Source organism: Daucus carota, chromosome 4, assembly GCF_001625215.2.
Source record: "Daucus carota subsp. sativus chromosome 4, DH1 v3.0, whole genome shotgun sequence".
In the NCBI taxonomy this organism is placed as follows: domain Eukaryota; kingdom Viridiplantae; phylum Streptophyta; class Magnoliopsida; order Apiales; family Apiaceae; genus Daucus; species Daucus carota.
The window spans coordinates 35136187-35278061 of NC_030384.2; the positions used below are offsets into that span (position 1 = coordinate 35136187).

The 141875-nt window shown below is 36.4% G+C and overlaps 18 protein-coding genes and 1 long non-coding RNA gene across 20 annotated transcripts; 10 read left to right on the forward strand and 9 right to left on the reverse strand.

The window, feature by feature from the left end:
- Positions 1-1893: 1893 nt before the first annotated feature.
- LOC108216571 (protein GLUTAMINE DUMPER 2-like) lies at positions 1894-2358 on the forward strand. Its single transcript, XM_017389367.2, has one exon. It carries the CDS (start codon positions 1894-1896, stop codon positions 2356-2358), a length of 465 nt encoding a protein of 154 aa, XP_017244856.1.
- Positions 2359-7316: 4958 nt separating this feature from the next.
- Positions 7317-8419, reverse strand: LOC108216673 (pathogenesis-related protein PR-1). Its single transcript, XM_017389499.2, has one exon. The coding sequence runs from the start codon at positions 8252-8254 to the stop codon at positions 7658-7660; it is 597 nt and encodes a 198-aa protein (XP_017244988.1). The 5' UTR covers positions 8255-8419; the 3' UTR covers positions 7317-7657.
- A 3425-nt stretch (positions 8420-11844) lies between these two features.
- On the reverse strand, positions 11845-27921 carry LOC108216081 (pathogenesis-related protein PR-1-like). The gene is made up of 2 exons (XM_017388755.2): positions 27593-27921; positions 11845-12220 (listed from the first exon to the last, which is right to left on the reverse strand). Exons 1-2 carry the CDS (start codon positions 27890-27892, stop codon positions 12008-12010), a joined length of 513 nt encoding a protein of 170 aa, XP_017244244.1. The 5' UTR covers positions 27893-27921; the 3' UTR covers positions 11845-12007.
- Positions 27922-33537: 5616 nt separating this feature from the next.
- LOC108216080 (transcription factor MYB36) lies at positions 33538-35423 on the reverse strand. Its single transcript, XM_017388754.2, has 3 exons — positions 35050-35423; positions 34776-34905; positions 33538-34484 (listed from the first exon to the last, which is right to left on the reverse strand). The coding sequence occupies exons 1-3, from the start codon at positions 35183-35185 to the stop codon at positions 33722-33724; spliced, it is 1029 nt and encodes a 342-aa protein (XP_017244243.1). The 5' UTR covers positions 35186-35423; the 3' UTR covers positions 33538-33721.
- A 4119-nt stretch (positions 35424-39542) lies between these two features.
- On the forward strand, positions 39543-41660 carry LOC108217311 (xyloglucan endotransglucosylase protein 7). The gene is made up of 5 exons (XM_064090993.1): positions 39543-39872; positions 39987-40099; positions 40249-40465; positions 40785-40993; positions 41096-41660. The coding sequence occupies exons 1-5, from the start codon at positions 39756-39758 to the stop codon at positions 41481-41483; spliced, it is 1044 nt and encodes a 347-aa protein (XP_063947063.1). The 5' UTR covers positions 39543-39755; the 3' UTR covers positions 41484-41660.
- Positions 41661-41686: 26 nt separating this feature from the next.
- LOC108218007 (uncharacterized) lies at positions 41687-43001 on the reverse strand. Its single transcript, XM_017390929.2, has one exon. It carries the CDS (start codon positions 42948-42950, stop codon positions 41901-41903), a length of 1050 nt encoding a protein of 349 aa, XP_017246418.1. The 5' UTR covers positions 42951-43001; the 3' UTR covers positions 41687-41900.
- A 5092-nt stretch (positions 43002-48093) lies between these two features.
- Positions 48094-51527, forward strand: LOC108215898 (protein YIP4b-like). Its single transcript, XM_017388513.2, has 3 exons — positions 48094-48714; positions 50889-50963; positions 51099-51527. The coding sequence occupies exons 1-3, from the start codon at positions 48214-48216 to the stop codon at positions 51357-51359; spliced, it is 837 nt and encodes a 278-aa protein (XP_017244002.2). The 5' UTR covers positions 48094-48213; the 3' UTR covers positions 51360-51527.
- Positions 51528-52224: 697 nt separating this feature from the next.
- LOC108215813 (uncharacterized) lies at positions 52225-56674 on the forward strand. Its single transcript, XM_017388394.2, has 12 exons — positions 52225-52364; positions 52544-52624; positions 52711-52839; positions 53087-53387; positions 53529-53647; positions 53767-53899; positions 54241-54317; positions 54771-54968; positions 55493-55682; positions 55857-56038; positions 56176-56276; positions 56368-56674. Exons 1-12 carry the CDS (start codon positions 52350-52352, stop codon positions 56501-56503), a joined length of 1662 nt encoding a protein of 553 aa, XP_017243883.1. The 5' UTR covers positions 52225-52349; the 3' UTR covers positions 56504-56674.
- A 733-nt stretch (positions 56675-57407) lies between these two features.
- LOC108217881 (DNA repair protein XRCC3 homolog) lies at positions 57408-59794 on the reverse strand. Its single transcript, XM_017390782.2, has 2 exons — positions 58713-59794; positions 57408-57524 (listed from the first exon to the last, which is right to left on the reverse strand). Exon 1 carries the CDS (start codon positions 59773-59775, stop codon positions 58777-58779), a length of 999 nt encoding a protein of 332 aa, XP_017246271.1. The 5' UTR covers positions 59776-59794; the 3' UTR covers positions 57408-57524; positions 58713-58776.
- A 911-nt stretch (positions 59795-60705) lies between these two features.
- LOC108216646 (disease resistance protein RPV1-like) lies at positions 60706-62196 on the forward strand. Its single transcript, XM_017389472.2, has 2 exons — positions 60706-61280; positions 61519-62196. Exons 1-2 carry the CDS (start codon positions 60832-60834, stop codon positions 62027-62029), a joined length of 960 nt encoding a protein of 319 aa, XP_017244961.1. The 5' UTR covers positions 60706-60831; the 3' UTR covers positions 62030-62196.
- Positions 62197-63125: 929 nt separating this feature from the next.
- Positions 63126-63884, reverse strand: LOC108217312 (uncharacterized). The gene has a single exon (XM_017390148.1). It carries the CDS (start codon positions 63882-63884, stop codon positions 63126-63128), a length of 759 nt encoding a protein of 252 aa, XP_017245637.1.
- A 3004-nt stretch (positions 63885-66888) lies between these two features.
- On the reverse strand, positions 66889-67383 carry LOC108216432 (histone H4). Its single transcript, XM_017389192.2, has one exon. The coding sequence runs from the start codon at positions 67323-67325 to the stop codon at positions 67014-67016; it is 312 nt and encodes a 103-aa protein (XP_017244681.1). The 5' UTR covers positions 67326-67383; the 3' UTR covers positions 66889-67013.
- Positions 67384-77067: 9684 nt separating this feature from the next.
- LOC108218751 (NADPH--cytochrome P450 reductase 1) lies at positions 77068-82952 on the forward strand. The gene is made up of 18 exons (XM_017391842.2): positions 77068-77785; positions 78412-78471; positions 78560-78636; positions 78757-78814; positions 78902-78985; positions 79081-79117; positions 79298-79367; positions 79476-79667; positions 79770-79862; positions 80041-80266; positions 80344-80427; positions 80509-80660; positions 80972-81068; positions 81372-81521; positions 81608-81685; positions 81776-81898; positions 82000-82113; positions 82528-82952. Exons 1-18 carry the CDS (start codon positions 77432-77434, stop codon positions 82606-82608), a joined length of 2130 nt encoding a protein of 709 aa, XP_017247331.1. The 5' UTR covers positions 77068-77431; the 3' UTR covers positions 82609-82952.
- Positions 82953-84981: 2029 nt separating this feature from the next.
- On the forward strand, positions 84982-85910 carry LOC108218752 (auxin-responsive protein IAA33). Its single transcript, XM_017391843.2, has 2 exons — positions 84982-85588; positions 85687-85910. The coding sequence occupies exons 1-2, from the start codon at positions 85083-85085 to the stop codon at positions 85769-85771; spliced, it is 591 nt and encodes a 196-aa protein (XP_017247332.1). The 5' UTR covers positions 84982-85082; the 3' UTR covers positions 85772-85910.
- Positions 85911-86252: 342 nt separating this feature from the next.
- Positions 86253-98579, reverse strand: LOC108219411 ((DL)-glycerol-3-phosphatase 2). The gene is made up of 7 exons (XM_017392850.2): positions 98547-98579; positions 91152-91380; positions 90630-90854; positions 88101-88161; positions 87826-87973; positions 87458-87537; positions 86253-86606 (listed from the first exon to the last, which is right to left on the reverse strand). Exons 1-7 carry the CDS (start codon positions 98562-98564, stop codon positions 86474-86476), a joined length of 894 nt encoding a protein of 297 aa, XP_017248339.1. The 5' UTR covers positions 98565-98579; the 3' UTR covers positions 86253-86473.
- Positions 98580-104795: 6216 nt separating this feature from the next.
- LOC108219097 (VIN3-like protein 2) lies at positions 104796-109319 on the forward strand. 2 transcript variants are annotated; one of them, XM_017392372.2, is made up of 5 exons: positions 104796-105003; positions 105120-105180; positions 106320-106998; positions 107432-107751; positions 107988-109319. In XM_017392372.2, the coding sequence occupies exons 2-5, from the start codon at positions 105162-105164 to the stop codon at positions 109157-109159; spliced, it is 2190 nt and encodes a 729-aa protein (XP_017247861.1). In that variant the 5' UTR covers positions 104796-105003; positions 105120-105161; the 3' UTR covers positions 109160-109319. The 2 variants fall into 2 exon arrangements, with proteins under 2 accessions (XP_017247861.1, XP_017247860.1); XM_017392371.2 differs by having other exon boundaries at positions 104813-104995.
- A 4251-nt stretch (positions 109320-113570) lies between these two features.
- LOC108216379 (probable receptor-like serine/threonine-protein kinase At5g57670) lies at positions 113571-116464 on the forward strand. Its single transcript, XM_017389133.2, has 7 exons — positions 113571-114119; positions 114223-114477; positions 114575-114732; positions 114821-114900; positions 115015-115150; positions 115426-115575; positions 116194-116464. Exons 1-7 carry the CDS (start codon positions 113783-113785, stop codon positions 116338-116340), a joined length of 1263 nt encoding a protein of 420 aa, XP_017244622.1. The 5' UTR covers positions 113571-113782; the 3' UTR covers positions 116341-116464.
- A 1855-nt stretch (positions 116465-118319) lies between these two features.
- Positions 118320-121633, reverse strand: LOC108218092 (uncharacterized). Its single transcript, XM_017391016.2, has 5 exons — positions 121233-121633; positions 120371-120583; positions 119728-119876; positions 119572-119640; positions 118320-119474 (listed from the first exon to the last, which is right to left on the reverse strand). The coding sequence occupies exons 1-5, from the start codon at positions 121440-121442 to the stop codon at positions 118439-118441; spliced, it is 1677 nt and encodes a 558-aa protein (XP_017246505.1). The 5' UTR covers positions 121443-121633; the 3' UTR covers positions 118320-118438.
- A 17695-nt stretch (positions 121634-139328) lies between these two features.
- Positions 139329-140449, forward strand: LOC108218214 (uncharacterized). Its single transcript, XR_001806313.2, has 3 exons — positions 139329-139610; positions 139883-139976; positions 140063-140449. It is a non-coding gene; the product is annotated as an uncharacterized LOC108218214 (long non-coding RNA).
- The last annotated feature ends 1426 nt before the right edge of the window (positions 140450-141875 follow it).

The following is a 141875-nucleotide window of genomic DNA, read 5'->3' on the forward strand; positions in this document are numbered from 1 at the left end:
TTTATTTTTTTTGGTATAAGAGAAATCTTTTATTTTACAGGCTAGAGGCCATAATCGTAGTGGATACACATTCAGAAAAATATTATTTTTAAAGTTATAACACGACAGTTTGCGAGTTGTAAGGTGTGCGAAAACAAGTTCAAGTCGATTTGATGGCAAGCACAAGACGAATAATAATAACGCAAGATCAAGATTGTTTTGGTATCAAGCGATACTCTTGGCAGCTATAACAAGATGCAATGAAAGAAACGATGAGGGATGGAGCTATGCATCATGCATAGAGGCTTACAACTTGATCACAACCGAAACCGTTCAACCCATTCTTTTTTGCTTTATACCAGATGTTCCATTTCTTATCCAAATGGCCTTGCACTGTTTTTTTCCTGACATCAGATACCATTATAGTGATACTATAACAAACTAATATATATAAATTGATGTGCGAGGTCTATGTCAGGGAAGTACGTGAGATTATACGAAATGCTCCCTTTATGTCCCACTACATTTTATACTACACAGTTTGACATGAATTTTATTCTTTTTATAAAATATACTAATTGGATAAGTTATTTTTTAAAGAATTATTCTTTTTTATTTAAGATATAATTTTTTTAAAATGAATTATAAAATTGTATTTTTATAAAATTTTTAAAATACGTATCAAATATTAATGCAAAAAATTGTATATAAATGAGGGAAGGAAGTGACTATTTCAAAAAGTTTCACAATATCCTGGCAAGTTAATAGATAATATTTAAGCTTTTTACGGGTCTACTTTCGCAAATGTAGCAAACATTATTGAGTTAGACAAAAATTTTAGATAAAAAGAATGTAAAAAGTTTGGTAAATAGAAATATAGCTAATATGAGTGGGTTGATTAAAATTTTAGATGAGGAGAATATGTTGTTGGAGTAGAATTTCTTAAATATCTTTTATAATTATTGTTTGTAATATCATTTATCCGATTCTAACTATGATTTCGAGATGTTCTAAATCTTGCGTTCTCCTCCGTGATTCAACTCAGTTCACTAAAAATATTGTGTCAGAATCATTTATATTGTGAGTTCATTAAAGGTATTGTGTCGCACTCAAATCAGAACCACAAATATTATGAGATTAGATCAAATTTTTATCATTTATTTTATATTTTATATCAATCTTCACTGCATATTAATTTTTAATATTTGAAATATTTTTCAACCACCTTTTTCTTAGTTCCACCACTCATTTTATAAAATCTTATGGTTATATTAGTTTCAAAAGCCTCATTTAGGTGAGTAACATGGTGGTGCTTGATTTCATGATTTCTGTTTCTGGATGATAAAATTTCGTTGTCAAAACTTGTGATAATATTTTATTACATCCTTCGGTAACATAATAAACTATACTAGCATGGAAAAACACCAATCAAGAAGGAATACCATCTACATACGTGGAGTAGTTCATTTTTAATATCCAGATACCGAGTGCATATTGAAGCTCAAAGTTTTATACGATCAATTATAAAAGAACCGCAGTAAAGATCATTATATTATAAAAATATCTTACACACACAATGAATTACGAAATCTTTAGCAAAATATAAATAGGAGCAATGAAAACAATCCCATCCCAATTAACATAATAGTTCATACAAAATTGTGTCCAATTTTATACGTATAGCAGTATAGCACTATTCTTATTTTAAATCATAAATAATTTTACAACTAAAAATCTCGTGTATATTTATTAGAACTTGTTAGGAACAGAGTCGAGTGCCCACAGTTTTCACTCTACGAGCTTCTATAAATTACAACACCTCACCTTTCCTCACTGGCCATATCATCTCTATTCACCTTCTCAATTCCTCACTTCTCTCGCCTGTTTCTTCAAATCCACCCATAAATATTCAACATGACAGCAGTGGCAAATGCACCTTTAACCATGCCAGTGCAGAGATCCCCGTGGCACTCCCCTGTGCCATACCTCTTCGGAGGACTCGCGGCCATGCTGGGCCTAATTGCCTTTGCTCTCCTCATCCTCGCTTGCTCTTACTGGAAGCTCTCCGCCTCTCTCGAAAGCGAGGGCGCGGCAGAAAGGGACCTCGAGGCTGGCGGAGATGATGCTGACTCTGACTCGAAACCAAAACCAGTTTTCGAAGAGAAGTTTCTTGTGATTATGGCTGGCCAAGAAAAGCCAACGTACTTGGCCACACCCATGTCTAGCAGAACGTCATCGTTTGGGAGCAATACTAGCTGTAATTCTGATGCAACAACATCATCGTCAGAAAAATCGAATGAAGCAGATGAGGAATCCGAGGTTCCTGGAAGTTCTGCTCCTCCGCTGCAAATTGTCATTGCTGAGAAACAGTCCATCTAAGACTTTGAGGTGTCAGAGGAAGGCCCGGTTATTCTACAAAAGATAGTTAGAATCAGTTTATCTCTAAATCTTGAAAAAAAAAATTAAAACTAGTTTTCAGAATTTTTGTTAGCTCCGGTTAAATTTTCAATGCAAATTCAGGTCCGGGGAGATTATTTAAAATACTGGTTCCGTCACTGGATATAAATGATGGTATCCGTGAAGGCCTGTATTGAATCCTGAAAGGTGTAGTGGAGTTGGTTTTCTTTTCTTCGGGTGATCCGTCAGTTTCATTACTTTCACATCCACGGGGATGTGTGTGTATTTTTTGAGAATGGAATGAAGTCACCTGTTGCTTTAGTTCGAACTACAACATCAATGCTAATTGTTTTATTCCTTTGATATTTTTTACTATTCGAAAAAAGTGGGTGGGGAAATATTTACAATGAGCTCAGGTGTCAGACCAACAATTTTTATGTTTTAGCACATGGAAAATATACAGGAGGCTGCAGAAGAACTAGGACACTTGATTGTTCAATTTTGTAAAACACATTCTCATCGTATGAGTGTGCTGGTATGCCTTCCGGGTTAGTTGAGGTGCGCGCAAGCTGGTCCGGACACCCGGATTATAAAAAAAAACACATTCTCATGAGGGAATTTTGTGACAGGGTGAAACAAGATATCGAAATGCTGATAGTTAATGCAGATACAATATGTACAGCTCTTGTTTTATATTAATGTATGCGAAGATCTGAAAATGCCAAATATACGAGTACTAAGAGCTCACAGTTTATTATTATTTTTTTTTTTTTTGTAAGGTCTACATAAAATCGTAGATGAATTGTATCGAAATACAATAAACCGCAACTGGGATATCTTTCTTTCAAGAAAGTTTATCATCTAACCGAAAGTCATGCAAGCATAACTCCGGACAATTTGGAACGTACGCATAACAAAAATTATATGCAAATAATATTATTTAATTACTTTTTACCATATTCCTATTTATTCGTGTTAACACTGGAAGGAGCAAATGATGATGCCTCCTTTTTCTTTTATTAAAGTGGTGATGGATTATGTTTTCTGCGTTGCGTTTGCATGAGATTTAAGTCATTATTGGAGAGACTCAATTGTCTACTATAATTCATTCTAATAGTGGACCACTTTTGTTAATCTTAATCATTTTGTATATCCAATTTGAGTGATAGTGGATTGTGTTAGGCTGAAAATACAACTCTGATAATCTGATATTATAACACACAGATTCATCTTTAGGCACTTTTGAAAGTTGTATGAGTAGATAAGATTGAACTCTTTTATTCAAGAGACTTTTTTCTTATATTTAATTTTGCTGATACCCAAGCATCATACGATTATTGTAACAGAAAAAATTCCTTGTTTCTACGGTGCAGATAGGAAAATCATCTCTGCTAGTGCCTGCAAAAATTATGGCTGGCTAACTTTGCATTAGCACCTCTAGGCTCTAACGGTTGAATCAAGAACGGACATCATGACTAGCTCCATTTTACTGCTTGTCATTATTGACTGATTTGCAGATAGTAAGGTAACAATGACTTCAAAGGGAACTAACTACTCAGAGTTTCAGACTAGAGGGTTCACAAAGTAAGTAATTAACACCAGGATATCCTATCATCCATCGCACATTGCTAAATTATTGGGTGGTTGTAAGTTTGCATAATAACTTGGCTAAATTGAATGATCCTTGAAGTGAACTCATTCAAACTGACTGTTAAGCCAAATTAATCACAGTAGTAAGCGCAGGGTATCTACATGTCAACAAGGTCAAGCCTGATGTTCAATATGGAACTCTTAAACAGCAGCCCATTTAGAGTATATTTGATATACCAGCAAGTAAAAACTGAGCACAACTCCCTCAATTGAACTTGAAGTGTTCGTGCCTGCTTGGCTGAAGGAAATTTAGGCTCTCCCCACTCCGGGACCTTTTTCTCAAGATAGTCAAAATCAGCCTTTTCAGTCTTCAGGGTGGACACATATGATACAATATATTACAGAAATAAGCAGATAATCTCTTATTGAGTTTACTTGTTATAATTATACACACTTAAATTTAATCAATGGAAAGATTTATGAGGTACACAAGCAACTTACCTCCTCCTTACCAATTTCAGTGTCGAATCTCTTGAAGTATACATATGCTGCAGTGAAACAGTTATCCTTGCCACTACAAGCTCAAGATGGCAGCTGTACAAAATTGTACATGAACAAATTATCTGAATTGCAGCACCATAGATATTAACCGCTATGTTAATTGCAGCACCATAACATCGAATTGGTATTTTATTTCCAGATGAAATAAAATACAATTTTTAGCTCAAACACCTATACAACTATCTGAATTTACACATGAATATTAAACATAAAAATATACTACACGTTAATAATATACTGCATCTTCTAACAATTATGTAAACAAGAAGCCAATAACTTCTTGCAAGTGATAGGATGTCAAGTCGTTGCTATCTTCATGTTTACCCACGACAACACTAGCTGAAAAAGGATGGCTGTGAACTATGTTGGCCTAATTTCAGATTAATTGAAGGTACAACTAACAGGAGGACAGACTAGAAATGACAATGCATGATCTTACGTATTAATTGGCACTGTGACAAGTACAAAGAATTGCAGCCTGCAGAATTAGTATGATAAGTAAAAATATCAGTACAATGCATAATTAGAAATTGCAGAAAGATAGTGAGACAATGGAGGACCAAGTAATCAATTGCATAATGGTTTGGTAGGTTCTTGAGGCTTTGGTTCAATAAGAAATGTCCCTGGAGAGAAAAACAGTAAGACTGACTGACATAAGGGAAAGTCTGAAACCCAATTTAATGAAATGTTTTAGCAATGGTCGATTTTTACTAAAGTACTATGCAATCACTCTATCTTAATTATTAGAATAGTTGAGCAAAGCATTCGTGGTTCGATTCACAGGGACGTGGGAAATTATCCCGCACTTTAGGTTGAAGGGCCGCCAGTGTGGTCTTATCGCTCAGTTAGTCCGATTTACATGTCACGTGTTGGGACTGAGATAGTCTTGCGTGATATTGATTGTGGTGTCAGGGAAATACACCTTTAAAAGCATACCACTGAAACCTATTTTTCCTTGCAGGCAACAGCAGCTTCTAAAATCTACATAACATGCAAAGTAAAATAAAGGAGAACTGAGGCCGCAAAGTAATCGAGTTGAAGTCCTTGAATACAAGGCATAGCTGAACTGAGAAAGGACACAGATGTTCACAGCACTTAAAACCATCAGGATCATGAGCACATACAAAAGACAGAATTTAAATGCACAAAGTAGATGTCTGAAATGCCAGAGGACATTTCTATATATTGGAAGGGTATATCTGACATCATACTATATGGTCAAGCTCTTTTATCATATCAGCATTTTAATCCAGGGCTCTTTTAACCTCCGTAGCTTTTTTAACATGTGCAGCACTATAAGCATACACACCTAATCCAGGGCTGTAATACCCTATATAACATACGAAATTGTAATTTATTTTTTTGTAAGGACCAAACTGTAAGTAAGGTGTATATAAATTGTAAAATTCGGCATCCTGATTTAAGGCTGTGATTTTTAATACAAGAAACCGATCTGCAAACTGTAGTGAAGATTGAACAACTGAGCTGTTCACTTCCCACAGAGGACGAATCTTAATACCGTGGAAGCGATAATTAGTTAAAATTTTAATAAGATTCTCAAGTTTTTGAACAGGTACCATTTCGAAAGGTAATATACTTATGAGTTAATTGCAAAATGCACCCCTAAACTTGGGCCCAAACGCACTTCAGTCAACATATTTTTATTAATTGCATTGTGCATCCCTTTGGTAATTAGCGCGCTGCAAAGTACACTTTTTCCGTCCAAAACTAACGGACCGTTAACAATTAAATGGCAAATGCGGAAATTAAAAGAAAAAAAAAACACTAAACCCACATTTGATTAAAAGAGATTAGAAATTGGGGGAGAAGACCGTTTAAACATGGTAGCATTGCAGTGTATTAATATTTCCAAATCGTGTGCTCTTGTTTAGAACTGTTCTGCCAACTCTGAGCTTTAACTTCGCGATTTTCTGGTTCGAGTCAACAACACCAGGACACGATTCAACGCACGAACTCTCCGACACTTCCGTATTCACATTCTCCTGCCTAACTTCTTATAATACGACCTCGTAATCCTCCGCAACTCATCAGCGCAGCCTATTTTCACAATCTCACCTACAGCATCCGGAAAGAACTTGTGAAGTAGTTGTTGGATCCTGATTGTGGAAATAGGGTTACTGATTGAAGAAATCGCGAATGATCTCAACTCAATATAACCTGAAAACCAGAATATATGGATGCACATAGCCTTCTGTTATATATAAATATAAATTTTCCATTTTTAGGGCATATATAGCTGAATTGGGGGAGAAAACCGTTTAAACATGGTTTTCCTATTATGCCCCTGAGTTAAGTAACGTTAAACACACTTAATCCCCGACACTTAACGGACTTGACGGAAAAGGTGTATTTTGCAGCGCGCTAATTACCAGGGGATGCACAATGCAATTAATAAAAGTATGTTGACTGAAGTGCGTTTGGACCCAAGTTTAGGGGTGCATTTTGCAATTAACTCTATACTTATTGCAAAAATACAAACTGTGTATCAAAGAAGTAGACTGCAATACACGAAGTTCCTTTGCAAGAGTTACAAGTTAGAACTTCATCCATAATTCCATTTGATTCCTGAGATTATCATGATGATATTTATACAGAAACACAATTTCAAATCAATGTTTTCTGTCGATTTTACCCAAATTGCAGTTAATTTTCTCAAGGTAGCCCCTTATACGCGGAACACATACACATTTTCTAGTTCAACTGAAATCCTACTGTAGTACGTGAGAAAAGGCCACAATTCAAATTTCAATAAAATATAAACACGAGAATACCGAAGTTAAAATTTTGTAACTTCATTAAAAAAAAGGAAGAAGACTCAAGTACACGAACGCACGCGTAAAAAACTCTGCTCAAAGAAAACACGCCCAAATAATAGAAGTCTGAAGCAACAGAGTCCTTCAACTTGTCATGGCTAGTACACCATCAATGACTCGAGCTATTAAAATCTAACAAACATTCATTCCATATGCCCAACATCAAATGTGCAGCAAGTCTTTCTGTAGCCAAGTAGTCCATTATACGATTTATATTAGTAGTCCGTACAATAGTAGATTAAGATGAACCAGTAACGCCTCTCTAAGCGGGATATACTGTGTATGTTTGTTTGTTTTTAATAAGGCCGCACTCCAACATAATTACCAACGGGATCATAGTTACACGTCATAAACACATCTCCGCTGTCGCAAACAACTCGAGCACACCCAACTCTCCGCGTTGTTTTCCACACAATCTGCGTGTAGTGTCCGCATTGCTGCCCCTCAGCGCAGCTATTCGTCGCGTACTCATAGTACTTCTCTTCTTCGGCCCAGGCACGCACCGCGTCCGAGGGCTTCCAGTCGGAGCCGCTGCCCCAGTAAATATTCTCGCCTAGTTTGAACTCGTATTCGGGGAACGAATGCCTCAACTCGCAGTCACCTTGTCGCTGATCAGCCCACCATTTCGCGTACTTTTCTAGCTCATTGTCCCAGGTGAGCGGCCACTCCCATTTGGCGGCTCTCACTATATTGTGCGCGAATAAAAATTGAAACGCCTCCCCGACGCAGTTCCAGCAGAGCTGCTTGGATATTTTGTAGACGGTGTCGTTGTTGGATTGTAAGGGGGTGATTTTTGGCGGGGAAGTGGAGGGAGAGCTGGAAGAAAGAGCAGAGATGTGTGGTGGAAATGGTGATGTGCAGAGAATGAGCAGGAGAAGAAAAGAAGGTTTCATTTTTGTGGTAGCTTATTGCAGAGGCATGTAGTGCTGGTTGTCTCGAAAATAAATTTTTGTCATAGAAACATGAAATATTATGGATGTGTTAGTCAATTGTGTAGGGTTGCATGTATGGCCCGATCATGATTTTTATGTTAATTGTATACCTCCCTCTTGTCCTGCTCTGTTTGATGAGGAAAAGAAATTATTATTGTATTTTCGAATATTCTCTTCGTCCGAATATAATAATCATCTTAATTATTAAACATAATTTTAGAGTTGAAAAAATATGGTTTTATACGATATTTTTTAAATCTTCTTTTAGAGAATAAATTTTAACATTTATATCTTTATTCAAATAAAAAATTTAAAAATAACATATAGAATTTTTTTGGGAAATCTACAAAACTACCTACCTTTTCTTTAATTATTTACAAAAATACTACCTTCCAGAATTATTTTTAAAAATACCCTTTTCATAAAATTGTTTTTTCAAAAATACAGTTTGCAACTTTTGCAACCTCATTTGCAACTAGCCAGCCGTGTTGCAACCTCTTTTGCAACTTCATCTGCAACTGAATTTCTGATTTCAAGTTCCAGTTTTCAAATGTCGTTTTCGACCTCATTTTCGGAATCGATATATATATATATATATATATATATATATATATATATATATATATATCGATTCCGAAAATGAGGTCGAAAACGACATTTGAAAACTGGAACTTGAAATCAGGATTTGTAATTGCATATATGGTTGCATATGATTGTATTCAGTTGCATATGGTTGCATTCAGTTGATTCTATTGTAATCTAATGGCCCCGCCAGGGGCACACCATACATCTGTTGTTACTTACAGTTTTCAGTTGCATTTAGTTGCAACTGAGGTTGCAAAAGTTGCAACTGCAGTTGCAACCTCATTTGCAACTTTTGCAACCTCATTTGCAACTTACAGTTTTCAGTTGAACTAGTTGCAATTGCAGTTGCAACAGTTGCAACAGTTGCAACTTTCCATTTTTATTTGCAACTTTTGCAACCTCATTTGCAACTTTTGCGACCTCATTTGCAACTTTTACGGTTGCGCCGCCCAAGGTTGCAACAGTTGCAACTTTTCATTTTTATTTGCAATTTTTGCAACCTCATTTGCAATTTTTGCAACCTCATTTGCAACTTTTACGGCTGCGCCGCCCAAGGTTGCAAATGAGGTTGCAAAAGTTGCAAATCGTATTTTTGAAATTTTTTTTTTTTATGAAAAGGTATTTTTAAAAACAATGAAAAAGATGGTAGCATTTTTAAAAAAATGATTTTACAGATGGGTATTTTTAAAAAGATCCCAATTTTTTTTTACATCTTAGATTACACACAATATGTCAAAACTAATTATCATTTTATTAAAAACAGAAGATATTGATAAAAACGGTGGTAGCCGAAAAACATGATTTAAACATCTTCGATAATAATAGGGTGCTGATATATACACACCTCAAATTTTTTTAAGCACATCCTTTCATCTATTTTATACCAAATTAATCTTGTCTTTTATCATTTCAACCAAATATTTAATCAATTCAATATGATAAGTCAGTACAAAATAGAAGGAAGAGTGTGCATGAATAAATTTAGAGTGTGCAGCATCCTAACAATAAATCCGTCAAGCAAAATTGAAATCAAAATCGGAACTCCACTTTTTACATGAGTGCTATGTAACAGATTCGCAGCCCCTCTTAACGAAATTTGTGATTCATTCGGGGAGATTGTTAAACCTATCGTTTCACAGTTCCGAGGATGGTTTTGTTTATACAACTAATGGAACCCGTGAGGACAATATGCTGAGCCCGTGAACTCTGATTGTCTGTATCTTCCAATTTGTTTTTCATGGAAAAAAAAATGGAAGAAACTGGCTGACCTACCACGGTCCATTCTAGAATGCACTCCCCCGTCACTAGAACCTTGGACAGGTGTTGCTCAGGGAGTTGCCGGGGGTTCCCGTGGGCCTGTAGCAAAATATTTTCTACAGATTTTATATATAGCGTCAAACTTATACTATAGCCACTTTATGAGGAAATTAAGGTGACGAGTAGTATTTTTTTGGAAGTATAGTTTTAACCACTTTCATATTTTTGAGAGAATATTAGGTTTCTTTTGCCAAGTAAAAGAACTTTGGCAGTGACTACTAACATTGCAGAAGAAGTAATTAACATTGTATTTTTTATCTTGAAACTAAGTAATTTAAATTGTTATTTTCAATTTGAAAACTTGCTAAGCATGTCATTTTTGACAGTATCAATTAGGCACCTGAAACAACAAGATTCATATGATACTCCAGAGGCCCAATATAAGGATGATCTATTCTAATCGTGGGTCCACTAGCCCAAAGTATTAGAATTTCGAATTGGACTTGTACATGTGGGCCTGCAGCAGTAAAATGTGAATGTGAACCACTTCCTCTATTTTCCCTAATTTATAAAATTTTAAATATATTTATTGGACTTTTTACGCACAATTTATGATATACATTATAACCCAAAGAAATTAGAAATAATATTTAATATATTGTTCGTAGTTTAAGTAGTACTACTATATATTTTACTGGCCAGAAACAAGTGAACAACACAACAGTTCAATTCTCTGTGGCAACAACCAGCAGCCAACGTAATTCTGCCTGACTACAAAATAAAGTAAAGTAATTTTTTGCAGAACATAAATAATTTGGCATTTATTACCACAAGAGCATCTCTCACACACTGACCCAAGCAAAGGGTACCGTTAGGCATCCCAATTTGTCCGTGAAATGAAATTATGACAAACTTTAATTAGATGGTTTATTTAGCTTTATTATTTATTAGTATAAGTATAAGCAATCACATATTATCAAATAAATTTTAAAAAAATTTTTTAAGACAGATTTTGAGTGCATATTCTAAGTTAAAAACACACCGATCTTTAATTATAACGGTTATAATATAATATAATAAAGTTCAAATTTTCTTTATTACAATGAAGTATTTCTGTTGTGTAAAGTTTACTTAATTTGTTATGATACCGATTATATTTGTCGAAACTCAAAACATATTTGAGAAGATTTTATTATTTTTGAAATATAAGCATGAAGTCTCATCCCACCACGACGTGGTATATAATCAATGTTTTGTATTTATTTATTTATTTATTTATTTACTTAACCGACAATTTTAATAGAAAATGAAGGAAGACATGTTTAGTTAATATTTCAGTTACGTATTTGCAGGTTGCTAGTTTGTCACGTGTGGTTCTAACTTTTTTGTTGTCTCATTGTTAATGTGAGTTTTGTTATATTCTCACCGTTTGTGTGAGTATGGTGCTTCATTTAGTAATAAAAGTTGTCAGGAGATTGCATCACAGTTGATAGCTCAAACTAATTATGACGAATGTGAGAGTGAAGCATGTGTATATATCATTTTCAACAAATTACATGATTTCATCTCCACGAAAAATAGATAAATTAGTAACTATTTCTGTGTTTTGTTTGTTGGACGCGATTGTTTACACAGATGTTGTATGATTTTTTATTATTGAATTAACTTATTTATCAAAAAAATAAAAAAAAATACATTCATGACTTAAATTATAGAAATGATTTATCATTCAAATTACAAAAATGACACCAAGTTAGCTTAGTGTTTTCATTCACACTAATTCAAAAAAATTAAGATGAGTTGCAGAAATAAAGATTATTTTGCCGCCCCAGTAACAATACAACAGGAAAACGGAGCCACAAAGCAGCAAAATCAGTAAGGCTTCTCTCCAATGTAATTGCCAGGAGGATCATAATTGCAAGTCATAAACACCCCTCTACCCCCAAAACAATCAACTCTCGCACACCCAACTCTCCTAGTCCCCCTCCACACAATCTGCGTATAATGCCCACACTCCTGCCCTCCCCCGCACGAATTCGACCAGTAATTATACCACCGTCTCTCCCCCACCCATGCAGCCGCCGCCTCTGTAACACCCGTGAAATTCAAAAATACGAAAGAAATACAGTTATTTAATTTAATTATTTATTGTGCGAAAAGACTATTTATTAGTCTCGTAGTTAATAAAATGAGGCATGAGGTATTAATTAAAAATATTATAGTTTCGAGAATGCTAGTAAACGTGTGGGTTATATTGTGTGGACCAGTCGATAATTTATATATGTACGTCAACCCGAGAGCTAAAAAAAATTGTAGTAGACCCGATTATTTATTTATTTACCGACTCGTGAATATATATTACGTTCTGGCCGAGATGATTATTTTATAAATTTGGGGATTGGCCAAAAAAATATTTAAAATAGTTAATAATATATTTATTGAATTATTTTGTACGATATTTAATTATTTTTTAATCGTGTTTATTAAAACCGATGCGAGAATAGTCGAGTCGAACAGGATTTATTAAAATATTATCGGGACGGTTCTTGGAGCGCAAGAAACGAAACTTGCAGCCCAAGTATTTAAACTTGGAGCCCAAGTCTATTTCTTGGTGCCCAAGTAATAATTAAAGTTAAGCAAATTGATGATTGGTTGTTAAACCAATAATTAGCAATAATGGTAATTAAGAAGGGTGCTATATAAAGCAAAGCGTTGGTTTATAATTTAAAAAGTTTTGTTTGAGAAAAGAGAGAAGAGTGCGGAGATTTGGAAGAAGAAAGAATTTTAAAACTTACCAGGGTAAATTTCTCTGCTATTTTCTTTAATATATTAAATAGAGTAGTTGTAGAATCAAGCCTGTAATTCTAATGTATTCATGCTTTTACATTACTTGTTGGACTCACGGACTTTAATAAGGGAATAAGTTTAAACTTGGTATTTAATTATATATATCCAGGTGAATTGAGAGTTTTAAGTTTAATTTGAGTTTAATTAGGGATTGAGTATTTGGGAGCTTTGTAATTGAATAATGGGTTGATTAATTGCTTGCTTGTTGAGAAAAGTGAATGGTGTTGAAGATGGGGCGGAGATGAGGCGGAGCGCCGCCCGGCGACGTATGCCGGCGGCTGCCCGTGATATAGTGGCAGAGAGATGGTGACGAAAGGGAGAGGAGGATGACTGTGAGCGTATGCACAATGAACCACCGCAGCAGCGATGGTGGTGGCGAAATTTGGAGAGAGAGAGAAAGAGAGAGGCTGGAGAGGAGAGGAAGAGTGACGGAGGTGCCGCCGGAGATTCCTCTGGCCGGCGATGGTGGTGGCTGCTGGGCAGAAAGGAGAGATGAGGAAGATGGGAGGTAGTTTAGTAATTTAATAATAAATGGTTGCTGAAAAATAATTCGCTGGGTATAATTTTAATATCAGATTGTAAAACAAAATTCATATTTGGATTCCTTGTGAAAAAATAAATGGAATGGACTCTTGAATCAAGTGATTTGGATGAAAGATGAGAGAGTTATGGTTGGTCAAAGTTTGGCCATTAGTGTTGACTTCGGGGAGAGAGAAATTAGATGGGGGTGTTGGGGAAGATGATGACGTGGCATTTTCTGATTGGTTAAAATAATAAAAATTAGTGTTTGATTAATTTGAGGGATTAAATGATGGAATTAATAAAAGTATAAAACATGAAAGTTTAAGTAAATAATATTTCGGATTTAATGGTGAAGCCTAATTTTGGGTTCGAGAGATATTAAATAAACTTGTATTTTGGTTGATTTAATAAATAATTAGTTAAATTGGTGGACCTTGTTAATAATTGAATGAAAAGGGATAATTTAGGAAAATTGAGATTTTTTTAGGGTAATGACATGAGTTAATAAAGAATATTTTACTTAAAACAATAACAAGAGAAGAACAAATGAGAAACGATCTAAGTAATATTAAAAGAAGAATTATAAGTAGATTTTACGAGATCGTCATTTTAGGATAAGTATCTAAATTTATTATTTTGTGAAATAGAAGATTGGTTATCTGGAAGGCAAGCTTGAATATTCAACATAAATTGGGCGTTGTGCACTGTAAGTATATACTGTACCATTCGCTGTGATATTTTATGATGTTTTGGTGAATATTTTTACTGATGATTTTCTAATGAGAAATGAGTATTCTTGCATTGATACTTGATGAACTGATGATGATGCTTCCTTATTGGAAGTAAAGCTAAATCGATTGTTTAGCTGGCCGGGATCCCAACTTGATGAATTGATGAACTAATCGTGCTTGAATACTCATACTCATCTTGATGTGTGAAACTGTTTTGATGACTCTGATGAAATATTGATCTGGTTCACCAAGTTTTGTGAATAAAACTCAGTTGAAATGTACGTATATGCTTACTGAGCTTTATAAGCTCATCCCTTGTTATGTACAAACTTTACAGGGAAGAATTCTGGAGAAGTATATTCAGGCAATGGTAGAAGTGTGATGAACTGAAGTGCTAGACTTGGTTGGATTTGCAAGTAAAAGTTTAGAAGAAGTATTTTTTAAACTTTTAGAGATGTTGTAAGATTTCTGACGTAAGGCAGAATATGCATGTAAGTTAAATTGTAATAAGTTTGAGATTATGAAGATATATTTCGGTGTGTTCAGTAAAATGGCACCCCGGGTCGGGTTGCGGAGGTCATCCCGGGCCGGGGGCGTCACAGGTGGTATCAGAGCTGTAGGTTCGAGAATCGGCGGAAGTAGAATTAAGACTTTAGACTAATGTGATTTTAAGTTAGAAAAGAAGTCTAGAGGATATATGGAACTTAGTTGTGAAGTTGTGGAATAAAGTATGTGTTTAGTACTTACTATAGATGGAACCCCTAGAGTAAAAGGGACCGTAGATCCCGTTGAGGCCAAGATATGGCTAAGAGAAAGAAAGAAGACTTCTAAAATAGTTAGTGTAGAAGAGGATAAGAGAACTATCTTTGATGCTTATATAGTTCCGGAAGACTCTAGTGTGATATAGAATTAGCTGACTAGGAAATAATTACAGTAAATCAAGTTGTCCAGTTTGTAAGATAACGGTTCAAAAGCAAATCTTTGAGATAAATCTTATTTTCTTGATATTTCTACAATCCGATTGGGATGAACAACCCTAATTATAGGGGACACAAGGTATACCTATCTGTGTGATAGGAGTTGGATGGGACGCCATCACTTGTGTGTGTTGTGATTACAAGAAGGTTAATAACCTTTAGTAGTGTCTGAATTTGGACACGCAACACTTAGTTCATTTGATCATATTGGTCTCTCAATCATCCTTTTATTTCAAATGAAAGTTATTTTGAAAACTCATTGATCGGTGATTACCATTGTGAAAGACTTCTATATATTCAAGAAAGTTTTCAAAATTTTATTTCCTTCAAGTTCTTTTCAAAATGCTCAGATTTCAAATCCTTTGATTTTGTTCTTTTCAAAAATATAATTTGTTTGAAAAAAAAAAGTGTTTTAAGAAGATGTTGATGTCAGATCCAGACTCCCGGATTTGAAGGATGTCACATAGCTTATCGAGAATTAAATAAGATGTCCTTTACCTAGGGTTGATGATTTGTTTGACCAATTGAAGTAATCATTTTACTTTTCTGAGATAGACTTGAGATTTGAATACCACCAATTAAGGATCAGGCCTAAAAATGTACCTAAGACGGTCTTTAGTTACCGACATGAACATTGTGAATTTTTAAGAGATGCTTTTTGGATTGATTAATGCACCCATAGTATTTATGGATCTTATGAACATGATGTGTTCTTATGAAACATGGAAAAATGATAGCATATGCTTGTAGACAACTTAAGAACCACAAATTGAGATATCCTACCCAGGACCACAAATTAACTACTATAGTATCTACTTTAAAATTTTGGCGACATTACTTGTATGGTGAAAAATGTGAGATCTTTATGGATCACAAGAGTTTAAATTACTTATTTACCCAGAAGGAGTTGAATATCTGACAAAAGAGATGGAAAACCAAGAGTTGGTGATTAAGGATTTAGAGCATAAGGAGGGAAGGAGTTATGAGATGTTAGTGCAACTAGAGTTAATAGAAAGAAGGTGCGCGGAAGTTAAAAGATATAATGAGAAAAAGCTACCCACAATTGTTCACTACTACTCGGGATTCCGAGGACGGAATCCTATAAGGAGGGAAGAATGTAACACCCGTGAAATTCAAAAATACGAAAGAAATACAGTTATTTAATTTAATTATTTATTGTGCGAAAAGACTATTTATTAGTCTCGTAGTTAATAAAATGAGGCATGAGGTATTAATTAAAAATATTATAGTTTCGAGAATGCTAGTAAACGTGTGGGTTATATTGTGTGGACCAGTCGATAATTTATATATGTACGTCAACCCGAGAGCTAAAAAAAATTGTAGTAGACCCGATTATTTATTTATTTACCGACTCGTGAATATATATTACGTTCTGGCCGAGATGATTATTTTATAAATTTGGGGATTGGCCAAAAAAATATTTAAAATAGTTAATAATATATTTATTGAATTATTTTGTACGATATTTAATTATTTTTTAATCGTGTTTATTAAAACCGATGCGAGAATAGTCGAGTCGAACAGGATTTATTAAAATATTATCGGGACGGTTCTTGGAGCGCAAGAAACGAAACTTGCAGCCCAAGTATTTAAACTTGGAGCCCAAGTCTATTTCTTGGTGCCCAAGTAATAATTAAAGTTAAGCAAATTGATGATTGGTTGTTAAACCAATAATTAGCAATAATGGTAATTAAGAAGGGTGCTATATAAAGCAAAGCGTTGGTTTATAATTTAAAAAGTTTTGTTTGAGAAAAGAGAGAAGAGTGCGGAGATTTGGAAGAAGAAAGAATTTTAAAACTTACCAGGGTAAATTTCTCTGCTATTTTCTTTAATATATTAAATAGAGTAGTTGTAGAATCAAGCCTGTAATTCTAATGTATTCATGCTTTTACATTACTTGTTGGACTCACGGACTTTAATAAGGGAATAAGTTTAAACTTGGTATTTAATTATATATATCCAGGATTTTAGCCTATCTGGAAAAATGAGCAGAACGGAGAGCAAGACGGAGGCGTTGGCGAAGTCGGAGAAGACGGAGAGGGGTGTCAGACATAAATCATCAAATCGAGCTCCCAATGGGGACCACCATCCTCGAACATCTGAGGTCAACTGTGGAGCGAAAGGTGGAGAGCAAACTAAGAGTGTTACTGGGACCTCTCCTTTGAAATCTGAAATGGAGAAAGTCCTCTCTCACTGGTTCTTGCTTGAATCGGATTGGATTGAAGCCATTCAAAAAGGTAATCACGAGCTCCTTCCGGCGGCTTCCGCGCGAGTGGATTTCTTGATAAAGCAGGTACATCCCGATCTACTAGTTGAAGGTTTAAAAGGGGATGAAGATGCCCTATGGAGCATCCTCCAGTCTCTCTATAATAATGGGAGCTGGGAACGAGCTCGAAATCTGGTAATCTCTGGTACGCACCGATCTTCTAATAAAGATTCGGATCTACTAGCTTTCATTGAAAACAATAAGCATCTGGTCCATCCCAACACCTATCCCAGAGCTAGGGAGGGAGATCTTGAGAGCACTAGGATGGCTCTTAATCAAATCCACTATGGATCCCTCAGTCTCATCAATAAGAAAGCCAACAAAGATCCTAAGATGCAAGATCAAGAGCGTATTATTGCCTCCTTCCTTAAAAATCAGTCGAAGCTTGTAGAACCCTCGGTGTTAAGAGATGCGCTAGCTGGAGATGACAAGGCTGTCTCCATGGCTTTGGGTCAAATTCACCATCATTCCCTTTCACTGAACTCGGATAGACCCAAATCTCCTTATAAGGAGGCGCTTCTTCAGAGCCCTAAGGCTCATTCAGGGAATCTTGAAACAGCTAGGAAGGAGTATGCTCCTGAAGGTTACAAGGATAGAGTTTCGAAAGTGAGTCCTCCCCCAAGGACTAGTCCCCCCAGGTCTGGTAATTCGGCGAACAGAGGGGTTGGTCATAAATACGCAAATTCAATTTTCTTCACTGGGATGAGTTCTGAGACTCGGGTTGTTGATATATGGCAGCATTTCAAGAAGGCAGGTAGAATAAGAGACATTATTCTTCCCAGAAAGAGGGACAGGTTTGGGAACCGTATAGGTTTTGCTATCACCCACAGCGAGTCCGAGGCGGAAGGCATTATTCGTTCCCTGCAGGGCAGCAAAATTGGCTCCAACAAACTTTATCTAGCTTTGGCAAAAAATTCGAGATCTGTTAGTCCTACTAAAAAGGGTGGTTCTCGCCCTCCTAAGATTGAGGAAGTAGTGCGGCTAGAGTCCCCTGTTAAAGAGGAGCAGTTCCGTGGTGAGGCTAAGCCCAAATCAATCTCCTCAAACGGTCACACCCCGGTCAGGTCAACGGTACTCAGCCTTGAAATGAATGTGGACCTAAAGGACGAGCTTAAGGATTGTCTATGTCTTATAACAGCCAAGCCAGAGACGGTCAACACAGTGGAATTTATAGTAGCGGGGTTAGGCTTCAGAGATGCTATTATCAGAGGGGTGTCAACAACAAAGTTTCTTGCCTTTTTTGACTCATTGGCACTATTTGATAAGGAGGATATCGATTTCTTGAACATTGGATTCATGGAAGTCAGGAAAGTGCAAGATGCTGATCTTGTACCTCCAAGAAAGGTTTGGTTGGAACTACGGGGGCTGCCAATTACGGGATGGACTGAGGATAATCTAGTTAAATTGGTCAAGAAATGGGGTTCTGTTACGTCCTTCGGACAAGTTCTTGATAATGGGGATTGCTATTGTACTCCTAGGATTCAGATAGAATCCGATATCATTTCTTCCATAGAGGAAGATGTGGAGGTTGATATCATGGGGACAATCTGGTATGTAAAAGTTATAGAAACGTTGGCGCAAGAAGTTCATTATGATGTCAACTCCAACTTGCATCCGGATACTATAGAGGATGAGGTGGAAGGGGTTGTGTCAAAGGACCAAAATGATGATACTTTAAGTGGCAGATTTTCTCATCACTCAGAGTTGGTAAGCGATCGGGTAAGTGAGATAAATGATGTCTCTGATGTAGAAGTAGAAGACTCGCTACTAAATCCCCCCACCCCCAGGCCCATCGCCGCATCGCCTCAAAAACCTCAGGGCTGTGAGGTCATGGAGGAGGATATTGTTTTTCAGACAGCAAATTGGAAACCAAGAGAAAAGGATTCGTCCTTATCAGTAGATCACCAATCTATTGATCAGGGCAGGTCAGAATCGGATTACAATCCTCACGATGACTTATCAGAGCTTTGCAACTCAAACCCAAGTATTCTAAAGGATCTGAAAAACTTGAAAGTGCAGCCAAAGCGAGGACGTCCCAGGAAAAACAACCCAAAGCATCTTAACAAGCATTTTAAACTGCCCCGGAAAAAGAAAGCCAAAGGGGAAGGCCTTCAGCAATCGTCTCATTTCTTCCTCAATTCAGCTCTCGATGAATCCGAGGCGATATTTGATACAGGTGTTTTGATGGGTCTACTTCCACTACAGGATAGGGAGGAATCCATTAGGAAAATCAAAGCAAATCTGCTGTAAGTTCCATTCTCCCCCAGTACTCATTTAGTATTTTCTTTATGTTAGCACAAAAATATTTGTCTTGGAATATTAGGGGTGCCTCAAGTTCAACAAGTAGGTTCTTGATTAGGCAAACGACTACTAAGGTAAAACCATCAATGATTTTCATCCAAGAAACCAAATGTTCGGGGTGGAATATTCAGTCAGTTACTAGTCTGGGTTTGGGTCCAAATGTCAGTTGGTTGGAGGTTCCTCCAACGGGTCTTTCAGGTGGAATTCTAACTGTTTGGCAGGATGAGGTGTTTCGGTTAATTGCGTATCAAACCTCAAGGAATTGGATTATGATACGGGGTTCCTCACCTTTTATGTCTGGGGGGGTGGCAGTGATAAATGTGTATGCTCCACAAACAATTTTGGCTAAGAAGGAGTTATGGGAGGTTTTAACCGCCCTAATAAACAGTCTAGAGGAAAAGTACATTCTTTTGGTGGGTGACTTCAATGCGGTCAGGGTTAAGGAAGAAAGGCTTAATTGTATTTTTAAGCAAGCAGATGCGGATGCTTTCAATTCCTTCATTTCTTCATCTGGCTTGATAGAAGTGGAAATATCAAATTCAGAGTTTACGTGGTATGGTCCGGAGGCTAGATCCAGTAAATTAGATCGGTTCTTCCTTTCTTCTGAATGGTTCTTAGAGGGCGATTGGAGAGTTCAGACAGAACACAGGAGAACATCAGATCATAAACCTCTGATCTTGAAATGCTCTGGAGTTGATTGGGGCCCAAAACCTTTCAAATTCTTCAATTATGGCTTGAAGGAGGTGGAATTGGTTGATTCGTTGAAACACTCCTGGTCTCAGTCGAAGGCCTCTAATCTAATAGACAAATTTCGAGATTTAAGGGAAACGGCAAGGTCTTGGACCATCCGCAATTATGGGGATATAAATGGCATGATTGAGTTACTTGAGAGAGATCAAAGTTTTATGGATGAAGGGGGTGAGGTGTCTCGGGGGAGAAATGACATTAAGGAAAGGCTGGAAAAACTTTACACCATTAAATCTAGTATGCTCTGCCAAAAAGCTCGAGTTGATTGGCAACTTCATGGCGAAAGAAATTCCAGGTTTTTCCACAAAGTCATCGCCAGGAGGAGGAAATCAAACAATATCCTTAGTATTTGTGAAGGGGACACGGTCGTCACCTCAATCCAGGGGATTAAAAAGGTCTTCTTCCATCATTTCAGTTCTCTTCTAGCCCCTCCTCGTTCCCAGGCAATCTTTGCACTCCCTCAGGGCTTTCTCCCCTCTCTATCTCAGTCCAATCGAAGCTTGTTAGTGACTCCGTTCTCTGAAACGGAAATCTATGATGCATTGGAAGACACAAATCCTAACAAAGCTCCCGGCCCCGATGGAATGAATGCGGGGGTTTTAAAGGTTCTCTGGCATACTATTAAAAAGGATGTGATGAAGTTCTTTCATGACTTTTACATGCTCAAGCCGGTTCCTCAGGGTTACAACTCTTCATTCATTGTGTTGATTCCAAAAAAGATAAATGCAGCCGCGCCTGGGGATTATCGGCCTATAAGCCTCATGAATTCAGTAATGAAACTTCTAACAAAAGTGTTATCTAGGCGACTAAAATTGGTCATGGATTCGCTGGTGAGCCCAGTGCAGACTGCCTTCATAAAAGGTCGGCAAATCAGCGATAGCATAATGCTTGCAAATGAGGTGACCTCCGCTCTAAAGGATGGCAAGTCTAAAGGGGTAGTTCTAAAGATTGATTTTGAGAAGGCATTTGATAGAGTAAAGTGGGACTTCGTATATGAGGTGTTACGAATCATGCAGTTTGAGGAAAGATGGATAAATTGGGTCAAAGAAATATTCCATTCCTCAAAAATCTCGGTGTTAATAAATGGTTGTCCGGGAGAAGAATTTTCCCCAACAAGGGGCTTACGACAGGGGGATCCGCTGTCTCCCTTGTTATTTAATCTTGTGGGAGAGTCTTTATCTGCGCTACTAGAGAAGGCTTCTCAACATAACATATTCGAGGGAATTCTTCTTCCAAATTCCTCGAATCCCATCACCCTTTTACAATTCGCAGACGACGTAATTATCTTCTTAAAAGATGACTCCAGTTCAATCTCGGGCATTAAGCGAGTCTTGCAGTGCTTTCAGCTCTTATCGGGATTCAAAGTCAACTTTCAAAAAAGCTCCCTATATGCCTTCGGTCACTCGAAATTGCACCTGCAGGGTTGGGCCAATTTCTTGGGTTGTATGGTGGGTTCGGGACCAATCAACTACTTAGGGGCTGTCTTAGGTGCAAATCCTCGAGCAGTCCGGTTCTGGGATCCTCTGGTCAAAAAATTCGCTAATAAAATAAATTCTTACGAGGCAGACAAGATCTCATTAGCAGGGAAGTTGGTTCTGTTACGTGCCGCAATTGATAGTACGCCCCTCTATTGGTTCTCTCTGTTCAAAATTCCAGTGACGGTAGCGAACAAATTGGAGCAAATGCGTAGAGCTTTTCTGTGGGGCCTTAACAAGACTGGGGGACAAAAGCTACACCTAATTTGCTGGGACAAAATCTGCGCTCCGAAAGAGATGGGTGGACTGGGTCTGCCCTCTATTCGCCTAAAGAACTTGTCCATCTTAGCAAAATGGATTTGGAAAGCTTATGCAGATAGAGGTAGTTTACTAAACAAATTTTTCACAATGCGTTATGGTGAAGCCTGGAACTATGACTTGGCTCAGTTGGACGTGAAAAAATGTTCCTCAGTGGTACGACAGATTATCAGCCTGATCTCAGATCAAACACTAGGGAGATACCTCTCTAGAGATAATTTTAAATGGTATGTAAGTGACGGTTCCTCTGTTTTCTTCTGGGAGGATTGGTGGGTGGGTGGTGGAACGCTAAAATCTCTAATGCCTGCCCTTTACGCAAATGTCAAATGGAAGCATATGGTAGTGAAGAACTTTGTGAACACATGGAGAGAAAACAGGTATAATGAAAATTTATGGATTGATAGTCGAAACCTGCATTCCCAGGAAGAGTTCAAGGAGCTAAGCCAGCTATTGGATTCGGTTTCTTTGTCTGCGTCCCCAGACATCTTGATTTGGTTGCCCGGAAAAGCTGCGTATTCCTCAAAAGAATGCCAAAAGATATTTTTATCTTCTAACTCCCAATTTGGTATTCATAGTTTCATTTGGAGATCAATATGGAAAATCAAGGCTCCTCCGAAGATTTTGGCATTTCTATGGAAGGTCCAATGGCGCATTCTCCCCACTAGGCAGTTCATCAGCTCTCGGATTCCTGGAGTCCTTAATATCTGCCCTTGGTGTGAAAAGTCTCCAGAATCAATCTCCCATTTATTCTGGGAATGTACTCTGGCGGACTGGGGATGGAATTTTCTGGGAAAATGGTGGAATATTTCAGTCCTTACTCATCGTAGTGGGCTGTTCTCCCTTTCCTCCCTATTTAATATGTTCTCCCAGGCGAGTACGAAAGAAATCTGGAAAATCGTAGTGGCCGCAGTTCTATGGTCAATTTGGTTAGCTCGTAATGAACTAACGTTTGCTCATCAGAAAATTCGACAAAAGTGCTTTGTCAATATTATCGCTATCCGAATTAATAAATGGGGTTGTGCCTCGGGGCTTATGGATTTCGGAGCAGATCCACTCTGGAAAGTTAATCCTCAAGGTGCAATTGCTATAAGACACCATCAAATTCTCAATTCTTACTGGAAATTTAAGAGAGAAAATTTCGACTATGTGGCTGCAGTTGATGGTGCATGGGGCATGGTGGATGAATATAATTATAATGGTGGTATTGGGGGATATGTAAAGGATGCGTCGGGCAAACTTATCCTGATGTTTTCAGGACCGGTAAAATCGTCTAGTGCTCTCGAGTCAGAGGTTGAAGCCATCATTTTCGTCATAAATTGGATGCTTTCTTTGAAGATGTTATTCAGAAGATTGGTCATTTGTTCTGATTCTTCTGTAGCGGTCAATTCTCTTAATGAAGGAATTTCTATTAAATTCCCTGTAAGAGCATTGAATTTTTTTCATCAGGGACTTATCAACTCTTCAATTTTCGTCCAATTTGTCCCCAGATATCTTAATGAGCAGGCTGATGAATTAGCAAAAAAAGGTCTTCACAGATTTTCAATGTTTCAAAAGGTTATGGGGCCTATCAGACCTAATGGAGACCTCTCTGTTCCCTCTCCTGCAGCTTGTAGCACACTAGGAGATCTTTAAAAAATCTTTTCAGTGGACCGTTGCTTATCTTTTGCTTTGGAAATTTCATTTCCTCTGCACTATTTCAGTAAGCTTCTGGTTTTGGGTTTTATATGATGGATACAAGGCTTTTCTGTGGGGTTTTTCTCTTACCAGGATTGTTTTTGAATTCTCGATCTCTGTTGTTAATCATCACACCTAGGATCAGATTATGGAGATCCTGTGTAATATTTTCTCAAAATCTTTCAGTGGATTGTACATTATATTGCCTCTGGAAGTCCGGTTCCCTCTGTTTTTTAGTCTGGTTAAAGCTCTTATCTGGAGGACTATAAGCTTACATAGTTTTAGGGCTTATACCTGAGTGGAGGCTGTCACAGTTGATTGATTTTACTACCTATCATCCTCAGCTGTAATCTTTCTCAGCTACATTTCTATAGGGGCTGGGCTCCTTTTTATACCTCCCTTTATATTCTGTTCCCCTCAGCTCACTTCATTCATCCTCTATTTTCTCTCTAGTTTCTTCTTCGCTATGGAATACTTTTGGGAGGTGGCTGATAAGGATTACATCAAAATTAATGTTCACTGTGTAGTTTCAGAGGTGCCTTTGCCTAATGGCAACACCTTGGCTGTTGCAGCAATCATCAGAGATGATAACGGAGACATGCTGTGGGGAGTCCTGGGTGTCCTTCCAGGGCTTAATGAGGAGCAAGCCATTCTAGCGGCTGTCCAAGCTGCTTGCATTCATGCCAATGAAAAAGAGCTTCACAAGATTCACATTGAAACTGACAATGAACGTGTGTACGACACCCTTCGTTTGCAGGAACAAATCCTCCTAGAGGAAGAGCAGCTCGATGCCTACAGGGCTTTTAACACCCTCCATGCAAACAACTACAAGGTGGGTACTACAAAGAAGAGCATCTTACATGTTCCTCTTCACATGAACTCCTCAGCTGAGTACATGGCTCGTTATGCTCTTGAGAATCTTAAGGTGTTTGTCGAAACCTCGAAGCCGTTCGGAAATCTGGACTTCTTTCTCCAGAGGGATATGGGAAAGGTCCTTCCTCACCCTATCTATGAGTTCTTGGGAGATGGTGAGGTGATAGATGGTCCTCCTCCTCCTCCTGTCAAGAAACGGAGGCTCTCTCCTTTTCAGAATCTCCACTTTGGTCACTCTCTGGACTTCTCTGGCTCGTCTGTTTTTGACGGCTTCTCTCCCTTCCAGGGCCTGGAGAGATGTGTACGTCTCGCTAAGAAACAAGAGGGGTGGGAAAGGGAGAAGCAGCGTAAAGGAAAAGGAAAACTGCTCGAGGACTACAGTTTCAACAAAAATGGTCTTCTCTCCAAGGAGGCCATCAGTTTGCTAAATGACCAAAAACTGAGTGCGCTAGACAGCATCTTCAGGGGCTCCGAGGTAGACATGGAATCTGTTGTGTTCGGAGGGGTGGCTGTGAAAGAAATTCTGCACAAAGCACTCACTGGGTCTCTAGCTGACTTGCTCCCCTTGTGGAGCATCTCTAGGACAGAATTGGAACAAGCTTCAGGGATTGTAGACTTTATAGCCGTCTACAATGTGATGAAAGTAATGGGATTTGGAAATCAGGAGGCTGAGTTCCGCTACAATGCTTCCCAACCGTCCACCTCTTCTCAGCACTTTGATTAGCACTACTTAGCGATCTAGTTCAGTCATTCAAAGTCTCAGGCGCTCTTTCATAGTAGGGTTTTATGTAAGGTTTTAATGTTTCCAGTCTGGATCTCTCTTTTGCTTGTATGTCATGGTAGGTTGATGGATCATGGTTTCATTCCATGCCCATCCTTTTGGATCCCCTGTAAGAATCTCTGAGACTTTATTGAAATATAATTTGCTTTTCAAAAAAAAAAAATTATATATATCCAGGTGAATTGAGAGTTTTAAGTTTAATTTGAGTTTAATTAGGGATTGAGTATTTGGGAGCTTTGTAATTGAATAATGGGTTGATTAATTGCTTGCTTGTTGAGAAAAGTGAATGGTGTTGAAGATGGGGCGGAGATGAGGCGGAGCGCCGCCCGGCGACGTATGCCGGCGGCTGCCCGTGATATAGTGGCAGAGAGATGGTGACGAAAGGGAGAGGAGGATGACTGTGAGCGTATGCACAATGAACCACCGCAGCAGCGATGGTGGTGGCGAAATTTGGAGAGAGAGAGAAAGAGAGAGGCTGGAGAGGAGAGGAAGAGTGACGGAGGTGCCGCCGGAGATTCCTCTGGCCGGCGATGGTGGTGGCTGCTGGGCAGAAAGGAGAGATGAGGAAGATGGGAGGTAGTTTAGTAATTTAATAATAAATGGTTGCTGAAAAATAATTCGCTGGGTATAATTTTAATATCAGATTGTAAAACAAAATTCATATTTGGATTCCTTGTGAAAAAATAAATGGAATGGACTCTTGAATCAAGTGATTTGGATGAAAGATGAGAGAGTTATGGTTGGTCAAAGTTTGGCCATTAGTGTTGACTTCGGGGAGAGAGAAATTAGATGGGGGTGTTGGGGAAGATGATGACGTGGCATTTTCTGATTGGTTAAAATAATAAAAATTAGTGTTTGATTAATTTGAGGGATTAAATGATGGAATTAATAAAAGTATAAAACATGAAAGTTTAAGTAAATAATATTTCGGATTTAATGGTGAAGCCTAATTTTGGGTTCGAGAGATATTAAATAAACTTGTATTTTGGTTGATTTAATAAATAATTAGTTAAATTGGTGGACCTTGTTAATAATTGAATGAAAAGGGATAATTTAGGAAAATTGAGATTTTTTTAGGGTAATGACATGAGTTAATAAAGAATATTTTACTTAAAACAATAACAAGAGAAGAACAAATGAGAAACGATCTAAGTAATATTAAAAGAAGAATTATAAGTAGATTTTACGAGATCGTCATTTTAGGATAAGTATCTAAATTTATTATTTTGTGAAATAGAAGATTGGTTATCTGGAAGGCAAGCTTGAATATTCAACATAAATTGGGCGTTGTGCACTGTAAGTATATACTGTACCATTCGCTGTGATATTTTATGATGTTTTGGTGAATATTTTTACTGATGATTTTCTAATGAGAAATGAGTATTCTTGCATTGATACTTGATGAACTGATGATGATGCTTCCTTATTGGAAGTAAAGCTAAATCGATTGTTTAGCTGGCCGGGATCCCAACTTGATGAATTGATGAACTAATCGTGCTTGAATACTCATACTCATCTTGATGTGTGAAACTGTTTTGATGACTCTGATGAAATATTGATCTGGTTCACCAAGTTTTGTGAATAAAACTCAGTTGAAATGTACGTATATGCTTACTGAGCTTTATAAGCTCATCCCTTGTTATGTACAAACTTTACAGGGAAGAATTCTGGAGAAGTATATTCAGGCAATGGTAGAAGTGTGATGAACTGAAGTGCTAGACTTGGTTGGATTTGCAAGTAAAAGTTTAGAAGAAGTATTTTTTAAACTTTTAGAGATGTTGTAAGATTTCTGACGTAAGGCAGAATATGCATGTAAGTTAAATTGTAATAAGTTTGAGATTATGAAGATATATTTCGGTGTGTTCAGTAAAATGGCACCCCGGGTCGGGTTGCGGAGGTCATCCCGGGCCGGGGGCGTCACAGCCTCAGCTGGACTCCACCCCTTGCCACTCCCCCAGAATATGTTCTCCCCATAAGCCCCGTTGGAGTGCTGCAATGCGCAGTCCCAGCGCCTCTGGTTCGCGTACCATTGCGCGTAACGTGCCAGCTTCGGGTCCCATACCAGGGGCCGCATTCGCAGTGCAGACCGTGCTGCATTTTGCGGAGCCAGGAATTGGTAAATGACTTTGTTCAGCGTCTTGGCATTGGAAGAAGTCGTCCAGACAATGAGGACTAGGAGGATTATTAGGCTGAGGGCTCTGCTGCGGCGCAGGGGACTACTCATTTTTAGTTTCCATGATTTTACTGGGAGTGGTTTTATATTTATAACGACTTGGAGGTAGTTTTGGAGTGGTTGGGCTTGCGGGGAATATAATTAAGTGTCAACTGTGGGGTGGCACCCATGTTCGATAATGATTACCACAATTTTTTCTTTGACGATAATTTAAATTGGCTTGAACATATTACATACAAATATTGTTATATATAATATGTTGATTAAAAAAGTGATTGGATTTGCACAATATCTGGGGTCTTGACGGCTACATATCCACGGATGTCATGCAGGGCTGATAAAATGAAAGCACCTAAATCAGCGGCACCGCTATGGCAATTATAGTTGTTGCACATACAAAGTCAATTATGTATCTGAATTCTCAGCTGTGCAAAGTCAATGATCATAGCGGATTTATCGCACAGAGCAAGGAGTCATGTACTGATGATAAAACTACTGTGAGATGAGCAGGTAGAAAAGCTGCATTCCCAATTCAAGTGAGTTGAAAATTACATGGAAGTTGATTGTTTGAAGAAAGTAGTTGTGTGCTTCGTCTAAAAATCATTAATTCTTGATAATTTTTAAATGTCCGAATGCAACACTGCTAAACTCTATAGTTCCACTGGATCAACTTCTCGGGCTTAAAAAAAAGAATTCCCAACTTTATTTTATCCTGTCACGGGCTCACGGTTATGGAATACTCAGAGGTACCTCCATAGTTACACAGCTGATGACTGCTCCCAGACCACAGCTTCCTAGATCAGTTTGAATGCATCGTGTATTCAAGAAATATTCAGCTATCCTGAAGCAAATTATGTAGCCATGGTCACCATAAGCTGTTCTCATGTGCATCACCCTTGTTCGCCTCTATCAATCTGTTTTATTTACTGCTTCTAATCCGGTCTTTCTTGAGCGTAAATTACATAAAAGTTGATTGTCAACTTGTAACACAAAGTTTTTAATAGATCCCATATTCTTGCACCCCGGGATCAAGCGGCAGACTGATCTCTTCGATGAAAATGAGTTTGTCACTTAGTCATAGGCATATCAAAATATATCTTCCAAAACAATATAGATCACTTTTAAGTCCCTTGACTTGACTGTATAGTTAAAACAAGTAATTGAAAAACAAACAGATAGTAATATATTTATAACTACAATTTACTGAAACGGCTATATTGTTTCCTATCAATTGGATCACACACAATACATTCTAAATATATCCATACGCTAATAATATATTCTACTGCCCTTCATACTCCTTAATATTTTAGACTGTAATTTGTATCGGTTCATACATCTGCGTCAGAGCACCTCTGCTGTGGCGGAATAAGTCATGACTATCAAAACTCTAGTTCAACAACACAAGAAAGACAATGCAAAGGATAATCGAATTGAATTACAGCAGCAAATTTCAAAAAAAAAAAAGAAAAAGGAACCTCTAGTTTCGACAAATATGAAAAAGTTACAAGGATCAAATATTAGCTCTTGAAATTTGTAATCCTAGTTCCGTCAAAAATATGATATAAAAATATAGTACTAACAAAGAAGCTTCCAGCGGATATATTTACTGAAAGGAATTTAGTACCGCACGTGAATCTCATATTCTGGATATATGTACAAAGACAGAACAAGATATGAATAAAAAAAATTAAAATATAAATAATGATCATTTACGTTTCGGACTATAACCAACATATACTCATAACCAACATTTTAATTACATTATTATCACACCGAACATATTTTACCTGTCATTAATTTGATGCATTAAGCGCAAACCCAACCCAATACCAATTCCTGTGAGAGACACATTTACCATCAACAAGTTCCTTGAAAAAGATCGAAATCAACACAAAAAATGTACAAACAATTTACTTAACAGAGAGATAGTGATGCGAATTTTGTTCGTCGATATTAAACTAAAATAGAGAACTGTCATAATTTCTTAGCTACATTTAACCTGCGAAAAGCTAACATTCAACCTGTAAAACCTTCAAAGTGTATGGAAGAATGTTGGAGTAGCGGAAGGAGATCATCTCGCCTTGTTTAATCTGACCCCCGTTTTTCAGAATACACACACCCTTGTCTTTCCGTCTAAAAATTAATCGATTAATCAAATTTGTCGAGGCAAAATCTCCGCATGATATTCTAACCCCGAAGACGTCCTTAGTTCCCTCGTTCAGGATTTGGACGGTGTACATGGGTACATGTACCCCAGTATATCCTGATGCCCATTGATATATTTGAATATCTTTCGTGCTGCACGTTTGTCCCGAATCAATGCGCATGAAATTCTTTCTCCCCGAACCTAACCAATGAAAATAAACTACTAGTAAGATGACAAAATTAAATATCGGCTTCGTTCAACATTGCTATTCTTACAGCTAGAATTCGTATCAAATTCATGGACTAAAGAATCTTAAAATTTTGAAGAAAAGAACTAATAGAATGTACTCACATGCGACTGTAAAAGTGAATAAGAGAAAAATAATTAGATGGTGGAAGTAACTTCTTGGCATGTTTTCCCGGGGCGAGAATTTGTGCATAGGGGACGGGAATCGTGTGCATATAGCGTCTGCACGGGTAAAAGGCAAAAAGTGATTAATTTATCCTTGTGCGGACCACGGCGTATCAATTTGAATGAATGATTATCAAGGTTTGAGATCCTTTGATCTTTTTTCATTTTTCAAAAAAATTTCCATAGAGAATCGAAAGAAACATTTCCAAAAATATATTGTTTATTCGCTATATGTAATGTATTTTATTTCATAACAGGAAAATTTCTTGTTTAATTAATAATAGGTTTCCTTTTACACCTAAAAGGAAATTATAAAAAGATCCTTTTTAGTTCTACTGTGATACCACCGGAAATTTTAAATTTAGTCATAAACAGATTACTCCGTTAACAATTATAATAAATATATAATTTAAAAGATTAATTTTGGAATTTGGGTTCATTTTGGAGAAAAATTGGAAGTTGAGAACTCAACCGTTTAAAAAAGAAAACATATCACAGAATTTTAATTTTTTTGGTTGAATATTTAACTTTTTCACATATAATGTTTTTAAAAAAAGTAAATCACATATATAGTAGCGTTCGTATGTTCACTATATTTAAAAAAGTGGTCAGATTTTCACAATCACAAATTATTGGGTCGATCTTACTTCCTCTTTTAAAAAAAAGACTGATGCTGATATCCAACGTGAGAATTAGTCTCATGTTGAAAGAAAGAAGGTAAAATTTGATCAATATATAAATAAAAATTAATGAAAAACCAATATTGATAAAGAAGAAGCATTTTCCTTTCGAAATACTCCATCTATTTTATTTATTACATGAAAGGAAAGTTCTTTGTCTAGGTTTAATAAAAGAATTCTTTCATCCTAAAAAAATATAAGGCAAATATTATGAATTCTGAGGTGATACTATATTTTTAAGCTTGATTTTGTTTTAAAAAAGGATAAAATTGATCGCATAAAATCGACCGACACAAAAAAATTGTCGGGATAAAACCGACATGCCGAATTTTATTGAGAGCGACGTCATTTTGTTTTGCTGGTAAGACTTTGACTAAAAATTTATCTATGTTCCTTGAAAAATTATAATAAAAATCGTAAAATCTTGTCTTCTCGAAAACATATTATCTTTAGCTAAAATATATTTTATATTTTATTTGAATCTCTCGGAATATGTAATAAAATTTACACTATTTAATACTTTATTATAACCATATTTAACTTATAATAATTTGAAGTCATATTTTTTATATCAAATTCAGTGAGATCATTTCTAACAGAAGAGACTTCTTCACTTAGAATTTACAATGTGACATATCATAATTAAAAAATATATGTAAAAGTTAATATACCAAAACTCACCTTCTCTTTCTATCCTGTGGGGTCAATATTATATGGGTCTTTCTAGTGTGTGCCCATGGGCACACACTAACAAGTACTTTTTGGTGAGGTGGGGGATTTTTACTGGTCATGCTTTTTGTGCATTTGCAGGGGTCATGATTATTAATGAGTCTTAACCAATAGAAATCCTCCACCTACTTAAAAAGTGGTTGTTAGTGTGTGCCCATGGGCACACACCAGAAGAAAATCCGATATTATATTTGTTGAATCTACAAGAAAATTCTCCTAAAATAATAATACGTAATATTACATTTTTTTGGCCAAAATTTAGAGCGGATTTCATTAATACTTTGAAAGAGACTCAATCGGGACAAACTCCCAGCTGATCATGAAACCATGTTGAAAAACAAATAAACGAACTAAATAATTAGCCGATTTGTTTTCGGATTGCTTAACTAAATGAATACAAATATTGTGAAAATTAAAAATGAAGATGACTGTTTCTTGAGCAATCCAACCTGCATCTTCCCTGAAAACAATAGTTTCACAATTGATCCTCACAGTAATTTCATGGATAGTGCAATGTTCAGAGGAGTCAGTTGCAAAAACTGAGTTTAGAGGCCTTATGTTATGAACATATATATTTTGCGAAGGGTGAGCACATGCGATTTTCACTACCGTTCCATACGCATCCCATCTATCTACCTGCCGGATACCAGATATATACCTGCCGAAAGTGTTGTTGATGCGAGATTTATAGATCTCCCAATACACCGTAAAATTCATTTTCAGCGCAAACACATCGCACAAAGCGAGACACATCGCACAAAATGAGACAATCAAACACACAAATAATAACTCAGACATAAAACAATGAAAAAACCCAAATGGGTTTCCCGAATTTTGTGGAACAAAACTCGATTTTATTGAAGAAGAAACCAACAAAGAAGATTATTAATATATAGAAAATTAAAAGGAAGAGGAGAGGTCTTGTGTGGATGGAGAAGAAGCGGCTAGATAATTGAGATGAGATGAAGGAGATAAAGACAGAGATGGATAGGAGAGGTGGAGAAATGGAGGCAGCTAGAGTTAGAGGAAGATAGAGCGGCCGACTAATACAATATTACATTTTTAAGCTAGCTATAACTAATTAGTAAAGTTAGTATCACTCAAATACAAGCAGGAGATCTTATAAATTTCACAAATTTCATATAATCGAAATTTTATATTATTTTAATTGATTTCAAAAGAGAGATATTGAGAGATCGGGAAATATAAATGTATAATACTCATGTGTTTAACAAATATTATATAACTTTTAGGTCTTAGTATTTGAACTAATCATCAAAGCATTATATTAAATTAAGCATACTGAAAACCGAATGCAGCCCAGCTAAATGCAGATTGGTGGCTCTGTATAATATACAAACGGTTGCATGCTCAATCTTCAAAGTACGCTAATTAAGTTAATCAATCTTCAAATAACTCACTGGAAGTATATACTGTAAGTCTTTAAACTATCTATTAATTTCCTTTCAGAAATTTTGTTTTTATAGATACTTGCAGAGCTGATCAAATGGCATTTGTTCGGGCAAAATATAGAAGACATACAGTAATCAATACCAGTAAAATCGCATACATATATACCTAAAACTGCATCATGTGCAGCAAAAGTGTGATTCGTCATTCAAAGATCCAGAGATAAATTTACGGTTTTAGACGATTCCTATGAGATGTTCTCAGTTTGAAGCTGTTAATTATGCTAGTACTGACGATACATAACCCAGATAAATTACTTGTAGAAATACAGAATTATAAGTTTGAAACAACATGCATTATTCAAATAAATAATATACCAAGCCCGAGTTATTAACAAGTCTACATTAAATTTGAACTTCCTTCTCCCTTATGGCCATGAAACAAAGTTTTATCGGGAGATCCTTACTGCTTCAGTGCTTCGTCTTGATGGTCATGTGTAATTCACTGCTGCATATTGTATCCCGAAGCAAAGTCTTTGTACACTTGATGTTCCGACTGATGATGAAGAGCCGGAGTAGAGTCCCAAGAACTGGAAGATGCGGAATTCGTGTCAAACTGATCATTAGGCCACCAAATCATGCTATCTTTAGAACCTTCCATTGCCTTGAAACAATCAAACTCCCCCATTCCCCCTGCATTGTTGTGACTGTTATTGAGAAACACATCAAGATCACTTTGGAACGTCGAATCCGTGCCCATGTTAGACTGCTGTGCATCTAATTTGGGGGCAACGTTAACATATGAGTGTGGAATATTAGTGAAGCTTGCATTAGGGATGGAATTATTCCCCAAATCATCATCCATTTTTGGTGCACAGAGTTGAGCATTTTGAATTTGGCCAGGCTGAGGAATCATAGGTTGAACCAAAGGGTTTGAGTTTTCATTGAATGAGTGGAGAGTTTGGATCATCTTCTCCTGAAGAGGGTTCAGCTTGGGCCACACTGCAGGACTGCTAAACAGGGAAGTAGGGTTTTGAAGGTTCTGAAGCTGCATGTGGAGTTGAAGCCTTTCCATGGCAGAGTTGCTTAAGGAATTATCTTCTACACCATCTGCATCTTTCGGATCCTGACTCGTAGATGCAGAAAGAGGATTGATATGGGAATTTTTGCGCCTTCCCAGCAACTTTTTCTTGAGTCTAGTGTTCCAGTAGTTTTTAATATCATTATCAGTTCTTCCGGGCAATTGAGCAGCAATAATAGACCACCTAATAACATAAATATTAAAAAAAATTAAAAATAAAGAACCTCCATGAAGCATAGATAAAAAGGTGAACTCCTAAAAAAAATCATGAAATGAATATATATGAATTCACAGAATTAAAAAAAAATAAAATAAAAACTTTGAGCAGATCGATCTTACAGCACTGAATAATTATCTATTGTATATATATTCTTAAAACAAGAGCTTCATGGACAAAAACAAAGGACAAATTTACAGGTGAAGTATGTAAGAATTAAAATGAATGAAGGCAGGAAAAAGTAAGAAATTGATATACCTGCTGCCAATACTAATATAGAGGCTGCATATGATGTTGTCTTCTTCTTCAGAGAATCCTCCATGCTTGATGTTGGGCCTCAAGTAATTTAACCATCTTAATCTACAGCTCTTCCCACATCTCTTCAATCCTGCCATTTAATTAGTCATAATTAGAATTTTATCAACTAATCGCTGTGCAAAAAAATTTAGTAACCTTATTAGGGTTTTATTTTATTTTTTCATTTATCATACACGATCTCAAACAGAAGAAATCATCACATATTAGTAGTTACCTATTTTCTGGGGAAGAGCAATCCAGTTGTTGCCGGTTCCATACGTGTCGATATAAGCCTTGAGCTTGGCATCTTCTTCAGGTGACCATGGACCTTTCTTCACGTTCGCTTTGTCACAGCATGGAGCTCGCCCCATCTCGATCGATCGATCTCTACTTGCTGTAAAACTATTTATGCTTATTGGTGTATTAATGTCCCAGCTGCGGCTGCTGCTTGTTATCTAGCCGATTAGCCCTATGTTTACAACTTTGAAGTTGTTGCCTTGAATTGTTGGGAAAATGAGCAGCCGAAGACCAACCATTTATAGTAGGAATTCTTTTTCGAATTTAAACAGAAAAGTCAAATACGTGTTTATTTTATATATAAATTTCTCGGCCTCCTCTCTTCTTCTAGGGTTTGGGCATAACTTTGTCTTTGGATTAGTTCAGTCATCCCCTTGTTTTATTATATAATCAAACATGCAACACGACAGATAAGTACAGAAATTTCTCTAATATCTTCCTATTATATATCAAACATCCAAATGTTTTTTCGTTTCTATTAAGTTAATGAATTCGAGAAAGAAGCCTCCATGCTTTACGCTTGTCGGCAAATTAACCTCTCTAAATGATTGTATTATTCAACTAATTAATTAAGACGTAAATTTACCTTTAGAATTGTTGAGTACATATGTGTGTAATATTGCATCTAGGTAAAGAGTAAATAGAGTTTATCTACCCCCTGCAAAGCTACCAGATATACACATGAGTATGAATATATGGAGCTCTCTCATACATGATATCAAAACACTTACTAGTAAAATTCATAATTAATCATAGTTTTTGACCTGTTAGAAGGGCAGAAAGCGAATCATTAGCTCATAAGCTAGCTGAGTTAGCTTTGGATATAGGAAATTTTCCCCTCTGTGTTCTATCAGCTTTGGATGCTGATCGATGTTGCTTAATTTTATTCGTAAAGGAGTTTTTCGAGAAAGAAAAAGACAGATATATAAATGTTATTCTTTCGAAAAACAGACGGTTCTTTAAGATTTTGAATTATGATATAAAAATTTAAATGATTGTGCCATATTAAGGACATAGTTAAATATATAAAATTTAGGTGAGATCATATGTCCATGTATATAAAGTAGACAAACCAAATATAAATTATGTAATTATGATAACCGAAAAGTCCCTTTGAAGTCATTTAAAACATACTATTATATATCAACTCTTGGAGAGATTGTTCTCAAATAATGTTGTATCATCGATAAAAATATTTTTTTTAAACATCTGGAGAATCAATATTTTACCACGACAAAAAAATATTTTATCTCTAATATTTTTCTCTATTTGATTTAAATATTATTTTATATTATCAACAATTTTGATATTACGATCAGGAAGGAGCTATAATAAAGTCATCTCGTATTTGTCGCAACGGACTTCTACATCTTTAGTTTCTATTTTGTGACTTTACAATTAATCAACTGTATATTGGTATATGATTATATCTTCTCTATTTATTACTTGAGGTGAGACTTCAATTCCTTCCTCTTTTAAGTTCTCCACGTTTATAATTTTTATTTCAAAAAATTGGTTTTCTGCTTTCAGATAAACAAAAACTTAGATAGCACGCGGAGACGTGGATTTTACTTAAATTTTACGAAAAATATATTTACAATCCCATCAGTTACATTCTTAAAAAAAAGTATCCTCATATTCACCAATTTTTAGTGTTTTTGATATATCCCTTGCTGAGATATTGTGTCCGATATCAGAAATTCGTCATGTAATTATATATTAACATGCATATATACATATTTATTAGATGCGTAATATATCTATAATTTAGTTACGTAAGTTGCGGTTGGTCAAAAAATCATTTAGCTGTTGGTACTCTTGAAGAATAATAAGCACTGGCTAGCATAAACATTAGAGCTTGTTCGAGTTGGGTAGGGTTTGAAAAATATAACAAAGAGGAGGATGAAACATAAAGCAAGGGCCTTAAAAACTCAAAAAGTTTAAAGTTAAACAGGCCAGCTTAATGCACCCACTAAAGATTACATAACTTTGATTTGCTATCTTAATTATACATTTTAATATTCAAGAAATCATGGACAAACAGGTCCAGAAGCGCACTTGCACAGAAATACCCAAAGAGAAAACTAACAAAATTTTCAAAAGCTGCTAGCCCCAACAAAATACTAATATATTCCTAATCACATATTTATATATATCTCATAGACTGGGATCTTGGGAGGAAGAAAACATGCTTCTCCTTGTCTTTGTCTGAACCCTAGAATCTCTCTGTCTATTCATATATTAAATTTATTAAAGGCATTGACAATGTTTTTAGCTTATTCAAATCCTGCATGCATCATCAAGAAGACCAAATACAAGACTTTTAGAGAGAGCTGGTGAGAGGCTTTCTTGTACAAAGAAGATAAGCTTGGGTTAGGAATTAGGATTCTTGTTTAGTAATTATTAACACAATTATGGAACACTACTTCTGATCATGATAACCTAATCTCTCTATCTCTGCACAAACACATACAATTGGATAATAGTTGACTTAGCACGAGCAACGCCATTTGATTCAGTTTGGTCAGCATATTGCATATAATTGTCTTCTCTTATGGATAACAAAATGCAGTAAATGTTCTTGCCTCACACAATAAGTACCAAGTACGAGTAAGTTGTCGGAGTATTAAAATTTTTGCAACCGGTTTTGAATAAGTGATTATCTGATAATGAGCAAGGAATATCCGTCTTTCTGCTAAACATGATGATGTATTGTACTCATTTTCATTACAAACTATTTATGAATGTCAACTAAGTATCGTAAGTAAATTGCTCCCCGTTGTTCAATCATTTGATAGCCAGAATCATTCTTTGATAAATGATCACTATGACTCAAACTCAATAGAATTTGATCGATCCTTTTTTCTGTCGTGAAGGTGTGGAACTGAACCAAGAATTCTCTTTCTTCATGTACAACTGTATAATATGCGCAAGCCTTGACACAACATATGAGTTTGTGTAAAAACGAAAAAGAATTCTTTTTACGGGACAATCTTCATTGTTGCAATGTCGCCTAATTTCAACGATGTATAACATAAACTCATAAAAGTTCTCAAATGTAATTCTTCTGCGGTATAATACGGCGATGTACGTTCCTACTAATTTTCTGAATCAGCACTCACTGATTTAATCCAGTTAATAAAAAAAACAAGGTGGTAAGGTGATTATGAACTCGTGTATACAATTATTCGCGAGAAACTAACTACTAATTAGTACAAGTATAGTGCATTAGGTGTCAAGAGTTTGTAGTTTACTACAGAGTACTTGGGAATCCCAGATTAGTGTTATATTACTATTTGACCTTGCGATTACATATAAGGTTGGTAGCCACAGCCGACTCTATTTCAACGGCACCATTTTATACTGTCCTGGCCTAACCACATAAAATGTCTCTAGCTACGCTGTCAAATAACTGCAACGAAGTCAACAGCCGCTGTCTGATAGATGAATTGCATTGTGTGGTGGTGAATCGAATTCTATACTGCCATAGTTAAATCTACCGCGCAATAGTTGTTGAATTAGGCTCACATGATTCGTTTTAACGTTAATTCATGACTTCATTAATCGTCCAAGGCGATTGGTTTGAAATTCTGCAATATTATAAAATTTCAGTATACATTGTGACAGACATCCCAACGCTATTATCTGCTATTCAGCCAAGTAGAATGTGCTGCAAGAGGAGTTCCGTAATGGACTACAAATGTAAATTGCTAAATCTGTATGATATTATAAAGATAGGAATTAAAAATTGGAAGATTCTCGTAGTTTTAAAAATATACAGAAAGAAGGATCCTTATGTTTGATTCGGGAGAATGATATGTAATGAGTAAACATAGGACGAATAATTGAGATAAGGGAAAATTTTTTGATGATAATTAATGAATGTAAAATTGTTGTAAAATTATTAATGGCAAAATCTTATAAAAATACCGGATATAAAAGAGAATGTATCATTTGATGGACAAATTGGAGTGTGACTAGTAGTATAATTGAGAAGGTAAGAAAGGAAATGGAGGAGTAGATGGAATTTTAAACAGTTATCCATATTATAGCTCAAATATTCATACTGTAACATACACTCTTCCCTTACATTTAGGCGTTGATATATGATCAGCAACTAACTACACTTGACAGACTGACAGTCATTACTTGTATATTTTTTTGCACGAACTTGATGGTTTGTACTTGTGAATCAATTTATGAAGGTTAAGCATGAGTTCTACAGGATTTTTATATTGGTTGATTTTTATAAATCAGTTTTGACCATGTCCCAAACAGAGTGCATCACTATAATTGGCGTATAAAACGTCCGAAATACGAGTAATTACTTGCAAAAAGATACTACCGCACGCATTAAAAAGTGATTCCAAAGTTTATATTGTTTGTCAACAGAATGCTTTCTAAATACAGGACGGTGGAATAGCTCAAACTTTGACACTGTTGTGCGTGCAGTAGACTAAATCCCAAAACTCTTGGGCACATGTCTGGTGAGAGTGAGATACGGACTAGCCAATTTCAGGCAATTTCATTGTCCAATTGCTGATATTGCATGCCCCTTTTGTCTTCTGCAAGACCAGACTCAAAACATGTATGATCCTTTGAGACACAACTGACCAATGCGGATCCAAATCCCAGCTAACCGCAATGGGCTTTCCCTCCTCATCAAGACACAGACGATTTGTTCGAAACGTTCGCCTCATTGTTTCTCAGTTCGGTCCCTTCCTTGCTCTACTCTCTGTCGGCTTATACCTTCTCTTCAAGGTGATGTTCATTTTGCAAAAATTCATCAACATTACGAACCTACAAATTAAATGAATTTTAAGAAAATGTGTGTGTTTAAATTGTAAATATGACAACGATGATTCGGTGTTACAGGTGGATGTTTACATCTATAGAAGTAGAGCAGCTGCGCGATACCAGCATGTACAATCCCCACCAGAAAAGATACAGACGACTCCTACTACTTACAAGAAAACCAGCACTTTCAGGTGTAAAATTTGCTGCGTTTCCTGAGATATTTGTTAACAATGTACTAAATAATGATCTACGTTGAGCCTAGAAGTATTATTTTGTGATTTTGTTATAATTAAAGGGAGGTACTAAAGATAAATGTCATCTATTTGCTTTGCTGCAACAGGAGGACTCTAACCAATGGTACTTTTGACCGCAATTTTGAGGTAACGTGGGGAGATGAAAATGCTAGTATACGCAAGAATGGCGAGCTACTCACTCTTTCCCTTGACAGTGTGTCGGGTTCAGGATTTCAGTCCAGACATGAATATCTCTTTGGAAGGATTGATATGCAGATCAAGCTTGTCCCTGGAAATTCTGCAGGCACTGTCACTACCTATTATGTAAACTTCTAACCACGCGGTATTTGAGAAACGCTTCATTAACATTAAGACATTTTCTAATTACCTGCACAAACTCTCTCTGTAACTTAATTTTTTACCCATGGAAATGTTTAAAAAGATTTATAGCATCTAAGCATATTGATTGATTAAAAAGAAAATAAATAGTACAACATATGCACTTAGGACTAGAAATTTATAAACGTAAGTGATAAGATCTTAGAACAATGGAACTAATTCAATTTTTTGATCTTTCATTGTTTTATTACCTGGAGTACTAATCACGGTTGATAAGATACTCTGCTTGTTTTGTGTATAACAGTTGTCATCTGAAGCTCAAGCCCATGAAGGCGACAACCATGATGAGATAGATTTTGAATTTTTGGGGAATTCAAGTGGTGAACCTTACACTCTTCATACAAATGTGTTCAGTCAAGGGAAGGGTAAGAGAGAGCAGCAGTTTTTTCTGTGGTTTGACCCTACTGCAGATTTTCACACCTATACGATTGTCTGGAACCCTCAACGGATTATGTAAGTGAATGCTTGACAGAGCGATTCATTATATGTTTAATGATCATTTGATAATATATAGACTTAATTACTTAATCAAAATGTATTTGTGTTTCCTTGAAGCTTCTTAGTGGATGATATACCAATCAGAGAGTTCAAGAATGCTGAATCAATTGGTGTTCCATTCCCTAAGGACCAACCAATGAAAATATACTCTAGTCTATGGAATGCTGATGAATGGGCGACACAGGGTGGACGAGTGAAGACTGACTGGACTCTGGCTCCTTTCATAGCTTCTTTCCAGAATTTCAGTGCGGATGCCTGCATCTGGGCCTCTGGTGTTTCTTCTTGTGAAAAGAACTCACCGCGGAAAAAGATGTGGTTCACACAGAAGATAAACACAGCAGACACGAGGAAAATGAGAAAAGTGCAGAAGTATAATATGGTATATGATTACTGCAAGGACAAATGGAGGTTCCCTAAAGGCCCTGCTCCAGAATGCAGGTTTTGATACTAATGTCAAGAAAAAGATCTACAATACTTTCACCAGTACATAAGTTTTTATGTAACCACAAACAAATTTCTGTTTTTTTTGTGAATTCTTTGTCAAACTAATTTAGACGGATAGATTAGGAAATGATCAATGAAACCTAAGTTTGCTACCTAGCAAACTGCACATTCGGCCTTCTCCACAGCATTACATTAAGATTCAGATGAGAAGTGATTGTTCATAGATTTACTTGTCATTGAAGATAAGAGTTCTATAAAAATCCAGATTTTCAGATGTTACTAAAACTAAAGAGGGGTCTACAAATCAGCTGTAAGTAATTATTTGTTCAGTTGACAAATTAAAATCACTGTCACAAATTCGCAAATTAGATATGAAAAAAAAAAAAATACAGATCAGAGTATGGTAGTATAACTGTACCTATGGAATATGATACAATTTGGAGGGCTTCAAATCCCTTGTAACATTGAAATAATTTAACGTCGTGATCCACTTCTCCTGAGTCTTCAAAAGATGAACAGCCACCGTATTAGGCCAAAGCTCATGAGTGCACCCTGTATGAGGCACCGGAAAATTGTACATGGACCACTTTGCATTATATCTATTCTTCCCTCTTCTCCCTTCTTTCATCCAATCTCCAAAGACTTTGTCTTCTGGACCTTCCAAATGATTCCTTGGTATATCCGAATCTCTAATCCACTCAGCTATATCCCATGAAATCAGATATCCCATACCAGACATATAATGCACAAAAGGGTCCATACTTGGACATGGAATAACATAACCATAATACAAATCTTCTCTAGGCAATGGCCTTAAAGATTCCACTAGGCTCTCTAATCTAAAATACGTATCATCGTCGCCTTTCATGATGTAATGATAAGGCGGATAAGGTACTGATGAATCATTGCTGCTAAAAATTTCGGGTAAGCTAGAAAAGAAGGTGAAAGTTTTACCTTTGTTCATGTTTTCTTGGCAATTCAGGATTATTATGTCGTCGTAAAGCATTATCTCAAGGGCAACTAGGACTTTCTGGTCCTCTTTCGTGAGGTTGCAGAACACAAATTTTACATCAACTTGAGTACCTGCTGGTCTTGATTGCGTGCCATAGATGAGACGGAGAAAGTGACGACGATTGTACTGATCAGGAAGTGTTAAGATTCCTAGTAAAATTCGGATATCGTTGGGAGAAGATGCTAATAGCTCTACAGAATCAGGGGAACTTTGAGGCAGAGAAAGAGTGCATCTGCTGAATTTTAATATATTTTCGAAGCGGATTTCGTTGATAGAAGCTAATATGCAGAGGACAATTATGCAGAAGAAAGAGGAGATCATGAACTTTCGGCCATCTGGCCTAAGAATCTTGATCATCTTATTAAACATGAGTATTTCAGAGAATCGAAGCTTGATTTGGGAAAAGGTGATGTTTATACTTGAATAAATTGTGAGTAATGCGTTTAATGGATTCATATTTGCGATACTTCCTTAGATATAAAGTTTTGTGTTGGCAATATCTTGGAATTGTGCTGCAGACTCGCGACTTTTTATCCTTGAAGAAAGGTGGCAGATGAAAAGTACCATGTTTGTGGAAAGACTAATGTATCCCAAGAAAGATATATACAATATTAATTTGTTACTTGGGGTTTAGATGGTAAATAGGAATAGGAATCAGGAATACGAACCAGAGTTATTAAAATAGAGTTATAAAAGTGAGTATGCTCGGAAATGTTAGAAATTATTTACCTATTAAATAAGATTGAGATTCTCATTACATATAATAAAATTTATTAATCGAATTTCGATTTCCGGATTCGTTAATCATGAGATGATCATGAACTTGGCTTTAGATTTTTGGATGGTGTAAACGGTCTTTTTATGTAACACATGCGACTACGTATTGTGCAGTTGAAATGCAGAAACAGGGGTGGTGGAATTTGGCCTAACGTTAGATTTACTTATTGACGGGAGGATGCTGTTTGTATAAATGGCTTTGAGTTCAAAGTTGCCAACCTTTTGCGCTTAGGTATTTTTGCATGAACGTGTTTAGCCTAAAATAACGCACTAAAGATGATCGCCATGCTTGAATTCAACGTCATTGACCTCGACGGTGCAAGTGCACGATCCAAGAAGGTTTAGATTCTATTCGAGCAAAATCTAACTCATCCCTGTCGCAGCATTGTCGATACTGTGATATAACATGCTGAAAAGAAAACTGGAGTCAAATCAACAAAAATCACCCAACTATCGTGATAATATCACTGTTGGCCGGGCTAGCATTCGGCCAGTTGGATTCAAATAACTGATTAAAAACAGAAACGCACAGGAAAAATTGAAAAACATTATTGTGTATATTGCACTTTGTAACTCCAGATTTTGGCTCATTAGCAAAGCAGATCCCACACTTTGAAACGTGGGAGTTTGTAACCCTAAGTTTCATTTAACTTTTGGTTTGTAACCCTGACCCACATATCCGTTAAAAACAGCCGTTAACTTTAACTGTTTGAGAGTTAACAATGTGTATATTAGTTTTTAACAACTATTTTTCCCCATGTGATCCCCCAAAATTAATGTATTTTATTTTGAAATTATTTCTGAACACACACAACGATGTAAAATAATTTAAAATAATTTTTAAAATATGTATTTAGATTTAAAATCTGAGAATTTATTTATTTTTACATAAATGATGTAACTTATTTTAAAATTTTAAAATAAATACATATTTTAAAAATTATTTTAAATTTTTTTACATCGTTGTGTGTGTTCAGAAATAATTTCAAAATATAATACATAAATTTTGAGAGGTTACAGGAGGTAAAGTAGCTGCTAGAAACTAATATACACACTGTTACCTCTCAAACAGTTAAAGTTAGCGGATGTGTGAGCCAGGGAAGCTAAATGAAACTTAGGGTTATAAACTGTCACGTTTCAAAGCGTGGAGTCTGATTTGCTAATGAGCCAAAGCTTGGGGTTACAAAGTGCAATATACTTTTTTTTATATCACACCGAACCGAATTATTATTCTAAACAAAATCGAACCGACCGAATTATTTCAATTCGGTTTCGTTAAGCTAAAATTATTCACATACATTTCTAGGTTCTTTTAAAATTTTATTCGCATACATTTCTAAGCACTTTTAAGAGTATCAGATTGTGTACATTTGCCAACGCCAAATAGAATTTAAAACACACTAACAATAATAAAAATCTGAGTATGATGTAAATACAGCGGTCATTTCAATTAAAATCCACCACATATTATTATGATAAAATTTTGTACACAATTCTATGCCCTAAACATTTTTTTATAAAAATCATATATACTCTGGATTAAGCAGAAAAACTTAGGGGCCGTTTGGCCAAACTTAAAAAAAGTGATTACATGCTTAAAGTAAAGAAGTGGAGTAGAAGTGATAAGTAAATAAGTTAATAAAGTGTTTGGAAAAGAAGCAGAAGAAGCTGTGAGAGAGAAGTTAGCATTCTCATCGTCTTAAAAGTGCTTCTACTTCTTTACACAAACGGATCAAGAAAAACAGAAGCTAAAAGCAGAAGCAACTTCTTGTTCCCAAACAGCCCCTTAGTAGCATGTGGTCCTAGCCAAATTCAATGCTCTAGACACAGAATACAACAAACAATGGAAACCATATTGACTAACAATATTATGATACTGGGCTCGTTTTTATGATATTAAGACTCCTGCCATAAACAAAACTACTTCAGAATTATTAGGCTATCTCCGACCCTGGAACCAATTTTTGACCTAAATTTTGGTCCAAATTTAGACCGAAATATCTTTCAATTCCAACAATTTGGCCTAAATTTTGGTCCAAATTCATATATCAATATTTTATTCTTCTAACTGTCTTTATATTATTATTCTAATCTTTTAACAATAATATAAGATTTCATATTAATATTAAACTCAATAGATTCATTAAATTAGAAAAACATTACATTTAAACAAAGAAAATAATTAAAATATTTTTTTTACCTAATTAACTAAAATAAAAAATTATCTCGGAGGGTCAAAAAATAATCTATTTGATTAAAAGTTTTAGTTATTATGTTTTTGTGTAAGGTGTATTTGCAATTAAATTTTATCGAATGTAATCTTTATCTTATGTTTAATGTATTGTTGATTTGAATTATTTTAAAAGTGTTCAAATCTTATTATATTTCATATTTAATATATAAAATTATTTAAGTAAAATATATTAAATATAATTTATAACTATTTAGTAATTATATTAACATTATTAATCATTCAATTAACTAAATATACAAAACATAAAAAGTTATTATTATATTACTAAAAAGATGTATGCCGGTGAATAGTGTTGGCCTAAATTTAGGCCAGTACTATTTACCGGTCTAAATTTGAACCTTTAACGTTAGCCTAACTGAACAACAAAAATAGTTTGTTTAAAACAAAGCGGAGCTGTTGAGCATGTTATATTAAAGGACCGTTTAGATAAATTTAAAATAAGTGTTTCTTATTTAGAATAAAGAAGTAACGTAAAAGTTAAAATTTGAAGTGTTTGAAAAATAAATAAAATCATAAAACACAAGTTAGTATTCTGAATTTCTGATAAGTATTTTTAAATATTTCAGAATAAATATATCTATTGGATTTTGCTTATAATATTTTTGTTAGTTATAATAAATTTTAATCTATTATTAATTTAAAAGAAAAATTGAATTCTATAAAATGAAAAATAAATAATTTTAAAATAATTTATAAAAATATGAATATTTTCAAAAACACGGACAAAATTGCAATTGAGTTGAATAGTTGATTACTAGCACTACAAACATTGTATCTTTGAAAATAATTTTCACCAATATTTTGGAAGAACCCTTAATGCTATATTTTTTTTATTTTTTGACAATAATAATAACAATAATAAAAAAATAATAATAATCAATATACATATATAAAGGAGAAGCGAGGGGCGTGTAGGTGGCGCCTCTCACATCGCTCCGTTCTATTTTTCTAATTTTCAGGAATTTTTGGATGAAAAATATCAAAAATTAGAACTATCTTTTTTAGTTTCCGGTATATTAGAAGTAAGTTTCAGAATCTGATTTTGTTTCAGATTATTTATGGAATATAGTAGCTTGAAAGTTTTAATCTGATTTTGTTTCTGATTATTTAATTATGGAAAAGAGTAGCACACAAGTCTCTTGGCACCTATAAATACCCCTATAGATTATAGGGTTTTGGATCATCTGGCGCCTCTCACATCGCTCCGTTCTATTTTTCTAATTTTCAGGAATTTTTGGATGAAAAATATCAAAAATTAGAACTATCTTTTTTAGTTTCCGGTATATTAGAAGTAAGTTTCAGAATCTGATTTTGTTTCAGATTATTTATGGAATATAGTAGCTTGAAAGTTTTAATCTGATTTTGTTTCTGATTATTTAATTATGGAAAAGAGTAGCACACAAGTCTCTTGGCACCTATAAATACCCCTATAGATTATAGGGTTTTGGATCATCTAAACACAAGTCTCTCTCTTCAAGTGATAGTTCTCTTACTCGATTTCTAACTCGGTGCCGTTCTTGTGGAACGATAAGTGAAGGTTGTTTATACAGTATTTTTGGATGAAAAATCAAAAATTAGAACTACCTTTTTTAGTTTCTGGTATATTAAAAGTAAGTTTCAAAATCTGATTTTGTTTCAGATTATTTATGGAATATAGTAGTTTGAAAGTTTTAATCTGATTTTGTTTCTGATTATTTAATTATGGGAAAGAGTAGCACACAAAGCTCTCTGCACCTATAAATACCCCTGTAGAATATAGGGTTTTGCCGTTTTGGATCATCTAAACACAAGTTTCTCTCTTTCAAGTGATAGTTTTCTTGCTCGATTTCTAACTCGGTGGTGCAGTTCTTGTGCAACGATAAGTGAAGGCTGTTTATACAGTATTAAAAAATAAAGGTTGTTGTAAGCAAAGGTAGTTATAGACCGTTACGTGGGAGTCGACAAATCCAAACACCGGGAAAAGAATATAGTCTTGACATGATATTGATGGATGATATTAATAAATTAACTATTAGTGATGTATGTTTGTTGGTTATTCTTCTATAATATTTATTTTGTTCATCGGACATGACTATATATTGTTGTTAATTTTTATATGATTTTTTTTAGTGGGAATTCGCAGCCGCTATCTCACGGATTTAAGTTAGATGTTTTTGCGCACAATCAATCCAAAAAAATTGGAGGAAGGTGACAATGTAAGAACATGATCACTTTTAAAAAAAACACAAATATAATTAAGATTCATCGTGTTTTAAATTGTTAATTACGTGTATAAATTTATTTTCATTTTTTCACCATAAATTATAATCCAATTTTGCAATTTTATATATTAGTATTGGTATTACATCAAGATTTTATAATATAAAATTTATTTTACCTCACAAATATTAATTTCGAAACATTAATATACATTTTATAGACAACCAAAAATTTATTTTATTATACAAATATTAATATTGAATCATTAATATAATTTTTATAGGCCGCCGCAACGCGCGGCTTCTCAACTAGTAACAATAATAATAACATTGCGCGTATAAGTATTTTCTGTTTTCTATTTTCTATTTGATACGAATTAAAGCACAACACAAAAATTACAGTTGGGACGTCTCTTCCTCACGACTGAGTTTCCCACTGATCCAATTAACAACCAAAGCCCCCTCCCCAGATCCCATCTACTCTCCGATCATGTCACAAACCCAACACGACCACAACGACACGGTGGCGTTACACCCCTCCTCCCAATCCGACATCGACGAGATCGAAAACCTCATCAATGCCGGCCCTTCTTCCGTCCTCCCCGCCAAGCCCCCCAGTCCCACACGCGCCTCCATCCCCGTCTCCTCCTCCCCTTTCATCCCCTCCAACATCCCCCCTCCTCACCCCTCTGCCCCGACCTCCTATTCCAACAAGCCCGTGTTCGTCCCCCAGGCCCCACCGCCCCCTCCTCCGCCCACCAGTCATGGGCCTAGTGGGTTTGGGTCCGGCCCAAATACGTTGACTGAGCCTGTTTGGGATACGGTGAAGAGAGATCTTTCGAGGATTGTGAGTAATTTGAAGCTGGTGGTGTTTCCTAATCCGTATAGGGAGGATCCGGGCAAGGCTATGAGGGATTGGGATCTTTGGGGGCCCTTTTTCTTTATTGTTTTTCTCGGACTCACGCTCTCTTGGTCTGCTTCTGTTAAGAAGGTTTGTGGTCTTTGTTTCCATTTCGATTACAATTGTGATTATTGTTTTATGTGTTTTTGAATTTTGGATTAGGTGTCGGTGATTTAATGTTTCGTTAAGACTATTACGTGTTTATGTGTGAATTCAAGTGCAGTATTTAGAGCGTAGGATTAATCGATATCTATCATTTTGTTTCGCCCTTGCACGTAGTAGCTGTTTCAAAATTGTGTTTGATTTATGTATTTGAGAATTAGATAGACTAACATTTGTTTGGGATTAAGTTTCCAACATGGAAAGACTGCTTTAAGTTCAGATTACTGCTTACAAATTGTTTGGTTAACGATTACTGTGGGTAGAATGAAATGAAACATGTTGAAATTAAAGCAAAAGGTGCCTTAATGGTTATGAAGAATGTATTCACAAACAATGCTACAGTTTTTAATATTAAACACAGATTATTCATATTTAACAAATGACCCTTAAATTTGTAGCTGTTTAGGAGGACTAATTTGCTATTTGTGTGCTAATTTTAACAATTTTGCTTTGCTGAGCTCATCAGTGTATGTAATCTGTACATGTTATATTTGGCACAATATGTTTGCAATGATATTCCTCTTGGTGAACAATACTTTTGCCGTGTCTGGTTGTAAGGAATAGGGTCTGGTCGGATTGTGATTATTTGGCACTAGTCTGCATGCAGATATGTCAATAATCTTCACCACCCTAGCACATATTAATTATTCTGAAATAATCCCTATGGGTATTTAATAAGAGATGAAATAATTCATAATTTAGTTTAAAAACGGAAAGACAGTTTCAAACCTACTGTTGAAGAGGAGGGTGTACTCATGGGCGGAACCAAGGGGGGGCTAGCCCCGGCGCCAGCCCCGGCTGAGAAAAAAATAATAAGTATTATTTATTTATTTTTAGTTTTTTAGTCTGGGGACAAATTAAAAAATGATTATATATATAAAAAATAGTCCACTTAACATGGTGGTTTACATCGAGAAGGCCATATTTAAAAATATAGACGATAAAATTATCTTACAACGCTATCAAAATATGCAAAATCGTAGAATTCAGCTGTCATCCGTTCCTTCCCTAAAAAAAGGCAGTAAAGATGTCACCACTTAACCTATTAGGGTATGCATATTTACTTTTAATTTTTTTGCTGAAATTTTAATAATAGTTTAGCCCGGGGTCGAAATTAATCCTGGTTCCGCCACTGGGTGTACTAACACTGGTTTGCGAAGGAGTGAACTAGACAAAAATGACCTAAATCAAGACAAAAAGTGCCTGATGGTTCACATCAATGTTTTGACCCAATTCCTGGACAATTTGCAATCTTGATGATTCAACATGGACCATTCATACTTGATGAGCTGATTTATGTCTATCATTTGTAATTGTACATGTTATTATTGGCATCATCTGTTTGCAATGATATTGCTTTCGGTGAGCAAAACCCTCTTATGCTCCGTCTCGTTGTAAACAATAGGATCAGGTCGAAATGTAATATTTATACTAGTTTGAGATAAACTATTATTATTATTATTATTATTGTCTTTTCATATGAATTTGAATTATTTCTCGATGCCACCAACATGTGGATGAATGTTCATTTCTAATATGTCGTTTTTGCAGTCTTCCCAGTTGCATTCCTTCTGCCACCATTAATTTTTTTTGTGATTTTTCATTTCATATTCTTCCAACTCTTTGGAGCATTAGAGAAGTTCTTAGTAGCAGCATAGAAGATTCAGTAATGCTTGAAGAAATTTTCTTAATCTGTTAATTGCAGAAAATTTGCTACGAGTAAAAAGCAAGGGAAAGATAGTTAATGTTTATCCTTTGTGCAACTAATAATCGTACTGGCGATTTTCGTCATTGATGTAACTCTGAGTATGCTTTTAGAATTTTCTTAATTTGTTAATTGCAGAAAATTTGCTACGAGTGAAAAAGCAAGGGAAAGATAGTCAATGTTAATCATTTGAGCAACTAATATTTGTATTGTCAATTTTTGTCATTGGTGTAACTCTTGAGTATGCTTTTAGTGGCTGTCATAATAATACAGGGAAAGTGTGTGTGCAGTTTTGGTGCTTGCCAAATATTAAGCTGCTCTTCTCTTCTTTTCTTTTTTTTAATTACTTTTATGGAAGGGGGTTACTAAATAGCATCTTGGTATTATTTCTTTGCAGTCTGAAGTTTTTGCTGTTGCGTTTGCACTTCTTGCAGCTGGTGCTGTAATATTGACACTGAATGTGTTGCTGTTGGTAAAGAATCTCTACCTCCACCTTCCTCTCTTTCTTTTATTATTTATATTAAATATTAAATATATATCTATCTATATCTCTCTGTTGTGACATTCAACTATTGGTTGCCTCAAGTTAAATCTTTCATGATATCAGGGTGGTCACATAATATTCTTCCAGAGCCTTAGTCTTTTGGGTTACTGTTTATTTCCTCTTGATGTCGGTGCCCTTATCTGCATGTTGAAGGATAATGTGGTTTTGAAGTTGGTTGTGGTCGGTGTTACACTGGCCTGGAGTTCCTGGGCTGCATATCCATTTATGAGTACTGCAGTCAGCCCTGGAAGAAAAGCTCTTGCTCTTTACCCTGTACTACTTATGTATGTATCTGTTGGTTTTCTCATCATCGCCATCAATTAGTAGCTTCCGTTGCCGGTATAGGAGTTTGTATCCCAATGAAATTGACAATCGTGACATATGATGTGTTCATTTTTGTTCTTATATGGGATAATGATGTATATTGTTTTTCAAATTTTATGTTTGAAGGTTCATGATAGAAAAATAGTACCTAGCTAAGAATTTTTTTGATTGGAAGTGTCCATTTATTTTATTATTGCATGTTATCTACTAGATTCAAAGCTCAGGTTAGTGTTATTGTCAAGAGGTTACTTAAACTGCATTCGGTGTATCAAAATTTGTAAAAATAGTCATGTTTTCAAACTTTTTTTTAGAAATACAGTCAAGGTTGTACACAAAATTGCAGCGCAGGTTGAAAGTGTTCAGTTTTGAACTCATTGCACCATATTTTTGTAAAAGGAATTACGACTTAAATGTTTCTCAGTTTTTTTTCAATAAAGCTATACAACACATATCATGATTCATAAAAGAATTGAAATAGAACAATCTTAAATAATATCAAATCACTTTCAAGTATGTGCAAAATATAAAATATTCATATTTTATTTTCTCAATCCTAAAACTGAATATTCTATTTATATTTTTCATAGGTGTAATTTTATAAATTGTTATTCGGAAGATTTTGTAAGAATAATTATGTTTTCAAAGAACAACACACAATACATGGAAAAAGAACAAAGACTATCACTAATTAAAAAAATTGAATAAAAGTCACAACAATTGAAGTTATACGAAGAAATCACCTAAATTAAAATTTGTTATAAATTATTTTGATCCGATATTATTTCAATTATTTGATTTCTGTATCAAATTCCAACCGGTTTTCCAAGAAATGGTAACGAGTCGGTGAATATAAAACCTTGATAAAGCCTCTTCCATTGTAAAAAGTACGAGTCTGACTAGTGCTAAACCAGTAAACCTAGCTTTGGGTTCCATTGTGCACATCTTTGGAATTTCAATCAGTTTTCTACTGTGTGTTTCTTTCTTTCTCAAATGGAAGATGATAAGGTGGATCCAACTCTTCTCCTTTCTTATCTGCTATCTCTTTTTTCTGTTACTTACTAATCATAACTATTATTCGACTTAATTAGGGGTTTCTGTTGTTTTTCTATGTGGTTATTTATCTAATTTAAACTCTATGAGCTGTGAGTTTACCAATAAGACTGATGCTAATGATTTATATGCAGCATTCAACTCATAATTATGATGAAGAGCATTCTTTGCTTCTCGAGTTATCTGAAAAGGACCCTCTATTTGACAAGAAGAAGGTATGCAAATGACAATTCCTCGTACATTTCTATCGTTTCAGTTAATTTTTGAGTTGCTCTTTATTTTTAACTTCATGATTCGATAGAAACTACTTCAAGTTGTGGGTATCAGTCCTGATGAATGTGTCTGCCTCAAAGGCTCGGATACTCCTGCCACATTGAATTCCGTATTGGATTTATTGCTTCAGAAGGCGAGAGTCATATACTTTACTGAGGTATGATTTGTGATGTTCTAACAGCTTTCAGACTGTCCACAATTTAGTATATCTCAAAAATTGTTGCTGTAAATTGCTGTATCATTTTTACGGAAAATATATCTTGCGGTGGTTGTTGCAAAAGTCTTCAACTGCTTCTGCTATTTTAGTTTCCCACAGCATAGCCTTGCAAGAAGTTTCTACAGTATGAAATATATGTAGGCGGTGCGAACTAGGGATTCTAAAAGATGATGCAATTTTGCTGCAGGTAGACCTCTACTTTGCTGCTAGTGATGTCATTCAATCGGTGAAGTTTCAAAACCCCAGGAATGAGCTGGAAGCTCTACAGTCAATCATGTTCCTTATTGATAATTCTATCTTGAATTCTAAACACTTGCGGGTAGATATACTACAAGATTTACGCAACATGACCCTTGAGAAGATCAATGCGTTGGGGAACACAATTAAAGATGATACTAAAATTGTAGGAAACTTTAGGTGTGAGAGGGAGAGTCGTTTGGTACATTGGGGTGAAGGCGAAGGTGTTAAAACGAAGTTGGAGATAGCTTGTAAGTTCTTCGTCATTAAAGATTGTTGTCTCACTGCTGAACTTGTCGAACAACTTCTACAGATAATTTGTGTTAAGATGGGGATCTTGTAACATTCTTTTATAAATATATTTTAGTGCCATAACATCATTTGCTTTGTAGATGTTGAAGGAGCTGGAAGGGGAGCAATAGCCAAAGAAAATCTTAAAGTAGGAGACATTGCTTTGGTGATCCCTGTCACTGTTATTATCTCGGAAGAGCTTGTGCATAAATCAGACATGGTACTATTTATCCTGAGAAGCGTGTAACCTAAAGTATCCAATCAAAATCTCAAGTATCTTTATTTGATAACAGTATAACGATTATGCCTTGGTGTTATATATTCATTTTCTGGTTGCAGTTTCCCGTTTTGGAAAAAATCGAGGGCATCACATCTGAAACAATGTTGTTGTTGTGGAGTATGAAGGAGAAGCACAATCATGAATCAAAATTTAAATTCTACTTTGACACACTTCCTGAAGTATTTAATACAGGTCGGCTTTCTGTCGTTGATTTTTTATTATGCACATCTTGTTATTATCTGTTGCTTTATTGATTTCGTATTTTAGTTGAATTACTTTATTTGTTGTTCTTCCTGTAAATGCTAAAAAGAAGCCATTCAAGGGAGCAATTAATTACAAGATGAATATGTAAACACATTGTCCAAATAGATGCTTCTGCCTACAGCTTATCTGAACCGTGTGCTATTTTTTCCTTCTTTTACTATCTTATTGTTGACACTGTTAGTTTAAAAGATGATAAGCCTGAAAATGAAGGAATGAACAGGATTTTCTGAATGGTCTTGTTAAGCAAAATGTGGTCTTTATGAGTGCAGGCTTGAGCTTTGGAGTTGATGCACTATTGGAGTTAGATGGAACCTTGTTACTAGAAGAAATAGTGCAAGCCAAAGAGGTGGTTGAGCCTGTAAATCCACTTTTTTGTCAAAATTTGAAGATTATATACATTCAGACGACATTTTCATGTACAGTATGGTTATTATGTGGAAATTTCACATTTTAAGAAGGACCTAGTATTTAGAGTCCTAGATAAGTTTTCATATTCCTCTCTTTCTAATGCTGAGGTCCAGGCCTCAATAAATTATTGTATTTCGTTTGAAGCAACTAACTGAATATCTATATAATATATAAGTGGATGGAAAATGTAAGTTAGTTGTCCTTGGTCATCAGTTTGTTGGTTCCTTGTTGATATATTCTGCATGGTTATTATTTCTAATACTTACTAAAACCTCTAGTGTCATTTATAATCTGGAGGGAATAAAAGAACATATCACTATCTTTAAAGTTCTTGTTTCGATTCAGAGAATTACCAGATTGCTATCTCAAGCCATTGTGCAATTTATTGCAGCACTTGCGCACTCAATATGACGAGTTATTTCCTGCACTTTACCATGCTCGGCCTGATATATTTCCTCCAGACTTGTACACATGGGAAAACTTCTTATGGGCTTGTGAGCTGTGGTATTCTAACAGCATGAAAGTTATGTTCCCTAATGGAAGATTTCAAACGTGCTTAGTTCCTATTGCAGGCTTCCTCAATCATTCGGTTTGTCTCAATCTTGCTTTTATTGTCTTAATTTTCACCTTCATTTGTAAAATTAAAACATACTCCCTGAGAGTCAAGATAGTCACGTTAGAGAGCTGCTGCCACTGTCTGCACAGGGGCAGAGCCACCCATAGGCCAGCATATGTGGTGGCCCACTATGAAAATTCAAAGAACATTTTATTATGTATATTTCTATGGACCATACATCAGTTCGCCCTTTTTCCTTCTAGAAACTTAGTTATTGTTGCTTCTGGTGAGGTTTTGTATGAATTAGAAGTAAGATTTCAGTGTAACCTACCTATGCACTGTGGTTTTATGAAAACATGCATGACTCTTGAATTCATTCTGCTGTATATTTAAATGAAAAATGGTTCAACAAATACTGCCGCAATAGGAATGGAGTTAGTTATTTTACCTCACCCTCATAAAATTTTCACCTTCGCCACTGTGTTTCGTTCATACTTTTTCCCATCTGACTTGTGTCCTGTCTTGCCTTGTTCGTTTTCATTTGTACAATTCCACAGATTAATCCGCACATAATGCAGTATGGGAAAGTAGACTCTGCTACAAACTGTTTAAAGTTCCCTCTTTCAAGACCGTGCAATGCTGGGGAACAATGTTTTCTGAGTTATGGGAAACTCTCTAGTTCTCATCTGATTACATTTTATGGGTTTTCAACTCAAGCAGACAATCCCTATGATGTCATTCCAATCGGTACACTTCTGTCTTGTACCTCTTAAAATAGTTTCATCCTCTTACTGATTATGTGTATATTATCTTGTACATAATTTGCTTGCAGATACATGTATATATGTCTAGTCTAAACAGAGTTTTGCTTCACTTGGTTGCTGCTTGTTCTTTATCATACCTTCTTCAATCCTTTTGCAGATTTAGATCTGCCCAATATTGATGATTATGAAAATGGAAACCTAATGTCTGATTGGACCAATCATATGGTGAGGGGTACTTGGCTCTCAGAAAATCATGAGATATTCCACTATGGATTGCCATCTCCTTTACTGGAACATTTCCGTAGAGCTCAGGGTTCTGCTATGCAACCAAGTACCATAGTATGTTTTCTACCGTGTACTATTTCTGAATGTCTTCTACTACTTCATTATTCCACAATAATGCAAAAAGTTTAATAGTTTTGCTCTTTGCTTGCAATTATCTCGAGCTGATTCAGTAATTCTTTAAAATAATTCAGACGCAAGAAAACTTGGCAATCGAATTAGAAATCCTCTCAGTTCTTTGCTCTACCTTTGAAGACATGATGCAAGGCATATGTGATACTGATGATGATGACAGGTTGATACAGTTTTGATTTGCAGCTTGTAATAATGTTTCCACAAGTGCATGCTATCAGTTCTCTAATCGTAATTATCTATGGTTCATACAGGGAAAATGGAAGTTGGGATGTAAAATTAGCATCAACATTTAAAAAATCGCAAAGAAGGATATTTTCCTCCATTGTAACTTCTTGTAAAGCTGGTAGCAAGTTGGTGGAACATGAGTTGTCGAAATGTGGAGCTTAGGGCAGTTGACAGGGAATATTAGATTACTATTTGTTCTTTTTCATGATATTTAGGAGTGAAGAATTTTTCTAATCGTGTGTTATATAATTATTATTATCTTTTTGTTATGATCAATCACAGAAAATGTAAATACTCGTTCATACATGCCTTCATCAATATTTTTCCTGCTGAGCTTTACAAATTGTATAGACTGTCTTTTGAAGATATAGAAAACACCCACACTTGCGTATCATTCACAATCCAAGTTCTAAGCACCATGAAATACAGATTTTTAAAAGTCTCCCGATTGTTCATGTATGATCCTTCTGTTTAATGTTCCTTTGAACAGGGATCCTGCAAGATGCAAACATATGACCTTAGAAAACGATTATTATATACCTGAAAGTTATAGGGGTCATTTGGCTAAGATTAAAAAAAATGACTTCGTGCTTAAAATAAAAAAGTGGAGTAGAAATATGAAGCAGAAGTAGAAGTAGAACTTTTAAATTAAGTGTTTGGTTACTTGAACTTATAAGTTTTTTTTAGTGTTTGGATGATTTGACTTGTAAGTTCATGCAGTGTTTGCTATATTATAATATTATTTTTAAAAGAGTTTATATTGATGAACAGGAAATAGAAGGAAAGAAAAGAAGCTTCAACTCCTAGCTTCTGAATTATCACTTATGAAATCCAAAAAAGCGCGTGGCTTCTTTTCCCAAACACCGGCCAACTTCTGTTTTGAGTAAAATAAGCCCATGCTTCTCTGCCCCCAAACAGCCACATAGTTTGCAATTTGCATTCTGTCATCTATAGTTTTTTAGATATCAATTCATAAATTAATAACAAAAAAATAAAAATCTGATTAATTTGAGCAACACTGGACGTTCAATTCTCTTTTGAATACATTATCAGATATACAAGTATGCTTCCTTAATGTTTGCAAATGCTTCTTCGAGAAGAAGATCAAGCATACTCGCCAATCATGTCTCTGAATTCTGATTCCTAAGAATTCAGCAACAAATGCGACTTGATCAGTTCTCCGCTGGAAACAAGAACAAACGAACATCAGAAAAGTATATTAGATCTTTTGATTCCATGAGAGTATGGTAATCTGTCAGGACATACTAAGGTAAGTGCTTGCACTTCATTACTATCGTAACTGGCTTAGGCTACACGGTCAACTGAAACCTACAACAAGAAATACATCTGGTAGAATAAATGACAGAAAACATCAAGATAACACCTGAACCTGCACATATACCAGTAATTGAGCAAGCTAGTCAAAGTGGGACTCAACAGAAGCCACAAATTTGTCAGCTGGACTACATCAGCCAGCTGATCAAATAGTAATCAACTTGTACTACTAGATTGTCAATTCTGTCTCTCACATTTCAGGGGACTCTAGCAACTTGTATACTTAGAGCAAATCCAATGCAATGTTATAGTTGGCACTATAGCTATATTATAGCATCAAATGTTAAAAAACTGAACTCCAGAGGGCAGATATATTTGGATGCATCAATGCAAAGACTCATCCTTGGTTTTATATTTGAAACCAAGGATGGATCTCTCCTTCATTGCCACATCACAACAACTATAAATGGAGGTTAGAAGTGACACAGTATCGAATTGTACATCACCAAATATCAAAAGCATTTTAAATTGAGTAGAAGTTATAAAAAAATGGCTTTATTTGAAACTAGTTACGAAACTAGCACTGGGGTGCAACTTTAATATTAGAATCAACAAACACTATTTGATGCTGTATTATAACAGTAGCAATAGATATTTAGCATCTAGGATTGGACTTGCTCTTATAGAGCGAACTCTTTTAACTGTAGCTAATCAAACACAATTTAATAGTCCAACCAATACATGGATTATAAACTCAGGTGTCACTTATCAACTACTCTCCTCTACCATTCCCTGTCAATGCCTGAAGTCCGAAAACCAAAAATCTGATCTATATTTACTGATACTTAAATGTCTAGTGTTGACATATTGGTGGTTTTATTTTGCCTCTTGATTTGACACTAAAACAATTATTATATGTTCCAAAATTCTAGTGCAATCTGATACTGATAACTTGGTTCACTGTAGATAATCTTCTATATTTCTTCATTAACTGTACTTTTGATTAGAAGAGAAAAGGAATACAGAAGACAGTCAAGGGGAAAAGGAAATTGAAGATTCACATTTTAAACCAACAGGGATCAAATTGGGATAATACCATAGACTTGCATTCCAGAACCATCAGCAATTGTCACAAAACTATACATAATTTACTCCAATATCTATGATGAAAAAGAATCAAGAGTCACACTTTTTCCGCAACTGTAGTCTTTATCACACAACAAAAAGGTGGGATTTTTACTAGCATCTGATTTAAAACTTGTGCCAGAAACAGATGCTTTTATCTGTCCTCCCACTCCAAAAACACCTTCCCTATTTATGACATACTCACAAGACGAACTAGGCAAATGTGGCGCAAAAACAACATGCATTTCCCTCTTTGTTCGTCTACACGATATATTAGCATCACCCTCACCCATGGCATTACCAACTATCTCCTCATTCATGGACAAAAACAATCTAGAGTTAACACAACTAGCCCACGAAATCCCCAATGCAGGACAAATCCTCCGTCCGGAACTATACAAATCAATATTCCCAATCCTCAAAGCATTCAAATCCCCCGATGATCGCATCACATCAACCACCTGATTCGTAACCAAAACCGCAATGCCATACCTCTTTGCCAATAATTTTAACTTAATCGAAATCTTGAAAAACAAACTTGCCCTCCTCTTAAGATCAAATGGGGTATTCTCAAATTCAGACCTAAACAACGCCGCTATCGAATCAATCACAATCACCTTAATCGGCATTGCCTTACGAGACTCCTCCGCCAACGCAGAATCTAGCTTAAGCACAACATCAAACAGGTGGTCCGCAGAATGCAAGTCCTGCACATGAACATTATTGCACACACATTCAACAGAATCAAATAGTTGGGGGTACGATAAGTAAAATGCTTTCGACAATTGCTCGAAACGACGAAAAGGGTAGGGGGGTTCAGAGTGGAGATACAGCGAGGATGCTGAAAGGCCACCGAGTGATAGTGGGAGCTGAGCAGAGAGGAGGAGCTGGAGGGCTAATTGGGTCTTGCCGGACCCACTTTCGCCGGAAAGTTCGGTGATGGACCCACAAGGTACGCCGCCGGCGAGAAATTGATCAAGAATTGGACAGCCCAGTGTACATTTTTGGGCGGGAAGTAAAATCTCAGGCCTCATTTGAAAATATTAATGACGTATTAACTTATTGCATTTATATAGGATAATGAGCGTATTAGACCGGCCCCACTGAACTATGGTACCATTTTATTACATATATATATTATCTAGATTTATATTATTTATAATACTAATTTTAAACTAGCATAATTAATTAATATTAGTGTACTTTGAAAATAATGTACAAAAAATGGTTTTTAGAGCTCTTAAAATACGTAGAATAATTTAAAAATATTTTCCACTTAAAATGTTATTTGCAAAGTAAAGTTTTCTCGAAGATTTTTCGAATTAAAAAAAGACTGAATTAACTAAAGATGTTATTACTGCGTCCGAATAGTATTCGTGACGGAGGGTATGGCATTTTGCACACTTTGAATTCACATACCTACATTTGCACACTTTGAATTCACATGCATTTGCATGAATGAATGATTGGCTGATGGCTCATTTGTCATTTCAGTACACTAAGGAGTAAGGGGTAAGTTTTTTTGTCCAATATACAGTATTTGACTCTTGATTGGTGAAAAGTAACTGATGAAGCACTCAACTTCTTTTGTCCTTTCAGCCAGAGGAAATGCTTACGCAATGATAAAAATCTTAAACGATCTTTTAGCCTTCTCTGTATGAATATGATGATCCAATTTGTTTCCAACCCAGAATTGCCAGCATCATTTTAAGATATACTAACATCAAAACATAATTTCTGATTAGCTGCGGAAATTTCGCTTGACTGAGCTAACCAGTGTCATTAAGATATTGTAAATTATTGATTATGCATAAGCCGAGAACGTGCAGTTGCAATTTGCATAACCTTGAGCGCATAATATTTGACTTGCCTCCGGCTTATTATTGTTCAACTTCATGGAAACTTCATCCAAGCTTCCAACTTGCTATTATGTACTAATTTCATTGACCAATTCACTTAATCTTTAGATTTATTAACAGAGTTATTCAACTAATTTGGTTTATTTATATCAGAGCATCTGGTTTACATCATGTCTTGGATTAGTAAATTCTTCCTCTTCTGAGTATCTGGTTTGGAAAGGCTGATTGTCAATGGCTAAAGAAGCCTCATTTTGTCATGTCTTCTTGAGCTTCAAAGGGGAAACTCGCAACAACTTCACTTGCTTCTTGCATGAGGCCTTGAAAGCCCAAGGATTTGTAGCTTTCATGGACAAAAATGACATCCATGTCGGTGACGAAGTAGATTTGACGATTAAAGAGGGAATTCGAAACTCTATGAGCGCCATAATTGTGTTCTCCCAAAATTATGCGTATTCCACGTGGTGTCTTGATGAACTCGTCCTCATCCTGGAACGCAAGAAGAATTCCAGGTATTTCATTATGCCGATATTTTATGAGGTTGAAATCAGAGATATTAGGCACCAGCTCGGGAATTACGGTGTGGCGCTTGAAAAGCATAGCGTGAGGCACAGCCACAAAGTGGAGAAGTGGCGAGAAGCTCTGGCTGAAGTTGGAAATATATTTGGCGAACATGTACAGGGGTAATATTTTTTAATCTTCACTGATTTTACAATGATTTTATGTTTGAGGCACAATTGAGAAGTGCAGAACAATTGTTTGGAAAAAATTTCACCTTTTGAATGTTGCATTATTTTACAGCAGAATAATAGTGTTCTTCGCGTTCTCACGCTAAAAATTGTTCTCCGCTGAGCGCGAAATACTATGCCCGTAGTTTCTTGAACAAGTGTGAAATGTCTTGTGCATTGTTATCACTTGCAGGTTACAGAGCACTTTTATCCAAAACACTGTCAATCTATTTCGAGAAAAATTGGCTGCCAAGTTCCCAGAATGCCGCCTCCCAACGGTAAGGAGTACAGAGTTGCAAGGCAGTTCTTCATCATCCTTTCTGAGGCGTGGGCCATCTGACGACAAGGTGATTCTTTACACGACTAGTGTTAACAATGGCCTAGGTGCGAATGGGCTGGTAAAGGCGAATCTGGTGAGTGGAAATGTTGTGTTTGAAGAGCGGAACTGTTCAAAAGAGCCAAAGTATCTGATAGAGCTTCAAGAGCTGGTGGGTAATGACAAGGTGAGGTTTCCTATGGTGGTTGTGAATGGGAAGGACTTGTGTGGAGAAGAGGAAGTGGAAGGTTTAGAGGATTTTCAAGGCATGGCGAAGCTCAAAGCGACTCTGAATATATTGTATGCTGGACAGATGCAAATGGAGAGCATAAGCAATTACATGAAAACTACCAGTTCAATTTTAGGTTGGGATGAGAAGCGTTTTTAAGGGTGATGATTTACATTATGCGAAATAATTCGTGTTGCAAAGTTTGTTTTATGCAGTGCTGAGGCCGAAATTTCATTCTTGATCTATTCTTTTACATAAAGAACGATGGATACACACTAATGTAGCCCGTCAATTATTTAGATTTTATTGGATAATCTATTGTAGCGTAGAGCACAGAGATCAGATACTGCAACTCTGCAAGCACATTCGACGAACACATGAAATGCAATTGCAAGCTAAATTACTAAATTACATATCATATTATAGCAGGTTTGTCAAATGAAGGAAAAAAATCTAAGATCAAGTGGCCAGGCCATCCTTGTCGATGTGCCCATTTTTTAGAAACTGTTACTGTACTGCCTTTATGAACTGGGCAGGTCATCTGACACTTTACATGGACCAATTCATGCAACTGGCTAGCACCGGAAGTTATACTCCATCACAGACGATTTATGTTTCTTAATTGCTATATAACGACACAACATAATTTAATCTTCCCAAATTATGCCCCTGTCACAACACACATGGATGCAGACGAAACATATAAAAGGCATACTATTCCTCATATTACTCCAAATCCAAAAGGATAAAAATAAAGAAATAGTACTGTAACATTATTATACTAAGCAGGCCTCAACTGTACATGATTCATCACCATGTCGGGAGCCTCGTGATTATCATTAATTACTCTACCTCATGGCTCCCACAACCTGCTCTACGTTATCTTCAATCTTTCTTTCTACGTCAAGTGATATAATTATAGTAACCTCCACCAAAGTCGCCCCAGAAATATTATTATCGCTCTTTTGCCGTTCCTTGACCATAATCATGATGCAGCTTCAGCTTTCCAAGGGCCGTTTTGGTCAAACAGGGACCGGGACTAATAGTTCTTCGGTAATAAAGCACACGATTACAAAAATTTAAATACTCAAAAATTATCATTTCAGCGGATGTAATATAATAATTGGGCGCGAGATACCATGCTCAGGATACGAGTGTTGTTCAAGTACGTCTAACCAGATTAGTCGAGATGCGCACAAAATGGTTCAGACTCCACCGGTTTAACAAAAAAATTTGGGCGTAAAATGACTAATTATCAAACTCGCGGCACACAAGCAAGGGGCGCGGTTACATTGACACTGGCGTCGTCTCTGCAGCTCAAAACTTTAAGAACTCCCCATGATCTTTTCCGATTGGTTGGAGGTTTCTTGACAACCTCGAAACTCGGAAAAAGAGACTTGGACGTGGTACGATGAAGCTGTCGGCTCTTGATATCTTGAAGATTTATTTCGGGGGGAAACTTCACACTGCCGAACATAAAAATATACCACCTAGGTTTCGGCACCTTAACAGCACTCGCATCAAACCTCGAAGAACCTCTGCTATTGTTTCGATAATCCGGTGAATCAGAGCTCAGACTCGAGTTCCTGCTCAGTTTCTGATAATCAAGAGACCGGCTGGTCCTCATGTTAATACCTCTCATACTATTCGTGCTGTTGGATCGGCATGCACTGATCTTGAGCTCTGTCAATGACTCCGAACGCCTTCGTCGATTATATAAGCTTTCCGAGGCATGATCATGCATAACAGGACTTTTGTGCCACTGAGGCAAATTTAAAGAGGGAGACTGATCTTGCTCTTTGAAAAGTATGAGCTTGCCGCAGTTGATGATATCTTCTGCATGGCACATGGTGCTATTCGGGGTCGAAAACTCGAAAACATCGATTTTCTCCGGTGGTGACGAGTGGTCTTGTTGGTCAGGAGCCATGGGGAAATCAGCGAGAGAAATTGTGTCGTCCTCTTCTTGCTGCTCTGCGTTTTGTTGATCTTGGTAACGTGAGTTATAATAGTCCATTTTTATTAGATGGAGATGGGTAGGGAAATGACGAAACTATATTTTTCTTTTCGCTACATGGGGAGATAGGCACAGTGTTTATATAGCAATGATTCTCATTTACTCTGTGTTTGACGATAGAAGTGCTATTACAATGGGTGACCTGTTCTTTTTCATTAAATGAGTTCGGATTTGTAATGAATAAAGAAGAGACAAGTTCTCAATATTTTCAGAAGAAAAATCAACTTTATATAAAAGTCTAACGAAAGTGAATTGTGAACATTACGATTCAAAACGTTAGTCGTTACCCTTTTAAAATCTTCGTCATTTCAAATTGTTGAAATCTGCTAATCTATATTCATCTAACCACTTATTTTCTATATCTGAATTGTCTTCAAAACCATCAGTCTTTTTTAATTACGTAGACTCGTATTTGAAAATTGAAATATAATTTACAAATATAATGAATTATATTTTTAAATATGTTAAAATACATACGGAATATCATCTGTCTTAGCCGTATAGAGCAAATGTGTTTTCGGGGATTTAAAATTAAAACGAAAACAAAGAGCGGGGTGGCATTATTAGAGAGCGGGATGAGAAGAGACAAGCAGAATGGGACAATGAGTAAGACAAATACGCAACGGATGAAGATGAAATCTATGTCCACCAAACGTTTTGAATATTAAATCAGGCCAAGGGATAAAAACATCATTAATCATGATTATAATTCAAGGATGGCATGTACCATGTAGGCTTAAAAATGGCACCTTAAATCATGTACTGAGTTAAAATGTAGCCAACCATAGAATCTTCAATAAACATCTGGTACGAATTGATAAACTGTATTGTTATATTTCATTGTCATTGGCTTCTGGAGGAAGTAGCGAAACAAGAAATTGCCAACATGTATTATCATAGTATCAAGTAATGAGCTTCTGGAAGAATTAAAGACCAGGAAATTAATATATGTTATATAGATTAATTAAGTTTGGTTCGGCCAGCCATTGAAATAGTTGTAATTGTTCGGACCCCAACAGCTTAATGGCCGAATCTTTCCATCATTTGTTTTCTTATGAAGATCCGACACAGTGGAATAGTCTCTTATTATTACGAATCATCGTATTCTTGAATATTAAGCTAAGACTTTCTTCCTTTTCTGTGAATTATAACTGCCATGATGCCATCTTAACTCTTAAGCTCAGATACTTTATGCCTTTTATTTTTCGTCAAGGCAATAAGTGACAATCTTCTTCTTTTCCATTAATTATTGTTAAAATTTAAAATGAGGTCTAGAGATCGAAAATGAATTTGTTTAACAACGAAATATTTTGAACAAATATGTGTTTATTTGTTAAAGCATTTTACATTTAGACAACGTTAGTCTAAAAATTAGACAAATAATCAATTATTATCTATTGCAACTAAAATTGAGGGGACTCCTTATTCGTATTTGAAAATTCAAGATTCTTCTAGTTTTAGTTGATATAGTAATAACTAATAAGATCGTTAGTTTGTCATGGCATACCTTAACATTATTATCTAGAACTTTATCTTTTGGGTGATTATGGCTGAGAAGGTTACACTTCAGTATTAAGATGCTCACACAGGAGTGTTGTATGACCGGATCCATTCGTCTTGAAATCGAATCTAGGCTCTCTTATTTTTATGTTTAATTATGTTCGAATCTGTAATTTGGTTATTGGATGATGAACGGTACTCTTCAGTACCACTCTTTCAATAGAGCAACTCTGATATTTAATTTATTCGAAGAGGTATCAATTTTATCATAAAACTGAAATCATTAATTTATATAATAATAATCTCATATCTGTGTTGGCGTCTTTTCAAAAATAACTCTTTAATAGATATCATCACATGTGTAAAGATTTTATAATATAAAACAGAAATCATTTTTTGAGAGGAAATTTTTTTAACTAAACAGAAATATTTAAACGCCTCATTAAGTAGATTAATAAAATACTCTCCCCGTCCCCTCATTTGTTTACAATTTTTTTACACTGCTCGACGCACATTTTAAAACGCATATAAAATATAGTTCCATAATTTATTTTCAAAATTATTCTTATTTGTATAAAAATTTTAAAATTAAATTTTTATTCAAAAGAAAAAAGAGTTCAAAATAATATATCAAGTTATACTTTATGAGAGCAAATGCGTGCCGAGTCCCCGTCCCCCCAATGTAAACAATTGAGGGGGCGGAGGGAGTATATTTAAATTTATAGATATAATTTTATGACATAAAAATTAAAAATTATTTAATAATAAAAATTTAAACTTAAAATATTTTTGCCAATATCAATAATTTACGTTTTGTAATTAACTCATAATTTTAACAAATTTATAAATACGTTATAAGAGTAATAAGTGTGCGCATGAGTTCGAAAAGAAAGACATTACAATGCACCGGAGTCAACATAACCTTACACCGGGGAATGCACAGGAAATGTTTGCTGATTGTACGTGGTATTTTGGATGTGTCGACTTTCGCCCTGCCTGACCCACATTCCACACTATTTTCACCATACCGACTCCAGAGTTAGATAACATCTTCTACATTGTTTTATTTTTGTACAATTTATTTAATTAAGATGAAATTTACCCTTCAGTATTTTTAAGTTATCCCCATAACGTTATAAAATTGAATTCCGCATTATATTTTGGCAGAAGAAAATATTATATTCAGCTTACTAATTCCAAACACAGCCCAATAGAATGGCTTCCAAGTTCGAAAAGAAAAATACAGGCCCACCAAACCAATCTTTACAGCTGAATTGACCTATTTAAATAAAACTACACACATGCATCTGTGACACAAGAGTCCAGTAGAATGGGCTTGTTTGAATAGCTAGTGAGACTGTGAGGGCAATAATTTAAAATTTCACCATCGTAATTTTTCCATCTGAAGAAAAATAGCAGAGCAATGAATTTGTCGATTTGAGCTATGGATTTAGCACACAGACTTATGACTAATCATAAATAGATAATTAAATAGTAAAACAAGTTGAAACAAACGCAATTCCATTTAACTTCGAATTCGAACATTTGATACCAACAACTACAATTCCTTTACATACTGAGAACATTAAAAAGAACACCAAACACGCCCTTAACATTTCCAAACAAACCCTAACCCCCAAATCCATAAAGAGTCCTGCCCTGCCTCTTCAACGCATACACAACATCCATAGCGGTAACCGTCTTCCTTCGCGCATGCTCAGTATACGTGACAGCATCTCTAATCACATTCTCCAAGAAGATCTTCAACACACCTCGAGTCTCCTCGTAGATGAGGCCGCTGATTCGCTTGACTCCGCCACGACGAGCCAGACGCCGAATGGCTGGCTTGGTGATACCCTGGATGTTGTCACGCAGGACCTTGCGGTGCCTCTTGGCTCCTCCCTTTCCTAGCCCTTTGCCTCCCTTTCCTCTCCCTGACATTTTGAGCTTATGATTGATCGCCTTTTAAGATTTGTGAAATGGGTTTGTTGTTGAATGGGGAGAGTGGGTGTTTTTATATTGGGCTGTGCGGGAGGATGATGTGTTTTGGGCCGTTGGATTGGAGTGTTGATGTGTGTTTATTGTTGATGGGAGTTTGATCCGTGTGTGGGGAATCCTGCGTTTTGATTGGCTGCAGGGTTGAGCCTCGGATTGAGTTTCGGTGATTCTGCACGTGACTGCGGGCACAAGTCAGTGTGTATTTAATACAGCTGGGTGGTGATTGACAGCTGATCTGAATAAGTTTTAAGCATTTATTACATCTAATTTTTTGTATATAATTCATCATTATTATAACAATACATTAATTACTAATAAGATAATTGAAATATTCACATTTATCAAGTAACTTTTATTTATTCATGTTGTATTATGATTTTAATTATTATATATTTTTTAATAATATTAAAATTAAAATAAATTTATTATAAATATAAATTTGGTTGATTTTAGTTAGATGACTTATTATAATTAGAAAATTAGTTTATATGCAGGGGGGCCTCATTATTATTTGTAGGAGGAAATCAACTAAAAGTTGTCATATAAAATTTGATAAAATATTTATTCTATATTCTATGATATTTTTTAGAAATAAAATAAAAGTTTTGTATAAAGTTAAAATTTTGAAAGATAAAACAAAAATGAATATACAGTTAATATCAATAAAGCGTTAACTAGTTTTATGAAGATACACTGATACTCATACATATTTAATGACTGTAACTATAGCTTATCCTGTGCCCTAAAGGGCACAGGTTAGACATTACGTTTATATTTTGCATGATCAAGTTTGGATGAAAACAGATACAACACATGGCTAAATTCCTTATTTACGAGAAAAATTCATATTATATAATATTTTTTAGTATTAAATTTTTTATTAGACTTTTAATAATTTTTATTATTAATAATGAGTCTTTTATTCATAAGAAAATAAAACTTTTAAGAACTTTCAGTATGTCTCTTTATAATCGGTGTATCTTGTATGTGTTTCGTTTGTTGTAGAGCTACAAAACATAACTATTTTGCAAGTTTTGTGACTTTTGTTCGTATTTAAATTTGAATTCGATATTTGAATATTTGAATTTGCAACATCTATCAAAATTTGGGGTGTGTTTAACAGTGCTGTTAAAATTGTCGTGCTGGTGAAAAATTGTTGTTGTAAAAATCAAATAATTATTTGACGATTTTTTTGATCTATGCTTTTTTTTGACAAACGCAAGAAGATTTCATTAACTTGAATATAATCCAGCCGGGACAAACCCCCAACGGTCGATACAACCAGGTGGTAAAACAAACAACATACCAACAACAATTAGATGATTTGTTTTCTGATAGTTTAACACATATAATTTAAAAATTGTTGAAGCTAAAAACGAAATTAAAGACATCCCAAGCGATCCAAATTGCACAAACGTCTCTGGAAATAGTAACATCACAATTAACTATGTCGCATAAAAACCATTGTTAGCCCAATGTTCAGAAACATCAATCGCATAAATTGAGATTCGGAAAGCGGCACCATAGCTATCTACGTACATGCCGGATACCAGTTATAGACCTGCCAAAGACACCCCAGCTATTTATATGCCGGAAACCAACTATAGACATGCCGAAAGTGTAAAACCGTGAACGATGAACAATCTTTGGTTGTGAAAGGTGAGCTCTTACAATAATCACCTCCGTCTCAGATTCGATAAAGCTTTGCAGATCACCAAAAAAATCAATAAACTCATTCTCAACAGATTCAACACTAAATAAACCCAATCATAACCAAACAAAAACTTAACAAAACATTCCAAAAAGAGAGACAAAACACACACTCCAAAAGTAGAGACACACAAACATCCAAAAGATTGAGTTTTATTGAGTGGAAATTAAAGAGGGTAAACGACAATGAAGGGGTTGGGGCTTTCCTCCAAAGGAAACCGATGGAAGCCCCTCGATTTACTTGAAAATGAACAAACCCTATTAGAGGAGATTAGGGAGTCGGCTTTTAAAAACCAATTTTCGATCTATATTTAATTTGAATTATGATATAAAAAATAATGATTTTGTTGAGGTTTGATAGTGAAATCTATAATAGCTTCCTGTAAAAGCTGAAAAGTTGATTTTTTTCAAAGGCATGGGTGGACCTGACTTTGACAAAAGTGGTTTTTCAAGTAAAAGCTGATGTTCGAAAAGGCTGATTTTAGATTTACCAAACAATTTTTCACTCGCATTTTATCAAAAACTATTGCATACAACTCTAGACAATATCTTAGTCGACTATGGACATGTTAATTTAAATATATATTTATATATATATATATAATATTAATTTTGAGAAAGAACAACCTTTAAATATTTTAGTAAATGATCATTTGTTTATAATATTACACCGTTTTATCATTCATAAGAAGTAATTTTCATTTCAATATTGAAAACTATATTGAAATCTCTTTGCTAGCAGTTAATTTAGTCATTAATTAATTATTTTAATTAATAATCTTAAAACTCAATTTTTGTCTTCAATGTCTAAATTTTTTTACACTGGTTTGTAATCTTTGTGCAGCACATTTACGAACAACATGGAGTACCGGTGCATATTCTCGAATGTACCGGTGCATTTCGGGGGAAATGCAAAATGAAAGCAGGCTGTTAGGCGGGGGTATAAAAGTAAAATAAAGCAGCAGTATATTTTCTCCCTCCACTGTGCTCGCTCTCTCTTTCCAGTGGACGTTTAACAGATATGGATGAAGTCATCAGATGAAGGTTACGGTCCTTTGATAATTATTTTATATGTGCCGGGGCTTACCGCATTCCATATACCGGCCCGTATCTGTCAAGGGTTACATATGAGGCTGCATTAGATATGTCACCGCAGCTCCCTAACAGATAAGGTACGTAACGTATGCCTTCTGTATACAGCCATCCCATAATTCTCGCTAATGTGCAGTTGAAGCTCAGCATCCTCCTTCCGAAGGACGTTTGACAGATTTGGATGAAAATACCGTTTTAGCTATGCCGCCGCTCGATGGTACATAACGGATCCTCTCCTTCCGTATACTCGCCCGTCCTACAAGTTTAGTGGTTTTTAACTTTTTTACAATGAAGCATGGTATGAGGTTGGAACGAGGAATCGGATTAGGGTGATATGGGTTAAAAGGTATCACATGTGAAATCATGTGTTTGGTTGAGTGTTGGAATCAATATATTCAAATTAAAAAAAAATATTAATATATATTAATTAAAAGAATTTAAAATTATTATTGTATGTTAATGCACCGTTGATTATTGCCGTATTAAAAATTAATATTTAATTACTGAAATAAAGATAAAAACAAAGATGAAATAAATCACATGCCTTCATCACATACCCATCTACCCTCTTGGGCATAAAAAAATCTATATTTTGGGGTATGAGGTATGAGTTTGAAATTTTAATTTTTATAACCAAATATCATGTATGAGTTTAGAATGCTCATACCTGATTTCATATGCATGTGAACTAAACGACACCTAAGTGATCATGGATATTATTTTCAATATTGCTTGGAAAACCGTTCAAGATGTTTTTTGAGGAAACACTTCAAAATGTTAACATATATTTTTACTTCGTGCATGTCTAGTAATTTAAGTACCAATTCATACAAAATAAAGTAATTGGATCGAATAGTAGACTATATTTTATGAACTCCAAAAGATTTCTTTATTAAGAAATATTCATATTTAAATAATACAAAATTGTGATTGAATTTAAAAGAATGTGTTGTTCTTCAAAAGATCCCGATCCAGCCCAATTTCACATTAGCCCAGATGGCCCGCATCTAAAGATTCGTGATTTTAAGACCTGTGTAAAATCAGCCCAAAGAACTTTTTGATCTACTCAAGTTTCAAATCTCCTAGGACCAATTTTTTATTTTTAGTTTGGTTCAGTCACATAGAAAATATAAATGTATATCATGAATGCAAAATATTATAATATTCTCTGTCTTTTTTTGAAAGTCTTTTTGATAATTTAAAATACATAACAAAGACACTATTGATTAGTATTTTTAGAAAAATTTCTAGAATAAAAACATAAATCGCAAACTTTTATTCATTTAAAGAAAATAAAAAAACATAATTAAAATTATTTTTTTATCCAGCTTAAATTATTTAGAAGAAGTCACACTAAAATGTACTCTCTATATCCCATTTAATTCTATAAGTTTATTTTTCACTGCTCGACACACACTTCAATACTCTTATAAAATATAGTTGTATAACTTATTTTTAAAATTTTCTTTCTGAATAAAAACATAACATTCAAACTTTTATTAAAAAAAAAATTTAAAAAAACAACATTTTACAGGAGTATTAAAGATCGTGCCCGTCCCCTAGTGTATACAATTCACGGGGACGGAGGGAGGAGGAGAGAACGTAAAAAATATTAAAGTGAAACGAAGCTTGAACTTTATAAAGTTCTTGACAAATAGGCGAAGAATGATAGTTAAATTCATGTAATTTTTTGTCCCTGAATAAATTCTGTAGCACACGGGTAAAGAAGCGAGATCGTGCGAATTGTGTGAACAATTTTATATTGCAACGACACAGCCCATAGGTTTTGCATTTCAGCGCCTCAATGAGAAAAAACAGACGGATATAATAATACGTGACAGTTAATACAATAATACTACTCCAGTATCTGTGGCGTGGTAGTGCATGATCCAGCAACTGCCAGCTACCTGCAGTCAATGTTGGTTGGTCACAGTTGGCTCACTCAACTTGATAGAAGATCTGGTTGATAAAATGATGAGCTAGACGAGCAAGACCTTGACTCATATGGAGTAAATTTGATCCGGTATGACTAAAAGCGATAGTGATTCGAATGCACCCTCCAGGTTTCAAAATTTTCGAGTCGGCTGATGTAAGAGCACTCTTCATGTTCATGGCTTTGAGTCTTTGACAGATGAGAGAAAGCCCAAATAGATGGAGCATACCTCGCCCAAAACAGAAAATTTTCGAGGAGTGTGTCGTGGAATATTTAAAAATATTTTGAGTCCACATAATTTTATAAAAAATAAATTAAATACGACATCCCTTTATCAATCAAGCAAACAAGCAAGTATTACGTATTAATTTATTTGTTGGATGTGATGTATTCCGTTATGGATTTGGATGCTATAAATGATACTACTTTCGTCCATATTTAGTTGTCATTTTAATTTTTTACACGTAATTTAAGATAATTAAAAGTAAATTTTTATCAGTATTTTCATTTTTAAATTAAAGTTCGTAGTTTATATTTTTGTTCATTAAAAAAAATTTAAAAGTAATAAATGAAAATACCTTCCTCTTTCTCTTAAATTATGTGTAAAATGTTAAAGTAACAATTAAAAAATGACGCGAGAGTAAATCAGAAGTGAAAATATAATATTCGGGTTTTGTTACTTTTGCAAGTATTCCAGGACTATTCTGAATTCTCCGTAATAGCATAAAGAAACTGGGCTGCAAATAAATTAAATTGTTCATTTGTTTCAAACAAATTGTTTGTATAGGCAACCCAAGAGCCAAGAGGCCAAGACCGCGTCCCCTCCCACGCTGTCCATGCGCCTAGACGGCTGGACCCCAAAACTTTATGATTCGGTCAATATAGTGATGCAGCTGAATTCTCATTTCTCAGTTCTCACGTGGACGGATTTCAGTTGTATATATGAATTGCAATTTTCTTAGTTTCTTTGACTTTTTTAGATGAAATTAGTCAATGCTACGAAAACTACCGCCATTGACACACAAATATTAAAAAAAATTATAATAAATTGATGATAAATAAATGAATATTATTCTAATTTCCATTTATTATATAAAAAATTATAAAAACTAACTCTTCTAGAGAAAATATAATTGATCGGTTAATAATATTAAATCTTTATGTGTTCTATTTATCTCCAACAATATTGAACAAAGTGATTGGCTATAATTATTTATAATATTTTCAAAATAATATATTAGCGTTATTAAAATTATTATTAGTAAAATATACAATTTTAATAAATAAATGATTTGAAATTTCACTACACATTTATTCTTTTAACTGCATCATGCTTAGCACAAGAGATAAATACATTATTGCCGTGAATGAAAATACAAGTTATTAATTTATAAATCTCAAACGAAAATCATTCAACCTAAACCAAACCTCATGTTCAATTTATTTATTTTAAGTTTATGAAACACCAATATAGTCACCAAATTACAACTAACTCAAATACTGCACGCCTGTACAGACTCGAAATAAAAATGAAAAAGTAAGGCTCTCCACGTGGGCGTTTAATAGTCTCTTATTTTATGAGGACCGATTAGAGTGGCTCAAAATGATTTTGATGTGCTAATGTGTGGCTCGATTATAAAACTGGGTGCGGCAAAAAAAGGAAAAAAATGTGGCACAACCACAGCCAATACGGTATGTAAGGTTGAAGACACCCTGACGCTGTTTCAATGATGGCACATGAGTAAACCAGCGATGGAGGGTGATTCGCATCTCTCCGTCAACACTGCAGACATATATGTCATAAAAACAGATAAGTTTCGCTTTCTTAATTATTTCACCCTCCAAAATATTTAACATAACATAATCATTTATCTACCTTATTTTACATTTTATATGTCATGTAGCACGAGATATATTCCCATCCCAAAAGTCAGTATTTTTTACCTGAACAAAGTTTTTATGTTTAAAAAAAGAGTAATTAGCACTTTACACCCTTTAACTTTGGTCGTTTTTGCGATTTGGTCTCGAACTTTGAATTGTAGCAAAGTGCATCCCATAACTTATGAATTTCAATCAGATTGCACTCGTTTGACTAACTTCCGTCAAAAACTAACGGTCAACCTTAACGGCGGAACGTATTAACTTTGTAATTAGCACTTTGCACCCATCAACTTTTTTCATTTTTTCGATTCGGTATCATATTTTTATATGTCGGCAGAATGCAACCTCCAACATAAAAAGTTCAATCATTTTATAACCTTTTAACAAATTCCCGTCAAATATTAACATTTAACATTAAATAGCACGGATAAAACCAAATTATCGTTTAATTTTAACAGATGACGTTAGATATATTGGATATATCAGTAATTAAACAATAATTATCTTTAATTTTAAAAGACAAATACGCAACAATTGAAAGAAAAAAAAAGATATGTGAAGGTTGGGGATTATGAAACGAAAACAGGAGGTTGTATCGCTGCTTTTGTTAACAAGAAACAAAGAGAATGGGTTTGGTGTTTAATAATCCAAAACTAAACTGGTGAATTAAAGAACTGGGCTGCCAAACATATTATTAAATGCTAGCTTTTTTTTTTATAATTTTTTTAAATCACTACTTTGCCATTTAAATAATAAAATTAAAACATAATGATTTTGGAATCTTTTAAGTATAAACTCTCACACAAATTTGAAATTAAAGAACAAGATAAGATAATGCAAACAAGAAATCTTTATTAAAGTGAACAAGTGTTTACAAATTTTACCCGTGCCATTTAACGTTATATGTTGATTTTTTTTACGTTCACCGTTTGCACGCATTTTGAAACTCTTATAAAATATAGTTTTATAACTTCTTTCTAATATTTTTTTCTGAATAAAAATTAAAACATCAAATTTTTATTCAGAGATTTTTTTTAAAAAAAGATATTATGAAACTATACTTTAAATGAGCGTTGAAAAGCATGCCAAAGAGTAACGTAAAGAAAAGAGGGGGACATGGGGAGTAATATTTGACGGGATTCATTAAAAGGTTGTAAATACTTAAATATTTTATGTTGGGGGATGCATTCTGGCGATATATAAATATATGAGATCGAATCGAAAAACGACAAAAGTTGATGGGTGCAAAATGCTAATTACGAAATTCAAATTTTATGTCTTCAATATTGACCGTTAGTTTTTGACGGAAATTAGTCAAACGGGTGCAATCTGATTGAAATTCATAAATTATGGGATGCACTTTGCTATAATTCAAAGTTGGAGACCAAATCGCAAAAACGACCAAAGTTAATGGGTGCAAAGTGCTAATTACTCTTAAAAAAATTAAACCTCATCAGACATTTATTGATATACTGGTTGTTGTGAAAATTTTCCTTTCTTAAAAATGAAACGATTGATCGATTAGTTTATACGTGTCTTCATTTGGATTAAATAAAAAAGATAAAAATGAAAAAAATTTGAATGTACGAAAACAATTCAATATTTTTTATTTTTAGTTGAACGGGTAATCTTAATCACATGTCTTTTTATGTACCATCTTTATCATAAAAATCTAAAATCATTCCTATTTCATTATTATTGTTTCGTGCATCTTTGTTTCTCGATAAAAAATTTCTTATACATTTTTTTTAAATTCTATTCTCTATTCATTTCATTCTTTACGTGTGTAATTTTTATGTATATATTTAATTAATTCTTTCTCCATTTCATCTTCATCAAACTATATATGTTTCAAACATACTTCCTCCATCCCAAATTAGATGAGTTTTTTGGGAAAAAAATTATCCCAAAATAATTGGGCTTCTCTCTTTTCAATGCATATTTATCAATCATCTTCCATCATTACCTTCTCTTATTCATCATACCAATGTACCAGTAGCTAGTATATACAATGATTTTTCTGGTGTGTGCCCGTGGCCGTAGGCACACAATAAGCACAAAATTTGATAGTTTTCTAAGTTTTGATTGGCTTACACTCATTTAATAATGATGACCTCCTGCATTCAAATCAACCACACCAATGAAAGCATACCAAATTTATGAGTTTCCGTGCTTAGCATGTGCCCATGGGCACACACTAGACAAACCTTATATACAATAAGAAGTCTAAGGCCATCTCCAGCAGTTGTGATCCAAAAATCCAAATTTGGATCACCAACTGATCCAAATTCTGATCCAAATTTCTGACCAACTCCAGCAGCGTGATCCAAATTCTAATCCAAATTATTTTTTGTATATTATATTACATAAATTTTATATTAAACTCAAAATCAAGCCAATGAAGATGAAGCTCAAGTATCCCAAAATGATATGAATAGCCATGGACAATATTTTGATTATCTAGAAGGAAACAAAAATAATCTGTTCAATTAAATCAAAATTTATATTTGCCGTACGGTTTTCTAGTCATTTCTCGATATTGTAATTTTATTTTATGCATTTTATGTAATTTTTATTTCATGCATGTAATGTACTCTTTTTTTAATTTCAATGAAATTTGCTTTCTTATTATTCTAAGTTTTTATTAAAACATTAATTCTGTTAATTATTAATTATAAACTATTATTCATTAAATATTAATAATCACAAATTAATTTTAAATCCAATAAACGAAAGATATAGAAATAACAAAATCATTATTTTATAATAAAGTAGGTGATCCAAATTTGGATCAGTGAACAGTGGTGATCCAAATTTGGATCAGTACTATTCACTGATCCAAATTTGGATCACTTTTTGGATCACTGCTAGAGGAGAATTTGGGGTAATCTGCCCCAAATTTGGATCTTTGGATCACTGTTGGGTTTGCCCTAACACAATAAATATGGACAAAGATAGAAAAAAAAACAATTATTTAATATTCCTTAATATGTGAGAAATGAACAAAAGGCTCATCTAAATTGATACGGAAGAAATATATAAGTTGACATTTAAAACATAAAATCAGTTAAGACACCGAATTGATGTCAGGGACCGACATAATAAATGGAGTAAAATACAACGAAGAGGAGGTGGTAGGTGAGTCCGAAAGAGGAGTCTGGTTTGGCTGGCCTCGCTTGGCTTGCGTGCCTTCATAAACCCCCACCCCCATCTATCAACCATTCCCTTCATATTTTCCCAACCATCTCTGCCAAGTACTAACCGTCTGTTTCTCCCCCTCCTTGTTTTCATCTCCCAAACCATATTCCAGAATCTCAACATTTGGAACACTCCTCTCCTCTTCCTATATAATTTCCTCACTTGCCGGCCGTTGATAACTTCATATATTTCCCGAGATTTTACGAGAACTGGTCACTTGACAGAATCGTCAAAGATGCAGTCCGGAGAGGTCAAGTTGTCACCGTTCGATTTCATGACTGCTTTTTTAAAACGAGGTTCTGCTGACCTCACCAACTCTTCCGACTCTGCCGCGTCTTCGTCGCCTTCGCTGGCTTTGTTGCTGGAGAATCGGGAGCTGTTGATGCTTCTCACGACTTCGGTTGCGGTTTTAATTGGATGTGTTTTTGTTTTCGTGTGGCGGAGATCGAATGACAAGTCGGCGAAGAGTTCGGAGCCGGTTAAGTTAGTTGCACCGAGAATTGAACCGGAAGAGGAAGTTGATGATGGTAAGAAGAAGGTTACTATCTTCTTCGGCACGCAAACTGGTACCGCTGAAGGCTTTGCCAAGGTTTCTATTAATCCCTAATTCATTTCTATAATTATTCGATACTATACTGTTACGGGAATGCTAAGTATTTCAAATTTTGTCCCAATTCTTTTTTCCCAAATGACCGACGACAGATGGTACTATGGAGATACAGGAACGCACTACCTCCTTCCCGGCCATTTTGTTTACGTATAGTTTGGGCACGGAGGTTGGGAATGTATAAAGTACTTCCTGTACCAATTTACATGTCTCTTTTGAAAAAATGTTAGTTGGATTAAAAAAAGGAACATGTAAAATGGGACGGAGGGAGTAGTAGAAAAGAGAAAGAAAAATGGGTGAAGGTGTGGAATCCATTAATTTTTAATGTATAAAAAGGAGATAGTGGAGTAAAAATAGTATGGAAAGAGAAGAAAAATGAGGAAGTAGTGGAACCGATTGACTATTTTTGTAAGTTTTGGAATGTAAACGAGACACCCAAAAATGAAATTGTAAAGAAATGGTTGGGACAGAGGGAGTAGTATTCTTGATAAATACTAGAAAGTTATGTATCATGATCAATGTATTTTCTTTTGAATATTTGTTTTGTGAAAATAATTTTTAATGTTTAATGAATTTGATTGAACTTAAATGAATTTTTATTTAATTAGGCACTTGCGGAGGAAGCTAAAGCGAGATACGAGAAGGCTACATTCAGAGTTATTGATTTGGTGAGTTCTACTTTTTGATTTGTTGGTTGATGCATTTGGATTTGTGTCTTATATATGTGATCGACTAAAGTAGTGGATTGTTTTACAGGATGATTATGCTGCTGAAGATGATGAGTACGAGACAAAATTTAAAAAGGAAACCATCGCTTTCTTCTTCTTAGCCACGTGAGTTCAGTTATTTACCATGTTATTTGGACCAATATACTATATGCTGTATTTGTTGTTTCTGTAGGCTGTATTTAACATAGCAACTCTATCTAAGTTGATCGTTTATTGTTGGTATAGATATGGTGACGGTGAACCAACAGACAATGCGGCTAGATTCTACAAGTGGTTTTCAGAGGTAAATGTCAATAGCCTTGTAAAGATTGTGCACTTGTCAGTGTTAAGCTAGATTTGTGGTTAATTTTGAATTTTATTATTTAAACAGGGAAAAGAAAAGGGGGAATGGCTTAATAATCTTCAGTACGGAGTATTTGGCCTGGGCAACAGACAGTATGAGCATTTTAACAAGGTGTATATTTAATGCCTATGTTTTCTTTAAAAAAGGATTTTGATTTATATCACTTGTACAACCATACTTATTTCGTGTAAATTTCTGAAAAACAGATCGCAAAGGATGTGGACAATGGCCTTACAGAGCAGGGTATGTGAATCTGAAGACTTTATTTTATGTTTTTTATTTTTACGTTTGATGTATTGATAATTTAATGCATCAGTAGAGATGCCGATCTTTGCTTGTGTGCAGTATAATATTACTAACTTTCCTTGTCAAGTTCTATGTATGTTTTTATAACAAGTGTTATATTTCTTTCACCCTCTGCAGGTGCCAAGCGTCTTGTTCCAGTGGGTATGGGAGATGATGATCAATGCATTGAGGATGACTTTACAGCATGGTATGACAATCTAAGCAATATTATATGACAAGCATGTTAAATGGATCAAGTTTTGGTAATCCTAATAAATGGAAGCTTGATTACCATTATAAACTGTTGTCAATGTAGGCGAGAGTTGGTGTGGCCTGAGCTAGACCACCTACTTCGGGATGAAGAGGATGGAACTATTGCCACTCCTTATACTGCTGCTGTCCTAGAATATCGGGTGGTCTTTCATGATCAAACGGATTCATCTTCGTTGGATAGAACTCTTAGTCTGTCAAATGGTCATGCTACTTATGATGCCCAGCATCCTTGCAGGTATCTAATAGTGATGCAAATTTTAATCTTTCTTTTCATGTTGTTATATACTAAGACACTCATTATCCTGATATATGCTTTTATGTTACTTTATGTGTGTAGAGCTAATGTGGCTGTAAAAAGAGAGCTTCATACGCCTGAATCTGATCGATCTTGCACTCATCTGGAATTTGACATTTCCCACACCGGACTCACGTAAATATCTTTCTATTCCTACTTATTACACTTTGTTGATAAGGCAACATATAGTTCAAGTATATCTTTTTTTTAATTGGTACTCCTAATTAACTTTTTTCCTACATATATGCAAAGTAAAACAGTCGCAACTCATGGTTTTACTGTAAGTTTAACAGTAATGTGTTTATACACTCAGATATGAGACTGGTGATCATGTTGGAGTGTACACGGAGAACCTGATTGAAATTGTTGAGGAGGCTGAAAAATTACTGGCTATATCACCAGACACTTTTTTCTCCATCCACACCGAGGAGGAGGATGGAACACCAGTTAGCGGAGGCTCCCTGCTACCTCCCTTCCCACCTTGCACTTTGAGGCAGGCACTGACCAGATACGCAGATCTTTTAAGTTCTCCAAAGAAGGTAGGTTCTCATTTTATTGTCTACTGCATTGTTTATGCACATTTATGATATGACTAAACATTAAATATGTCTTGCAGTCAGCTCTACTTGCTCTAGCAGCTCATGCATCAGATCCTACTGAAGCTGAACGATTGAGATTTCTTGCATCCCCTGCTGGAAAGGTTCAGATTCCTTTGCGGTGTTTCACAGGTTCAATTTAGATCTCCTTTACTCTATATTGACATTGATTGTTTTTTCTTTAGGATGAGTATGCTCAATGGGTAGTTGCCAATCAGAGAAGCCTGCTTGAGGTCCTCACAGAGTTCCCATCAGCCAAACCTCCACTTGGGGTTTTCTTTGCATCTGTTGTGCCACGGTTGCAGCCAAGATACTATTCTATTTCTTCCTCGCCAAAGTAAATATTCACCCTTTTTAAATTTTTCTCTTACATTTTTACTGCTTTCATACTGCAACAAAGCTGTTATGTTTCACTCATCAATTCCTGCTAATATAGTTTAGTGCATTAAATGTCTAGTCTACTGCTACAAACCTTGGCTAATCAGATTCATAATAATAACTGTACCTTTGTTCTTGATTCAATGAGAATTCTTCAAAACTTTAAATGGTACCATCTTCATGCTGCAGTATTTGTATAGCAAGAAAATACTTCATGCACCTAATTATACTTTCACAGTTGCATATAACTATTCATATTTACTTTTGCAGGATTGCTCCGTCAAGAATTCATGTTACTTGTGCATTGGTTTATGAGAAAACTCCCGCAGGACGTATCCACAAAGGGGTGTGTTCAACTTGGATGAAGGTATTTTAATAATTCTATTTGCCTTTAATAGTGATGAAATTGGTAATAACTTCAGAGAAGTATAAGTGTTGTCAATATGGAGGTTTAAAATGTTGTAAAGTTCAATGCCACCCATTTATTTAGTTAATAAGCAATGTTTCGCTTTTAGATGGATTTCTTCTATTGATAATCGGCAAACGCCAATCTATTTGTCCTATGTAACTAGGCCAGCTTTCGTTATCTAAATCTGAAGGTTCAAATAGTAAGTAGAGATGCTTTGCTTAATCCTTCATTATTCCAAACTGAATTTTGATCCATTTACAGAATGCTGTGCCATCGGCGGAAAGCAATGACTGCAGCTGGGCACCCATTTTTGTTAGACAATCCAATTTTAAACTTCCTTCTGATTCTAAAGTACCCATTATTATGATTGGTCCTGGCACTGGATTGGCCCCTTTTAGGGGATTCCTTCAGGTATTTCTGCAACAGAGTGTTTCATTTTGTCATTATTAGTTTGCTCATCTTTTCATTAGACTTAAAAAAGTTTGTCTTGGTTCCAGGAAAGATTAGCTTTGAAAGAGTCCGGTGTTGAGCTGGGACCTGCTGTATTATATTTCGGATGCAGGAACAGGAAATTGGTAAGCCATCATTTAATAATCATGCACGACTGATTGCATCACATGGGACTCAATTCATTAACTTGATTTCTATATGGACTGCTATTACAGGATTTTATTTACAGTGACGAGCTCAACAACTTTGTTGAAACTGGCGCAATGTCTGAGATGGTTGTGGCATTCTCACGCGAGGGTCCAACAAAGGAATATGTGCAGCATAAAATGAGCCAGAAAGTATGAAGCTAATAGAGCCGTCTTGATTGAATTTTAATTTATTTTGTCTACTGTCTGTAAAATATTAATCTTTCTTTCTCTCCCTCTTTTTGTTTGACTAGGCTGCAGAAATTTGGGACATGGTTTCTCAGGGAGCATATATTTATGTTTGTGGTGATGCCAAAGGCATGGCCAGGGATGTTCATCGGATGCTACACACAATTGCACAAGAACAGGTATGCTGATTTTTTTTTTGAATTTTTATGTAGCAAAAATTGATGAATTACTTGCATTCCAATGTTGGTTTCTATAGCCTCTGATAATGTTCTGGTGATCTTATCCTCACTCTTTTGTTTGGAAAGTATGAAACCCTGTATGCATAGATAATAAATTAGTAGACAGCTTAGATGCTGTCTGAAAATTATATGTACCTTGTCTAAGACCCCCAAAACAGTTTTGAAATGGTGATTACCTAGTAGTACTGGCTCAGACAAATACTTGAAATTAGAACGTACTAAAGCAAAGAAAATAGGTAGATTGGCTATAACTTATGAAGTGTCTGGGTCATGTTCGTTATCATGATTCAATTCATTAAGTTTCAAAATTCCAAATGGAAGTTGACTAATAGGTTGATTGCTTTATAATTCTAGGGAGGTTTGGACAGCAGTAAGGCTGAGAGCTTGGTGAAAAATCTTCAGATCAGTGGAAGGTATCTTCGTGATGTGTGGTAATAGCTTTTGCTGTTTCCCGCTCTCTCAACAGTTGATGCCAACTTAATGGGGATCAAGATCTGAACTGATCCGCAACATATCAGAAGCTGAAGAGCACAGACACTGCAACCTTGCTAATGTTGTTGTCCCGCAATATTCTTTGTAATATAATAGTTCGAATGATGATTCTTTTTTGTCCCAGTTTAGTTGTATACACACATATATGTACTAGTTTGGCAGTGAAAAATGTTGTGCAAACAAAGGCTAATACTCTGTGTATCATGAGCTAGCGAAGATGTATTAGTAAGATATATGTACTCCATCTTTGTTACAATAATGATATAAATGGTATGCTTACAAGGTAAGATGAGCAAGCGATTACAGAGATCTGCTCATCATATTTGAAGAACGTGGTTTATACGTTTGCATTCTCAGTGTTGAGAACCGGAGAGGTTGTGAAAACCTCAGGATATTACTTTGAAACCGCTTATGGACACAGAACTCCAGTTGGTGCGCTCCCTCTTAGTCTTGTTTTTTTCTATTGTATTCAGAAAAATAAAATGATACCTATGGTTATGTTCGATCTAGGTAAATCAAATTCTAATTCTGAAATAACTAACTACATAAAACTACATATCTCCGGTTAGAATTCATTTCAAAAATTAACTCAAATCAGAATTCAAATTCATACCAACTTAATATCCAACATCCTCATCTGTGTGTATGGTTTGATCAACCAAAATCAATTTACTGTTCTAACAGACTCACAAGTCACACCATCGTAAAAAAATGTTTCTAAATTTGGAACACTACATATGTGTTAGTAATTTTAAAGATTTAAGGTTAAGAGGAATCATAGAAAGCGGTTGGTCCAAAATCGATGTCGTCAAAGTTGTGATGTGAACTTGGTTCAGTGAAAAATATTAAACAAATGAAATTTAAACTTTTGACTGAGCTTCTTCACATGATTATAGTTTTTTTTTTTTTTTGAACTGGATGATTATTATAGTTGTTAAAATTTAAAATATATGACAAGAAATTAATCGTATGTCGTCCTATTAAGTTTAACTTTGATATAATAAGCTTGTTTCGTCCTAACATACGTTATCTATAATTGTTGAAAAACTAATAGCAACTCTTACTAAAGGTAAAAATCTCAATTTTGTAGTTTCATGAGAGTGATATATCGATAATTATTCCTAGACAATTATCATATGAAGTTAATGGCGAATACTTTAATCTAACCAATAAAAATTTTGGAGGAAAATCTTATTGATGAAATTCAAAGCTTCAAGTGTGTAAGCATGCACTGATGCACATAAAGTAGACGCGTTCTGTGTATGGGAAACCATATCTAACTCTTGATCCTGTATTTTTCGTATTGATATTGAGAAAAATTAAAATAACGGCTCCGACCGGTTTGAGAGTCTAGTTGCGAGCCATTCGGCGACCTTGGCGCGGTCGTCTCCCTAACCTATGTAGTCATATCAACTTACAAGATTGTCATTTTTATAATAGCTCTATTGTTTAAATCAGTACAACTATTTTAGTATCTTCGATTGCTTCTTCTTCAAGCATGCTATGGGCATCCCAATGATTTTTCATGTATTTACCCTTTCATTCCAAGTTTTGAGAGTCGATTATCACAGTAACAATCTTTTATTATTATTATTATTATTGTTGGATAATTGTTGATTTTAAAGAAAGAGATGCACAGCCTAAAAGTTGCAAAATCTTTAAAAAAATCTTTTTTCGATTTATCAATACATTCGGATTTGACTAAAATTTTCCAATTCAAATAAATTTGATTAGCTGATCAGTTCCGATTCCCGATTTCTACAAACCGCATTGTTAACGGAATCCTTTACTTTTAATAAGTAGCTTTGAATAGGTTTGTTCTGCAATTTGTACAGCAACCTAAAAGAGTGACAATACTCTTTTGCATTCAGAAGCAAACATCCCCTGGTCTGTGCAACAAGCTAGTTGTCCACTAGTAGCATTTCATGGTTGCAAGTAAGCTCCATTCCTTTCCCTAATTCACGACTGTCTGCTCAACTCGGGATCACAAATCATCCACTCTCCCCTGTTTTTAAATATTTACACACGAACGCAACAGCAGCTGCATGACATGCTGAGAAGACTGAGGTTAGGGTTTGAGTGCACTGGACTATTGTTTAATCCTTCAATTTTCAATGTCCATTACTCATTGCTCTGTTTTCAATGAAACGCCAACTTTTTGATGAGAAAGAGTGGAGTTGAATGCCTCAAGAGCTGGGCGGTTCCAGACACATTTCCTCACCCTCTCCGACATTTGTGGTCTCTCTCTCGGTCTTTACATCGTAAATTATTAAAAATTGGTCGCGAATCCATATATACTAATTAGCTCGTCGTCACTGTTTTGTTTATTAATGAATGAGATGTGAATGTGGAGGCTATTTAAGAGAGATCAAGGATTGTGATACAGAAACTCGAAAAGTTTCTTAAATTAAGGCCAGATGAAGAGCAATAGTAGTAATAGTTATAGTGAGTGTGAGAGAGGAGATGATCGAGAGTTTTTGAAGAGAAAGATGTTCAATGGTGTAGAGAATATGGCTGGTGCAGCAGCAAATCCTCCGCTGATGATGTCATTATTATCCGTGCCTCCAGCGAATAATTATCATAGATCAGCAAGTAGAGGAGGAGGAGGAGGTCTAGGTTTGGTTGATAATAAAGATGATGTGATGGTACTTAATTCTGCGTCCGCGATGATCCCCCCTCCTGCTGTGACCGTGGTGCTGGAAGGGCGTTCCATCTGCCAACGCATCAGCCTTCACAAGCATGCGAGCTACCAGAGCCTTGCCAAGGCTCTTCGTCAGATGTTCGTGGTGGATGAGGATACGTACAATAGTAATGCTGCTGCTCATGCTCACGATCTTCATCTCTCTAATGCCATACCAGGTCATCTCATTGCTTACGAAGACATGGAGAATGATCTCCTGCTTGTTGGTGATCTTAACTGGAAGTAAGTCTTGCTCTTCTCTTCTTCATTAAATTTGTTGTTAACAAGTTCTGTAAGTAATGACTGAAATACAAATTTGTGTTTGTTTTTGTGTGGTAAAGCGATTTCGTTAGGGTAGCCAAGAGAATTCGGATACTGCCCGCTAAGACAAATTCAAGAAAGGGAAAAGTAGTTGCAGGGGCTTGACTCAAGAACATTAAAAAGCTTTCTACTTGATCTGCAGATTAGTAGCCATATGAATCTTCAACCAATCATAACATGAATCTCTCTTGGCATGGATGTGTGATAAAGACATGATATGCCTGCTTTGGTGAATTTATGAAGACTTTTGTGATATGTACTGAATTTCTCTTTACTCTTCTACAATAGAAATGAACTCTGGGCAATTTCCTTGTACAATCACCTGAACCAATATTGAAACTTTATGCATCCCTTAAATTATTTCAAAAGAGATCTGCCATTCATTTTGGCCATGCCATATTTGGCATTACTTGCACTTGAAAGAACAGACCTTGCAAACTATGTTTATAAACTTTTCGGGCAGAACTGATAAAATAAACCATATGAGATTCTGATATTTGGAAAGAAACATGAGCTGATGTAGATATATATGAACCATTGAAATATTTAACAAAGTTTAAAGCCGAAATAGGTAACGAACAAGCTATTTAAAGGAAACAAAAAACACTCTGAATGCATAAAGGCTAAATGCCTGTATTTGGTAACAATTAAAATGTTTATATCAACCAAGCTTCAACATGTTTAGTTTTCACAAATTAAATGTGAATGGATTCTCACAATATAGCCTCATACTTGCCTCAAAGGCTTTCTGATGCATGCCAATCTCTTCAAGTTCCAACAGTGATTCCAACTAATCCCTCATGGTACTTAAGCTGTTTCATCTACAAATGGTGGAAGACCCCAGTCGGCTGGTTGAAATTCTAATAAAGACTTCAAAATTTTGTCTGCAGTGTCAAGATAAGAGCTGTCTAGCCTTGGATCTGGAACCATAACCACAGACCTGCAAACATTTGTGTTACCAAAATATTAGTGCCAGGAATAGATTGATGCATCATACATAGTTCCTAACAATTTAAAAATGTGTAGACACGATTACATATATCCAAATTCATATGCGTTAAGCAAATCCCTGATTCATGCAGAACCCCTCTGATTATTTATTTAATTTTTTAACTGCATTAAAATGCAGTAAGCTTTCAGGCTTGCAACCGGCACAATACCTAATATTTAGGAACTTTAATTAATAGATAAAAAGACCCCATGGGTTTTCAATAACAAACTTTCTAATTTACATACAAGACTTAAAAAAAAATTATAATCAGCATACTGCAATAAATTCCACAACATAAGAGTTTAACTATTAACTATTAAGGCCTAAATCCAATAGGGGTAACTTTCCAGTAAATAAAACGCAATTAAAGCTAAAAATGATGCCATTGACACAATAGGGTGTATTTATAGCACATAAAACAGATACTCCCTCCATCCCCTTTTACATGTCCTTTTTGAGAAAAAAAATTGTCCCAAAATACTTGTCTCGTTTCTCTTTTTAAAGCAATTTTTTGAATGTTTTCCCAAAGAATACCCTTTGAATACAAGTTTCCATGTTTGAATACAAACACATAAATCAATTTAACTCGATGCATTTATTAGGGGTAGACAAAGAAACCAAATACTCAACTAATTTTTTCTTAAGATGCGTAATTTTTTCAAAAAGGACATGTAAAAGGGGACGGAGGGAGTAGTATGTAGAGTTGGGAATACTGATTTATGGTGGAAAACAAAGGACACTGAAAGAAAGGAAATCTACTAAGAATAAGAATTATATCACTATTCAAAATGTACACTTACATCCCAGCATTCTTGGCTGCAAGGACTCCAGAAGGCGCATCCTCGAAAACAAGAACTTTCTTGGGATCAACTGGTCCGCCCTGTTTATTCGCATATTTCATTACAGTTAAACCTCTTTAAAGTAATGACGTTACAATCAAGGACAAATAATAATTTATCAAGTTTATTACTTTATCGAAAGTAAAATACATTATCCACATTATGTTGTATGTTGGCGCAAGGAAAAAAAAAATTACACTATTAGATTATCGATTATTACTTAATCGAGGTTCAACTGTACAATGGCAGTCAACATATGTAACATAATCATATTAATTTGGCTATCATTGATAACCTAAAGAACTATTTAAAGTGTGAAAAATATTTACCTCAAATCTTCTGGCAGCAGCAAGGAAGATATCTGGTGCTGGTTTGCCTTGTTTAACTTCTGGATCATCACCATTGACAATGTGATGCATCAAGGAGAACAGTTCCTGGTGTCTTTGTGTTTTTAATTCATAGTGATATTTCTTAGATCTGTAAGAAAAATATTAGGTGAGTAATGCTCATACATTTTTAGAACTGTTCCTAAATCACTCTAATGATTATTTCCAAAAAAACAACATAGGTTGAGAAATATAAAGAATGTAATGCTCATACATACCCTGTTGCCACACATATCGGTACTTTGTTTGCATGTAGATGCCTGATCAAACGATCAGCCCCTAACAATTCAAAATATTATATTAAAAACAATATCTTATATTAAAGTTATAATAAAGTTTTTGGTAACAAGAGAATCGGTACTAATCTATAAAGCTACCAGTCTACCACATACTATCAGTCATATAAATATCAAATTTAAAGATATTGAAATGATATTGACCTAAAAATGAGTCAACAGGCTTGCAATACAAACGATCATACAAATTCATACAGTTTTAATGTTTTCATATAGCAAGTAATACTAGTTGGAACAAGTCTCCTCACCCCCCCCCCCCCCCCCCCCCCCCCCCCCACCCACGGTTCGATTTACTAACAAGTAGTTTTTTTAAGAAAATGCTCACACTAAATCTTGTAATCTCTTAGCAGAAACATTTAGGTCATTACTGAAGTATACATGGATTATAAAGAATTTAACTAATATTGTACGTAATGTCATAATATTTTCATATTAAAGGTTAAAAAAATGTCCTTGTTGCCACGATCCAACAGCTGGAGGTAGGTTGAGCCGTTGGCCAATCACATCTCTACAAATTTGATTTTAGTTTTACTGAATCACATATTACTTTACCTAAAGTAAAGACACAAGTGAATGTACATTACTTTTTCATGCCACATAATGTGTTTTACACCGTATGCAAGTCACAAGTCTTATTTAATAAAATTATAAAATGGTTTCTGAGAGTATATTGTCTTCAATTCTTTTCTTCCACAACACTGACATTAAGTTTGATTACTTTTTGTGGGTTTTCAGTCAAGGGGAAAAAAATATATACCGTGATCTGTATTTGGTATACTATATATCAAAATATAACTCCCTTAGCTTGATGCAGATATAGAAAACTAATTAAAGTTGAACACGAGAAAGAGGTAAAAGTACGAGATTGCACAATATTTTCTCCAACTGCAGTCTTTAGTATTTTGATGGTCTTCGTGGAAACGACCTCCTACTCCTTAGAGTTGGCATATGGTCTTTATACATCTTATCTCCTTGGGTATGTTTGTTATTCTTTAAGTTGTAATGTTGTTAGAAAGAAATATAAGTTAAGTTGTCATGTTGTTTAAAAATCATGACAAAAGTTCCTAATAGTTAGGTTACACAGCTTGTAGTTACTATTTATTCTGCAACTAATATGACGTCCTCAGTGCACATTATCATTTTGTAATGAAACTGTAGTAGTTGTCCGTATATGATAATAACTTGCATACATGTGACTAATGGTACAAAAGTGCATATTAAGGATATTGCTTACATATTCCAGCCCTCGAAGAATTTGCTCACAAAGTCATTACAGATCTTAATCACTTGTTTAATGAATTGGACCAGTGATAAAGAAGAGGTAGATATTCTCCTACTTCAGGAATGTAAATCTTTTATTTACTTTAAAATAATGACACGTGAGACGAGGGATAGAATTTTAGCAAGATGACCGAGACAGTGGATGGTCACAAACTGTTTTAGTGATGCACTGTTGATAATTATATACATATATGATCAATTGTAATAGTTTTATCATTATGAAATTATATGCTCGCCTTCAGGGAAGGAATCTATCCACTTCTTTCCAATTTCCAGAGCCTGATCTTCCCTAGGGTTTGCAACCATTAACTAAACAATCAAAGTTTGTTTGCGTACACAGTACATGTGACTTGTGATTTTATTGCCCACTTACAGCGAGGAGGTGAGGGCGTCTAACTTATGGATACAAGAAATTTAGTATCAAAGAAGGAACTTCCAGAAGTATCTCCATTTAGGATCCTTTATTTATTCTTTTTGGCAATATACTTAGTTTCCTTTCACACCTCATTACCTTAATAAAGGGCAAATTTTGCATAGTTTCCAATTGTATTGTTATTGAATTGTGGTTTTCCAATAAAATACCCTTCATAAATGACTAATACCTCCGTCTGTACCTAGTTTAACTGCACATGTTTTAGCAGCATTAGTTTACAAGTGAGGTATGACTTAATTTGATGTGACGTTATATTATAGGGTAGGGGTCAATCAAGAATTTTCTGCTCACATGCTTGATGCTTTGAAGTCTTGAGTTCAGATCATTCGGTATAAAAACTTAAGTATCATGCTTAATTCTCTGGTGTAAGTTAATTATAGGCTGAACCCCAGAATTCGAAGAACATCTAAACTCACGCCTAGTATTACACAAGGAATCCTCGCATTTTGGGATTTCAATATTTCATCATTATATATTAACAAAAATATAACTTTGTAGTCTAAGAGGTATGATAATGTCATGTCTCATGACATGAAAGCCTTATACAAGAGTCTATCTTTTTACTTGTTGAAACAAGTAGAAGGGAGATTAAGATCTATCTTAAAATTAATAAAAAGAACAAATTGACATGAAAACCGGGAATATCCTTAAAAAGGATGATACAAAATATATAAATTGTAAATGCAAAAAAATAAATGTAAATCATAAACAAGTAACACTATTCAACATTATACTACCTGGCATGAGATCAGTCGTTGGGAACAATTTCTGCAACGTTTCTTCCCGCTCGACAAGAAAGTCCTCAGCACTAAGAGAATCACTTATCCCTGTTTCGTTAACAAACACCTTAGCAGCTTCAATTGCTTTCATCCCCATCATTTTGGCTTTAAGAGACCAGTCGAAAGTCTTATTGTACCTAGCTAGTATCATTTCCTGGACTTCCGTATAGAATTTCTCCGTATCTACAACAATGCATCAATCATCAAACTCTAAACAAACATCAACAAGTTATACACAGCAAAAAATAATTCCACTAAATAATTCAGTCAAATCTTTCGAGATTCCGGTTCCGCCACTGATTGTACATTTCCAACACAACACAACACCTAATAAATATGTATCAACAAACTAATGTGTAACCAAGGAAAAAAATCCTAACTTTAATTTATCACAAAATGAAATAATACAATTAATATTAACATTTTACCAAGATTTGAAGATTTATAAAAAATAAAAAGGAAGTAAAAAGAGAGGAGTACCAAGTAAGAGGCCATCCATGTCGAAGACGACGTGAGTGATGGACTTGGAAGAAGGCTCCGGCGTCGTCATTGCTGCGTTTAATCGGATCCGGCGGCCTTGAACTTTTAGTTTTATCACGCTTCTTGGGCTTGCCGGAAAATGGGCTTTACTGCATCCGCTTAAGTAGTGTAGTCCTGGACCCACAACTTTACTCATTTCTAAATTCGAGTAATTTGAAATCACATATCCCTAAATAAAATTCAAGGAATAAGTATTTCTGGTCTTCTAAATATAAAAAAAAAATAGATTGTTTTCGCTGAACTATTTAAATTAAAATTTGCAAAAAAAATTTAATTAAAAACCGAGTAACATAATAATAACCTCTCAAGCACGTGCTTTTGATCCTGTTTTAGCTACCCTTCCGCCTTGTCTGTCTAACCTTCTTTTCAAATTTAACCTAAACCTCCTTCAACTACGACCAGTAGGCAGTAGATGTAAATAGTACACCTGTGTACTAGCTTTTTCCGGTGAATTGCAATATCTATGATTTATGTTTGAAGGTCGTTTTTCGTGTAAATGTTAGTAGTAAATATTTCGTGCAAGAAAATATGGGATGATGAAAATTATGGAATAAGATAATTTTTGACTAAGATGACAAGATGGCATCCTCAGTAAACCAAACCAAACATCTTCAGTATATCCCGCTTAGAGCAGGGTAAGATATACGCATTTTGCCCCCACCCTTAAAGTAGAGAGACTGTTTCCATAAAGACCTCCGGCTTAGTGCACAATAAATAATATGGGTTTGGGCCCCAAATAACCAAATTTGGGGTGGAAATGCCCCAAATATCAAAATACCCGAAAGATGACCCTCGCTAACCAATAGAGACGCTGCTCGTGTAGCGTTTTTATTAAAAACACGAAAACGCTACATCGTTGTCAAGTGTGCTGGGCTTGGGCCGTTGCTTTTGAACAGTGTGTGACACAGGGGTATAACAAATCTAATGAAAAAGAGAGACGCCATAGCGTTTGGCGTTTTCATTTTTTTAATATTTAATTTCATCCACAACGCCAACTAGATTAGCGTTTACTCTTATTCAATCAACATAAACGTCATATCACCTCGCGTTTTATAATATAAAGATGTTAAAACGCCACTTTATTAAACGTTTTTTAAAGTTCTGTTTAGAGTTAATTATCAATATTTAGGAGCCCTCAACCCTTGATCCTAAACTTTACCGTCAGCCAATTTAATTTAAAGCATGAATTAATCATTCTACAACCCAAACCTAAACCCTAAATGTTAACTATTGTAAATTAATTTATTCCGCCGATTTCTCGGCTTTAGGGCCTTCGGCCCTGCACCCTCGCATTAATTAGAGTTTAGGCTCGAGGGAGTAGGGCCTACCGACCCTACACCCTCAATCCTAAACCCTAACCGTCGGCTAATTTAATATACAGTACGAAATAATCATTCTGCAACCCAAACCTAAACCCTAAATGTTAACGGTTGTAAATTTATTTATTCCGCCGACGTCTCGGCTTCAGGGCCTTCGGCTCTTCAGCCTCGCTTAATTAGGGTTTAGGATTGAGGGTGTAGGGCCGGCCAATATAATATACAGTACGAATTAATCATTCTGCAACCCAAACCTAAACCCTAAATGTTAACGGTTGTAAATTTATTTATTCCGCCGATTTCTCGGCTTTAGGGCCTTCGGCCCTGCACCCTCGCATTAATTAGGGTTTAGGCTCGAGGGAGTAGGGCCTACCGGCCCTACACCCTCAATCTAAAACCCTAACCGTCGGCCAATATAATATAAAGTACGAATTAATCATTCTGCAACCCAAACCTAAACCCTAAATGTTAACGGTTGTAAATTTATTTATTCCGCCGGCGTCTCGGCTGAAGGGCCGAACCTTCAGCCTCGCTTAATTAGGGTTTAGGCTCGAGGGAGTAGGGCCTACCGGCCCTACACCCTCAATCCTAAACCCTAACCGTCGGCCAATTTAATTTAAAGTATAAATTAATTATTTTAAAATCCAAATATGATCCCTAAAATATTAACGACTGTTAATTTACTTTACAATTATTATTTTATTAGGAGTTAGGAAAATTATTTAAAAACATTATGCGATAAGAGTCTGTAGACTAGGATGACGATTTGAACTTTGAAGCATATACTAGTGACCACTCATGTTGATTTTATTAATTATTTAAAAAAAAAAAAAAAGAAACAAACGCTATTGGGCTTGGCCCAACAATTGTAAACGCTAATGCGTTTAGCGTTTCCTTCAAATACAAAACGCTACTTTACCAGCGTCTTTACTGGTCATTTGGGGCCATTTTTACAAAATCTGTTATTCAGGGCATTAAACTCCAAAATTGTGTTATTTAGGCTCTTTTTTCAAATTATATAGTGTGTGATATAATATTAATATACCTTAGCCCATGGTCTTCTTCACATGGGACTTACCTAAACAGTTCTCGTTTGTCAATGATGGGTGACCATGATCTGAAACTAGGGTTAAAAATGGGGTGGGGAAAACGGGGAACCCGCCCTAACCCGCCCCGAATGGGGCAGATCCGCCCCGCTAATATGGGGAATGGGGCAGTGACGGGGAATGATTTTCTGCCCCGCCAAAATATGGGGCAAGTATGGTATTTGTTGAATCCCCGTGGGGATTCCCCGCCCCGCCCCGCATATATTTAATATAAATAAATAATTATATTTAATATAATATATTTATTAGATTTAATATAATATATTTGTTATATTTAATATTATTATTTTTAATACACAAAACTATAATTTTACAATGTATAACATGTCTCTTTGAATTCTATTATAGTTAGTTTTTTGCTTTGAATATACATGTCTTGTATATTATTATTAAATTCTGAAGAAAAAATTACTTAGTTTTAAAGTAATTATTTAAAGTGTAATATTATAGAAGCGGGGCGGGGCGGGGCGAAATTATATTAAGTCCTCGGTGGGGCGGGGATGGGGATTAAAAATAAATCCCCGCGGGGAATGGGGCGGGGATGGGGCAGGAAAAAATTATGTGGGGCGGGGTTGGGAAATGAAGTCCCCGCCCCGAACCCGCCCCATTTTTAACCCTATCTGAAACGGTGACAATGATCTGAAACGGAGATATCAAACTGGATAAAAACTGCCACTATTTGCACTAAACGTTATCAAATCCTTCGACGAACCAACATCCGTGATGATCCATTATTACGCACTAAACTTTATCAAATCCTTCGACGAACCAACATCCGTGATGATCCATCTTACCAAATCCTTTGACGAACCAACATCCGTGATGATCCATTAATACGCACTAAATCTTACCAAATTCTTCGACGCACCAACATGATCCATTAATACGCACCGGTTAATGTAGATACAATGTTTGTGTTTATATTAGACGAATCATAGAGAAGGAATCCTTGTGATGAAAACCGATTACAAGAGTTGCTTAAAGAAGAAAGACAAAAGAAAATTATCCAGAGATTTGGCATATTCAAATCACGTACACTGCTAGATTGTAAAAATAACCACCTAAATTTTCACTTCACAAAACTAACCACCCTAATTGTTTCACCCCTCGGGTGAACACAATAGCAGCCAAAAAATTTCCAACGCCCCACCAAGAGACGAACACGTAAGGACAGTATAACTGTGTTCGCCACATGCAGAGGCGAACACATATTTCCACATATTTCACTTTACTTCTCTCAGAATTTGAAATTTCTTCCTTTTGCATGCTACACCTACATATGCTGCAACCATATCTTGTTCATTGCTGTAAATTATGCTCAGTGTTTAAGTATGACTCAACACGCCCAAAATACGAGAAATTTATATGGTTTCTGTGATTTTCTTGGCGGGGTTTTTGGTTTTTAAAGGAGAGGCTACTTTTGTTAACAGCGATAAGAAAGCATTGCTCAATTTTTTGAGTAATGTGATAATTTTTTATTTTTTTAAAATTAAAAACTGCATTTATTTGATTTATAAAAAAATCAAACAAAACTAAAGAAATGTGATTATTTTATTTATAAAAAATCAGAAAAACTATAAATTAAATGTGTTGTTTCGTAAATATTGAATTGAATATTAATTGTAAATTAAATTTTTATTGTAAGAATAGCGGAGAAGAAATTATGAATTTATATGGATCGAAAAAATAGTAAAATTATTCATATATTATAATGTAAGGCATCTAATATTAATTAATATGTGATCTTTCGGTAATATGAATATTTTTTGAGTAAAAATATTCATATTACATTACAATGAATATTCACTCAAAAAATGAATATTTACTCAAAATATTTTAATAAAAAATGTAACGCCCCCAGATCCGTATCCCTCGGATCTAGACCGTCACACCACTTCGGCATACCTGTTTTACAATACATATCTTGCCCCACAAGTCCAGGGTCGATACTACACTTATCCTCGTCACGGGAACAAGTCTTCGCTCCCTTCGTCTTGCGACCGCCTCATGCCTTGTTCTTGTTCGTGCTATTGTACGCTTCCGATTGTTCTTCTCAATTGCGCATTATTATGTCTTTACTGTTTAAAGAAAATAGAGAATTGCAAGTATGAGCAATTGAATGCTCAGCAAGTCCACTATGACACATAAATCATCACAAGATAATTCATAAAAGGATTTACACAGGTCAATTTAGCAGATTTAAAGAAAGTGTTGCAATCAAACACACATACAAAGTTCAAGAAAGAATAAAATATCAATTACTGGTCTCCATCCCAGTGGTCCCACACAAGGCTCGATCACCGCCATTGAGCGAGTACCACCCTGTGTCGCCCTCGCAGCCTGATCGCGACTGTCGAATGGCGCCACCCACAAATTCCACACTTTGCTAGCATAAGGGTTATCATTTTCAACCCTCAAATTTACCCCACATAGAGAATTTACATTTTTCACCACTTCCACGAATGCAAATCATTCGTGTTGACCAGTTTATGAAATTCATCCCCCGAGTACAAATTGGCTCACTTCATATTGAATAAATCTTCCTTTTTTTTCACAAGAATGCGAACAAATGCATCCTCACAATTCAGAATTTAATACCTCTCGGATTACGGAAACAGGTAATCCGATCACAACATCCCAAGAACAATTACATAGAACCGAACTTGGTTAATGATCCTTGTATAAAATCGATCAATCATTGTTCGAAGAAAAGAATAGAAGTTTAATAGATTGAACGAGAATAAGAAAATAGAAGAGGAAATCAATAATCAAGCAATTTATCCACTTTAAGGTGTATAGTAAGAATAATCAGTTATCTAAAGAGAACATCAGGATCATCAAACTTCATAAGAAAGAACGAATCAAAAGATAGGAGTCTCGACAGTCAAAATAGTAATATTGGCGAATAATCAGGATTTAGAGAAAATTCAATTGAGTTATACTCATATTGAAATAATAACTCAAAGATATGAACTACAATTCTTAGTTGCGAGCAAGGTTGAAATCAAATATTGAATATGAATTTGGTAACGAAGCAAAGATTTTAAAAATGAATAACCATTTCAAAAAGTATGACAGGTTAAACATTTGAAAATTAATAGTATTTCTGACTTCTCAAAATAATGAGCCAACCCCGAACAATGGGTGGACTTGGGTAATGAAGAAAGGTTGTTTTAATAATAATCTGAACAAATGTCAAATCTTCTGGTGTCTGTCTCTTCACGATCTTCTCAAAATATTCGAATATAATAAAGCATCGGATTTCAAGCACAGAATCAATTATCAGGCATAATCACATTTGATAAGTTAATAGCACACCTTTGGCACATCAAGAGAAGGAATTAAGTGAACTTGCCTGGCTTCCTTTGGTAAATTAAAAAAAAACTCTTGTCTCAGTTTGGATAATTGAGCTCGCCTTCTCGATAATAAATATTCTATACCACACGAAATAACGAATTTAGCAATCTTCATTTTTAAATAATAGTCTCGAATAAACTAATATAAATTCATAATTCATAATTATCCATCTTGAGAATATTTAGATTGTTTTCCTATTATCGCTCTTTTTCACCGATTATCCTTTAAATCCTCGAATAATAGACTTTAGTTGAATAATTATATCTTTTTTTTAATATAAGTAATCCACATGAATGATCTAGTATTATAAATCCCTACTTATAATCTATTAATTCGCGACAATAATTCACACATATACCTCTAAAATGTTCCATTCTTATTATTATATCAATTTTTCAAAGTCTCACTTCTTCTGAACTGCCCCTTAATCAATTATCAACCATATCCATCAACATCATTAATTATTTATTAAGTCACCCAAAATATAACTTTATTTGATGTTTCTCGAATTCAAAATTTGAATTAACCATTAAATCCGAAATATTATTTACTTAAACTTTCATATTTTACACTTCTACTAATTCCATCATTTACTCCCTCAAATTAATTAAATACTAGTCTTTAATATTCTAGCCAATCAAAAACTGCCACATCATCATCTTCTCCAACACACCCACCTAGTTTTCTCTCTCCCCGAAGTCAACATTCATGGCTAACTTTGACCATCCATAACTCCCTCATTTTTCATTCAAATCACTTGATTTAAGTGTCCATTCCATGTAATTTTTCACAAGGAATCCAAATATGTAATTTACTTTACGATTCAACAACAAATTCTCGCCCAGCAAACTGATTATCAGAACCCATTTACAAGCAAATTACCAAACTGCCCCTCCTTCATCTTCCTCATCTCTACCTTCTCCTCCATGACCCACCGCCGGCCGGAATCTCTCCGGCGGTTTCACCACCGCACAACCCCCCCTTCACCCGTTCTTATCTCTCTCTCATCCACGCTACCCTCTTTGCGGGGCTCCGACCCACATCTCACTCTCCCTCACACACGCATATCCCCTCGTACAACCTCATACCCGCACCACAATCTCCCCTGCCTTTCACCTCGTTTTTTTTTTTTTCCTTCGGTTCGCAACCATCCGAAGCTACCCGGAGCCACCGTCGGCGAGCACGCCATGGCGGTTCTCCGGCCCCCATTCCGGCCAATTAACTCCTCTGAAACCTCCCTATTCACCTCCTAACCATAATCCCCAATTCAATTATACACATAATCCACCGAATGTTGAAAAACCCCCAATTCAAACTAAGCACCCTAACCCTAATTGAATATAAATTTGGGGAAAAATTACAGCATGTATATGTCATATGTGTAGCCTGTGTATTATTGAACCATAAAAGCTAATCAATTTTAAGGGGTTAGCACAATATGGGGCCCTAATTTTAGGTGGGTCCTCTATGTGTATTTCATAACTATGTGATACATAGTTTTATAAGGGTTTCACTAATAAATGAAAGAGTGAAGGTTTGAGTATGAATTTTCTTACCTTTACCTGCTGATTCATGACTTCTTCTTGCTAATTTAGTCTCCTTCACCTTTCTCCCTCTTTCCCCAATTTCTTCTTCTCAATTTCCTTACTTATGCTAATATAATCCGTTATTAACCTATTTATAGAAAAACTATGGAAGAATTGCTTGTAAGGACAAATATATTAATTTATTTTATTTACATACTAATCCAAATATTTGAGAGAATTTACTAGCCATCCCCTTGGCTTATCAATCTTCACGATATTTGTATATTTATTATTTCTTTTATTAATATGCTTAAAACTAATCTTATAGCTATTATATTTACCAGCTTCTAAATCGCATTTATCCGTAATTATCTCATTACTTAAATCTCGCTGTAGTTTATTAAATGATAAACAAGACTTCTAATATTCTCTTATATATATGGATAATAAATGTTGCGCGAATTGTTAAGTTAATAAAGAAGAATGAATATACGTACTTGTAAAAATTACGGTCGTTACAAAAAAATATTTTAATGAATATTTTGAGTATATTATTCAAAATTAATTAATATTAATTTGAGTAAATATTTTTACTCATTTTTACTCATTTACAAAAAATATTTTTTGTAATATTAAATAATATTAATATTAACTCATATTAATTCATGAATTAATTCATGCAATATGAATATTTGAGTAAATATTTTTACTCATTTTATTTTGAGTAAATATTTTGAGTATATTATTTTGAGTAAAAATATTCATATTACAATGAATATTAATATTTTTACTATTTTAATATTATTAATTCATAACATGAATTAATATGAATATTTTTTGAGTAAAAATATTCATATGAATATTTTTACTCAAAAAATATACATATTACCGAAAAAATCACATATTAATTAATATTAGATGCCTTACTTTATAATATATGAATAATTTTACTATTTTTTCGATCCATATAAATTCATAATTTCTTCTCCGCTATTCTTACAATAAAAATTTAATTTACAATTAATACTCAATTCAATATTTACGAAACAACACATTTAATTTATAATTTTTCTGATTTTTTATGAATAAAAAATCACATTTTTTTTATTTTTTTTTGATTTTTTTATAAATCAAATAAACGCAGTTTTTGATTTAAAAAAAAATAAAAAACTATCACATTACTCAAAAAATTGAGCAATGCTTTCTTATCGCTGTTAACAAAAGTAGCCTCCCCTTTAAAAACCAAAAACCCCGCCAAGAAAATCACAGAAATCATATAAATTTCTCGCATTTTGGGCGTGTTGAGTCATACTTAAACACTGAGCATCATTTACAGCAATGAACAAGATATGGTTACAGCATATACAGGTGTAGCATGCAAAAGGAACAAATTTCAAATTCTAAGGGAAGTGAAGTGAAATATGTGGAAATATGTGTTCGCCTCTGGATGTGGCGAACACAATTATACTGCCTTTATGTGTCCGCCTCTTGGTGGGGCGTTGGAAATTTTTTGGCTGTAGTTGTGTTCGCCCGAGGGGTGAAATAATTAGGGTGGTTAGTTTTGTGAAGTGAAAATTTAGGTGGTTATTTTTGCAAAGATCATGTTCAGGGTGGTTACAAATTTGAAGGAGCCTTGTAGGGAGACATGCTAAATTGTTGGGGGAGATAGATAACTGACAGGCAAAGTAAATCGGTATTCAAATCCTGATGGTGGATTAAGATCATCGATCAGAATGCACAATTTGGAAACGCTATGTTAATCCAATATCAAAAGCCCACACGGATGAAACCGTTTACTGCGGCATGGAGATAGACGAGGGGGTTTATGGAACCGCACTCTCCCTTGGCATCCTCTATGTATATCAAATATCTAGAATCAAATCGTCTAATTATTTTTTACGCTAACAGTCTATCTTCGCATGTTAAAAAAGTGGACTCATATTTTAATGTATGTTAGAAGAACATACTCCCTCCGTCCCCATGAGTTGTATACATTGGGGACGAGGACGCAGCACGGAGCCACGGACTTTAATGCTCTCGTAAAGTATAATTCTATAACTTATTTTTAAGATTTTTCTTTTTTGTATAAAAGTTTGAATGTTATATTTTTATTCAGAAAAAGAAAATTTTAAAAATGAGTTATAGAATTATGTTTTATGAGAGCATTGAAGTGCGTGTCGAGCAGTGAAAAAGAAACATATAAAATTAAATGAAACAGAGAGAGTATAATTTAAACTAAAATATAGCAAAATTAAAAGAGAAGTGAGTGTGTCCGTATTTGATCATATACTTAATATTTTGTTAAGTAAATCTATATCTGGATGGAAATGAAGTTCGGAAAATATGCAATTCAAAAATTTTGTAACCATCACAAACAAAAAAGTAACACTCATCTCTGTGTAAAAAAAAAAAAAAGTTAACACTCATCACATATGAATTGCTTATCTGATATAAAATCAGTTAGCTCAATCGAGTATGCAACGAGTACTCATTTTACTCCTTACTCGATTTAAGTTCCGAATGATCAGATCAAAAAAACGATTTTATAATAATTATTAAATTGGTCAAAATCAGATTTGACGTTGAATACTCAAAGTTAAACACAAATTTTGACTTTTATGTAAAATATGAATAATATGGATAACGATTAAGAAAATCATATGTAGATAAAATATTAAAATTATTTTTATTATATTGTCAAATATTATCAAGTAATATATACTCGAACTCAATTATTACTAATTTGTCATCAATAATATTATTTGTTTAGTAATAAATTATTATTTGTATATAACATTTTCCTGTATAATATAACCAAAAAGAACTATTATCTTAAATTTCAAATTTAAATATTTGTTACTAAAGTTTAATTGAAATGAATTTAAAATACGAACACAAAAATTGGTATTTGAATAGTTTTTCGAATTCTCATTCCGAGTACTCTCCGATTTCCAATACTATTTTTCCATAACGAAATTGAGTAGATATGAATTTCATTTTTCACTGCCTTGATTAATATTAAGTGACATTGATTTAACTTACAAAAATTCATATTCTAAATCTAAATACATATTCTAAAAATTATTTTAAATTTTTTACATCGTTGTGTGTGTTCAAAAATAATTTGAAAATATAATACATAAACTTTGAGGGGTCACAAGGGTAAATTAGCTGTTTGAAAATAATATACACACTATCACCTCTCAAACAATTAAAATTAACGGCTTTTAACGGATGTGTGGGCCAGGGTTATAAACCGAAAGCCAAATGAAATTTAAGATTACAAACTATCACGTTTCAAAGTGTGGTGTTTGATTTGCTAATCAGTCAAAATATAGGATTACAAAGTGCAATATACTCTCAAAATTATTGTGTTCTTAAAAAATTTTGGTAAAAAAATTATCGTATATCTTCTATCAATAAGATATTTTTTTTTTTTTAGATAAAGTATGATAATGAATTTCATGATAGTCTCTCGTAAAAATTGAAAAGTAATTTTCCCAAAAATACAAGAGGGTTTGCTTTTTCTAAAAACAACTTTAAACACTTTTCAATTTATCTAACAATTTTTAACCTATTTTTAAGCAAGATTTGCAACAACAATATATCAAAGCGACATGATAATTACAATAATTTAACAAATCCTATGGTCAGGAGTGCGGACCGCTTTGCTATCATTCTAAAGGGAAAAAATAGAATCCAAGATTAAATGATTTAATTGATTTTGGCCATACGAAAGTTGCATTTACCATTTTATTTTATAAATAAAAACTTTCATTTCATAAGAAAAAATTAAAATAAATTATACAAATATACGATTAATATATTTTAAATTCCATGTTAAAAATCAAGGTGTCTATTGACAGGGAGTACTGCTTATTTTCTTTCTTCTTTTTGATAAAGGAAGTACTGCTATTTATAATCCTGCATATCACTCCTCCGTCTCAATTTATCTATCTTATTTGATTTATACATGAATTTGAAAATTGAAAAAATACATTTTAGAGTAGAATAAATATAAATTCTAATAATATATTTTTCATAATTTTCTTTAATTATTTTATACATGTCTCAGTCAAAATTTGGTCAAATTGATCATAAAAAATTAAATAATAGAGATAAATTGGGACGAAAAGACTGTTATTGTGCGGTGCGGCGTGCCATATATCATCACTCCGCAGAGTGCTATTCCTTTTTCCCCCGAGGCCTAAACTTTCCCGAGGAGTCCATAAAGTGTTATTAAGAGGTGGTAGTACCAATATACTTCCAGGGATCTACACCGGGAATGCACGTCCGAAAGTTGTACTCCCTCCGTCTCATTTTAACTGCTTTTGACTTTTTTACACGTATTTTAAGATGTTAAAAAAATTACATCTAAACATGATTATTTTTTATAAAATTTATATCAAATAAAAGTTTAGAGTCTAAACTTTTATTTGATATAAGAATTGAAATTTTTTATTAAGTGTAGATATTGTTTTTTTACACCTCAATATACGTGTTAAAAAGTCAAACATCAGTTAAAATGGGACAGAGGGAGTATAATTATACTCCCTCCGTCCCAGTGAATTGTATACAGTTTCCTTTTTGGGACGTCCCATCAATTGTATACATTCCAAAACTAGTAAACTTTTATAATATAAAATATCATTACACCAACTACTTTCCTCCACTATCTCTATTCTATAATAATATAAACACTATTACACCCACTACTTTCCTCCACTATCTCAAATCTATTACTCCCTCCGTCCCTTTTTACTTGTCCCTTTTGAAAAAATAACGCATCTTAAGAAAATGTTAGGTGTATATCTTGTTTTCATACATATCCCTAATAAATGTAATGAATTAGATAGAGTTGTGTATATATATATGCTAGTCAAACATTGGAAGTTGTTATATTTTGAAAAAACATACAAAAAGTTGCTTTGAAAAGAGAAGTGGACAAGTAATTTGGGACAATTTTTTTTTTCAAAAGGGACATGTAAAAAGGGACGGAGGGAGTATTAAATATAAATGGGTCCCACCACTGTACCCACTTTTCATCTAACTTTACTCATTTCTTATCCAATTTCTTGGTCTCCGTGTCCCAACCATTTGTATATAAATGATTGGGACGGAGGGAGTATCGATTTTTCTATGGTGTGCCCATGGGCACATGCTAAGCGCGGAAAATTATTGTGTGCTTGGATTATTTTGGTTGGCTCCTATCTCATGAGTCATGATAATGGTGGACCCCCTGCAAATACACCAACCACACCAATCAAAATCCCCAAATACAAAAATTTCCGCACTTAGCATGTGCTCATGGGCACACACTAGCTAAACCGTAATTATACATCACGACTCGTTCACGTCCATAAAGTTGTATAATAATTGCCTAATTGGTTACAGGCGACTGAATGAGACATTATTTCTTTTTAATTCCGGTTTCACTAAAAAGAACAAAAGATTTAACTCTGAAGATATTCGAAACTAGTGATAAATTATTTTAATCACCACTTTTTCCTCACTGCTATCGACATTAAATTACCGTGAAGGAATATGTTTGCTGCGATGAAAAAGTGGCTTATTTGTATGAGGCGGCATAATTGGTGATCGACAACCAATAAGTGACGTGATTTAAAATAATTGAGTAACCATCTCCGGCTCCATTTGAAATTTGATAAGCATAAAGATGATATGGACATAATATTTTAGATAAGGTGATTATGTTAGATGTATGAATGGATAACGGTGTCCTAACTGAACCCAAGTTAGATAATTAGGTAATTTCAGTGAAACTAAAATTCATTGTAATAAAAAGACTTTAAATTACTAGATTTTGAATCAAAAATTAAATTAAAAATCAAACTATGAAAAATTAAAACATAATTCCGTAATTACTTGTCACTTTGACTTTTTACACGTAACTTAAGATGAGTAAAAAAACATAATTCCGCACATTATTTTTAAATTTATTTTTTGAATAAAAATATAAACTATAAACTTTAATTAAGAAAAAGAAAATTTTAAAAATAATAAGTATAAGTATGTTTTTTAATCACCCCTGACGTAGCTAATATTTTTTAGGAGTCTCCCGTAGAATTATTTAAATTATCTAGATGCACGAGCTTCATAGCGTTCACTTAACAATTATGGCGCAGAAAAAATGGGCGGTGGAGAACACAAACAACAAAAGAAAAGAAATGTATGCAAGTGTGGGCGATGTCTACACACAAAAAATGTATGTATAATGTATGTATGTATGCAAGCAGGAGTAAAAAACAAAGAAAGATGACATGCAACCGCTTTTGCCCCTCTCATATATCACCATGGTCTCCCTCTCTTCCTCTCTTTTCTTTTATCCCCTCTCTCTCTCTCTCTCTCTCTCTCTCTCTCTCTCAAAAGAGAGATAGAAAGCTAGACTAAAAAGATGCCCGAGTCTCCCATTCGGTTGATTTAGAACCCCTCAAGATTTCGTAGATTCCCCATCACAGGTACATATGTATGTAACTCTTTTCTTGCACATCTTCTATATGTTTTCCCTGTTCCCATTTGTAATAATATCGAATAAATATATCCGATGTCGAATGTAACTGTGTCTTGTTCTTGGTAATGTAGAGAGAGACCGCTGAAGTTTTTAGTTTGGTAATAATATTATCCATGGATCCTGCTTCTAAGGGTAAGTCTGTCTTTCCCTTTTCTTTTCTGTATCGATGTTTTCGCCATGCTCATTCCGTGATTTTGAAGCTAACTTGAAGCTCATGATGTTTTTTTGATGGATCTGTTAGGCCTCTTTTGTGCTTGCTTGGTTTTATATTAAACTGCATTTTGTTAATTGATAGGAGTAAATTAGATGGCACCTTTGTTTGGTTGTTTAATTTACATCTCAATTATTTCTGAGCCTGAGTTGCATGATCAGCTATATCTTATCTTATGTCTCTATATATTAATGCATATGTGATCTTTAAAGGTGCTAGTTGTGTGTCATTAAGCATTTTTAATTGAATGGTAATGTCTTGTTTATGTGTTTTTATGTGTGCCTAATAGTATTGTTGACTTTTAATGAAGCTCTTACCTAATGCAATTATTCATCCCCCTCTTTGTCAAGAAGTGACTAAAGTGAGCCAATCGCAACATCTACTTGTACAATTTTTTTATAAATGTGTGTGCGTAAATTATTTTGATCTATAACAGCTGACCTACTTTTCCAGATTGCTGCTGCATTATACTTGACTCTGTCCTATTGGTATTGTTGGGTGTCTTTATCATTTTGGTCAAATGCTTCAAGTATCTATAACGGTTGCATGTATACTTTGTGATCGTGGTTTCTGCGGTGACATGCAGAAAACAAAAGCGCTTCCACATTTATAACCGATCCAAATTCAAGACCTGCATACTGCTAATATGATGTAGTGGAGATAAGAAACTTGTTAACATATAAAGTTTATGATATACTTAGGCCTTCCTCCTACCACTTCGTGAACTCAGGAGATCTAGAACAGAACTCTACTGGGATTCATGGTTGTTAATTAACTGTCATTCTAGATTTTTAGTTACAGTTTTATTTTCTATGATAGGTTTTCTCTCAGGGCTTGTGACTCAGAACGATACGCAGATCAGCAAAGACTGAAAGAATATTTAATCAATTTAATTATTAGATAATTAATGTAATACAGAGATAATCTCCCGTTTGTGTGTCTTTTTTGCTATAAATTCTATATTAAGTTATGGTAATTTCTCGGAGGATTCCTGTCTCTAATATGCTAGACTTGTTTAAAATCAAATTATAGAAATGTCTTTTATTCCCTTAAATTTCAGGATCTTTGCTCGACCAATCCAAATCCAGTAACTTAAGCCTAGCACAAAAGAGGGAGCTTGTATATGAATTGTCAACATGGGAAGATGGTGCTGCAGAGTTGCTCCACTCGTGGAGCCGCCATGAAATTTTAGAAATCCTATGTGCGGAAATTGGTAAAGAAAGGAAATACACTGGCCTGACAAAATTGAAGATTATAGAGAACCTCCTGAAAGTGGTCTCTGAAAAGAATTCTCATAATCACGGCTCCATAAATCACATTGGACCTGAACCTTCAGCAACAACTGGTCAAAGAAGTGCTAAACGACAGAAGAAAACTGATCATCCAGATAGTAAACCAGTTGCAGAAAACAAGGTGTCAATCATTGCCAGTAATGATGATTTAGGTGACACTGTATTGTGCAAAAATATAGCTTGCAGAGCTAAAATAAGTCGAGGAGATGCATTCTGCAGACGGTGTTCATGCTGTGTCTGTTATCAGTATGATGATAACAAAGATCCGAGCTTGTGGCTAACCTGTAGTTCAGAGCATCCATTTCCAGGTAAATCATGTGGTATGTCAAGTCATCTTGAATGTGCTTTGAAGCATGAAAAATCTGGTATACTCAAGAAAGAGAAGGACGTTGGACTTGATGGAAATTTTTATTGTTTATCGTGTGGGAAAGTGAATGATTTGATCGAGTAAGTTCCAAGTTCTGCTATTCCTTCAAATATTTATTTTCATATCGAACAGTATGTTACTCTTGTGTGGAGAATTATATTATATATAATAACATGAAAATTCTTTCCAACTATGGTTCTGGAACTTCCCAATTTTGATTTCTTGGCTTTTTGACATGTTTACTAGCACATAATCTTGTTAAATTTGCAGTTCATGTGGGTTAAAAAGTTTTTGATATTGATGTTTGCAAGCATATTGTTTCTCTGTTTTTGCTGCAGTTACTCTAATGATAGTAGAAACGATAGGAACATAATTTACTGTTAAGCAAAAATATTGAAAGGGAAAAGAAATGGTGTTCTTTGTAGTCATAATTCGATGGTGTCTTTAATTTCATTATAATGTGGTATTTTTGATGCAGTAAGCTAAGCAAAACTGTTTTTGGTGTATTTGTAGATGTTGGAGAAAACAGATGATAAGAGCAAGAGACACCAGGCGGGTTGACATTTTGTGTCACCGTATTTCCTTAAGCCACAAGCTTCTTACAGGTACGAAACACTACCAGAAGCTTTATGAGATTGTGGACGAAGCAATAAAGAAACTGGAAGCAGATGTCGGCCCCTTTTCTGGTGTACCTGTGAAGCAGGCCAGGGGTATTGTCAATAGACTCTCTTCAGGCCCAGAAATTCAAAGACTTTGCTCCTCAGCTATTGAGACACTGGACCTGATTCTTTCTGGCACAGGTTTTGAAGTGTCATCTGATCTGGCAGTTCAAGGTAACTATAATTTTTTCTAATATCTTCTGCACCAAGAAATAGGATTCCATTATTTTATCAGTTATAGATATTTATTATGTAGTAGGAAAAAGACTGCGTTTGTACGAATGGTTGTCCAGTCCTCTTGAGTTGTTACATGTTTCCATGGTGTTATGTATATGCTAATTCAGGTTATGCTGCCAATTCTAAACGAATCAGTATAATTTCAGCTGTTAACAGTTATTATATGTTTGTAGAATCCCACCCGGTAGCTCCAGATATCAGATTTGAAGATATCAGCACCTCATCAGTTAATGTGATTATCAGCTATGAAGATCCACCTGTTGGAAAGATGTCTGGCTATACTATGTGGCATCGCAAGGTAGACGAACTGGACTATCAAGCAGAACCAACCTGTACACTGTTTGAACCAAATGCCAGGTTTTCATTATCAGGTCTATCTCCGGCCACGCCTTATATTTTTAAGGTGGTTTTCTTTGATGACAACAAGAAGTTAAGAACAATTGAAGTTCAGATGCAAACATGCAGTGATGTTGTCCCAAATTCCAAGGGCATAGAAGAAGAAAGAAGTCTTAGTCCAACAACAAATGGCAGCAGCCTTTCTAATCCTTCATCAGTTGAAGATGAAAGTAATCATAATGTTAAATCCTGCATGAATGAGAATGCAAAAGAAAGGTATGTGTATGTTCCTGCTGCGGATAATAACAACTCAAAGATATCATTTACTGGGGGCCTAGACTGTAATGCAATGGATCAGAGAGGACCTCAGGCAGTACCAGTGTCTGTGCAAAATGAGGAACACACAATGGCAAAAATTAACTCAAGGCCAGATTTCGTGAATCTTGAGGACAGGCACTCACCAGAACGGCAGAACACTGAGGTGACAAGCCCGAGAAATGGAACAAACACACTTGTACAAAGTGACACGGAGTTGCCACAGTCTGCACATAGTTCAGATGCTGGCTTACCCGATACTCCATGCAAGTTGGAAAACTTTAAAGACGGGGTGGCAAGAAGCAGCAGACCTGCACTAAGCAAGGATCTTGATAAAGGTTCTGGAGAGGAAGAGAACCGAGAGGATGGTGGCTCAGTTAAGAAAAGGAGTGCAGGAAGAAGAAATGAGAAATGTACAGAAGATAATGATAAGGATTTTGGGTACTATGTGAAGGTAATCAGATGGTTGGAGTGCGAGGGGCACATTGAGAAGAGCTTCCGGCAGAAGTTTCTGACTTGGTATGGCCTAAGAGCTACTCCTGAGCAACTTAGGGTTGTAAAGGTCTTTGTTGATACACTTGTCGAAGATCCATCATCTCTTGCAGGGCAGCTTGTTGACACTTTCTCCGAAATTATATCCAACAAGTGTCCTCCTACAGCTCCCATGGGGTTATGCCTCAGGCTTTTTCATTGACAGATAAGATTCTTTGGTAATAAGTTTATTAAATTCTTCATTGTTTCTTTAGACTATCATCCTTCACATTGATAGCGGCTCTGTCAGGTATAGATATTACTTTTATTGTTATCAAAGTCTTAAATAATGCAAGAGCTTGAATGCATGTAATGTTAAATAATGCCAAACTAAGGAACTTACTGTATTTCACACACAAATAGATGAGCCAAGCTTATGCTAAATACCACTGTGGATCTGTGGTTGATTATGCTATTAGCTTTACGCGGACTTAATGATTAAAAATTTAAAATTAGTTGATCATTAGGTGTCGGTAATATTAAAGATTCGATCACTAGATTTTCTTTAGTTCTGATACCATATATATCAGCTTAGGGGTTGTTTAGCTGGATTATGTATCATAAATCTCATGTTAAGCAAAAGCAAGACATAAATATGCTGACTTCTGGTACAAATGATGGACTGGACAAGGAACTGGTGGTAATCAAGTTTTGATTAGCATGCTGAATGTTGCAATATTGTTGGACCCCATGGCAAATAATGCTTGTAATTATGTTCTCTTTTAATCCTGGAAAAGTCTAAAAGCATTGAAAGAAGTATCTGCTCAATATTGATTTTATATTTTAATCACTTTACTTTATCTGTGACCTTGTGAGAAATGGCTAAGAAACCAAACTTGAAAGGCCTCACAACACTTTCTAACACATCGGATCCCCAACCTCCTTAAAACCACTGCACTCCTTACCAATCACACCTTATCCAGGCCACCACTGTTGTCCTTTCTAGTCACAAGGTTTATGCTAAAGTATGGTATAAGCTGGGGAGTGAACGAGCGAATTTCGAGTTATTCGAGTGCGGCTCGTAAAATATTTTAATTTAACTTGACATTAATCGAATTGCAAACTCGAGCTATTTGAGAAGCTAATCAAACGTTAAAATACAAGAATAACATCCGTAAAAGTCACAAAAAAGTTGATAGCACATGAGTATTATAAAAAATATTCTTTAAAACACTTATTAAAGTTGTAAACAATGTTTTATTCAAATATATAAATGAATTTTTAAATATAGTAGATTGTTACGGGTTTGAAAGTGTGAAAAAGTTAAAGTTTAAATGATTATTTTTAGTCATTTACTTAAGTTCTATTTAAAATTTATTCAAAAAAAAAAAGGTTCTATATAAAATTTAATTAAGTGAATGCTGTAATTTAAAATACAAGAGCACCACCTGTAAATTAGAACTAGAAAAAATAAACAATATGAGAAAGTCCAAACTAAAAGAGTATTTTAAAGCCTACGTATTCAATCGAGCCGAGCCGAACTTGATGCGTTCGAGCTTTTCTCCTCATTATATAAAATCGATTCGAGCTTTTCAGTGGAGTTTGGATATATCGAGTTTTTGTTGAGTCAAGCTTTAATTTTGAAATTTACGAGTCTGCTGAACTCGAACTCGAGTCCAAACTATTTACTCGAACTTGAACTCGAGTTACTCAGACTTAGGCTCGTCTATGGTCGACTAGTCCAAACATTTCTTGTGCAGTTGTGACATTACCATTAATTTTGTAATGATCTGTCGTAAGATTTTGATCTCCTGTTGGCATCTAGTAGATTCAGCTATATTGCTTGGAACTTAATTCCTCAAAGTTGTTCGCTCTGAAGGATTCAGCTGCAGGGACGAGAAAACTTTCTCAAAAGTGATCAAATGCTCACTGCATGTAGGTAATCCTCCATAGAATGTAGTTCATTTAATTGCATTATTGTTATGTTTATGTTGCTGCTCATCAAGTCAATCCTGTTTCTATGTGTGTGATAAGACATCGAACCCGGTCCTATCTTTTACCTCTTTCAGAAGAGTAGATTGATAAAAAAGTTTTTCTGTTTCGTATACTATGATCACTTCAGTGTAAATCTTTCTTCATTTTGTTTACAAGGATCGCATATTCAAGCTAAAAATTTATTCATCTGGACTGGAGAATTCATTATACAGTTGGAAGAAGACATTTTAAAAACTATGCATTCGGATTTGTTAGCTGTCGTGATTTATGTTATTTAAAATAGGATGTCGCATCACATATCTTTCCTTTACTGTTAGTGATATATCAAACCAAAGAATTCAATTTTCTACTTTGGCTATGTTGGTGTTCCTGAGCGAGTTAAAGAATTTAGGTTATCTGTTTTTTAGCATTTGTTTAAATTGTTTGTGTACATTAGGTTTTTTTATAAAGAGAAAACCTTCGTCCCAGGTGCATCTGGAAATTGAGTGCACAAAGAAGTGTCCAAATGCATAAATCTGGCGTTTGGCGTTTGATAACATCAACCAAGCTCAATGCATGCCTTGTGTCATTCAGCTTTGCTTTTGTTAGAATATAATATGATCATGGTAAGCCCTTCTCCTCCTTCCTACATATCGAGTTTTGAGAGAATTGTTCACTTAACATGGTATCAGAGCGGTAAAACTCCAAATAAGCTCTCATCCCAATACCTCGAGATTTTGAGAGAATTTATTTAGAAGTATTAGCCTATATAAGGAAGGCCTTGTAGGCCTGACCTTGAACAGGGGCCTGTGTCCAACACAAGAGATCGGTGAAAGGGAAGTGAAAAAAATTAAAAACCTATAGATAAAGTGGGAGGTGTGGTTGAGACTTGAGAGTAAAACTGGGTAAGAATTTAATAAAACAACTCTGAATGGCAATTCAATCAACTACTATCACAGATTCACAGTGTTCTCATTCAGAACTTAATCACTTTTGGGTCAACATCATTCAGCCTGTTTCTTGTTGCAAATAAAGACCCCCCTCCCTCTCCCCCTCCCACGCCCTGAAAGAGGCAAGGGAGGGTGCCTTTATTTATTGTAAGGTATTTGTATTTGTAGGGCTCTTCCACTGTTCCATTTCCACAGTCGGCTCCGAAATACAACTCTTCCGTACACTGTTCTATAGCAAATATATTAAAGGCCAGCAATTCATTGTGGTGTTCTTAATGAATTTGCATTATTTGACATGGGGAACGAATACAACATGTTTGGTAATAAAAACTAAATGCACGAGTTTCGTACTTTAGAGCAGAAACCTAGAGGAACATGCTCTGATTTCCCCAGAAAATAGTGGCCATAATACTTTCACACTGTCAAATAAACAGATTCCATTAAAACATATAGGATCGCCGAAATACTCGAGCAAGATGTTAGAATATAATATGATTATGCTATAGCCTCTTTTCAATATCTTGAGATTTTGATAGAATTGTTCACTTAACATGATATCAGAGGCTCGTAAAAGAATCGGGTTCGACTTCCGGCGACTCTCAACATTCTCATAATTAATTATATACATGTAGGCAGAATTATGTCCCAAGAGGGAATGCTAGAATATAATATGATTTTGATAAGCACTCCTTTCAATATTTTGAGGTTTTGGAAGAATTTATCAGTTAACATGAGTTACACGACGCGAAAACAATTTAAGTTTACACCTAATAGATGCTTAGATCCTGGATTGACTTGACTTATTCTTGTAATATATTTTACAATTTTATAAAAAAGTCAATGACTATCAAAGGAACTCAAGAAATAGAAAATCATACTCTAAAATAAACAAGACATAGCTTTGTTGTGTGAACATGGAATAAAACTGGTCTGAAAAATTCTGAGTCCTTATCCCTTGTGAAGAAACATAGCAATGCTTTTTTATTTTATATATTCTATAATTCCTTGGCTTAAAATGGAAAAGGAATATATACCTGTCACACAAAAGACGGATGGAATAATGTGATTGCTAAGGCCTCAGGCCAAGTATATAACAAAAGAACTTCCCATTTCTCTTGTTTTTTATCCCCAACTGATCCAACAAAGCTGCTCAACTCAAACCACACTCAAAATGAGAAAGAACAAGAGGTAGAGGTCATTCGAATCATTCATCATTGAGGGGTCAATCTTCCCTGATGAGAACAAAGACAAGCAAATTGAGACAAAAATAGTTGACAAGTTAGTTCCAACTTAAACTTCATCGATTTTTTTTCTAACCACTCACTAATCCGCTTGGGGAATGATCTCGGCTTTCATATAATTTTAATATTTTAAACGTAAATATGATATGATCCTAGCACCTTGACATTTAAGGAATTTGCATCTTAATATACTTTTGATTTTATACTAACCACTCACTTGATTTGCTTGGCAAACGATCCAGACAATTTTAAACGCAAATATGATCTGATCCTAACACCTTGACATTTCAACGGAATTTCCATCTTAAGATACTTTTGATTTTATATATGAATTAAAGCAGTATTACATTAGAAAGAACAATAGATTTTTTAATGTTATCCGTGATTCCGACCGGATGAAATTAAAAAAAAGTATACTTTATATTCCAAATACAGCTGTTATATTCATTTCTCTTCTATTTCTCATCAGTATGCTTATTTTTACTCTCTTTATTCTTAAGACTCTGCAGCACACCACAAATTTCAGCAGAGACAAAGACAATATATATACTCCTAATCAATTTACCAGTCCTATATAGAGACCTCAAGTCTCCAAGAAGGCTTGTAGTGTTGTAGTCATATTATACCTTGTTCTCTGTCCCCAGGTGTTACATTTTCTTTATAAAGTTGTGAAAAATAACTATGAGATACATTCGGACCGGAAGCTTCAAAAGACTGTTCTCCAGCAAGCGTCAAAGCTTTGATAATAAAGAAGATGAAGAAGGAATGGCGAAGATGTGTAGTCTTTCTAATGACCAACAAGAGAATAACGAAAGCTTCAACAGTAGTACTGGTAGTCCAAAATCTAGAAGATATAGCCGCACCTCAAGTTTTAGGAGACTCTTTTCTATCAAGCCTAGAAGCTCAGATTATTCAAATGATCAAGAAGAGGAATACAATGACGGAAACTTTCAGAGAAGGACTTGGAAGAACTTCACTTTTCAACAAGTCTTTCGCGCAACCAATGGTTTTGCCTCAGGTTTTACTTCCTCTCTGCTCTTCTTTTTGTTAGATTTTGAGCTTGTGCTTTGTTTTTTTTATATAAAAGGTATATTGGTTGTGATAAATGGTTTTTTCTGCAGATAATTTGGTAGGGAAAGGAGGGTATGCGGAGGTTTATAAAGGAGTGCTAGAAGATGGACAGGAAATAGCTGTAAAACGATTGACAAAGGTATCAAATGATGAGAGGAAAGAGAAGGAGTTCTTGACAGAGATCGGAACACTTGGTCACGTTAACCATCCGAATGTGTTATCACTTTTAGGTTGTTGCATTGATAATGGGTTATATCTAGTTTTCCAGTTTTCGTCTAGAGGTTCTGTTGCTTCTCTTATCCATGGTATGTGATCTTCATTTATTTCCTTTCCTCATTCAAACTTTTTGTTCTTTTAGGTTTTTTTTTCAGATTCTGATTTTTACTGTTTTACTTCTTAAAGATGAGAATTCACCAACAATGGATTGGAAATCAAGGTACAAAATTTGTGTTGAAACTGCCCTAGGTCTTCATTATTTGCACAAAGTATGTCCGAGAAGAATAATTCATAGAGACATCAAGACTTCCAATGTTTTGGTTACTGCAGATTTTAGACCCCAGGTAGCTTGATTACAGAACAAAAATACCAGGTTTTCCAGCATAAGATGCTGATCTGAAAATTATAGTCTTGTAACTTAATGCTTTACAGATATCAGATTTTGGATTGGCAAAATGGCTTCCATCACAGTGGACTCATCATTCAATAGTTCCTATAGAAGGCACATTTGGGTATGTAACTTTTTATATTTTGATTTATATTAATGAAATGTAATTTTAAGAAAGAAATCAACTCCAATGTCAGAAGTACTAAAGGATTAATGTAGCCTTCATATCATAATTTAGGCATTTAGCACCGGAGTATTTCATGCACGGGTTTGTGGATGAGAAGACTGATGTATTTGCGTTTGGTGTCCTCTTGCTCGAGATTATATCTGGCAAGAAACCAGTTGATGGCTCACACCAAAGTTTACATAGCTGGGTAAATGGATTTACTTGGCAACAAATATATGTCAATTACTTGCACCATTTAAAGTTTTATTGCATTTTCATGATTGAAGGAGGAGCCACAAATTAGGCGCCATGTGATTTCCATTTCCAATGTTTAACCCGCAAAATAATAAGTATCAAATGATTGAATTGTTTAGGAAATTCCAAACCCCACTAAAGAATTGGCTTTTCTTGTTTGCACGATAGGGCTGCCTGGTGCTTGCAATTAAATGTGCTATATATCTAATGTCATTTGTAATTTTATAGGCAAAACCTATATTGAACCAAGGGGACAATGGGAAGTTGGTGGATCCAAGACTCGAAGGTGCATATAATACCAAGCAGCTCAACAGGCTTGCATTTGCAGCATCTCTCTGCATACGCAAATCTTCCAAGTGGCGACCAATCATGAGCGAGGTACCAAATTACCAGTCCTTTCTCTTCAGTCTGATGTTTCGTCAAAAATTATATTCCACTGAAATTGAGGAACCTCTGAGAGCAAAATTCTATCTTCTGGTAGTTTTGCAGAATATTTGAGTCCTGCAGAGTAAATTACGGTTAACAACTAACCTGACTAGAATTATTTTAAGTTTCCGGATAAGGACTGCGATGTCATATCAAATTTGTGTCCTTGCCCTGATAAAATTAATTAGTGACAATATTTAAAGTTTGAACAGGCAAGTGCTCATTTCTGACCAGACTAATTGTGATTAGATAAATGCAGCCAGATTAAGATACTCTAATTTTTTTGTCGGTAAAGACTTCATGTATCTTTTTTCACCCATGAGGACAAAAACTAGGATTTGGATCTTTACAACTTTCCAAAAGCCATCAGGATTATCTCACTGTTTTGCTTAACCACCTTTATTCCATCCTAACTACCATATACTAAAATCACCTTTTTCTCAGTGTTTTGCTTGCTTGTTTATTATTCCAAGGACTAGAATAACTTTACTTTTAAAATGGAAAATCAAATTCTTAATTGCTGAATTATTATGACTAATTATTGGTTGCTTTGTGATATAAAATTGACAGGTTCTGCAAGTAATGCTAATGGAAGGAGAAATCGATAAAGAGAGGTGGAAAATTCCAAAAGAGGAGGAGGAGGATGAGGTTTGGAGTTTAGAAGATCTTGAATGCGAGTGTGATAGCGCATTCTCATCTCTGTCACTGACAAATTAATATTAGCTAGGAATTCTTAAAACTCAGAGTTTCAGTTCGTACTTTTGTCGACATACATGTAAACTGAAATAAATATGTCTGGCTGTAAAGAGTTTTGTTTGATGAATAAATTTTTGCCAACTCACTCTTTATGCATGTTATTCTGAGCCTGCAACAGGGGAAGTAGCCTGGCTTTGTTGGTCTGTTGGAACTCTTCTGATTTTTAGCACGAATTTAATTTTTTTTTTAAATATAAATCGGCACTGTAGTGACAAGTTGTATACAATTCCAAAAATGTTGCACTGGAGATTGAGAACTGGTTATGGATTTTACGCAATCTATAATCAATTATAATGTTGATGAAATAGTTGTGTAGAGATGATCACAGGATCAATAATTGAAACAGTATAGTTAAGGCTCGTGTGTTCATTGCTTTGTAGAAGTTATTATCAGACGCCCCACAAAGATTGAATGAAACTCCCACTTGTCTCTTTTTATTAATGGAATATTTATATTTATAAAAGAGTACACAGATTTTGTTCAGATGAAACACATCTTCACAATTGCCTTGCAGACACACTGAGTGAGACCTGCAATCTGCATTGTCATTTTATATCAGTTGCTAAGGTTTTATAGTTCTAGTTCTGGTTGTAATTTCCGGACCAAACAAAACATACTCAGTATGATTTGCTCAAGTAGGTAGGGGATCGAAGGATATGGGTAATTATTAATTATTAATTACTCAATATGCAGACAGATGGATTTGTGCAGGTTTACCAAATCCAGGGAAAGGCACACACTTGTATAGAAATTAGCATATAGGTGGCATTAGCACCTTGTCTGAATACCATTGTAGTATGTAACAGTTATCTAATTATTGTGTGGATCATAGATAAAGAATACAAGTCAATGCAGACTGGGGATGAAAGCGGCCTGTAGTAGGGATGCCACAGCTGCGCGTATCGACAAGGCCATTGCAACTAACAAAGTACAATTTACTTAACTATCATGCTTAGGAGTTGGGACCATATGTATTTGCATATATTGTAAAGTACAAGTAGCTAGGTCGACGGCCCAAATACAGTTCTTTGCATTAAGAACTCATACCAGTATTATTTTTACTGCAATATATACCAGCACACTTCCGACATGGATTCTGTACCAGAATCTATGCGCTGTGACATCTAACAAACTCACTCAGGCAAGCATCACCAGTTAATACATTAACATATATGAGAAACAAATTGTTTTTCATACAGAGCTGAATGATATAAAACAAGAGGCAGTTGGTGAACAGAACATGCTAGAGTAAATAACTAGCAAGGCCGGCCGGCAGTTATTACAAACCAAACACCACTATAATGAGGCCAGATCACAGCATTTAATTTGTCGAAAGAGAGTCAAGATATCTGAACGTGATTAGAAGCCCAGATTTTAGGTGACTGGTGCAGCCACTGTTTTATAATACACAATATCACTTACAATAAGGTTCTTACATTATTACATGAAGGGGAGTTGATGGAAATAGCTTTTGTGCTAAGCAGTTCCAAATGTATTCAAAATGGATAATTAGATGAAAATACTGAAAATGATGAAGAATCCCTTCAGATGCTGCACTGCTTTAAAACAATTATATATAAGAACTTTGACATGGACCAACTAACTACCGCATTAAAATTTTAAGGTTGTGTTCCCTTGGTGAGAATGGAACGTAGAAGAAATGGAATGAAAAAATTTATGGAAAAAGAAGAATGCACGAAGGAGTCTAAATATTCTATTATGAGGATTGTAGGAATATAGATGAAGAAATGGAATGAAGCATTCCTTTCAAAATATGCTGCTAGAATTCTAGTTCAGATACGGAATGAGAGAAAGAATGAAAATTAACCCTACCATTCAATTAAGGTGAACACAACCTAAATCGTTCATGCAATGATATGTGACATGAATATTACAGCTCCAGATCATGTATTGGCTACAAATGTAGAAATAATGAGAAGTAAATAAAATGTCATAACCATTGTAGAAAACTCCACCATCTCTGGTTTCAAAATGTAAATAAATCAAGCCAAATTTACAAATGTCCTTAAATTGGCTGTATCCAAAGAAAACAGGATAATCATTGTATATTTTCGAACAGCCATGGCATTTTCCATACCTGGCCACTTCTTTCCTGTTCCAGCAATGAGTGCCGCACTTCTTGATTCGAAGAAATACCAGCATTACTGGGCTGAGAATCAGATCCATCTTCCAACGCGAGCGACCCCATCTTTAGATCAAGGCGTTCAGTTTCGTTGAGATGAATCAGACTTCCAAACAAGTTGTTGAGGTTAGTATTCTCATCCAAATATTCGCTTCTCAGCAACTTCATATTCTCTTCTGCTTGCATATTCACCCAGCCTCTGTTGCTCGAGTCTAATGAAAAATATTTGCTAACTTCCTGATTGCCTTGGTTCTGCAGTTCCTGATTAATTTTTCTTTCCTCAGCACATTCTTCAATACCAAAAGCTTGTCCAAGGCCTAAATTTGATCCTTGCTCTCCAGTCCCAGCAAATGATAGCTTTATGTTACACTTACCAGCTGTATTATCAAATGAGAAAGAGGGACCTTCTCTTGGTTGTCTAAATGGAACTCCAGGGTTGCCTCCAACAGAATTGGGAGAAACGTACCCTATCATGTATCCATCATAATCTATCCCACCTCCAGGCACCATTTCTCGGTTGTCACCTGTTCTTTCATTATAGTTTCCAACATAGCATTCCTCTTTATTCAGTTCACCAGCAAAAGAAGTTTTATTATGAGAAGACTGTAGACCAATTCCTGGTCCAAGTGATGCACTTTTTGAACCTTCTATCTGAGGATGGGATATAATGCTATCAGTCCCAGTGCAAAGAACTTTCTTTGTTCTTTCTTTTGCGTCTCGTCTCATAAATGATGAGAATGGTATTCTGGCTTCCTCACTGCCAAGTGATTCGAATTCGACCAGTAGTCTAGAAGCACGTTCAAATGACTTGACATGCTTCTGATCCGACGCATTTCCAGATAATGTTGCGCATTCAAGCAGAGATCTGGCTTCCGTCATCCGGTTCATGTACATCAAGCAGATCGCCAGATTACACATTTTGTTCTTATCTTGCTCATATATTAGCGCTTTCCTGCATCAATGTAGGATCCTTTAAAAATTGATGTCTTGTATATAACTCATAGTTAAACAGAAGAATGCATACTAATTTGACTGTAAAAGTGACATACCGATAAAGCTCCTCTGCAAATGCGTATCGATCTTGCTGCAAGTACACCCAGGCCAAGTTCCCGAGCAACCTGCATTGTACAAGCCCGAAACATAAGACCAGTACCACAAAAAAGAACCGAAAATTTCCTGACGAATAAAGTGAATGAGAGAATGACCTTGAGTACTCATGTTCAATTGTAATCAGACATTTCCTCCCATGAGATCTGGCAGTTTTCACCCTTCTTCCACCAAGAAGTAGAAGATCTTCTGTGTACCTAATTTTAGCCTGAAGGACTCCGATATGTTCTTCCATTCGACCAGATCTCTGCAATAACATAGAATTATCTAGCTAACTAAGCCTTTTAACTTAATAGGTTTAACTAACATGTATAAACAAATGGAATGTATATGCAGCTATACAGATGTTTTCTGTGGTTAATATATTTTAAACCAATTTAAAGAAGGAAGCTAGAGAAGCAAGACATGCATCAGATTACTGTCATTGAGGTCATCCCCAATTGATCAATCCATTAAGAAATATAATGGTTCTCGGTTTGCTAATACTGAGAAACCAAGAACAATTGTATCATAAGAAGAGTAAAAATCAATAGAATAAGCGGCTTAAATAAGAGCTAAATCATTTCAGAGGAATTTAAATTCAGGTTCTCCTGCTAATTCCCAAACCATTGCTAAATCCAGAATATCTGAATATTCTTTTTGCTTAGCATCTCAACACAGATATGCATATAGGGTTCTGCATACACAATGAAAAGAAAAATCTAAAGAAAGCAGATGGACAGTGTATAATGCTAGGTTTACCTTGAAGAGCTCTAGCAGTATGTTGTCAATAGCATCCTGCGATTCAGGAGAGCATAAATGGCGGAAAGATTTAATTGCCTCGATGGCCTCATCTGATCTGTTCACCTGTTTCATTGCTGATGCCATGTCTTTCAGGGCACTGTCAACTCGATCACCGGCATTTATAGCAGCCCAAAACATAGAAATTGCTCTATGTGGATCCTTATCCACCAACTGCAGTTGAAAAAAATTATCGAAAACATGGCAGATTGTAAGTGTAGCAATCAATCATAAGATCTAGTTCTAGATATAATAAAAATCTAAAGATACAGGACAATCTAGCACTCATAATTTATCATAAATCTTTTAACACGAATAGAATTACTCTAGCATCTAGGCTTTAGAGTAAAGTTTAACATACAAATATCTAAGTTTATTTAATCTTCCAATTATAAAACTTAAACAAAAACATTTATACCTTCTAATCATGCATGTATGCAAATGAATGTTTACATAACAAAAACTCGATCCAAAAACCTACTGAATTAGTTCTACTAAAACGTACACATACACACACATTGAATCAGTCATCATCATCAATCAGAAAACAAAATCAGTAGTAAGAAAACGTATATCTAAAATGGAGAGAGAGAGAGAGGGACGTAGAGAGGGAGAATGAGAGAGAGAGAGGGAGAGAGGGAGGGAGAGAGAGGGGGAGAGAGAGAGAGAGAGAGAGAGGGAGGGAGGGAGAGGGAGAGAGAGGGAGAGAGGGAGAGAGGGAGGGAGAGAGAGAGAGAGAGGGAGAGAGAGAGAGGGAGAGAGGGAGAGAGAGCGAGAGAGAGAGAGAGGGGGGGGGGGGAGAGAGAGAGAGAGAGAGAGAGACCTGAACATGTTTGGCGCGGGCATAAGGAGAGTCAAAGGCAGGAAGTCTATGGGTGACATGAAAAGAACGATCAAGCGACGTCGGCTTTCCCTCTGATCTCGGCAGCACTGGTGCAACTTGCCTTGTGCAATTATTCCACATCACCGGAGGCATAGAGGGTCCCGGCCAGAAAGCACCCCCATAATTCTGGTCCCTTCTCCACATAGCCATAATCTTATTATTTCACAGTTCTTGAAATTTTTGTGCACTCCGGGTTCTTAAATAAAAATCTATGTTACAACCCTCGTCGATGAAAACGAGGAAGCATAATCCCATTATAAATGTAACTGTTAACCCCTCAAACCCGTTTGTCCATATTTTCTCGAAGGATTTTGGTTTCTAGTAAGCAAGACAGACGAGAATTAAAGACTGGGAAAAACATTCAAAGTGGAAAAGAAAAAGCCTAGCCGTTATATAAGTATCCGTTGGGCCAACTCACGGTCTTTTTTACTCCGACTATCAAATTCATAATTAATTTACATTTTTTTTAACTTACTGCTCTCATAATAATAATTACTCGTATTATCTTCATGACTTCATGTGTTTCTGAATGTAGTTGCATTTGATGTGGTTGATAGTTTTATATTTAAGTCGTATTAATTGCACCATCCTTTTTATTGCAAATGCAATTTAAAATATTATTATATATTTGTAATGGCAATATACACTGTTTTTCTTTCTACAATTTTGTGATTAGTGCTCATAGGCACACAATAGTCATTAACTCTCATGAGAATACTAATTTTTGATTGATGGATGGATAATAAATGTTAATAGGCTCCCTGCATTCACACCCCACCCATCAAATGAAGCCATATTTATGAGAGTTCGTGTTTATTGTGTGCACTTGGACACATATTAGAAAGACGGTTTTAATATTGCTTAATGCTTATGCTCTGTTTCTCATTACTCATAAATGGTCAATAGGGGCCCTACATTGTAGTATTATGTTATTTTAAACTTTTACTAAGGACAAACCCAATAGTGATCCAAAGATCTAAATTTGGGGCACATTACTTCAAATTCTCCTCCAGCAGTGATTCAAAAAGTGATCCAAATTTGGATCAGTACAGTGATCCAAATTGTTCACTGATCCAAATTTGGATCACCTACTTTATTATAAAATAATGATTTTGTTATTTCCATCTTTCGTTTATCGGACTTAAAATTAATTTGTGATTATTAATATTTAAATAATAATTAATAAAATTAATGCTTTAGTAAAAACTTAGAATAACAGGAAAGCAAATTTCATTGAAATTCAAAAAAAAGTGTACATTACATGCATAAAATATTGTCCGAGATAAACATAGAACAGATTATTTTTGTTTCCTCCGAGATAATCAAATTACTGTCCGTAGCCATTCATATCAATTTGAGATCCTTGAACTTCATCTTCATTTCCTTGATTTTGAGATGCTTTGATCGATTTTAAAAGAATAATTAATTTAATTAATTAAATATAATATAAGTAGTTAATAATGATTAAAAATTAAATTTAAGATTATATAATTTAATATAAAATTTATGTAATATAATATACAAAAAAAGATATTTGGATCAGAATTTGGATCACACTGCTGGAGTTGTTCAGAAATTTGGATCAGAATTTGGATCAGTTGGTGATCTAAGTTTGGATTTTTGGATCACAACTGCTGGAGATGGCCTAACTAAAACCAATCGGGCCCACAATGTTATAACAAGTACAACCATTGTTCTTGTTCACCATCTACTTTTTATAAGCCATCCCCGACTAGGATGGACTGTAATGATCGGCTAAATTGGACTTATAAAATATTACATAAAATTTTTTAAAAAAATTTACTTTGATGATATTGATTATATTGATTGACTGCATCCTAAAAGTAGTATTTTATAATTATTGTTATAAATATAATATATTATTTTAATATGATAACAGATGATGTATCATTGCTACAAATATGTAGCCATTCGACAAATATAGTTACTGTTACGCTCAAAAATAGGCCTGGGCCTCGACAGGCCCAAAAGGATGAATGGGCCCTATCAAGCTAGCAAGGGGTCTTATTAACCAGTCCAAAGGAGGGATGAACCGTCCCAATCCCTGCGAGAATGAAGAGGAGCTCGCCGGACAAAGGGGGGTCGCAACCCTTGGGCTCGCCAAAGAGGGGTCGCCCTCCCGGCCTCGCGTTGGATGGCCTCGCATCACCCCGGCTCGTTTTGGCTGGGAGGGGTCGCGAGGAGAACCGGGTCGCAGGCCCGGGGTCGTTTGCATAAGCCACCCGGCTCGGGACTTCTTGCCAATCTATTCTGCACTAATTGGTCCATTGGATCAACACTATCAGAGTTATATCATAATGATCGGGCTCCCTCGCCCCATAGAGGATGATCGGGCTCCCTCGCCCCATAGAGGATGATCGGGCTCCCTCGCCCCATAGAGGATGATTGGGCTCCCTCGCCCCATACGAGGACTTATTGGATCAATATCCATTCTCTGACCCGCTCCATGACAGCCTCTTGCCATATGGGCCTAGGCCATGCGAGTACGGGCCTCCCCTGACGGCTGCCCTCAAGGTCCTACGGGCCTGGGCTTTGATGGACCGGACTGACACTTAGCCCGCGCTAAGAAGTTTGGCCCGTAAGAACTACGTGGTAGCTTGAACCCCTATAAATAGGGTACGTAGGCCTCTTGTGCTCATAATCTGATTCTTGCTGAGAAACGTTTGAGAACACTTTCTCTCTTTCTCTCGAGGATCAAACACAAGATCAGCTACATCATCCATCACTTCCCGTCCCGTGTTCTTCGCTGTTCCTTCCGGAAATCACTCAGGTACCCACATCTGTTGTTAACCAATTTCTCCCGTTAACAATTTGGCGACCACAGTGGGAGCATTAACAACATCTCAGGGAGAAAGATGAGCCGAAGGAAGAACAGATCTAAAAGAGCCCGAAGGAGTTCTCAAGGAACTCAAGATGGGGAGAACAGCATCACTCCCAGCAACGGGAGCCAGCCCCAGGTCACGCCTGAGGGGGAAGCCCCCCCGCCTAATCCCATCATGGAATACCTGCAGAATCTCTCAAGGGACATGAAGACCATACAGGACCAGGTAGCCCGAATGAGCAAGCGGGGAAACAAGAAGAAGAGAGTCTTCAAGAAGACTGGGCGCGGGCCGACACCTTCGGTGACCCCCAGGAACTTAGAGCGGGATTTCAATCGAGAGGCTGAGGTAGAGGGCACACTTGAGGCAGGTGAAGTGCCTCACCGTTCCCGTCGGCCGCCTACTCCCTCTGCTGCCAGAAGCACGAGTGTTCTCGACCGGTTGGGAAGGAGGCTAACTGAGCATGATTTAAGGCTCAGGCTAGAGGCCAAGCAGATGGAAAGAATGGAGAGAGAGCACCAGCGTCGAGAGGAGCGACCCCCCTCCCATCACGACGAGAGGGAGCGGTCACTCCACTCAAGGACCCATAGGGAGAGATCCCCTCCTCATGTTTCCCGCCAACCATCCAGGCTGCGGAACAATGAGGACGATGGAGAATCCCGGGTCCACGACCTTAGGAGGAGTAATCCACCTCCGTCTCTCCACGGCGAGAATGATGGCCTCGATGAGGATGAACGACTTGGAAATTTGAATGTGAATGACCTCAGGAGGATACTAAACCGCATGGAAGAGAAGAAGAGGCTCCCTCAAGCTGTTGTTGCCCGTTCTCCCTTTACTAGGGCCATCCTGGAGTCTCCACCGCCCGTAAACATGAGGCATCACCCCGAACTCATCTACAATGGGGAAGATGACCCAGCCTCCTACTACATGCGGTTCAACATGGAGATGGATGTCTACCAGGTCCCCAGCCTCACACGTTGCAGGCTCTTCGCTGCCTCACTTCGAGGGCGCGCCCAACTGTGGTTTTCTAAGCTAGCCCCAGGGATAATAAGCACTTGGGAATCGATGGGGGACCTGTTCATCAGGCAGTTCCAGTCTTCCATGACCTATGCACCTCCCGTGGCCACCTTAGCTAATATCAAGCAGAGGAGCAGGGAAACCCTTCATGACTACTTTAAAAGATTCAACGCTGAGGTCCCTTATGTGAGAGGGGCCACTGATGAAGCTGTAAAAAATTTCTTAATTGCAGGGTTGAGAAGAGGCTCGGACTTTTGGAAGGATATTCAGGCTCATGAGCCCACCACTCTCCAGGACCTCTATAGGCAGGCTGAACCATTTAAGATAGTGGAGAGGTCCATGGCCGAGCTAGACAACGGGAGCCCTCCTCCCCGCGAAAACTACAAGTATAAAAATCGGAAGAGAGGCAGGTCGGTGACCCCCGAAAGGAAAAGGAGGAGCCCCAGTCCTAAGAAAGATCGGGCAAGGAAGGAAAAGACCCCCCCTAGGAACCCCATTGGGACTCAGGGGAGAGGTCAGAATCAATTCACCCCGTTGGTGGCCTCGATAGAGCACATCTATGCCATCAACGCCGATAAGGGGATTTTTAAGAAGCCTGCCCCAATGAGTAACTGGGCGAAGAAGGATAGGACCAAGTACTGCGCGTTCCATGAGCAGAATGGTCATGATACTACCGATTGCCATCAGCTGAAACAACAGATTGAGGAGCTCATCAAAAATGGGAGGCTCGCCGAATGGGTCAAGACCCAAAAGAAAAGTTATAATAATGTGCCCCCGCCCCCACAAGATAATGATACAGAGATCACCAACGCTGAGAAGGTACCTAGGGCAGGGAGCATTCACATGATCATTGGCGGTCCTCATATTGGGGGAGAGAGTAGAAAAGCCATGGAAAGGTACGCACGGGAGGCCAAGAGCCCACCATTGACTAATGTCAACCACCTCTCTGAGAGGCCCCCCAAAATATTTAGGGGTGAGACCATGAACATTGTTTTCAGTGAGGAGGACGCAAGGTGGGTCCACCACCCCCATTCCGATGCCCTGGTAGTGAAGGTCAAAATTGGCTCCAACAACGTGCACAGGGTGCTTGTTGACAATGGAAGTGCAGCAAATATCCTGTCCTATGACGCCTTCACTAAGATGGGCCTCACGGACAAAGACCTGAACGTGACCCTCAGTGCCTTGTACGGATTCTGCGGGACCCCTATTGACGTAAGAGGATCCGTCAACCTCCCCGTTACCCTCGGGGAAGGCCCTCTCTCTACGACCCAGATGGCTGAATGGCTAATCATAAACCAATACTCAGCCTTTAATGCTGTCATCGGTCGCCCCATCTTGAAGGAAATGAGGATAGTAACCTCCATCTACCACATGTCCATGAAATTCCCCACCCCGAATGGTGTAGGCTGCGTCAAGGGTTGCCAATATGACTCCCGGGATTGCTACAACAAGGCCATCCGCTTAGCCGAGAGGAGAAACCGCCCCGAGACCCCTGGGGAATTGCAGGGTGATAAGACAGTGAAAGGGGGAGGCCTAGGCTTCACCTGTAACATGATCAGTATAGAAGAAATTCCAGAGGAGTACTTTGACGATTGGGGGCTCGTAGTAGAACCCCGCCCAAGAGCACTCACTATGGGCCCTACTTTGCCTGTCATGACGTTGATTGAGGGTATTGTAGAAGAGGCCAGCGATGATGAGGAGGAGAGCCCTGAACAGTTAGCAGCACGGGCTCGCAAAGGAAAATGGACTATGAAGGAGACTTCGACTGTCGTCGATCTCCCAAATGGGATTACCAGGGAAGTCACTGTTACCACTGAAAAGCTCGTTAGTTCAACCGGGGGCCTCACATTCGAAATTGAGGAACCCGCTGTTGAGGAGCCCCTCGTTGAGGAAATTGTTGAGCCCGGCCCCAAAACAGGGGATATAGATCTTGACCCCCGAATGCCAGAAACTGGGGAGAGGGCGGGCACAACGGAAGATACAGTGTCAATACTGGCAGACGCTACTGACCCGTCTAAGATCCTCAAAATCGGCTCCAACCTTGGTCCCGAAATAAGGGGTCCTCTTGTGAAATTCTTGAAGGCTAATCTGGATGTCTTTGCTTGGTCTCACTCTGATATGGTGGGAATTGACCCTAAAATGATGTGCCACAAGCTTAATATTGACCCTAGCAAAAAGGGGGCACGCCAGAAGAGGAGGCCCATTAGTGGTGAAAGGGCAGAGGCCTTAAAAAGTGAGGTTGATCGTCTCCTCAAGGCCGGCCTTGTCAAAGAGTCATTCTACCCAACTTGGTTAGCCAATCCTGTTCTCGTAAAAAAGCCTAATGGGAAGTGGAGGACTTGCGTAGACTTCACCGATCTTAATAAAGCATGTCCCAAGGATAGCTTTCCCCTTCCCAGGATTGACCAGCTTGTAGACTCCACCGCCGGCCATGCTCTCCTCAGCTTCATGGACGCTTACTCCGGGTATAATCAGATCCCTATGTATGAGCCCGATCAGGAACACACTTCCTTCATCACAGATAGGGGCCTCTACTGCTACATCGGGATGCCCTTCGGCCTGCTTAATGCCGGAGCCACTTATCAAAGGCTAGTAAACAAGATGTTTGAGAATCAGATTGGAAAGACCATGGAAGTCTATGTAGACGATATGCTTGTGAAATCTAAGGAGGCCAAGGACCATATCATGCATCTCTCAGAAATGTTTGGGATCCTCAGAGAATACAGAATGAAGCTTAACCCTCAGAAATGTGTCTTCGGAGTGGAATCTGGAAAGTTTTTAGGCTTCATGGTCAAGCATCGAGGAATTGAGGCTAATCCGGCCAAAATAGAGGCCCTGATAAATATGAGGTCCCCTCGGACTGTCAAAGAAGTACAATCTCTCACGGGCAGGATAGCAGCCCTCAATCGGTTTGTCTCCAAGTCATCCGACAGATGCCAGGAATTTTTCAAGGCCATCAAGCAGGTGGGGAAAGCTTTTCACTGGACCCCAGAATGTGAGGAGGCCTTTCAGAACATTAAGCAGCACCTCGGATCTCCCCCCCTTCTCTCAAAGCCTAAGGAAGGGGAGACCCTCATAATATATTTGGCTGTCTCTGATTACGCCGTAAGCGCTGTACTGGTAAGGGAGGAGGAATCCGTTCAACTCCCGGTTTACTATGTAAGCAAACGGATGGTGGACGCGGAAACGCGATACACCAGCATGGAAAAATTGGCCTATGCCCTTGTTTTGGCCTCTCGGAAGCTAAGGCCCTATTTTCAGGCTCATAAAATTGAGGTGCGGACATCCTTCCCCCTCAGACAAGTTCTTCATAAGCCTGAAACTTCGGGTCGTCTTCTCAAATGGACTATTGAACTGAGCCAATTCGATGTGGAATATAGGCCTCGGACGGCTATCAAGGGGCAAGCCCTGGCTGATTTTATCTTGGAATTCCCCCTACAGAATGAAGGAGACACTCTAGCCCTTGTCCCCGTCTCCACTCCAAATGGTGCAGCTTTTGCCCGAGAAAATGGAGCCCTCTGGTGGACTCTCCACGTAGATGGGGCCTCAAATAAACAAGGAGCGGGAGCTGGTATAGTTCTCAAGAGCCCCGAGGGCCATTTGTTGAAAAGTGCCATACATTTCTCTTTTGGGGCCACAAACAATATGGCTGAATATGAAGCCCTAATTGCCGGGCTAAGATTGGCTAAGGAGATGAAAGTCGAGAACCTGGACATCTACAGTGACTCTATGATTGTGGTACAGCAGGTGAAAGGGGGGTTCCAGTGGAATGGGATCCAAACTGATGCGTATATTCAGCTGTGCAGGCGTTTAATGGGATGTTTTAAAGAGGTACACCTTGAGAGAATCCCAAGAGAGTTCAATGCAAATGCAGATGCACTGGCAAAACTGGCATCACAAAAGGAAGCAGTCCTCCTGGGGGTCATTCCTCTAGAAACTCTGAAGCGCCCTAGTGTTCCCGAGATAGAGGAGACAGGGGCAGCTGTGATAATGGCAATTGGAGATGATGGGGACACCTGGATGACCCCTATTCTGCGGTTTCTTAAGGAGGGCACTCTACCCGAGGACAAAAATGAGGCCAGGCGCCTCAGGTACAAGGCTGCCCGTTATGTGATCTATGATAATGTCCTCTACAGAAGAGGCTTCAACTCCCCTCTTCTCAAGTGCATCGACGGGGAGGAGTGCAACTACATCATGCGAGAGATACATGAGGGGATTTGCGGCAATCACTCCGGGGGTGGTTCCCTCGCCCAAAAGATTGTGCATCAGGGGTATTATTGGCCCACCATCAGGCAGGATGCTCAAGATTTTGCTCGCAGCTGCAACAAGTGCCAGAGATATGCCAACTATACCAACCTACCAGCAGCCAGACTCACGTCCCTCTCTAGCCCTTGGCCTTTTGCTATGTGGGGAATTGACCTCATCGGTGAATTACCCAAAGCCAAGGGGGGTGTCAAATATGCTGTGGTAGCTGTTGATTATTTCACCAAGTGGGCAGAAGCTGAGCCTCTAGCCACTATTACTGCAAAAAAGATAAAAGACTTTGTGCACAAATCTATTGTGTGCCGCTATGGGATCCCCTACAAGCTCATCTCGGATAATGGCAAACAGTTTGATAGCAAAGAGTTACGGGACTTCTGTGAGGCACTTGGCATAAAAAAGGACTTCTCAGCCGTCTGCCACCCCCAGTCCAATGGCCAGACTGAGGCCATCAATAAGATTATCAAACACACCCTCAAGGCCAAGCTGGAAGAAGCCAAGGGTGATTGGCCTGAGGAGCTCCCCCGGGTGCTGTGGTCCTACAATACCACGCCCCGGAGCACAACCGGTGAGACCCCTTTTTCTCTCACATATGGCTGCGAAGCCATGGTCCCGGTTGAGGTAGGAGCTGGCTCTTTCCGCAGAGATCACTATGACCCCGAAGCAAATGAGGCCAACCATCGCCTCTATCTGGATATGATCGAGGAAGTGAGGACGAACTCCCAAATCCGGCTAGCCTCCTACCAACAGAGGGCCGCTAGGCACTATAATGGGAAGGTGAAGGATCGTCCCCTTCGTGTTGGAGATCTGGTTCTTAGGAGGGTCATGCCAAACACTAAGGTGGCTGCACACGGAGTTTTTGGGGCCAACTGGGAGGGGCCCTACAAAGTCAAAGCTGTAATCTGGGGAGGCACCTACCACTTGGTGGACATGAATGACAAGATGGTTCCTAGAGCATGGAATGCGGAGCACCTCCGCAAGTACTACCAGTAGTTCCTTCTTGGTTCAGACTTCACATGAATATTATTCATCTCAAGTCTAGGGGGGTAGTGGTCATATAGACGCCTCCTCTAGTACTTTTTATTATACTTAAGCAGTGGGGGCTTGTCCCACATATCTATCCACGCATTTAAGTTCTAGTGAGCAGTGGGGGCTTGTCCCACATATCTACTTATGCATTTGGGATTCAATAATGGCAGACTTTTGAAGTATTATGCTCTATAATATGTTCTGTCTCAATTTCCTTTTATCATGTGGAGTTGTACGCATATGTGTGCTATGATGAGGGCGTTTGGTTCGTTAAAACGACCCCCCTAGTCATATGGTCTCGCTGAACGACCCCAGTCTAGGGTTCGCCCGGCGACCCCAATTTTGGACTCGCCAGGCGACCCCGGTCGAATTATAACTAGACAGGGAAGAGGCCCCCTGTTGACCAGGTGCGGACGCCTTCCCACTAGATATAACAGAAGTGGGTCAGCTAGGTGACCCTAGCACACCTCTCGGAAGATAAGAATGTGTCCCCCCCTACCTGTTTCATCGGGGAGCGGGCACAATCCTTCCACTGCATAGCTACAAATACCAGGGCTCGTTACGCGACCCTAAAACACTTGTGCAAAAGATATCGGAAAAGAAGTAGGCACTACAGACAGCAGAAAAATGGAGAGCATATATATATATTATGAGGACGACCCCCCCTCTCGGGGCGAGGTTGTACTCAAGCACTTTATGACAACACGAGGTCCGGGTCGCGTCATAACTTTAAGGCCCGCTATAACGACCCGAAAGCAAAAGGGGAAAAAGCGAGGACGACCACCTCCTCGCGAGAAGGGGTCGCATCTCGCGACTTGTGACTAGTCACCTGTAAATGGCAGAGACAACAGTAGAAAGCCAAACAAACATATACACATGGTCGAATATAATAGGCATTGGTAGATACTTGAATTTGCAACAAGGGCTCGCTAAGTAGCGACCCCATAACAGTACGCAGGTGCCAAAATAGAAAAAATAAAGTACTGTCAATTACAACTGCGGAGCATTCAAGGTGCCCACCCCCTTGTTCAAATGTTCACAAAACGAGACTACATTGTTTGTTCAAAAGCAGATAAAAAACAGGAAAAGCCTAGGGCTCGTTCTGAGCATTGCTGGAACGGTCGTGGCCTGACCCTGCCGCAAGCTTAACAGCCTCGGCCTCCATCTCCAAACGAAGCTCCTCAGCATAGTCTCTTGTATCTGGCCCGAGCTGACCCCAATCGAAATCCGGCAACTGTCTCATAAAAGACTTCATGAAAGTGACTTGCCCCTCAACGGCAGCCTCGGCGACCAGAGTTTCCTTCTCGGCCTTCAGAGCAGCCACCTCCTGCACGAGGCCATCCCTCTCCTTCACGAGCACCCCCTCAGACTTCTCCAGTTCAGCGACCCGCTTTCTGGCCTCGCGAAGCTCATCGCGAAGCGAGCCCGTCTCCCTCTTCAGCTCTTCCTTGTGGGCCTCGCTCAGTTTGGTCAGCTCGTTGACATGCTCCAACTGCTTGTACTTGAGGACCTTGTTCTCTTTGTCTAAGCGGTCCAATTGAGAGGCCGAATGTTTGTTCTCTTTATGGTAGGAGGCTTGCCTGATCCAGGCCTCGGCGAGGCACTTGGTGAGGGCTGCGTTGTTCTCCTCCCTGGAGCAGTTGGTCCAAGAGACAATTTCCTGCTCACTAACATAAGAGTGACCCAATTTGGCGAAGGCCTGGGCCACATTGTTGGTGGATTGGGCTACAGCAACGCTGGCCGTCTGAAGGGCTAACTGGGTTTGAGCCGACTCATCCACCTTCTGCCTCTTCGCAGGCTCTTCTATGCTATAACCCTTACGGGCATCGGCCATCAGCCCAGACGGCTTATCTGGGGTCTCTTTGTTAGCCCCGAGCTTTGCAGGAACCTTAGCAGTAAAAGGAGGAGGGGCCCGACTGTTGGAGCGGGACATGACTGCAAAAGATGAAAGAAAACGGTCAGACACACAGTTAAGCCACGAGGAGCAGGAGAAGATGCAGACAGGGAAACAATGTATACATGGCACATATGCATTAAACTAGACTAAACACAAAGAAAAGCTAGAACAAGGAAAGAGGGACCAGAGCAGAACGAGCCGGGGCTCGCTCTAGCGAGGCCAGATCACATACTATCGACGCGATGACGCTTGCCCTTCGCCGGCTCACGACCCTTGGTAGCCTTTGGAGAGCTTGGAACACGAGACCCTCTCGGGATCGTCTGGCGAGCCCTAGCCGTCTGTTTCATGGGGTCAGATGCGGTCCCAGGGGTGAAGAACTTGTATTTTATTAAGTTCTCGGTGGTCACCAACCGCTTGATGTTCCTCCTCGCCTCGGGAAGGTTCACAACTTTATCAGCTGTCTTCTTAGCCTCTCCTTGAAGTACAGTACGAGTGGGGGCAACTGCGAAGTCACGCAACATATAAGATTCCAAAGCAAAACACTATGCAAGGTATGGTAATTTGAGCCTACTAACTCACCTGGGTTATAATTAAACGAGGTCTTAACCCGAGGAACGTCATAAATATAAAAGAAGGGGCCCTTCCATGGCCCGGCATTGCTCGGGGCGCCAAAGACGAGGCTCTTCCCGTTGTACTCTGGCCAAACCGAGAAATATACATACCCGAAATCCTTCTTCGGGGATCGCTTAAGCTGGAGGAAGTATCCAAGGGTCCTCGCATCCAGTGTGCCGAAGCCTTCCTCGCCATAAATTATATACAATGCAATCATCGACCGATAGGCATTGGGGTTGATTTGAAGAGGGGCCAGGTGATAAAAATCACAAACATCCTTAATAAAGGGATGAAGAGGAGAGGTGATCCCGAGCCTCACCAAGTGGGAAGATAAAACGAGTCGTGGAATCCGACCCCCATTCTCAGGAAAGTTGAACCTGTAGCATCTTTGGTGAGGACGCGGCAAAACGACCCGACCCCTTAGCCCATAGGAGTCAACTAGTTCTGCGAGCTCCTCCTCGGATAAAGTGGTGGACAAATCGCGACAAGCCAGAATGCGAGGCGATTGGGGTTTTGAAGAGGAAGAGGCGTCGTCCGAGAGCGGGCCCAAAGTAACGGCCCCTTCTAATTCTGGCTGGGGGGTCGCGACATACTCGACTTCAGAGGGATCCGGCACATAGTCATAATTACATAAATCAATAGACCTAGTGACCTCCTCCAACTCGGCCGAGGTGGCCTCGGGAGTAGCAAATTCATCTTTATATTCCGGCAGGGGGTCGCCCTCTCTCCATGATGGGTCGCTATCATCATCAGACGATCCCAAATCATAATAAGCCCCGCCAAGAGAGGCGTTGCTAGGGGTGTCACCCGATTCGTCGCTCAGATCTATGTGCTTCCCCTTTCTCCTGGCACGGATCATTTGCTCAATCTGAGCATCTGCCTCTTCTTTACTTAGCTGGCGAGGCTCATCCTCTATCAACGAAAAGTCAATAAGACCCCCTTGGGGTCGCGAGGGCTGTTTTCCTTTCCACCCCTCAGGATCTCTCAGCGAGTGGAAGTCCTCCTTAGCCCATAACGGGTCCAGATGCAGATGGAGCGAACTGGAGCCGCTGTGCATAGAGGATTCCACTCTGGCTATGTTGACGGCCGCCTCCTCGCTTACAGCCGTGGCCGGGTCTATAGGATGGCGACTCGTCCCCGAAATCTCGTTCAACTCCCGTTGGAACTCAGCCGAACCCCTCTGGTCGCGAGGGAAATGACTCAGGGGCGAGGAGACATGGCTGGAACGGCTCGTGCTCTCAGACATCTGTAAAAAGATGGTGTGAATTAGGTGTGTGTCTTAAAAGAAATCACAAAGGAAATGAAGGGCGAGAAAAGGTGAAAAAAGAGAAGGCCATCTATGTGTCCTCACTTCGCACACGTGGACCAACCAAAGTAATAGGGGGGTCGCTTTATAAGCCCTAACACCAGGGGGTCGCTTAGCGAGCCCGAGTGCTAGGGGGGTCGCTTAGCGAGCCCGAGTGCTAGGGGGGTCGCTTAGCGAGCCCAGGTCGACGGGGTCGCTCGAGGAAATCTCCAGGTCGGGGTCGCGTTGGAAAGGGTCGTTATTCTACGGCTCGCTAATCGTGTGAGGGTAACTATAAGCATGAATTATGTGTGCAAGACAGTTGTGGATCACATAATAAGACATATAAACAAGAAAATGCAAGGAAAAGACTCACCTTTTCCAGAAAGCGAGGACGATGAAGATGAACTGGGTGTGGATGATCCACTGGAACGCGAGGACGATCTTCTAGCGGGCCGGATGAACACTCGAATGTTTGCCAGATCTCGGAGCTCAAGATAGTTGTGGAGAATGTTTGTTTTTGGAAATGTGAAAAAATGATTTCGAATCATTGGGGTTTATATAGGCAGAGGAGAGAGAAGGTGGCATGGGGCACGTGTCACTCTCTCACTGGCTGATCCCTCGGTGGTGCACGACAGCTGTCACTCCTCCAACGGCTATGAGGGCCTCGTGTCGCTCGGGCTCGCTTTCCGGGGACTAAACAGCAACGTTCGGGCTCAGGAAAAAAGGAACTTAGCAAACCCTAAAACGGCCTCGCTGTGATTCCTCTCCGCTCTTTTAAATAGCGAACAGGAATCGGGGGGTAGTTGTTACGCTCAAAAATAGGCCTGGGCCTCGACAGGCCCAAAAGGATGAATGGGCCCTATCAAGCTAGCAAGGGGTCTTATTAACCAGTCCAAAGGAGGGATGAACCGTCCCAATCCCTGCGAGAATGAAGAGGAGCTCGCCGGACAAAGGGGGGTCGCAACCCTTGGGCTCGCCAAAGAGGGGTCGCCCTCCCGGCCTCGCGTTGGATGGCCTCGCATCACCCCGGCTCGTTTTGGCTGGGAGGGGTCGCGAGGAGAACCGGGTCGCAGGCCCGGGGTCGTTTGCATAAGCCACCCGGCTCGGGACTTCTTGCCAATCTATTCTGCACTAATTGGTCCATTGGATCAACACTATCAGAGTTATATCATAATGATCGGGCTCCCTCGCCCCATAGAGGATGATCGGGCTCCCTCGCCCCATAGAGGATGATCGGGCTCCCTCGCCCCATAGAGGATGATTGGGCTCCCTCGCCCCATACGAGGACTTATTGGATCAATATCCATTCTCTGACCCGCTCCATGACAGCCTCTTGCCATATGGGCCTAGGCCATGCGAGTACGGGCCTCCCCTGACGGCTGCCCTCAAGGTCCTACGGGCCTGGGCTTTGATGGACCGGACTGACACTTAGCCCGCGCTAAGAAGTTTGGCCCGTAAGAACTACGTGGTAGCTTGAACCCCTATAAATAGGGTACGTAGGCCTCTTGTGCTCATAATCTGATTCTTGCTGAGAAACGTTTGAGAACACTTTCTCTCTTTCTCTCGAGGATCAAACACAAGATCAGCTACATCATCCATCACTTCCCGTCCCGTGTTCTTCGCTGTTCCTTCCGGAAATCACTCAGGTACCCACATCTGTTGTTAACCAATTTCTCCCGTTAACAGTTACTTATAGAGGCTTGATATAATTATGACAAAGAATATGTAGCGTTGGAGTGTGAGATTCTGAGCAGATTATGTATATTCTATATTTGATATGCCAACTCATTTATTAGCTAAGGATTTCACAGGGTTGGAATTGCTCTAAGAGCATCTCCAATGAAGGTTGGCTATAATCATTGGCTAAATTGAACCCATAAAACATTATGTAAAATTTGTTGAACTTGTAAGACATTGGCTATATTGATTGGTTATAATTTAAAAATAGTATGTTATTAATATAATAAATTGTTATACATAAGATAAATCACTTCAAATTGGTAATAAATGATGTTTAATCTTCCTACAGATTTCTTACAGGCATGTAGAGATTCAATAAATATAGTCATCCATAGGATATTGACTAAATTTATAAATAAGAGATGTGGATGGTTGGAGTGTGATATTTTCAAGACATTGGCTATATTTTTTATTTTTTGGTATGTCACCTCACTTTTTAGCTAAGGGGTTTTCATAATTAGAGTTGCTCCAAGAGCATCTCCAACCATTGATAACCCTTAGCTAAAAGGTGAGTTGGCATACTATAAATAAAAAATTTTAGACAACAGCTCGAAAAACTCATACTCCAACCATACAGAGCTGTTGTCTATAATTTTAGCCAACCTCCTATGGATGGCTGAATTTGTCGAACCTCTATAGGTCTGTAAGAAATCTGTAGGAAAATTGCACATCATTTATTACCATATTGAACTGATATATTTTATTTTAACAATCTAAAATATTAATAACATATTACTTTCAAATTATAGTCAACCAATATAGTCAATACCATTGAAGCAAAATGTCTTACAAGTACAACAAATTTTACATAATGTCTTACAGGTCCCATTTAGCCAACGCCGTTGGAGATGCTCTAACATAGTTGGCTAAAATTAGTTGTCTAAATTGGAACATGTAGGACATTGTGTAAAATTTGTTAAACTTGTAAGACAATGTGCTTTGATCGTATTAGATATATTGGTTGGGTATATTTTAAAAATAGTATGTTATTAATATTTTGGCTTGTTATATATATAATATATCACTTCAAATATGATAATAAATAATGTGGAATTTTGTTACAGGTTTCTTACAAGTCTGTAAGGTTCGACAAATATAGCCAATATAAAGAGGTTAACTATGTTTATACATATGGGGAATGTACCATTGGAGTTGAGTTGTTTTTACATAAACTCTATATATTTTTATATATAGTTATGTATTAATGAATTTTAGTTAAGAGTTTTGCATGGTTAAAGATGCTCTTATGGTCCCATCTCAAACTTTTTTTTACCAAGAACTAAAAAAATCTTAAATATAATAATGTGATAAAGAAATAAGACATGACTAAAATATAAACAAAACAAAAATAAGGAAAACCTGCTCCCGGTATGACATCACTAATCAATTGTCTACTCTTAAACTAATTAATTCATCTTGGGACTACTTCAACTTCACTGAAACTCTAGACATACTCCACACAGGTTTAAAAGCCCCATTAGATCCCACCCGAATCATATTGGGCCTTCACCTGTCCCATTCTCGGGCTCCACACTCTTTTTCTTTCTCCTAAGTAACGTTTTATAATATATTTTTATTCGAGTAGGATTATAATATTATGAGAGTCTAATTAGATTGGTTGCTATCTAAAAGATGATTGTGAAATATGTGTGTGTGGTGTGTGAAAATACGAACTTAAAACTGTACGTCCCTCTCAAACTAAGTTATGATATTATGTAAAGTAACCAACTTGGCTATAATTTTAAGTTATTAAAATATATATTTAAAATTGAACTAAATCAAACAGACCTCCAATATACCTCACTTAGAACATGACTGAGAAGGGTAAAATTTAATATGTATGTAAATCATGCATATACTCCAAAAGAATAAGGATGCTATTTTCACGAAAACCCTCTAGTTTAGTGCTTGACGAGATTAATGAGTAATATATACACACACATATAGACAGACACACAAAACTCATACATACATACATACAGACGTACATACATACATAAGAAAATATATTCAAATCTACCGTTTTTTGATTAACTCCTACCTTAGCCAAAAAATATTGAGTCATGACACATATCCCTACTTTCAAATATTTATCATTATTATGCATGTGTTACCTCCTTAAACTTCTAAACATCCTCAAAAATCATATAAAGATTTTTCTACGCTTTTGATATTTCTCTACTTCACAAATATTGAGATATATTGTATTATCTAGAAGTAGTATCAAACCAAATTAAATTGTTGAAATCTAAACTTTCCTTATAAACCTCCGCTCGATTCACTTCACTTAGTTTTGTCGTATGACTAACTTAATATTGCGATAATTATTACAATTTTAGACATCGCCTTTATTTATTCTTATAAAAGGCTACTAATCTAGTATCTTAGCCCTACTAAGTATAACATTAAAGAGTTTTGTCAACTAACATTCTCCACATTCTTCCAAACATTTTGATATCTCTATAGGGATGTCTCACAATCTAGATATGTTGAATAACTAAATGAAAATACATACTACAACTCTCTTTTATATCTTCGTTATATAGACATATATGATCATTTATGTATCAAATCAAACATATATCTTGTCATTTACTATTTCGTACTCCACTATTATATATTTCTTGTTCGCGCATCTTTTATACAAGATGCTTGTACATATCTTTATAATTTTTTACTTATGGTGCTGTCTTTTTATCCATTTTTTGTGTAACTTCAACCATTTTCTTTTTATGTTCTTCTCTTCCCTTTGTCGACACGATGTAAGCTCCATGAGACACATGTTTCAACCTCACTTTCTCCTCCATCTCTTCATTTCACCCCCTAATACTCTTTACAATAATTTATTTTGTCAAATATCACCCTTAATAATAATGTTGTTGTTGTTCTAATATAGTTGGCAGGCCATTCCATATTTGAATCACATATCATCTTTATTTAATATCACCATCAAACGTTTTCTTCAATTCTTCCATGTCGAATCTTTCCAATTCTTCTCCAGGTTGACTACCTCATCCCTTATGCCGATTTAATATATGTAGGTAGATTTATTTCCAATAAACACTACCCCATAGATTGGCTATTGCAACCACATTTCTAAAATTCTGTAAAAAAATGTTGCAAATGAGAGAATATATTACATGTATAGCAAGGACTTTTAAAAACATTGCAAATGATGTACAAAGAATGGAGAGAGTTAAAAACTAGAGTTCTATTGCAATGAATTTGTTAAGACAGTTGCTGTAAGTCCGAATTTTGGGCCCAAAATATTGGCGGGCTTCTAATTATTTAAGTTAGAAATTTTGCCGGGCTACCAAAACTAACAAAGATAAGAAAACAAAACAAAAAAAAACACAACACCCCCTGTACTACCACACCTAGACACACAGCTGAAACAAAAATAAGAAATATGAATTAGGAATTTGAATAAGAAATTTTAAATTAGGAATTTGTTGTTAGTTTGTGTTTCTAAAATTTTGAATTTGTACGCTATGTTTGTATGATTGTGTTTCTAAACTTGTTATTATTTGTTTTGATGCCAAGTCTGTGGTTAGGTGTTGGAAGCTTTGATGTTGGTGAGGTGTTGGATCAAAATCACAGGGCAATTGCTAACTTGGACTTAAATGCCGAATCAGGTCGGATTCCTTCGTACCAACTTAACTTTCAAAGTTCTGTTTATATTTTCTTTGAACTATAGGAGGTTGTATGGCAGTTAGATTCCTTTCCAGGAGGTCAGAGTGTTCCCCAAGAGCCTGTAGGATGATATTTCTATATTAATAGTTGTTTTGCCACTCTGAAATGCAAAATATACACTTTCATTGGTTGTTAATTCTTATTGTGTATTTATCTGATATAGTCCCTTGTGGATTTATAATTATACTTATTGGTTGTGCTGCTTCATCTACAGAGCATTAATAAAAATGGAGCTTGGGAAGAAGTTGATTGCAAAAAGATACCCTCATTCATGTTGTCGATGAAGTGATTAATAAATTCCAGATAAGGTGGGTAGCATATGTTCACTATTATTATATGTTCTGTTTTTGCAATATCTTTTTCTTTTTCATGTATTCTGTTTTGGCCATTGCAGCAGCGGATAAACAAAGAAGCAGAATCCCACTAAACAGTGCATATCATTTTGCCATAATAACAACATGAATATCTAGGAGCAGCTGGACAAGGGAACTATTTTAGAAGATTCTTTTGCAATGTCTAGAATTTGACGGAGATCTATCTAGGAACTTCTTGGTGTGTTGCTCAACTTGTCGGTGGTCCTCTTGAAGTTTCGGCATCATGAACAACAAAATTTTTTATATTTAAGTTTAGTTTGTACAAATAGCTAGATTACTTTGTATTAGACTTATATTAGGAATGGTTTGGATGATGATGTTGTGACAGCCTGAGTGCTGCTTTTGAATTGGTGTTATGATTATGAATGAAATTGATGCTTGAATTTGTGGCATAAAAACATGCCTGACCAGTCTATTTTCAGTAATATCCTTTTATTTTTTTAAAAAATATTGTTGCAATTTTGTCCAAATCTGTTGCCATCTAGTATTACAATAGCTAAAAAGTTCATTGCAATTTGATTGATTAATGTTGCCTTAAGGTGGTTAGTTAGCCAACAAAAACTACTACTGCAATGAATTACTCGTGTTGCTGTAAAAATTATTTTGTTGCTATACAGGCTTTATTGCAATGATTGTTTGGTGTTGCATTACATTGCACAAATTGTTGCTATAAGGCCTCTATTGCAACACCATCGGATGCAACGCCAAAAATTTGCATATTTGTTGCAATATACTGTACTGCAACATAAATAACCCATAAGGCAATATATTTTTGTTGTTGCTATATGCATTCTATGGTGTAGTGAAACGATTCAGTGAAGCACATATTTTCTTTAGTCAAATATAGTTGTCCATGTATAAATTGATGCCTCCTACGACGAATATAATGAATAATCAATTTGAATGGTATGCCCTAGTTTTAAAACGAATCAACTCATCAACTCGTTTCTAAAAAAAAGAGTGAGCAATACTAACTTTTCCAGATATTAAGATTTAATTGTCTAAATTTTCAAAAATATATTTTATATCATTCGGTTAGATGATAAATTTTCTTGAACCAAAAAATCTTCTATCCATGATTTTTGTTCTTATATGTATAGTTTAACAAAAATATATATCAACTATCAATTATTTTATATCATTTATTTATAAATTTAAAGCCAACTCCTGATATTCATCATTTTTTGAAATCCTGGACCATGATGCAAAAATTCCAATTTATTTTTTTAAAAGAGATGATGTAAGTTCTTTTTTACGAGGATGATGTAAAAGTTCAAAACAGTGTTTTAAATTAATATCTACATCTCGAAATACGAATGGTAGAACAAAATTGATATAATAAATATAAAATATTCTTTCACAGATTTGTAAATTATTCATTTTCCTCCTCCCATGAACGTGAAGTTAAGGTAAATATTTTTCATCAAGCTTTCCCCTCCTTTTCCTTCAAAAGAAAGTTCCTCTCTTTCTTTTCTGGCAAACGAAAAAGTTCATACAACTTGATGAACAACTATGCATAAACTTATCATTTGCAAAATCAACCATCAACTTTGATCACAGATGCAATAAAGCTTGCGATAAAGCGATTTTGTTTTCCTAGGTGGATCAACAACCGGAGCTTAGCTCAGTTGAATGAGAACTGTACATCTATCAAAGTACACATAAATGTGAAGTACTCCCTCTGATCCATTATATAAGTCGTTTGACTTTTTACACGCAACTTTAGATGCTTTGACCATATGGACCAGAGGGAGTAATGAATCTAGTCCTGGTTTCACTTCTCTTGAGACAATCTTCATAATAGCGTGAACTGTATGACCTCCAAGGACAATT

Excerpts from the sequence above, each read along its gene's own strand:
- LOC108217312 (XM_017390148.1), bottom strand. The coding sequence starts at position 63,884 with ATGGACTATTATAACTCACGTTACCAAGATCAACAAAACGCAGAGCAG.
- LOC108217311 (XM_064090993.1), top strand. The coding sequence starts at position 39,756 with ATGGGCTTTCCCTCCTCATCAAGACACAGACGATTTGTTCGAAACGTT. Across the intron at positions 39,873-39,986 it reads GCTTATACCTTCTCTTCAAG|GTGGATGTTTACATCTATAG; the intron begins GTGATGTTCATT and ends TCGGTGTTACAG. Across the intron at positions 40,994-41,095 it reads TGGAACCCTCAACGGATTAT|CTTCTTAGTGGATGATATAC; the intron begins GTAAGTGAATGC and ends GTTTCCTTGAAG.
- LOC108216571 (XM_017389367.2), top strand. The coding sequence starts at position 1,894 with ATGACAGCAGTGGCAAATGCACCTTTAACCATGCCAGTGCAGAGATCC.
- LOC108216081 (XM_017388755.2), bottom strand. The coding sequence starts at position 27,892 with ATGAGTAGTCCCCTGCGCCGCAGCAGAGCCCTCAGCCTAATAATCCTC. Across the intron at positions 12,221-27,592 it reads AGGGGTGGAGTCCAGCTGAG|GCGGCGGCTGCATGGGTGGG; the intron begins GCTGTGACGCCC and ends GGTGTTACAGAG.
- LOC108218751 (XM_017391842.2), top strand. The coding sequence starts at position 77,432 with ATGCAGTCCGGAGAGGTCAAGTTGTCACCGTTCGATTTCATGACTGCT. Across the intron at positions 77,786-78,411 it reads CCGCTGAAGGCTTTGCCAAG|GCACTTGCGGAGGAAGCTAA; the intron begins GTTTCTATTAAT and ends TTATTTAATTAG. Across the intron at positions 80,661-80,971 it reads TCTATTTCTTCCTCGCCAAA|GATTGCTCCGTCAAGAATTC; the intron begins GTAAATATTCAC and ends TTACTTTTGCAG.
- LOC108218752 (XM_017391843.2), top strand. The coding sequence starts at position 85,083 with ATGAAGAGCAATAGTAGTAATAGTTATAGTGAGTGTGAGAGAGGAGAT. Across the intron at positions 85,589-85,686 it reads GTTGGTGATCTTAACTGGAA|CGATTTCGTTAGGGTAGCCA; the intron begins GTAAGTCTTGCT and ends TGTGTGGTAAAG.
- LOC108216646 (XM_017389472.2), top strand. The coding sequence starts at position 60,832 with ATGGCTAAAGAAGCCTCATTTTGTCATGTCTTCTTGAGCTTCAAAGGG. Across the intron at positions 61,281-61,518 it reads TTTGGCGAACATGTACAGGG|GTTACAGAGCACTTTTATCC; the intron begins GTAATATTTTTT and ends TATCACTTGCAG.
- LOC108219411 (XM_017392850.2), bottom strand. Across the intron at positions 87,538-87,825 it reads CTGCTGCCAGAAGATTTGAG|GGCGGACCAGTTGATCCCAA; the intron begins GTAAATATTTTT and ends GCGAATAAACAG. Across the intron at positions 86,607-87,457 it reads GCAGCCAAGAATGCTGGGAT|GTCTGTGGTTATGGTTCCAG; the intron begins GTAAGTGTACAT and ends AAATGTTTGCAG.
- LOC108216432 (XM_017389192.2), bottom strand. The coding sequence starts at position 67,325 with ATGTCAGGGAGAGGAAAGGGAGGCAAAGGGCTAGGAAAGGGAGGAGCC.
- LOC108218092 (XM_017391016.2), bottom strand. The coding sequence starts at position 121,442 with ATGGCTATGTGGAGAAGGGACCAGAATTATGGGGGTGCTTTCTGGCCG. Across the intron at positions 120,584-121,232 it reads CCCGCGCCAAACATGTTCAG|TTGGTGGATAAGGATCCACA; the intron begins GTCTCTCTCTCT and ends TTTCAACTGCAG. Across the intron at positions 119,475-119,571 it reads TTTGCAGAGGAGCTTTATCG|GAAAGCGCTAATATATGAGC; the intron begins GTATGTCACTTT and ends ACATTGATGCAG.
- LOC108216673 (XM_017389499.2), bottom strand. The coding sequence starts at position 8,254 with ATGAAACCTTCTTTTCTTCTCCTGCTCATTCTCTGCACATCACCATTT.
- LOC108217881 (XM_017390782.2), bottom strand. The coding sequence starts at position 59,775 with ATGAGGCCTGAGATTTTACTTCCCGCCCAAAAATGTACACTGGGCTGT.
- LOC108215813 (XM_017388394.2), top strand. Across the intron at positions 53,388-53,528 it reads AACGAAGTTGGAGATAGCTT|ATGTTGAAGGAGCTGGAAGG; the intron begins GTAAGTTCTTCG and ends TTTGCTTTGTAG. Across the intron at positions 53,648-53,766 it reads TTGTGCATAAATCAGACATG|TTTCCCGTTTTGGAAAAAAT; the intron begins GTACTATTTATC and ends TTCTGGTTGCAG.
- LOC108216379 (XM_017389133.2), top strand. The coding sequence starts at position 113,783 with ATGAGATACATTCGGACCGGAAGCTTCAAAAGACTGTTCTCCAGCAAG. Across the intron at positions 114,733-114,820 it reads CTGCAGATTTTAGACCCCAG|ATATCAGATTTTGGATTGGC; the intron begins GTAGCTTGATTA and ends AATGCTTTACAG. Across the intron at positions 114,901-115,014 it reads CCTATAGAAGGCACATTTGG|GCATTTAGCACCGGAGTATT; the intron begins GTATGTAACTTT and ends ATCATAATTTAG.
- LOC108216080 (XM_017388754.2), bottom strand. The coding sequence starts at position 35,185 with ATGGGGCGAGCTCCATGCTGTGACAAAGCGAACGTGAAGAAAGGTCCA. Across the intron at positions 34,906-35,049 it reads TGCTCTTCCCCAGAAAATAG|GATTGAAGAGATGTGGGAAG; the intron begins GTAACTACTAAT and ends ATTAAATGGCAG. Across the intron at positions 34,485-34,775 it reads TATATTAGTATTGGCAGCAG|GTGGTCTATTATTGCTGCTC; the intron begins GTATATCAATTT and ends TTATGTTATTAG.
- LOC108218007 (XM_017390929.2), bottom strand. The coding sequence starts at position 42,950 with ATGAATCCATTAAACGCATTACTCACAATTTATTCAAGTATAAACATC.
- LOC108219097 (XM_017392372.2), top strand. Across the intron at positions 106,999-107,431 it reads AAAGTGAATGATTTGATCGA|ATGTTGGAGAAAACAGATGA; the intron begins GTAAGTTCCAAG and ends GTGTATTTGTAG. Across the intron at positions 107,752-107,987 it reads ATCTGATCTGGCAGTTCAAG|AATCCCACCCGGTAGCTCCA; the intron begins GTAACTATAATT and ends ATATGTTTGTAG.
- LOC108215898 (XM_017388513.2), top strand. The coding sequence starts at position 48,214 with ATGTCACAAACCCAACACGACCACAACGACACGGTGGCGTTACACCCC. Across the intron at positions 48,715-50,888 it reads GGTCTGCTTCTGTTAAGAAG|TCTGAAGTTTTTGCTGTTGC; the intron begins GTTTGTGGTCTT and ends ATTTCTTTGCAG. Across the intron at positions 50,964-51,098 it reads CACTGAATGTGTTGCTGTTG|GGTGGTCACATAATATTCTT; the intron begins GTAAAGAATCTC and ends TCATGATATCAG.